Here is a 144,179-nt window from a genome sequence, read left to right as displayed (position 1 = left end):
TCCCACCAACAGTGTAGGAGGGTTCCCCTTTCTCCACATCCCCGCCAACATCTGTCGTTCCCTGACTTGTTAATTTTAGCCATTCTGACGGGTGTGAGGTGGTATCTCATTGAGGTTTTGATTTGGTTTTCCCTGATGTCGAGCGATGTTGAGCACTTTTTCATGTGCCTGTTGGCCATTTGGATGTCTTCTTTGGAAAAATGTCTGTTCATGTCTTCTGCCCATTTCTTGATTGGATTATTTGTTCTTTGGGTGTTGAGTTTGATAAGTTCTTTATAGATTTTGGATACTAGCCCTTTATCTGATATGTCATTTGCAAATATTTTCTCCCATTCTGTCGGTTGTCTTTTGGTTTTGTGGACTGTTTCTTTTGCTGTGCAAAAGCTTTTTATCTTGATGAAATCCCAATAGTTCATTTTTGCCCTGGCTTCCTGTGCCTTTGGTGATGTTTCTAGGAAGAAGTTGCTGCGGCTGAGGTCGAAGAGGTTGCTACCTGTGTTCTCCTTTAGGATTTGGATGGACTCCTGTCTCACGTTTAAGTCTTTCAACCATTTGGAGTCTATTTTTGTGTGTGGTGTAAGGAAATGGGCCAGTTTCATTCTTCTGCATGTGGCTGTCCAATTTTCCCAACACCATTTGTTGAAGAGACTGTCTTTTTGCCACTGGACATTCTTTCCTGCTTTGTCAAAGATAAGTTGACCATAGAGTTGAGGGTCCATTTCTGGGCTCTCGATTCTGTTCCATTGATCTATGTGTCTGTTTTTGTGCCAGTCCCATACTGTCTTGATGATGACAGCTTTGTAATAGAGCTGGAAGTCCAGAATTGGGATGCCGCCAGCTTTGCTTTTCTTTTTCAAGATTCCCCTGGCTATTCGGGGTCTCTTCTGGTTCCATACAAACTTTAGGATTATTTGTTCCATTTCTTTGAAAAAGGTGGATGGTATTTTGATGGGGATTGCATTGTATGTGTAGATTGCTCTAGGTAGCATTGACATCTTCACAATGTTGCTTCTCCCAATCCATGAGCATGGAACATTTTTCCATTTCTTTGTGTCTTCTTCAATTTCTTTCCTGAGTATTTTATAGTTTTCTGAGTACAGATCCTTTGCCTCTTTGGTTAAATTTATTCCTAGGTATCTTATGGTTTTGGGTGCAATTGTGAATGGGATCGACTCCTTGATTTGTCTCTCTTCTGTCTTGTTGTTGGTGTATAGGAATGCCACTGATTTCTGTGCGTTGATTTTATAGCCTGCTACTTTACTGAATTCCTGTATGAGTTCTAGCAGTTTTGGGGTGGAGTCTTTTGGGTTTTCCACATAAAGTATCATATCATCTGCAAAGAGTGAGAGTTTGACTTCCTCTTTGCCGATTTGGATGCCTTTGATTTCTTTTTGTTGTCTGATTGCTGTGGCTAGGACTTCTAATACTATGTTGAATAACAGTGGTGATAGTGGACATCCCTGCCGCATTCCTGACCTTAGGGGAAAAGCTCTCAGCTTTTCCCCATTGAGAATGATATTCGCTGTAGGTTTTTCGTAGATGGCTTTTATGATATTGAGGTATGCACCCTCTATCCCTATACTCTGAAGAGTTTTGATCAAGAAAGGATGCTGTACTTTGTCAAATGCTTTTTCTGCATCTATTGAGAGGATCATATGATCCTTGTTCTTTCTTTTGTTAATGTATTGTATCAAGTTGATTGATTTGCATATGTTGAACCAGCCTTGCAGCCCGGGGATAAATCCCACTTGGTCGTGGTGAATAATCCTCTTAATGTACTGTTGGATCCTATTGGCTAGTATTTTGGTGAGAATTTTTGCATCCATGTTCATCAAGGATATTGGTCTGTAATTCTCCTTTTTGATGGGATCTTTGTCTGGTTTGGGGATCAAGGTAATGGTGGCCTCATAAAATGAATTTGGAAGTTTTCCTTCCATTTCTATTTTTTGGAACAGTTTCAGGAGAATAGGTACTAATTCTTTAAATGTCTGATAGAATTCCCCTGGGAAGCCATCTGACCCTGGGCTTTTGTTTCTTGGGAGATTTTTGATGACTGCTTCAATTTTCTTAGTGGTTATAGGTCTGTTCAGGTTTTCTATTTCTTCCTGGTTCAGTTTTGGTAGTTGATACTTCTCTAGAAATGCACCCATTTCTTCCAGGTTATCTAATTTGCTGGCATAGAGTTGCTCGTAATATGTTCTTATAATTGTTTGTATTTCTTTGGTGTTGGTTGTGATCTCTCCTCTTTCATTCATGATTTTGTTGATTTGGGTCATTTCTCTTTTCTTTTTGATCAGTCTGGCCAGGGGTTTATCAATCTTGTGAATTCTTTCAAAGAACCAGCTCCTAGTTTCATTGATCTGTTCTACTGTTCTTTTGGTTTCTATTTCATTGATTTCTGCTCTGATCTTTATTATTTCTCTTCTCCTGCTGGGTTTAGGCTTTATTTGCTGTTCTTTCTCCAGCTCCTTTAGGTGTAGGGTTAGATTGTGTATTTGAGACCTTTCATGTTTCTTGAGAAAGGCTTGTATTGCTATATACTTTCCTCTCAGGACTGCCTTTGCTGTATCCCAAAGATTTTGGACAGTTGTGTTTTCATTTTCATTGGTTTCCATGAAATTTTTTAATTCTTCTTTAATTTCCTGGTTGACCCATTCATTCTTTAGTAGGATGCTCTTTAGCCTCCATGTATTTGAGTTCCTTCCGACTTTCCTCTTGTGATTGAGTTCTAGTTTCAAGGCATTGTGGTCCGAAAATATGCAGGGAATGATCCCAATCTTTTGGTACCGGTTGAGACCTGATTTGTGACCTAGAATGTGATCAATTCTGGAGAATGTTCCATGGGCACTAGGGAAGAATGTGTATTCCGTTGCTTTGGGATGGCATGTTCTGAATATGTCTGTGAAGTCCATTTGGTCCAGTGTGTCATTTAAAGTCTTTATTTCCTTGTTGATCTTTTGCTTCGATGATCTGTCCATTTCAGTCAGGGGGGTGTTAAAGTCCCCCACTATTATTGTATGTTGTCAATGTGTTTCTTTGCTTTTGTTATTAATTGCCTTATATAATTGGCTGCTCCCATGTTCGGGGCATAGATATTTACAATTGTTAGATCTTCTTGTTGGATAGACCCTTTAAGTAGGATATAGTGTCCTTCCTCATCTCTTATTACAGTCTTTGTTTTAAAATCTAGTTTGTCTGATATAAGGATTGCCACCCCAGCTTTCTTTTGGTGTCCATTAGCATGGTAAATGGTTTCCCACCCCCTCACTTTCAATCTGGGGGTGTCTTTGGGTCTAAAATGAGTCTCCTGCAAACAGCATATGGATGGGTCTTGTTTTTTAATCCAATCTGATAGCCTGTGTCTTTTGATTGGGGCATTGAGCCCATTTACATTCAGGGTAACTATTGAAAGGTATGAATTTAGTGCCATTGTATTGCCTGTAAGGTGACTGTTACTGTATGTTGTCTGTGTTCCTTTCTGATCTTTGCTGCTTTTAGGCTCTCTCTTTGCTTAGAGGAGCCCTTTCAATATTTCTTGGAGGGCTGGTTTCGTGTTGGCAAATTCTTTTAGTTTTTGTTTGTCCTGGAAGCTTTTTATCTCTCCTTCTATTTTCAATGACAGCCTAGCTGGATATAGTATTCTTGGCTGCATATTTTTCTCCTTTAGTGCTCTGAAGATATCTTGCCAGTCCTTTCTGGCCTGCCAGGTCTCTGTGGATAGGTGTGTTGCCAATCTAATATTTTTACCATTGTAGGTTACATATGTCTTCTCCCGAGCTGCTTTCAGGATTTTCTCTTTGTCTCTGAGACTTGTAAGTTTTACTATTAGATGTCGGGGTGTTGACCTATTTTTATTGATTTTGAGAGGGGTTCTCTGTGCCTCCTGGATTTTGATGCCTGTTTCATTCCTCACATTAGGGAAGTTCTCTGCTATTATTTGCTCCAATATACCTTCTGCCCCTCTCTCTTTCTTCTTCTTCTGGGATCCCAATTATTCTAATGTTGTTTCGTCTTATCGAATCACTTATCTCTCGAATTCTGCCCTCGTGATCCTGTAGTTGTTTCTCCCTCTTTTTCTCAGCTTCTTGACTTTCCATCATTTGGTCTTCTATATCACTGATTCTCTCTTCTGCCTCATTTATCCTAGCTGTTAGTGCCCCCATTTTTGATTGCACCTCATCAATAGCCTTTTTGATTTCGACTTGGTTAGATTTTAGTCCTTTTATTTCTCCAGAAAGGCTTTCTCTAATAACTTCCACGCTTTTTTCAAGCCCAGCTAGTATCTTTAAAGTCATGATTCTGAACTCTAGGTCCGACATTGTACTAATGTCCGTATTGAGTAGGTCCCTGGCTGACGGTACTACCTCTTGTTCTTTTTGCTGAGGTGATTTTTTTCGTCTTGTCATTTTGTCCAGAGGAGAATAGATGAATGAGAGAACAAAATGCTACAACGTCCCCAGCAAATATACTGTATACAAATCAGAAAAGACATGAAACCAGGGGAAAAGAAAGGGAAAGAAAGAAAAAAGAAAGAGAAAAAAAAAAGAAAAAAGATAAAAACAAAAACAGAACAATACAAAAAAAGCAGAATGTGATCAAATATGATCAGGCTAATGCATAGATCAGTGCCACACACTAGATTTTGGGCGTATTTTGGTCTGTTAGAAAAAAGTACCTCCTAAAATTTTAAAGGAAGAAAGACATATATGTACAAAATAAGGGTTGATACAATGAAGGGATAGAAGATGACTGTAAAGATGAAAATGAGAAAAGATTTTATAAAAGGACTTGATATGAAGTTGTTTGAAAAAAGAAAGAAGATTAAAAAAAAAAAGAAAAAGGGAGATAATGTGATCAGGCAGGAGACTAGAACAGAACCATACACTAGCGATTTAGGGTATATTTTTATCTGTTAGAAGAAACTGTATCTCAAAATTTTAAAGAGAGAACAACTTATATATATATATGCCAAAAATAAGGGTAACTACTATGAAGGGATAAAATATGACTCTAAAAATGAAAAATAAAAAAGTTTTTTTTTAAAAAAAGAGATTGATAAGATGTTGGTTGAAAAAGGGAAAAAGAAAAATAAAAAAAAAAAACAGTTAACAAAAATTAACTTTGATGAACTAATGAATCATGGCAAAAAAAAGCCATGAATTCTATGTGCAGTATTCCCCAAGCGCTGGAGTTCTCCCGTTCTCCTTGATCGGTAAACTTGGTCTTGGCTTGCTGGCTGTTCGTGCTGATCTTCTGGGGGAGGGGCCTGTTGCTGTGGTTTCCAAATGTCTTTGCCGGAGGCTGAATTGCCCCGCCCTTGTTGGTCCGGGCTAAGCAAGCTGCTCGGGTTTGATCTCAGGAGCTTTTGTTCCCTGCAAGCTCTCCGTACAGGCTTGGAGGACCAGGGCAAAAATGGTGGCCTCCCAATCTCCACCCGGAGGACCTGAGAACTCGGGGCCCCGCTCCTCAGTGCGCCCCCAGAGAAAAGCATTCACTCCCATCTCCCCGGTCTCCGGCCGCTCTCCGCGCTCACCCGGCCTGTGACCGAGCGTTGCTATCTCTGGCACCCGACCCCGTGTGGAGTCTCCAAACCCAGCAGATCCCTGCGGTGCGTTTCCGCGCCGCTCCTCCCCGGGAAGGAAGGGGAGTCTCCCCGGCTCTGCCGCTTGTTGGGTCCCTGCTGGTGGAGCAGTGGCCCGATTGGGCTGAGGATCACAGTTTATGGCCACCCCGAGCTGAGAGCCCACGCCTCAGCTCCGTCTCTGCAGCCGGCTTCCCTGCTCCGATACCTGGGAGCTCTGCCGCACTCAGGCACCCCCGGTCTTTCTGTGACCCCGAGGGTCCTGAGACCACACTGTCCCGGGAGGATTCCAACCCCGCTTAGCCACTGGAGCGACGTCCCTCAGCGGAGCCGACTTCCAACAGTTCCGATTTTGTGCTCCGCGGCTCTAGCACTTGCCAGAAGCGGCCGGCGGAGGCCCCTCCCCCGCCGTCTATCCTCCCGAATATCGCCTCGGATTCACTTCTCCGCACGTCCTACCTTCCAGTAAGTGGTCGCTTCTCTGTTCAGTTGTTGCTACTCTCTTCTTTGGTCTCCTGTTGAGTTCGTAGGTGTTCAGAATGGTTTGATCCTATTCAGCTGAATTGCTGAGACCAGACGAAATCTAGGTCTCCTACTCCTCCGCCATCTTGCTCCGCCCCCGACCTTGTTCTTCTTCTTAAGAGAAGAAAAACAAGATTCTTCAACTCTCCTAAGACCTGTAAAACAAGGAGGTGATCTCTCCTCTCAGACCAAACTTTTATTTTTTTCACTGAAAAGAGATGGAAATCGCAGGATATGCATGGTCAGAGACTGGCGCAAAGGGTTTTTATGGTCCCTTCATTCCCAAACAGATGCAGTGCTGGGAAAAATTCAGATATTGCCTATACTGCTCCTTCAGTTGTCTGGGTGGTGCTCCTCATTTAACTGAAGGTTGATGACAAAGGGAGCATCATGTTTTCCAGGTGAATGTCTTTACTCTGTTGGAACATCCTCCAAAGCAGGAAGTTGTTCATGAGTCTTTTGACTTGCTCTGGGGCATAAATTATGGGCCGGTGGTGATCATTATCATAACTCAGTTGGCTCGACCAAACCTCTCTTAACTCATTTGGTTCAACAAAGTATACTTGCTTTCTAGTCTCATTTTTCTGTAGAAAATGGAAAGCTAACTCATACAACTTATAAACCAAGAGCGTTTGTTTTCCCAGAAAATTTGCAGAAATTACCTATTCTCCTCACTTACTACAACATAGAACTTATCTTCTAGGAAAGATAGTCACAAAATATTTGGAGATCCTTGGTTAAAAATAATTGACAACTGGGTATATACCCAGAAGAATTGAACACAGAGTACACCTGTGTTCATAACATTTTTCACAATAGCCAAAAGGTGGAAGCAACCCGAGTGTCCACTGACAGAGGAATGGATAATCAAAATGTGATGTACACACACGATGGAATATTGCTCAGCCTTAAAAAGGAAGGAAGCTCTGACACAAGCTACAACATGGATGAACCTTGAAGACATTATGCTGAGTGAATTAATCCTTTTGCAAAAAGACAAGCACTGTATGATTCCACTCATATGAGGTACCTAGAGTAGTCAAATTTAGAGATGGAAAGTAGAAGAGTGGTTGTCAGGGGCTGGGGGAAGGAAGGAATGAGAAGTTATTATTTAATGGGTATAGAGTTTCAGTTTTGCTACATAAAAAGGGTTTTGGAGACTGGATGCACAATAATGTAAATGTTCTTAACAATATTGAACTGTACACCTAAAATGGTTAAGATAAATTTTATGTTATGTGTATTTTACCACAATTTTAAAAAACAATCAACAATAATTGCAATCCATTAATTTCATGTGTCCTTTAAGAAAATAAAATCTGAGGGAGGCGGAGCAAGATGGCGGAGGAGTAGGAGACCTGGATTTCATCCGGTCCCAGGAATTCAGCTGGATAGGGATCAAACCATTCTGAACACCTACGAACTCAACAGGAAACCGAAGAAGAGAGTAGCAACAACTCTCTGAACAGAGAAGCGACCACTTACTGGAAGGTAGGACGTGCGGAGAAGTGAATCCGAGGCGATATTCGGGAGGATAGACGGTGGGGGAGGGGGCCTCCGTCGGCCGCTTCTGGCAAGTGATAGAGCCGCGGAGCACAAAATCGGAACATTTAGAAGTCGGCTCCGCTGAGGGACGTCCCTCCAGTGGCTAAGCGGGGGGTAGGACCCTCAGGGTCACAGAAAAACCGGGGGTGCCTGAGTGCAGCAGAGCTCCCAGGTGTTGGAGTAGGGAAGCCGGCTGCAGAGACGGAGCTGAGGCGTGGGCTCTCAGCTCGGGGTGGCCATAAACTGTGATCCGCGGCCCAGTCGGGCCACGGCTCCTCCAGCAGGGACCCAACAAGCGGCAGAGCTGGGGAGACTCCCCTTCCTCCCCAGGGAGGAGTGGCGCAGGAGTGCACCGCAGGCATCTGCTGGGTTTGGAGACTCCACACGGGGTCGGGTGCCAGAGATAGCAACGCTCGGTCACAGGCCGGGTGAGCACGGAGTGCGGCCGGAGACCAGGGAGACGGGACTGACTGCTTTTCTCTGGGGGCGCACTGAGGAGCGGGGCCCCGAGTTCTCGCCTCGTCGGGGCAGAGATTGGGAGGCCACCATTTTCACTCTCATCCTCCAACGCTGTATGGAAAGCTTGCAGGGAACAAAAGCTCCCAAGAGCAAACCCGAGCTGATAACTTAGCCCGGACCCGGTAAGGGCGGGGCAATTCCGCCTCCGGCAAAGACATTTAGGAACCATAGCAACAGGCCCCTCCCCCAGAAGATCAGCATGAACAGACAGCAAGCCAAGACCAAGTTTACCGATCAAGGAGAACGGGAGAACTCCAGCGCTTGGGGAATACTGCACATAGAATTCATGGCTTTTTTACCATGATTCATTAGTCTTTCAAAGTTAATTTTTTTAACTGTTTTTTTTTGAATTTTTCTTTTTCCCTTTTCCAACCAACATCAATTCCTTTTTTTAAAGAACATTTTTATTTTTAATTTTTAGAGTCCTATTCTATCCCTTCATAGTAGTTCCCTTTATTTTTGGCATATATATATATATATATATATAAGTTGTTCTCTCTTTAAAATTTTGAGATACAGTTTCTTCTAACATATAAAAATATACCCTAAATCTCTAGTGAATGGCTTTTTTCCAGTCTCCTACCTGATCACATTCTCTCCCCTTTGTTTCCTTTCTTTCTTTCCTTTTTTTTAATCCTCTTCTTTATTTTTTCAAGCACCTTCTGATCAATTCCTTTTTTAAATTTTTTTTATAATTTTCGTTTTTACAGTCATATTCCATCCCTTCAACGTCTCAACCCTTATTTTGTACATATATAAGTCTTTCTTTAAAATTTTAGGAAGCACTTTCTTCTAACAGACCAAAATATGCCCAAAATCTAGTGTGTAGCACTGATCTATGCACCAGTCTGATCATATTTGATCATATTCTGTTTGTTTTTGTTTTGTTCTGTTTTTGTTTGTTTTTATCTTTTTCTTTTTCTCTCTCTCTTTTTTCTTTCTTTCCCTTTCTTTTCCCCTGGTTTCAGGTCTTTTCTGATTTGTTTAGAGTATATTTTCTGGAGACGTTGTTGACCTGTTAGCATTTTGTTCTCTCATTCATCTATTCTCCTCTGGACAAAATGACAAGACGAAAAAAATAACCTCAACAAAAAGAACAAGAGGTAGTACCGTTGGCCAGGGACCTACTAAATACGGACATTAGTGCGATGTCGGACCTAGAGTTCAGAAACATGATTTTAAAGATGCTAGCTGGGCTTGAAAAAAGCATGGAAGTTATTAGAGAAACCCTTTCTGGAGAAATAAAAGAAGTAAAATCTAACCAAGTCAAAATCAAAAAGGCTATTAATGAGGTGCAATCAAAAATGGGGGCACTAACTGCTAGGATAAATGAGGCAGAAGAGAGAATCAGCGATATAGAAGACCAAATGATGGAAAATAAAGAGGCTGAGAAAAAGAGAGAGAAACAACTACAGGATCACGAGGGCAGAATTCGAGGGATAAGCAATATGGTAAGACGAAACAACATTAGAATAATTGGGATCCCAGAAGAAGAAGAAAGAGAGAGAGGGGCAGAAGGTATATTGGAGCAAATTATAGCAGAGAACTTCCCTATGTGGGGAAGGAAACAGGCATTAAAATCCAGGAGGCACAGAGAACCGCTCTCAAAATCAATAAAAATAGGTCAACACCCTGACATCTAATAGTTAAACTTACGAGTCTCAGAGACAAAGAGAAAATCCTGAAAGCAGCTCGGGAGAAGAGATATGTAACCTACAATGGTAGAAACATTAGATTGGCAACAGACCTATCCACAGAGACCTGGCAGGCCAGAAAGGACTGGCAAGATATCTTCAGAGCACTAAACGAGAAAAATACGCAGTCAAGAATACTATATCCAGCTAGGCTGTCATTGAAAATAGAAGGAGAGATAAAAAGCCTCCAGGACAAACAAAAACTAAAGGTATTTGCCAACACGAAAGCAGCCGTCCAAGAAATATTGAAAGGGCTCCTCTAAGCAAAAAGAGAGTCTAAAAGCAGCATAGACCAGAAAGGAACACAGACAATATACAGTAACAGTCACCTTACAGGCAATACCATGGACTAAATTCATATCTTTCAATAGTTACCCTGAACGTAAATGGGCTAAATGCCCCAATCAAAAGACATAGGCTATCAGATTCGATTAAAAAACAAGACCCATCCATATGCTGTCTGCAAGAGACTCATTTTAGACCCAAAGACATCCCCACATCGAAAGTGAGGGGGTGCAAAACCATTTACCATGCTAATGGACACCAAAAGAAAGCTGGGGTGGCAATCCTTATATCAGACAAACTAGATTTTAAAACAAAGACTGTAATAAGAGATGAGGAAGGACACTATATCCTACTTAAAGGGTTTATTCAACAAGAAGATCTAACAATTGTAAATATCTATGCCCCGAACATGGGAACAGCCAATTATATAAGGCAATTAATAACAAAAGCAAAGAAACAACATTGACAACAATACAATAATAGTGGGGGACTTTAACACCCCCCTGGCTGAAATGGACAGATCATCTAAGCATAAGATCAACAAGGAAATAAAGACTTTAAATGACACCCTGGACCAAATGGACTTCACAGACATATTCTGAACCTTCCATCCCAAAGCAACGGAATACACATTCTTCTCTAGTGCCCATGGAACATTCTCCAGAATTGATCACATCCTAGGTCACAAATCAGGTCTCAACCGGTACCAAAAGTTTGGGATCATTCCCTGCATATTTTCAGACCACAATGATTTGAAACTAGAACTCAATCACAAGAGGAAAATCGGAAAGAACTCAAATACATGGAGGCTAAAGAGCATCCTACTAAAGAATCAATGGGTCAACCAGGAAATTAAAGAAGAATTAAAGAAATTCATGGAAACCAATGAAAATGAAAACACAACTGTTCAAAATCTTTGGGATACAGCAAAGGCAGTCCTGAGAGGAAAGTATATAGCAATACAAGCCTTTCTTAAGAAACAAGAAAGGTCTCAAATACACAACCTAACCCTACACCTAAAGGAGCTACAGAAAAAACAGCAAATAAAGCCTAAACCCAGCAGGAGAAGAGAAATAATAAAGATCAGAGCAGAAATCAATGAACTAGAAACCAAAAGAACAGTAGAACAGATCAATGAAACCAGGAGCTGGTTCTTTGAAAGAATTAACAAGACTGATAATCCCCTGGCCAGACTTATCAAAAAGAAAAGAGAAATGACCCAAATCAACAAAACCATGAATGAAAGAGGAGAGATCACAACCAACACCAAAGAAATACAATTATAAGAACATATTATGAGCAACTCTATGCCAGCAAATTAGATAATCTGGAAGAAATGGATGCATTCCTAGAGATGTATCAACTACCAAAATTGAACCAGGAAGAAATAGAAAACCTGAACAGACCTATAACCACTAAGGAAATGGAAGCAGTCATCAAAACTCTCCCAACAAAAAAAGCCCAGGGCCACATGGCTTCCCAGGGGAATTCTACCAAACATTTAAAGAAGAATTAATACCTATTCTTCTGAAACTGTTCCAAAAAATAGAAATGGAAGGAAAACTTCCAAACTCATTTTATGAGGCCAAGATTACCTTGATCCCAAAACCAGACAAAGACCCCATCAAAAAGAATTATAAACCGATATCCTTCATTAACATGGATGCAAAAATTCTCACCAAAATACTAGCCGACAGGATCCAACAGTATATTAAAAGGATTATTCACCATGACCAAGTGGGATTTATCCCTGGGCTGCAAGGTTGGTTCAACAAACGCAGATCAATCAAAGTGATACAATACATTAACAAAAGAAAGAACAAGAATCATATGATTCTCTCAATAGATGCAGAAAAAGCATTTGACAAAGTACTGCATCCTTTCTTGATCAAAACTCTTCAGAGTATAGGGATAGAGGGTACATACCTCAATATCATAAAAGTCATCTATGAAAAACCCACAGTGAATATCATTCTCAATGGGGAAAAGCTGAGAGCTTTCCCCTTAAGGTCAGGAATGCGGCAGGGATGTCCACTATCACCACTGCTATTCAACATAGTATTAGAAGTCCTAGCCACAGCAATCAGACAACAAAAAGAAATCAAAGGCATCCAAATTGGCAAAGAGGAAGTCAAACTCTCACTCTTTGCAGATGATATGATACTGTATGTGGAAAACCCAAAAGACTCCACCCCAAAACTACTAGAACTCATACAGGAATTCAGTAAAGTGGCAGGATTGAAAATCAATGCACAGAAATCAGTGCATTCCTATACATCAACAACAAGACAGAAGAGAGAGAAATTAAGGAGTCGATCCCATTTATAATTGCACCCCAAACCATAAGATACCTGGGAATAAATCTAACCAAAGAGGCAAAGGATCTGTACTCAGAAAACTATCAAATACTCAGGAAAGAAATTGAGGAAGACACAAAGAAATGGAAAAACGTTCCATGTTCATGGATTGGAAGAACAAATATTGTGAAGATGTTAATATTACCTAGAGCAATCTACACATTCAATGCAATCCCCATCAAAATACCATCCAGTTTTTTCAAGGAAATGGAACAAATAATCTTAAAATTTGTATGGAACCAGAAAAGACGCTGAATAGCCAGAGGAATGTTGAAAAAGAAAAGCAAAGCTGGCGGCATCCCAATTCCGGACTTCCGGCTCTATTACAAAGCTGTCATCATCAAGACAGTATGGGACTGGCACAAAAACAGACACATCGATCAATGGAACAGAATAGAGAGCCCAGAAATGGACCCTCAACTCTATGGTCAACTCATCTTTGACAAAGTAGGAAAGAATGTCCAATGGAAAAAAGACAATCTCTTCAACAAATGGTGTTGGGAAAATTGGACAGCCACATGCAGAAGAATGAAACTGGCCCATTTCCTTACACCACACACAAAAATAGACTCCAAATGGTTGAAAGACCTCAATGTGAGACAGGAGTCCATCAACATCCTAGAGGAGAACACAGGCAGCAACCTCTTTGACCTCAGCCACAGCAACTTCTTAGAAACATCGCCAAAGTCAAGGGAAGCAAGGGCAAAAATGAACTCTTGGTACTTCATCGAGATAAAAAGTTTTGCACAGCAAAATAAACAGTCAACAAAACCAAAAGACAACCGACTGGTTGGGAGAAGATATTTGCAAATGACATAGCAGATAAAGGGCTAGTATCCAAAATCTATAAAGAACTTCTTAAAGTCAACACCCAAAGAACAAATGATCCAATCAAGAAATGAGCAGAAGATATGAACAGACATTTTTCCAAAGAATACATCCAAATGGCCAACAGACACATGATAAATTGCCAACATCGCTCGGCATCAGGGAAATCCAAATCAAAACCTCAATGAGATACCACCTCACACCAGTCAGAACGGCTAAAATTAACAAGTCAGGAAACGACAGATGTTGGCGGGGATGTGGAGAAAGGGGAACCCTCCTACACTGTTGGTGGGAATGCAAGCTGGTGCAACCCCTCTGGAAAACAGTATGGAGGTTCCTCAAAAAGTTGAAAATAGAGCTACCGTACAATCCAGCAATTGCACTACTGTGTATTTACCACAAAGATACAAATGTAGGGATCCGAAGGGGTACATGCACCCCGATGTTTATAACAGCAATGTCCACAATATCCAAACTGTGGAAAGAGCCAAGATGTCCATCGACAGATGAATGGATAAAGAAGAAGTGGTATATAGCCACAATGGAATATTATGCAGCCATCAAAAGGAATGAGATCTTGCCATTTGCAATGACGTGGATGGAACTGGAGGGTGTTATGCTGAGTGAAATAAGTCAATCAGAGAAAGACATGTATCATATGACCTCACTGATATGAGGAGTTCTTAATCTCAGGAAACAAACTGCGGGGTTGCTGGAGTGGGGGTGGGGTGGAATGGATGGGGTGTCTGGGTGATAGACATTGGGGAGAGTATGTGCTATGGTGAGCGCTGTGAATTGTGCAAGACTGTTGAATCAGAGATCTGTACCTCTGAAACAATGCAATATATGTTAAGAAAAAAAAAAGAAGATAGCAGGGGGGGAAGAATGAAGGGGGGTAAATCAGAGGGGGAGATGGACCATGAGAGATGTTGGACTCTGAAAAAGAAACTGAGGGTTCTAGAGGGGAGGAGGGTGGCGGAATGGGTTAGCCTGGTGATGGGTATTAAAGAGGGCACATTCTGCATGGAGCACTGGGTGTTATGCACAAACAATGAATCATGGAACACTACATCAAAAACTAATGATGTATGGTGATTAACATAACAATAAAAAAATTTTAAAAAAGAAAAAACCTGCACATATTAGTGTCAGATGGTCTCAGACCCTTAAATATATTTTCCTGAGTTTTCCTCACACCCCTCTAATCTGTATTCCTTTTCCATTCGTATCAATTCATTTATCTAAAATCAATTTAGCATAGATTAAATTTGTTAGATTAAATAGTAAGGTATTTGGTCTTTTTACACAATATTTGTATTTTCTGGCTTTTTAATAAAATTATTGCTCAGCGGACACTCTGTATGTTTGCACAACAGTCATTTCCTTGGTTCTCTGATCACTGTGGGAGTGATGAGCCGAGAGAGCACCGTGGTTCAGAGTTTGAGCTTCCAGTTCAGAAAGCTGCTTACTGACTCAGATTTGGGGCCAGCTATTTAGACTCTCTGTGCTTCAAAGTCTTTTCCTGTAAAACAACAAGATATTTGTAAAACAACAAGATAATTGTACTTATCCCTAAGGTAATTTTGGATAATACACATGGTACATTGTGGCTTATTAATATTGTTGAACTTAAGAGTTACTGAACTCTTCTTGTTGTTGTTATAGCAGATGGGGCCCTGAGATCATTCCTCTCTGGTGTGTGACTTCCTGGATTTGTTCTTCTGCAGGCTCACCCTCCCTTCTCTGTGTCAGCAGAAAGAGTGGAGATCCACCATTGCCTAGCTTCTCCTCAACAAACTTGTCACTCCACAGGTAACCAACATGAAAGCCTCAACCCCACTCCAACAGAGTTCTCTGCTACTGCCTGACACATAATAAATGTCTGCTAAAGGAAGGATTGAAGAATGAGTGAATGAATGAACCAATCAATCGATCAACTTTCAGTCTTGCTAAATGCTGCCAATATCTTAATGAAGCAGGTGAGCATGACAGATGAATGGCAGATTATGTTAATGAATGCTTTGTTTGAACTTCCTGTGATTGACAGCAATACTCAAAGACATGAATTCCATCTGGTCTGGGTACCTATGAAGTCTCTGTACAATATAGAATTAGATTTATAAGGGTTGCCTGCAATTATAATTGGGCTGAAAATGTTGAGAAGTGTGGAATATGCAGTACATTTCTGGTCCATGAAATTCCACAGATACTTGGAATGAAGAGCATTATTCAAGATAATAATCACATTGTAATGAAGTATTACACTGGCTGGCTTGGACCTATGAATTTTCTATCAATGAATCCACTCACTTCAATTTAATTCAAATTGTTCGGCATGATTGAAGACACCGCTGAGGGAAGAATTAATGGTCCTAATCTAATCATCAAAGATCTAATAGCCTAGCTGGGAGGGTCCAAGACATACCTTTGATGTGGCACTGTCAAACACAGGACTGCCCAGTGCAGCACTGAGCCATGAGGGTGGAGTTGCCCATCAGACAATCAAGCAGGAGTGCCAAGGTGTCAGAGACAGAGAAAATCCAAGAGGTCAAATGCAAGAGACCAAACCCTTAAGGCAGTGCAGAATAAAACCAACAGGAATAAATAATTTAAAGCAGTCACTATAACCTTCCTCCAGGAGGTAAAAGTGAACACTTTTGAAATGAAAATAAACATAGGTGTTGTCAGCAGAGAAAGAGAAACTAGTCAAATGAGCCAAATGGAAATTTGAGAATGAAAAAATAGAGTGTCTGGAGCACCTGGGTGGCAGTCAATTGAGAGTCCCACTCTTGATTTTGGCTCCGGTCATGATCTCAAGGTCCTGGGGTAGAGCCCTGCATGGGGCTCTGCATTCAGCAAGGCTTCTACCTTCCCTCTCCCTCTGCCCCTCCCCCCACTCATGTACTCTCTCTCAAACAAATAAATAAATCTTGAAAAAAAAAAGAAAAAATAGAATGTCTGAAAGAAAATAATTTACTAGGTAGGCTCAATAACAATGGAGATGACAGAGAGAAGAATCAGTAAATTTGAAAATATATCAACAGAAATGATCCAGGGGCGCCTGGGTGGCTTAATTGGCTAAGCGTCTGACTCTTAGTTTTGGCTAAGGTCATGATTTCATGGGTCGTGGGATCAAGCCCCAAGTTGGGCTCCATGTTCAGTGGTGAGTCTGCTTGAAGATTCTCTCTCTCTGCCCCTCCCCCCACTCGTGTGTGCCATCTCTCTCTAAAATAAATAAATAAATCTTTAAAAAAAATAGAGATGATCCAATCTGAAGAATAGACAAAAAAAAAGATTAAAAAATAAACAGTTAAAAAATAAATAGTCACAGGAACCTATGGGATAATATCAATATCACTGGAGTCCCTAAAGAAGAGGAGAGAGATATTGTGACAGACAAAATATCTGAAGAAATAATGACTAAAAACTCCTCAACTTTGGTAAAGATATAAATTTATAAATTCAAGAAGTTCAGTTAGCCCCAAACAAAATAAACTCATAGAACACCATGCTTATACACATCAAAACCAAACTGCTGAAAAACAAAGATAAAGAAAAGTCTTGAAAGCAGTCATAACAAAATGATGCATTACATAAAGAGGAACAACAATTTAAACACGACAGTCACTAGAGAATACTAAGGATTCCTCATCAGAGATTATAAAGGCAGTAGAGTAAAATCTTGAAAGTGCCAAAAGAAATGTCAACTCAAAATTCTATAATCAATGAAAATACCCTCCAGGAATGAAAGTAACATAAAGTTATTCTTGATGAAGAAAAACAGAGAATTCATTGCCAATATTTCTGCTATAAGAGAAATTGCTAAAGGAATTAAGGCTGAAGGAAAATGTTCCCAGAGGAAAACTTGGAACTTTAGGAAGGAAAGAAAAACAATAGAAGTGATAAATGTCTGGTTAAATGGTTTTTTTTCTTTTTTAAGTTCTCTAAAATATGTATAAAGGTTGAAAGCAAAAAATCAGCATTGTCTGAGAAGGTGCAAAGGTGATACATATAACAACCATAAGATAAAGGGGGAAGATAAAGGGACCTATATGTTTACAAATCCTGTATTTTACCTGAAGCCACAAAATATGATCTCTAAGTAGATTGAAAACTTAGTCATGTATATTATAATCTGTATAGCAACCACTGGGAAAAAAAACACAAACAGATATAGCCAAAATGCTAGCAAATAAATTAAAATGGAATACCAAAAAATATTCAAAGGAAGACAGGAAGAGATGACAGAAGAACAAAAAAACACAGGAGACAAATAGAAAAATAACAAAATGGTAGGCTTCATTCAACCATATCAGTTATCACATTAATTGTAAATGATTTTAAAAACACCTTTAAAAAAAAGATTGTCAGATTGGATTTCAATAAAAAACAACTATATTCCAAAAAAACCCCAACTATATTCTACTTAAAGAAACCTACTTTAATTATGATGATATACATATATTAAAAGGATGAAAATAAGCCACACAAACCCCAATCAAAAGAAAGCTGCATTGTCTATACTAATATCAAATAACTTATATTTCAGATCAAGGAAAATCAGTTATCAGGGATAAAAAGGGACAATACATAATGATGGTCAATTCATCAAGGAGACATACAATCATCAATTTGTATGCAACTAACAACAAAGCATGAAGCAAAAATTGATAGGACTAAGTGAAGAAATAGACAAGTTCACAAATATACTTTGTTACGTCAACATTCCTTTCTTAGTAATCTACAGAACAAGTAGATAGAAAATCAGTGTCGTTTAAAGAACATCTACCAGACAACGAATATACACTTTTCTAAGACACATGGAACATTCACCAAGATAGACCATAAGTTAGGCCTTAAGACAAACTTATTTAAAACGAATTTAAAAGAATTGAGTTCATACAAAGTATGCTCTTGGACCATAATGGAATTAAACTCCACGGCATGTGTTCTTCATTGGTTCTCAGAGTGCCTGGGTTGAGTTTCAGTTGCCCACAGAAGTCATTGGCTTGATTAACTCACCCTTTATTGGCTGCTTTTGTTTTTCTGTCTCACTTCCCTAATCCCACACCAATGTTTCCTGGGATCATTTCCAAATAAACTCCTTTCTGGAGGTCTGCTTCTGGAGGCCCAAGCTAACACAGCAGCATATACAGTCAATTCTCAATATTTGTGGAAGTGAGATTTTCTAAAGTCACTGCGAACACTGAATTAGCGAATAGTGAACCACATTGCTCCAAGGGAAAATACAGTTGGTTCCTGTGAGCCTCTGGTCATGACGTTTTCATCAACTAATCAATAAATAACCTTGTTTTAGGCATGTTTCTGTTTAAAGACAACTTATTTAATATACATTGAAAATTTCTTTAAGATGTAACTCATGCCAACAGCACTATTACTCATGTCTAAATGAAGCTTATCTAGCACACATATTTTCCCCATAAGACACATCACAGCCTTCTTGCAGTTAGATATGCTAGACAGCACTTCAACACTACATTTGGAGGCCATTTTAAACAGCAAATCAACACCACCAACAACAACAATAAACACACACACATATATGGAAAACGTGGTACTAAATAGACCATGAAAAAGACACTTGTTTACAGTATGAGAGCTGGAACAAGAAGGCAGAGCACCACCTTGTTCACCCTCAGCTGGGAACACGCATGTAGGGAAATTCCAATATTTTGATGCTCTGCACATGTCTGTGAATAACTGTGAAAGACCCAGGAGTATTGATTTTGAGGTTACAAATAAATTTTAGCAAGTAAATGAATTCTCAAGTACAGAGTCTGAGAATAATGAGGATTGACTGTGTCTTCTTAAAGTCTCAGTTTGGTCGTTTATGGATAGAACTTTTAATTTACTTCTTCCTTATACAGGAAGGAGCGGCCAGATAAACCTGTGCTAGTCTACAAGGATGTCATCTGCTTCCCCAACCGGGGATGCCATTCTCTGACCTCCTTCTGAGCTCTGGGATCATTGTAAATTATCTAACGTTGTGCTGAATACATCACTGATGATTCTTTTTGTCATTCCCCTTGGCTCATTTTTTTATTATAGCCATTGTTCTTGTTCTTTTTTATGCATTTGGACAGGTTGTAAGTTAAACTTTGGTGCGAACAAGAAAAACTGGGAATTACTCTGGAAACAACAGCCATTTCCTACATGTGTAATATCTATCAGTTCCAATCATTCTCAGAGCACAATACCTGAGGGAGGTTTCTTTGCATGAGAAAAGGGGTTGAAAGGTAATCCTCCAGCACAAGACTGGTTTAATGTTTGTGCCACACACACACACACACATACATAAATGTGGATAAAATATATGTGGGTGAATGAACAAATCATTCAAGCATAGGAAACTTAGGCAGAGGTGATACAGAGAGTCAAATGTTTACTTCTTTTTTTTTAAAGATTTTATTTATTTATTTGAGAGAGAGAATGAGAGAGAGAGAGCACATGAGAGGGGAGGGGACAGAGGGAGAAGCAGACTCCCTGCTGAGCAGGGAGCCCGATGCGGGACTCGATCCTGGGACTCCAGGATCATGACCTGAGCTGAAGGCGGTCGCTTAACCAACTGAGCCCCTCAGATGTTTACTTCTGAAATGTGTTTCTTCTCTATATCATAATGATTGAAAAGACAAAGAACATGCAAAAACAGACGATTCCAGAATATTATTTTTAATATCATATATTTATCATATATTTTAATAACATAGTACTGTACAGGAAGATGATACAAAGCCTACATAGAAAAAAAAGAGGATTAATTTGGTAAAGAAAACATAATAGCAACAGAGGCTTAACTGATCGCAAGCAATGTCGTAGAACTTAAGCAAGAAATGGTTATGATACAGAGCACAAAACATGGACTAATGATTTTTAATGACTAATTGAAAATATATTTCTGCTCCCCCAGAAATTTATAGATTTAAATAATACCACAGTTTCCTTGTTCCCACATTTTCTAGTTTATTTTAATGCAGGAACCCAGCAATAGTCAAATTCCTTCTCCTTGAGCTACCACTCAGTGAAAAAGAAATAGTTCAAAGCACAAAAACATTGATGTTAATTTCTTCTGACAACTTCATAAAAACATAGAAATTTCCTCACAACCTATTATCAAAGGTGGAAAATCATGGCCTAGAGAGACACTTTCAATAGCTCATCCATCATTCAACACACATTTACAGACTATCTTGTATCAAGCAGCATGTCAGGAAACAGGACCTGGGGTTTACTGTACGTGGAATTCTTCTGTGTGTGTGCCCTTGGGGGAGTAATGAGACAAACTACTAACCAGACACACAGGTGCTCTGAGAAAGAGAAGTAGGGGATTATAGGAGCTCAGAAGGAGAGAATATACCCAATGGAGGGTCAGAGGCAACTTCCTGGATAAGTTGGTAATATGAAGATTCAGAGAAACAGAACATCCCAAATTCATCTGAAATGGAAGTTTCAAGTGTGGGGCTGGTGAGAGATAAACTACACTGGGAGGCAAGGGCCAAATCTTGAGGGCCTTTAGGACAGGCGAAGAAGTTTGAATTTTTTCAGAAGACCAAGGGGACCCACCATAGGAGATTCAATCATGAGGGGAGATTGGGGAGAATTATGAGTGTAGCGTCAGGTTTACAATTTAGGGAGACCAGTGAGGAAGCAGATTGACAATGGGCTGCAGATGCGGCGCTGAAGTCAGCAAAACTGGTAAGTGGCTGGGATGGTAACTTTAGTAACGATAATCCAAATAACAGTAATCCAAACACAACAAGGGCCTGAGTTAAGGCACTGATAGATGGGAAAGAGAAAGAAGTGAAGAAATATTGAGGAGTCAGAGTCACTAGGGCTTGGCAACTGGTAGAAGTTAGGTGTCAGTGGGACAGAGGGATTCCGGGATGTTGCCAGGTTCCTAGCATGCAGTTAATGGGACAATGGTACCAAAAATCATTCCTCGTGACTGAATGTGACAGCCTTCTTGTATGTCATAACGGTATCTGACGTCTTCAAAATCAGAAATAAAAATAATCGTTATGACTGACAGAAGACTCACAATGGTAGATTGTACTCTGTGATCTTAGAGAAGAAACACGTTTAAGATAAAAATGCCCCACCACTGAGCACAACACTGTGCAGCAAACATCCTGGCTCCTAAGATTCATTATAGCAGGACACAGGTGCTCCTCCTAGGCACCTGTGATCTCCAGGGGGAGTCGGGGGTTCTCTGTACACAGAACAGCATCAAATTCGCCTCAGGCAGACCCCTCCCCTGCAAGCAATGCTCTAAAATAGGATCTGATCGGATAGGACATTCCCCTTCCACGGCCTTTTTCATTAGCACTAGGAGAACCTGATCATATAACAGTGGAGATTAGAACTTTGGATGCAGTCTTGCCTGAGTTTCTGCATTTCTTACTCTTACCTAGAAGCATTACACTGTGATCATAGGGTGGGAATATATGATTGTACTAACTGGATAACCACATAAACCAGTTATATCTTCAATGTCTCTCCCCTGCTCTCAACACAAAATCCAGACAACTTAGTGTGTCTACAGTGATCTTCATGCTCAGATGGAACATCTAACCAATGGTTCCGTTAGCTGAGAACCTGTTCTCTTTACCCGCAGGGCATCGTAATCATGTTTGAACAGCATTGCCTCAACTTCTGGTAACAATTTAACAGACCAAAGGTGGATCCAAGATGAACTCTCTGTCAGGAATGTCCACCTTCTCAGTCATTTCCCCTCACTCACTCATTCACTGGCATTTAATGGTCTTTAGTAAATACAACTAGCAGAGATGTAAATGATTTGTCCAACAGGAACAAAAAAGTCACCCAGGAGTTTATGGTTTTATTGCTCTGTAAGACATTAACGAGTTCTGTATATAACCTTGCAATCTATTCCAGCATTCTTCTCTTGTACTAACTATATAAACCAGCTCTTCAAATTGTTTTTTTACCATCCTGTTGGTTCCCTAATTAACGAGTTAAGTAAACCTTTGACAAATGCTCCTTCTACATTGTTTAAATTATACTTTGGCAAAGGCAGCTAATTTCCCAATCTTGCTTTTCCGTGTGAAATATAGTTAGCATAGTACGAGAAGTGTTCACTTTTATTATGAAAGGTTTCACAATCCAAATATGCTCACCATTAAGGGACTTCTTAAAAATATTAATATTTCTTTGAGAGGTGTTTCATCTTCTGGAGTCCAGAGAATTTCCCAGTATTTCTGCAATTTCTGACTAGTGTATTTCCATTGCCTTTGAGGGTCACCTAACTCAGCCCGGGAGAGGATCCAGGTCTTTGAGAGACAGCTCAGCCTACCAGCCACCACCTTGTACTCCCTGAAGTTTTAGAATAATTCCAAATTGTTCTACTCTGGCTTTCTGTCTTGCCCCCCACCTGCACTATTACCCAGCTCTGCCTGATGCGGCACAAATACTAATGGGCCATCAACATGAAATAGTAAAATTACTGAGGACTTCAACTCTGAGCTCTGAGTTGAAATAGGATTCTGACTACTTCCAAGTCTCAGGTCTTTGGGCAAGCCACCTAATGAATCTTTCTTGACCTCTGTTTCCACAAGGGCAAAATAGGGTGACACCATTTTTCCTATGGGATTACAGAAGCAATTACAATTAGTCTGGCTCACTATATATAAGTAATTCAGTGTCAGTTTCAAAATCTGACTGGCCCCAGGCCTACTTGGATGTTGCACCCTGAGCCCTGTAAATCACACAAATTTAAACTGAGTAAATTTGAAGAGCTAATTGGCTTTATTAAATGACTCATGAATCAGGTATCAAGCCATCTAACATATAGAAAAGAGCTCTGCGGGGCTGCAGAAAAGGAAATGTTTTTAAAGGCAGAAAGGGAGCAGAAAAAAGGAAATTATTAGCAAAGAATGCATTGTTTTTGGCAAGGTCACCCTCCAAAGAGAACAGAAGGGATTTATCAGTACATTTCCTATTGACTGGTTAAAGGTTACATGGGGGGGTAGGGAGGTACGAAACCAAAATTTGGTTAGGTATTAAGTCTTAGTTTGCTGACACAGGGTCTTACTATAAGCGACTCTATTTTGCACTTGTGGTTTTCTTTTGAGCCCAGTTTAAAGCAGTGATTTTTATTGTTCTTCAACTGGGGGAGGTGACGGCCAAAGGCCATTCCAACTCTTAAGGATTCTTTCCCAAAGAAAATACTTTGTTAAATGCTTTGGCAGAACTCAAAAATATCCACAGAAAGTTACTGACATGAAAAGACAGGTTTAAAAATATTCAGCAGACCATTTCTGATCCCCAGGTGTTCTACCAGGTCTGTAAACCTCTCATCTTTGGCGGTAAATTGTTTCCCTCCTTAACGCACAGCCCATTTTAGGTGGCTGGGGCACTGGGGGCGGGGGGTGCGCAGAAAGCAACCGCCCCAGCGCTGGCAGAGTTCCAGTGTTCCCATAACACACCTTCGCTGCTCCGAACGCACCCCGAGTAGCTCAGAAGTTCTGCGCCTCCAAGCTCTGTTTTTCCCGTTCCCGCCCGGAGTGGAGGCGCGTCCAAACAGCCCACCTTAATCCCTGCGATGCTCCCCATTCCTCCTCCTTCTCCTCCCTCCTCCCTTCCCCTCCTCCCCCTCCTCCCCTTCCCCCTCCTCCCCCTCCTCCCCTTCCCCCTCCTCCCCCTCCTCCCCTTCCCCCTCCTCCCCCTCCTCCCCTTCCCCCTCCTCCCCCTCCTCCCCTTCCCCCTCCTCCCCCTCCTCCTCCTCTCCCTCCCCCTTCTCTCCCCCTTCCCCCGACCCCGGTCCTGGCGTCACCCTCCGCGCTGGTACCGCCCCCGTCCCGCCCCGTCCTCTATTCTGACCTATCGTGTCCCGCTCCGCTCCCCGCCCCACCGCCTCCGGGCCATCCAGCTTCTAAGTACCGCCCCCGAATTCCGACCCCGCCCCCACTTTCGGGTTAGCGATGGCGCTGGTTGGGGTAAGCGGTCGACTGGCCGGGTGCTATTGCCTGAGAGCGGTCAGGAGGTAAGTGCTGAGCCAGGGGTTCAAGGTCGCCCTTGGGACCCCGGCGTCCAGAGGCGGTCGCCGCCCGTGGGAGCTGCCCTTTCTCTTATCTTGTCCCGGTAGCAACAGGGCTTTGCTTTTATGGTTTTCCAGGGAGAGAGTGAAGGCAAGTGTCCTTAAACGCGCGCCCTCTTCTTCGGCTGGGCCCGAAATGGTCCGGATGGACGCGCGGGGGTGCCGCAGCTGCCACTCTTCTCCGCACGCGTTGGCGCTCAGCCCTCACCTCCGGCCACAAGCCGCCCTGCCCTCGGGTGCACGCCGCCACCCTGGCTGCCGCGAGGTTGCCGCCGTAGTTCGCTAAAATGCGGTAGAACATCTAAGCACGCTTGGCTTCTCTGCTGAATGCTGTAGAAACGCAAGCCATTATCATCAGGATGGGGTTAAACTGCTTCCTGGGGAACAGTTCTGTAATGTTAAGTGACGGCATACACAATCTATGTAAAAATTGAGGTGGTGGAGTTATGAATGATTTTCCCGATTTTATATATTAAACGGTAGTGTTCTGTAATTTTTTTTAAAACTCACTTTACTTTTGTGAGAACTTGCACATTGAGGCCTTCTAATAGACATTTTGTTTTCCTTTCGTTTTCTGTTTGGAACTTCACATGCATCACGTAGGATGCAGTTTTTCCCTTTTTGGAAAGACACGAATTCAGTTATTTAATATAAAAATTATTGAAGACTTTATTGAATTACTAGTATTTCAGAGTTTCAACCTAGGGTTCTTTATAGTCTCTGAAAGGCATATTATTGCAGAGGGAGTGATACATCAGGTGTGGGCGTTATTAAAACTATTATTTTAATCATCTTTGATCCCATTAACTTTAACTTTATATGCCAGGGTCATCATTGTGAACATCAGTTTTTTGCTTGTGGCCCCAGTACTGTGCACTGAAATTTTCTCTTCCTCTGCCTACTAAACACTGTACCTGGTTGTGCTTGCTGTTTCTGCTCTCCTCCTAGCTGGCTGGTTCAGCTTCCTGGGGTGAGTATTTAGTTATGTCTGTTCAGGGCAGCTTCACAGATGAGCAGCCACAGGGGTTAGATTTCGCCTGGGTAGGTCCCCCATCTACTAAGAAGTGGCTCTTTGTCTGGAATGCCAATGACAGCTCATCCATCTTTTTGAACATTTCTTGTATCCTAACCCATTCTCCCCTCCTTCTGATGTGGGAAACAAAGGCAGAAGAAACATTAAATTTCCTTACCACTTACAACCCACTGACAAGTCCTTGAAACAGGCAGAGTGACATTCCTCTAGGCACTCATCTGCCTGGATGTTAATACTTTGCTAAGGGCAGAAGGCAATCTTAGCCCGACCCCCAGGCTCCTGTTAGTCTACTTTAACATATAAAAATTCCTTTGGAAACGTCCTTTATCTCTACCCCCCGAGATACGTGTTGACAATCACCCCCCAAGCTTATAACTCACAGATAAACATCTGAAGGGTCTCATGACTAAGGTTTTATTAGACAGTAATAAATGACCTTTTCCTAACAATAAATGACCTTTTCCTAACAATAGCTAGCCCCTTCAAGGTCCTGGAAACCTTGCTTCCAAAATTCCTTAGAGACTTAGGCTATCCCTAACCCCCTCCCAACTTGAAAGTGTATAATCAGCCGTCCTCACGGCCCCTGGGTCGTGTCCCCACGCTTTAATAAAACCACCGTTATGCACCAAAGACGTCTCAAGAATTCTTTCTTGGCTGTAGGCCCTGAATCCCACCTTCTTTCCTACATCACTTCCACCTGTATGTTGGGACACTCATTTTGCTGAACAGAAAGAATTGACCTGATAATAGCTTCATACTTCGTTAACAATCAGTGAGGGCAGACAGGATTTCTGGCCCTTAGGACACAAAAGACCAAATTCTGTGCAGTTGGCCTCTTCAGGCTCAGTCTCCTGCTCTCGTCCATTTTGCAGTGCCTTTCATTTACTTTCTTGCCTGTGGCAAAATTTACATGGCCATTCAGGTTCCCGCCGCTTTTATCCGTATTTAATTTGAATTGCTACAAATGTTGTGCTGGATTGTAACTTTCTTTTCCTTTATTTTAAGATTACTACAGTTAGCCTCTGTATTTATTTTTTCCGGGGGGGGGGGTCATTTTGAAAACCACTGTTGGGAGGGAAGGGAAGTATTCAGCCCTTCAAGGTCCTTCTAGCTGGATTAAAAATCAAATTGACAGAGACAGATTAACGGGAGAAAATCAAATTTAGTTTCATACATATGGGGAATCCACATAGACATGAAATTCCAAAGATGGGCAGCAGGTGGCTTACATGACTTATATTTTGAAGCTTATAGTCTGAGCTAAGGAGAAGGGTTAGGAGTCTGAGGATACAAACTGGAGCAAGACCATTAGCAGGAAGGTGAGAGGAGATCTTGGGAAAACAAAGATTGTTCCATTACACAAATAAGTTTCTTAGATAAAGAGGAATCTCTGTTAATGGCACTCTTCCTGGTACAGGCTCTTCTTTCCAATGTAAACCTAAGCAGTTGGTGGGGAGTCAGAGAGCTTTTCCTGCATCTGCTGGGCTTTGCTTGCTTTTAACTCAAAATATTGCTCATGCCAACATGGCCCATCTTGGGGCTGTTTGCCCTTGGCCCCTACACCACTAACCATTTGCAGCCAGCTTGTAAAGGGGGAGGTATAGAGAACATATTTCAGGAGAAACAGAGCATTTTGGTATGTAAGGACTGGCAGTAATTAGAAATCAGTCTGCCATTTTGCAGTCCCCTGCAGGTCCCAGCACTGCAGCTGCACATAAGCAAAACAGCAATGGGAGCCTGTCAGAAGGATTTTGAGAGTGCAGTGAATCAGGTGAAGCTGTTGAAGAAGGATCCAGGAAATGAAGTGAAGCTCAAACTCTATGCACTCTATAAGCAGGTATGTGCCTGAGGTCTGACGTAATTTAGAGACATTTTGAGCAGAAGGCTTCTCAAATAGATCTGCCGTGTGTTTTACTGAAATGCAGCTTTCATATTTTTAGGGTTTGTATTACTGCCTTTCCTCTGAAGAGTGTCTACATGAGAGTTTTTCTACATTAGTCTTTGTAGTACCGTTAAGGCAAAACGCATCAGGATCACTCTGGAGTCAGAGAGACTTTGAAAGAGATAACCACCAAAGGCATCTGATTAGAAAAAATCAACTGAAAAATTTTTTTTGAGACCACTGGGGAAATTTGAATGTGGATTGAGTATTAGGTGATACCTAGGAGTTATTATTAATGGCACCATTGTTATATAAGAAAATGTTGATGTTCTTTAGGAATGCACACTAAATATGTAGGGGTGAAATAGCATGCCGTTTGAGAATCACCAAAATGAGCAGAAGGAAGGAAGGAAGGAAGGAAGGGAGGGAGGGAGGGAGGGAGGGAGGAAGGAAGGAAGGAAGGAAGGAAGGAAGGAAGGAAGGGAGGAAGGAAGGGAGGGAAAGAGAAAGAAAGCAAGAAAGAGAAAGAAAGCAAGAAAAAGAAAGAAAGAAAGAAGAAAGAAAGAAAAAGAAAGAAAAAAGAATGGACAAAGAAAGTATGGCCAATAAATGATAGTTATTGAGTTAGGTCGAGTATTGGGAATTCATTATAATATTCTACTTTTCTACATGTTTGAAAATTTGTATAACAAAAATTTAAAACTAAAATTTTTAAGTTGTGATGTCTAAAGACAACCTTGGGAAGTCAGCTGATTTTGGGCTCCTGTGTGTGATCTATTTTCCTCTTCCCGTGATTGGTACCAGCCTCCCTTAGTGTCCTATGGGTGTGTATAGTGAAGAATTTGACATTGCTCAAAAAGAGACCAGGACTTTGCCCTTGACTTCTGGGAGGTAATCCCTAAGCCCTGAAAAGATCATGCCTGCTAAGGAGTGTCTCTGTCGGCCTGAGAGTCTTAACAATGTGATTTCGAGTCAGGGCTCCTGGCTGCGTATTCAAGTCATGCCTACGTCATGGAGCCCCATATGAAAACTCTGAACACCAGGGCTTGAGTGACCTTCCCCGGTGGGCAGTACTCCCTGTGCATTATCACACATCTATTGTGGGAGAAGTATTGTTTCCTGACTCCAGGCTGGGTTGGGGAGGGGGGCTTGTGGATCATGTTGCCTCTCACTTCCCTCTGGCAGGGTGACCGGTGTCTCTTTGTCTTTGGAAAGTCTAAGCCTCCTCCACTGCTTTTGTTTCTCAAAGGCTCTTCTTTCCTCTTTTAGCAAATTACAGGATTTGAAGTTTTTACATGTGGCCATGTAAGTGGCATGGGATACTCATCTCAAAACACTCCACCTACTCTCAAACAAGTAAAATTTAGTTGTTTTTATGGTTTCTATTTACATGGCCTTCATTTAAGTTTCCAGAAGGCCAGTGGCTTTGACACCCTCCCATCCCTGCTACCCCAAGTAGGAATCTGTTCAGTTGGCAGAAATCCACCACTGAATTAAGTGGTATTTTTTGTACCTTCGAGTGGGCTTTCAGAATATACGGTAGGTTTCCAAATGTTTGTTGTCTGGTTACTTTTGAAGATAGTTTGCTTGAATATTTTGATTGTGTGTGAAAAATGGGATCATCAGTATAAAACTAATGAACTATTGAAGTTTTTAAAAAGTACTTTGCCAAAACCGTTGTCTTGCATTGTTTTCATAAGCAGGCATTTAGAACTTACTTTAGGAACTGATAGCTGATGGCACATTTTGTTTCTCCAGTCTTTTTTCTGTTGTGTATTTTCACCTGCAGCATCAAAGACAGTGCAAGGGAAAGGTTAAGATGAATTTATGTATCTTCTAAAAGTGTTTGGGAGGGGAAGGTGCATTCACGCTGGTTGTGCATTTTATGGATCTTAAATATTTGACACTCCAATTTGCATGGACATTTGACTGATAATTGCCTCTCTCCTTTTCATAGGCCACTGAAGGGCCTTGTAATACACCTAAACCAGGTCTATTCGACTTGATCAATAAGGCCAAATGGGATGCATGGAATGCTCTTGGCAATCTGCCCAAGGTAAATTTACTTGCTACTTTGCTTTTATTTTAGTTACTACTTTGCTTTTATTTTACTTGCTATATTCCTGAAGGAAGATGGGTGCCTCTCATTATTAAACCATTGCAGATGGAACCTGTGAGATCTGGTTGGATTCTGTTGAATCAGACCTCTCTTCTTTCTTCATTGCAAGGTGCCATGTCTTAGCATCGTAAGTTTTCAAAGTGCTTATTTGTTGACCATGGGCTACAGTTATTTGTCATCTTCTCTTCAGGAAACTGCTAGGCAGAACTATGTGGATTTGGTGTCTGGTTTGAGGTCTTCGTCTGACTCCTCTAGCCAAGTGAAGCCTGAAGCAGACAAGAAACGAGCTGGATATGACACGCTGGTGATCACCTCTGAAGACTGCATCACAAAGATCATGTTGAACCGGCCCGCCAAAAAGAATGCACTGACCACACAGGTAACATGACCTGCCCTGGGAGTTTGTCCTGCTTTTCTTTCCTCCCTCTGTCTGTTTCACTGAACAGCTAGAATGTTTCAGCATCATTGCTATTTTTGTGATCTCTTGTTTGATTTATGCAAGAGGATTAGTAATGGTGCCCACTTCTTCATACAACTGAGTTGGGCATTTGTTAGTTAGAATTTGTTGGCTTTGGGTAGGTTCTGTGTGTCCCAAAAGCACTGCAACTTTCCTAGTGATGGAAGCACAAATAAATTAAATTAATACAAATGAAACATACATTGATATAAGAGAATAGGTATAGAGGTTCTCCAAGGTTGATATAGACCATCCCCAGACTTTGCTCACGTCACTTAGACTTGAGAGTGAGTACTGTTCAAGTTGCATGGGCCTTTATTTATACAAGTAGAGGGAGAAAGGAAAGAAGACGTTCATCTTAAATATAGCATAACCCAGCTCTGCTTCAAATGAGCCACCTGTCGAGAGCTCCTTTGACCTTTGAGTCTTTTATTGAATTACAATGATAATAAAAATAACCACTTCTACCTCTTCCCCTTGAAAAAAATGTAGGGAATTAATTGGATGCTTGGTGCTAAACTGCCAAGTAAAATTTGAGGGGCTAAAACCCTTTCCATTGGGTTTATCATCTACATTGTAGCAGAAAGAGCGTGATCACTTAAAATGGTGTTAAATAAGAATTCCATGAAGTTGGATATGTGCCATTGACTTAGTAAAACATTTGATCCTCAAAATTTCATTGCCTTTGCCTCATTTCTGTGTAATCATGGTGATGATGATGATGATGGTGATGATAGTGGTGATGATGGTGGTGGTGATGGTGATGATGGTCATGATGATGGTGATGGTGATGATGGTAGTGGTGATGATGGTGATGATGGTGGTGGTGATGGTGGTGGTGGTGATGATGGTGATGGTGGTGGTGATGATGGTGATGATGGTAATGATGGTGATGATGGTGGTGGTGATGGTGGTGATGGTGGTGGTGATGATGATGGTGATGGTGGTGGTGATGATGGTGATGATGGTGATGATGATGGTGGTGGTGGTGGTGATGGTGATGTTGGTGGTGGTGATGATGATGATGGTGATGATGGTGATGGTGATGATGGTGGTGGTGGTGATGATGGTGATGGTGGTTATGATGGTGGTGATGGTGGTGGTGATGATGGTGGTGGTGGTGATGATGGTGTTGGTGGTGATGATGGTGGTGATGGTGGTGATGATGGTGATGATGATGGTGGTGATGGTGATGATGATGGTGGTGGTGGTGATGATGGTGATGGTGGTGATGATGATGATGGTGATGATGGTGATGATGGTGATGATAAGGAGGTGGATAGTTATAGCATCTGCTCTTTACAGAGTACCTAGTGTGTGTCAGCCCTTTCCTCACAGAGGTTTCTTTAAATCCCACAAGGAGCCTAGTTTTAATACTAACAATAAAATAATTAGGTTAAGTAGTAACTTGCTCAAATTCACATAACTAATAAGCTGGAAAACCTAAATCACCCTAATATATCCATCTCCTAATCCCAGCTCTGGCCAGTTACCCTGTCTTGCTGCATCATCATAACCATAATAATAATGGAGTTATTTCCTCGTTCCCTCCCTCAGTGAATACGATTTCACCCTTACTCACATATTATGTCAAGTCCATATTTTTTTTTCAGTGTCTGTGTATCCGTAAATATCAACCCTCTTCATCATTCTCTCCCACACTGATGTCTTATCTGAGGTAGAAACGGGCACCAGTGCGTTAAAAGCCATAACAGCGACACCTCCAAGATTTTCAGAGACGTTGCTGATTTAAAATATTGGACCTATTGTCTTTGGCTACCATTAGAGTGTCTTGAAATCCCAACCTTTAACACTTTTCAGAGTGCCTGGGACACACGTGCTCTTTTTTGAGGTCCCAGCTGACAAACTGCTTCATGGAAATCTTCCTCTGGCCGCCTCCCATCCTACCCATGCTAGACATCAGTGCTTCCTCCAAGCTGCCTGCCGTGTCATACTTTCCACCCACTTTAGAGCTCCCCCTCTAGTAATTGCAAAAGCTCAAGGACTAGGTCTTATTTGTTCACTTTTGGGGAAAGGTGGATATATCCCCCAGTGTCCACAAGCGCACATGGCATATGATACACACCAAATAACTGTAAAACGAATGAAAATCCTTTCGACTTGGGCTGCCTTTTTGGTTATGTAAATACAACCAACATTAACAGTTGGCGCTTTGCAGAGGACAGGCTTACAGACAGACTTTTAGTGAATCCCACGCAATGGTTGTGATTTTCAGAGTTCCTTTCTTTTTCTCGTTTCCCCCATTCACATAGATGTATCGGGAAATCATGCTTGCACTTGAAGCTGCAAGCAAGGATGACTCTACCATAACTGTTTTTACAGGTAAGACATTCTCTTGGATTTCTTAATAATTAAATTTCTATTTGGGGGGATTTCCTACCAGATAGGAAACTGAGTAAATAGCTCTGAGATATTTTCCAGTACTGAGATACTCTACTCTTTTTAAAGATGTTTTAATTTTTATTTTTTTCTAAGCTTTCTTTGAACAAACCCAGTGAAGTTAGGCCCTATAATTACTCTTATTTTATAGATGGGAACACTGAAAGGTTAAGTTTTGATAAATAGTGCTTTTACTATAGTTATTTTCTATATATTCTTCACTTTTGGTTTCTATTTCCACTTTGATCCAAGCTTTACATGATAATGATAATTCCCCTTTTTCTTTTTTTTAAGATTTTGTGTATTTATTTGACAGAGACACAGCGAGAGAGGGAACACAAGCAGGCGGAGTGGGAGAGGGAGAGAAGGCTTCCTGCTGAGCAGGGAGCCCAATGTGGGGCTTGATCCCAGGACCTTGGGATCATGACCTGAGCCGAAGGCAGACGCTTAACTGAGCCGCCCGGGTGCCCCAATAATGATGGTTCCTTTAATTTCTAAAAAGGTTTTTGTTGTTGTTTACTTGGTTGGTTTTTGGTTTTCCATTTCTGTTACTGATTCCTGGCTTCACTGAATTATAATCAGAGAGTATCAGTTTTACTAGATTTACTGTTTATTTATTTATTTATTTGGGGGGTGGGTAGAGGAGGGAAAGAGCGAATCTTAAGCAGGCTCCCAAACCAGCGTGGAGCTCGATGCAGGGCTTGATCTCAGGACCCTGAGATCATAACCTGAGCTGAAATCAAGAGTTGGACGCTTAACTGACTGAGCCACCCAGGCGCCCCACTAGATTTACTTTTTAAAAATCTATTAAGTTTTGTGGGGCGCCTGGGTGGCTCAGTCGTTAAGCGTCTGCCTTCGGCTCTGGTCATGATCCCAGGGTCCCGGGATCGAGCCCCGCATCGGGCTCCCTGCTCAGCAGGAAGCCTGCTTCTCCCTCTCCCATTCCCCCTGCTTGTGTTCCCTCTCTTGCTGTGTCTCTCTCTGTCAAATAAATAAATAAAAAATCTTTTAAAAAATCTATTAAGTTTTCTGTATATTGCTCCATATTGAACTCTCCACCTTGAAGATAAAGAACTGGAAAATGGCCAATTTTTTATAGCATCCAGAAACTATTCAAAAAATAAGTTCGTTCTTTTAAGGTATAGAGTTAAAAATATATCAGTTAGACTGCCTTTTTCTAATTTATGTTAAGATTCCCCATTTCTGTTTTTGTCTTCTAATTAATCTTAGACTGAAAAAAGTAACTTAAAGGCATTTATTGCTATTACATTTCTTTCAGTTTCTCCTTCATGTCAAAAAAACAAATTGCTTTAAAGCAAGTTTTTATCTTATTGACACTAAAAGACTTGTGAATAGTTATCCGTTATTATAAAATGGTCATCTTTTGTCTCACTTAATGCTTTTTTGCCTTGAAGTCAACCTTGTCAAATATTAATGCCATAACACCTGCCTCAGTACTCTTTGCACTTGCCTGGCAAACCTTTACCACCCTTTTAGCTTTCTGTCTTTCCGAATTACTTGTTACAGTCTGTGTCTCATAGAACACATTGTTAGATTTTCCCTCTTTGATCCGGTCTGAATTTTTTTTTTTTTTTTTTGTAAAGGCCCCTTCACCTGTTTAGATTTATGTATATGACAGATCTGTTACATTTTAGCTCTGGCATCTTATATGCTTACTACTTAGAATACTTCCTTTGTTTTTTACTTCATGGTCCGTTTTTTCCTTAGTGTGTGTTTTACTTCTCATGGTTTGAAAGATTTTTTCCCTGCTTTTAATAATTGCTTTTATAGCTTTGTGTGGTACCCATCAATAACTCTAGCTTGTATTTTTCCCCTTGGACAGGGTCTGTTGGTTGCCCTATGAGAGTCGAGGAAGGGAGCATGCATTTCCCGACACCCTACAGACCTCTTTTCCGAGTATATGGTCTGTTAAGTAGTGCTCCATTGTCTTCTAGCATAGAATGTTGCCCCAGAGAAGTTTGAGGCTACCATTAATTTTGTTTTTATAAGATCTTTTTTTCCCCCCTAGAAGACCAGGGGATACTTTCCCGTTCTTTATCACTTTTTCATAGAACATATGTATCCTGTTAAAACTGATTAGTAAGGCCTTGTTTTAAGTTTTCTTTGGTAATATCTCTGAATGTTTTTGTTTCAATTGGTCTGTTCTTTTTGAAAGAAATTCTAGTTATAGAAGAGAATGTCTGGACTGCTGGGACTATTATCTTTTATTTTCTCTGAATTCTTAACTCTTGTCTTCTGTCGTTTTGCTCACTAGTCTCAATCCTGTACTCTGGTTGCATTTTTAACAATGTCTGTCCTTTTTATGGCCTCTAATGACATTCTTTAGTGTTTGTGGTTTTCTCTCTCTACCTCTTTTCCTGAACGCTCCCAGGTACTTTTCTTTTCTTTCTCTCATCCGTCACTTCCATTTTGAGTCCACGGAAAAGCTCAGCTGTTAATTTTTTATATATACGTTGAGGACCAGCATAACAGTGTGTTTGGAAAAGAAGTTTTATTACTCATGAAATTATTGAAAATACTATTTATGATACCATTTGCTCCTGATAGTAAGAAAAAATTAAAGAATAAATTTATTATGTTAAAATACTGCCATAACAAATATAGCTCTTTGTTTCTCAGTTCCCTAGATATAACCGTCTAAAGCCCTACTACAAAACAAACATGTCTTCTGAATTTTTCCTTTAAAACTTGCCCTTGAGCCCATTCCAGTGTGGTCTCTACCTTTTGCTTAGATCCCCACCCTGACCTTTGTATCATTAAATCCAGGGACATTTCTTAGGCTTCATCTGACTCTTCCCGCATCTTAAACCTGTGTCTTCCCTGCCTTCCCTGCCTTCCCTTCCAGCCGGCCCCTCTGATCTGTGGTCTCTAATCTCCTTTGTAGATTCATCCTCTGCGTGGCCATCCAAAGGGAGGGTTCCTGAAGGCATAGTTGTGGGCACTGTTCTCTTTCCCTGGACCTGGCATCCGTGCCCACTCTCCAGCAAAAGTCCAGATGCTGGTGCTTCCTCCCTTGGTATCTTTGGTCAGGACACTCCCCGGGGCTCCTGACCCACGTACCCACCTGGCACTTCCTCATGGGTATCACCTCCCACATCTTTCTCTCTGGAGCTTTTTCAGTATTCCAGATGACAGTGGGTGGTTTCACATCTGCCCTGTTAATGTAGACCAGAATCCTAACATTCATGATTGACCTTGTCCCTCTCTCACCTCCCATGTCCCACCTCACTTCATCAGTAGCTCTGGAGTCAGCCATTTTTTTCTGTCTCCTTTGCACTAGTCCAAGCTGCCGTGGACTCTTGTCTGAAATGAAATAAACCCTTTCTCATCTTTCTGATTCCCTTTTGCCCTCCTCTCTCCCTTGCCTTATCCAGTCTCACTACATCCAATACAATCTTTTTCCAAATAAAAATCTTATTCCTCCTCCATTTAAAACTTCAGGGGCACCAAGACAATTCGGTGGAAGAAGAAAAATCTTGTGACAAATGATGCCAGAGCAACTAAATATTCATATGGGGGAAATGAACTTCAACCCCATCTTACACCCTATACAGAAATTAATTTAAAAGTTATGTAAGCATAAAACTCAGAAACATAAAGCTTCTAGAAGAAAACAATATCTTTGTGACCTGGAGGTGGGCAGAGATTTCTTGGACAGGACACAAAAAGCATTAACCATAAAAGAAACAATTTACAACTTGGACTTCATCAGAATTTAAAATATCTGCTTATCAAAGACAATAGTAAGAAAATGAATATACAGGTACTACAGGCTGGGGTAGGAGGAATATTTGTTATACATAAATCTGATTAAGGATTATTACTCAGAATATATAAAGAACTCCTTAGAAATTAACTTGGACACCTCATAAAAGAAGATAATACAGATTGCCAATAAGTACATGAAAAGGTGCTCAAAATTATTAGGCTTCAAAGAAATGCAGATTAAAATCACAATGAGATATTTCATCCAATGGAATGACTAAAATCTAAAAGACAGACAATACGAAATATTGGTGATGATGCAGAACAATTAGAATCTCTACACATTTCTGTTAGGAGATCGCTTCACAAAACTCTTTGGCAGCTTTTTATGGAATGAAACATATACCAGTTCAGTGGCACATCAAGCCACTCCTAAGCAATTACTTCGGATAAATTAAGCATGTATCCACAGAATGATTTGTACTCCCAATTCACAGGAGCCAAAACCAACTCGTGTCCACCAACAGGTGAATAAACAAATTGTTGACTAGTCATACAGTGGAATACTACTCAGCAATATAAAGGAATGAAGAACTGATACGAGAATATAGGTGAATCTTTAAGACACAGTTCAGCAAAGAGAATACAGACACAAGAGTACATACTATAGAATTCCGTTTATAAAATTTCTAAAATAGGCAAAAATATTCTGTGGTGATTGAAGTCAGAAAGTGGTTGTGTCAGGGCAGGGTGGGGTGGGATAGCTGGAAAGGAGCTTAAGGGAACTTTCTGGGATGGTAGAACGTTCCTATATCTTGTTTCAGATGGTGATCACGCAGGTACTTGCCATCATCAAAAATCATTGAACTGAGTGTTTAAAATTGGTGTTCTTGTATGTAAATTATGCTTTAACACAAAACACTTTCAGTGGCTCTTAGAATAAAAGTCAAAACTTCTTAATGGATCAGCAAAGCCCCGCATGGTCCATCCTGCCTGCCCTCATCCTACACCAGTTTCCCCTCTGGCTTTTTCTGCTCTGGCACAGTGGCCAGAGTTACCCCCTTTACAGGACCTTTGCACATGCTGTTCCCTCTGCGTGAATTCTTCTGCCCTTCTTCTTCTAGCTAACTTTGCCTGTCCTTCAGGTCTCAGTTCAGTTGTTCCTTCCTTAGAAACATCCCTCCCTAAACCTCCAAGTTAGAACAAATCCCCTGTTACACACTCTCATATCATCATCGAGTACTTCCCCTTTGTATCAGAGTTGCATTACCTACATTGGTTTGTATGTTTTTAAATCAATGTCCAGCTTACTCACCTGTCTGTAAATTAGGGCAAGAGCCATGGCTGGTTCACCAGTGTTTTCCAGTGCTTGCTATAGAGCCTGGCACATAGCAGATACTCAGTAATGGACAGAATGAACGAATGGTGAATCTGTTGATTTTATTTACAGGAAATGGTGATTATTTCTCTAGTGGGAATGATCTGACTAATTTCACTGATATTCCCCCTGGTGGAATAGAGGAGAAAGCTAAAAATAGTGCCATTTTACTGAGGTAAGAGTGACATTTGTCTGATCCCAGCAGACTCGTTCATATTCCTCGAAGTGGTATTTAGTACAGCAGAAGTAAGATAAATGGTTCTTTGTGTCAGTGTCATTAATGTGGCTTTGGACAAGCATATTTCTCCAGACCGCCTCTATCAATATGTGGGCCTTTATTCTATCACTTTAACTTCTGTTACCCATTCATCCTGCTGCTCTATATGAGATTCGATCAGAAAGCATAAAAGTCAACTACAGTTGAAAAAAAAAAAGTTCTCTCCTATTGAAGCAGAGAGATTTAGCCAATTCTCATTCGGCCAGAGGAATGCATGATTTCCATGATTGCTGGTAATGGGACATGTGAAGTAGTTTCAGCACAGAGGACATGAAGGCCTCTCTCCTCCTAACTCACGTATCGCTACCAGGTTGCTGATTCCCATGAAGCTGTAATATTGCGGCTCTTGTATATGCTCAGCCAGCCTTCCTAATCTCCAAGTCTGCAGCTGACATATAACCCTGACCCGGCTACCCAGAATACACGGTTGAACCAAGGTCTATGAGTTTCCATCACATGCCATCCAGATGGGTATCCAGGCTGGCCAGAGTTCATTTCAGACTCATGCTGTCTTCCTTATTGTACTTCAGTCATGCCACGTTGGGACATTTTTATTATTATTAATATTAATTATTATTATGTTCAACTAGCCAGCATGTTATTATCATCATTAGTTTTTGATGTAGCATTCAGTGATTCATTAGTTGCGTATAACACCCAGGGCACATCACCATACGTGCCCTCCTTAATACCCATCACCAGTTACCCCATCTCCCCACCCCCCTCCCTTCTGTGACCCTCAGTTTGTTTCCCAGAGTCCAGAGTCTCTCATGGTTCATCTCCCTCTCTGATTTCTCCCCCTTCAGTTTTCCGTTCCTTCCCCTGTGGTCCCCCGTGTTATTCCTTATGTTGCACATATGAGTGAAACTATTTGATAATTGTCTTTCTCTCCTTGATTTATTTCACTTAGCATGATCCCCTCCAGCTCATTTAACTATGCTTTTGTATTTCCATTTCTGTAGGGATTTTGTAGACTGTTTCATAGATTTTCCTAAGCCTCTGGTTGCAGTGGTCAATGGTCCAGCTGTAGGAATATCTGTCACCATTCTCGGGCTATTTGATCTTGTGTATGCATCCGACAGGGTAAGTCAGCCCCCAGAAACGTAGAAAGTCATGAAGTAAAAAATGAGGTCCTCTGAATTCTCTTTAATTGTTGGCTGGTAGTAAATGGATTGCACGATTTATGGTAGAATGGACTAAATTTCCCTTTTTCCCAAAGAATTACTCTTAATTTAATTCGACTTGTTTTATTTGTCCTTCATTATTAACTTTGGTTTTCCTAAATACCAGTATTGTTGTGAACATTGTCTCAACTATTATGGTTCTATATTCTAATCAAATTACGTAACAGTTACTCAAATTTTGATTTTCCAATTAATCTAAAATAGGAGATCTTGAAAGCTTGCTATCAGGGCGGGGGGGCAGGGGGAACAGCATTTTTGCATGTTCTGCAAGTGGATAATTTGATACTTTTTTCCAAGTAAACAAATTCTGGAGTTTAAAATTTTAGAATATTAGAATTTTTGAATAAGAAGGGACTTTGAAGCATTATCTACCCTAACTCCCTTTTTTGCAGATAAATAAAGTTCAGGTTACTTGCCAAAACAGTTTAGCCTTGTGTTTGCCGTTGCATTGCATTGATTTTTTAATTTCTGTCCTCACTACAGTATCAATATATATTTTAGTAGAATAAAATTTTGAAAAATCTGGAAAAGCATAAAGGGTTCAATTAAAAATCACTTCTTATCTTACCACTCACAGATAACCAGTCCCTGACTGCTGGAACCCTAGGCTGTCTCCAGTTCTGTCATTATGAACAAAGATGTGATGACCATTTGTTTTAGAACTTTTGTTGTAGAACTGATAACCACTTGTAAGGTTATCAGATTCTTAGAGTAATTTTTTCTTGTGCAGTGGTACAATTTCCTGCTCTGCAACCTTGTGGGAAACATTTGGTTTTTACCCCTGAAGAGATTCCTAGCTTTGTTTGGAGGTGTTTCCCGACTGATAGACATGACCATATTTTAAGATCCTTATCTCTTGAGTTCATTTTTTTTTTTTTTTTTACTGGATTCAGTTTGATTGGATTGGGCATGTTGTCAGACCTAAATGTTTTTAATAATTATCCCATGAAAATAGCAAATGGGATTCTAAGTGCTAGGCTGCCTAACCTTCATAGGTGGAAGCTTCTGCTCAAAGGCAGAAATCAATAGCCTGTGGTCACATCATGTGTGTTAGAGGACTGATTGATCAGCCAGTCTTGACCAGGGTCAGGAGTTCCTGACCTGAACTTAGGGATCTCATTCTTCAGTACTTAGAGGGCAAATATATCATCCTATTTGAATATTCTCCTGGTTCTCCCTCAGAATTCAAAACAGCTGTCACATCCATCATATTTTTAAGGTTTCTAAGATCTCCGTTCTATGATACAAATTGGAATTGAAATAGAAAGAAAACATACATAGATACTTCAAATGCTAAAACATTTGGCCCAGAGCAAAATATTTGACAAATAGTGACGACTACTAAGAGTTCACCCAACTGAATTAAACCAAGGTTCAATTTAAGATCAGAGAAAGACACAGAAGAAAGAGTCTGTGAAGAGGAATGCATTTTACAGGATTTATCATTATTGGCTTCATAAACAAATACCATATTAAATGTGGGTTTAACACTCATACAACCAAATTATTCTTTATTATGGGCAAGAGTTAACAATGCCCATTAGCTTCTTTGTCAGCAAATTATACATTTCCCCTATGAGGTACTCAAAGGGTAGAAGTCATAAAAATAATACTTGAATACTCACCACATCCTAGGCACTCTGTTGCTGCCCGTGATACATACTCACTTAATGCATGCAGCAGCCCTATGAGATAGGTATTTTTGTCTCCATTTTACAGAAGAGTTCACTGTGGCACAAAGAGGTTAAGAAGCTCCCAGAGTCACCAAGCAGTCGGATGCCAGAGCCTGACCCTTAATTACATTTACTGCTCTATTTCTGAAAATAAGTTAAATGCTGCTTACTGTCAGTTCTTCACATCCTGTCTGTGGCCCTTTAGCTACGGTTGGCGTTTTCTTTCGCTTTCCCACTTAATCCTCCTTAGGCTGTGACTTCTCAGTACATCTTCTTGAATAAGCTTGCTTTTGGGGGGAGGGGGTGATAGGTGACATTAGTAACTTTTTATTTTACTTTTCCCTTATATACTGCGTCTATTATATATTTATGTCTTCTAACAATATTCCTTAAGAAATAGCACCAAATCTGATTATGGGAAGTGAAGTCTAAATGTTCTGTATACATATTGTCAAGTATAAATTAATTTCCTTTCATAAGGACTTCTCATTCTCAAGAAATACACAAAAATATTTCTTAAATCAAAAAAAGGGGGGACACCTAAGTGGCATAATCGGTTGAGCTTCTGACTCTTGGTTTCAGCTTAGGTTATGATCCCAGGGTCGTGAGATCCATCCCTGCATCCGTGATCAGCAGGGAGTCTGCTTGAGATTCTCTCTTCCCCTGCCTCTGCCCCTCTCCCCTCCCTCCCTTTTTCTCTCTAATATAGGTGAATAAATCTTTAAAAAATAAAAAAAACAAGGGGTGCCTGGGTAGTTCAGTCAGTTAAGCATCCAGCCCTTGATCTCAGCTCAGGTCTTGATCTCAGGGTTATGAGTTCAAGCCCCTCACTGGGCTCCATGCTGGGCATGGAGTCTACTTAAAAACAAAAACAAAAACTGAAGATGGCTCTAGAGGTGTATCATGTACCACTCCCCGCAACCGTGTAGTGATAATAAGAACACAACCAATCTAACTTAAAAATAGTGGGCAAAGTATTATAATGGTTTCTTCACCAAAGAAGATATAAAAAGAGCTAGTAAGCACATGAAAAGATGCTCAACATCATTAGCCATTACAGTATATAAATTAAAACCACAAGACACTATTACGCACCTACCAGGATGGTTCGAGTTAAAACAACTGACAATAACAAGGTTTAGCGAGGGTTTGGAGCAACTGGGAGGGGAGTGTTATATGATACACCATGTTGGAAATTCTTTTGTTCTTAAGCCACAATTTACCACACAACCCAGTAATTCTACCACTACGTATTTACCCAAGAGAACTGAAAACACGTTCATGCAGAGACCTGTGTACAAATTTTCATTAACAGTCGTACTCATCATAGCCAAAATACTAGAAATATCACCAGTGGCTTCAGCTGGTGAGTGGATACAGGAACTGTGACATCCATACAATGGAATTCTACTCAGAAATGACAAGGAGCAAGCTACCAGTACAATAGCATGGTGACTCTCAAAAAGGCTTATGCTAAGGACCAAAGGCTACAGAATGTATGATTCCATTTATATTATATTCTAGAGAAGGCAAAACAAGGGACAGAAATCAGATCGGTGGTGGTTTGGTGGTGACAGGAGTGGACTGACTGCAGAGGGCACAAGGAGCCCTTTGGGGTGATGGAAATATTCTCTATCTTGACATGGTGATGGCTACATAACTGTGTACCTTCATTAAAACTCACCAAGCTGCCTATCTAAGAGCAAACTTGGTGTGTATATAATACCACAGCAATCCTAATTTTTAAAAAACTTAAGTATTGTGAGGGTATATACAAATAGTGACTTTTAAAAATCACATACAAAAAGTAATTGTCTTTTCTTTTTTTTCCAAATAGGCAACATTTCACACTCCTTTTAGTCACCTTGGCCAAACTCCAGAAGGATGTTCCTCTTACACTTTTCCGAAGATAATGGGCCCAGCCAAGGTAACTCTTGGAAACCTTAAGTTGTAATAAGTAACCTCTGGGGGCACCTCAGTCGGCATGACGAGACTGAACAGCGGGTAGCCGGGGTTAAGGGAAGCCTTAGCCAATTCTTGGAGGTCTGAACGTGGTGGGGTTGGAATGGAGCCTGTTTTCATTGACTGCTAGGTTTTTGTTGCAGATATATAGTTTATAAGGCTCATTATTCTGTTACATGCCCTGAATCATTATTATAGATTTTAACTTTGAAAAGTTGGGCAGAACCAACTCTAAGGCTTAGGGCATTTGACTATGAAATAATATTTTTCCAGAAGCACAACTGGAAATATAGAGGATATCCACTCAGTGAGCTCAGTTTTGTTAGAAGCTTCCTCCCTTTGTTAGTCCTTCCTCCCTTTCTTTTGGTCAGGTAGAACTAATTAGTAGTACCTGTGCTGGTAAAGAAAACTGTCAGAGCTGGACCACTGCGTAGAGTTTCCAGGGAAGGGAAGTTTGAAAGTTAGGGTGTCTAAAGTTTGGTTGGCATTCACGGTGACCTGGATTTTCCTTTTCTTTTTAGTTCTGTTTTCTTTTGCAATTGTTTATAGTGTATAAAACAGAAATTTCTAGCTGTGTGGGTTACGGGGTCAGCATCTGCTTCAGGTCCTTTCTGCGGATCTGTGGCTCCCTGCTCTTGCCTTCCCAGCACAGACACATAGAGAAGCAAAAATACTTGGCAAACCTTCCAGAGAGCCTGAGATGCTCTCAGCACAGTCTGCAAAACATTGCCCATTGAGGTCTTCACTTTCTCCCTTAACAAGAAATACTGGCAACCTCAAAAGACCGTAAGGGAACTTCCCTCTGTCTCCTGAAAGCAGTTAGTTCTGAGGTTAACTGACCTGTGTTTCATTAAGTTAAGGTCTTAATCTTGCTTTTCATTTCAGGCAGTAGAGATGCTCATTTTTGGGAAGAAGTTAACCGCCGGAGAAGCCTATGCTCAAGGACTTGTTACTGAAGTTTTTCCTGATAGCACCTTTCAGAAAGAAGTTTGGACCAGGCTGAAAGCATATTCAAAGCTCCCCCAGAATGTTAGTGTTGTCTTTTGTTTTTGGGGGTTTTTTTCCTAGTAGAAACCATGGAAATAATTTATTTGCCTTAAGAGATAATAAGCATTTAAAAAAACAAGAGATACCTTGGTTGGCTGTAAGCACATCTAAATTTGAGATTAAAAATAACCATAATAATGTTAGAAGTACTGTTTTTTTAAAAAACTTCTCAGATAGGCGTTTCATTGCTATGATACATATGAAGGCAGAGGGACAGTTCTTTCTGGGGATAACTTTGAGGAGGGGGATGGGCAGTATTTGCTGAGCACTTTTATTCTTGAATCCAGGTGAGAAGCCAGATAGGTTGACTTTTAGGAGATTCTTACTGTGTAGCACTTTGGTTTTTATATGTGATAACTCGTGACTGACTGCTCTTATATTCTTTCTGCTCAAAATGTGGTCGTGGAACCAGAAGCTTTAGTCTCTCTCTGGGGCTTTCTAGAAATGTGTGATCCCAGGCCCTCTCCCGTGTCTACCAAGATGAATCATATGCACATTCAAGTTTGAGAAGCACTGTCCTATGTTACACATACATCTGAAGACGTGACAGGATTCCGTGAACCGTGGAGAAACAAAAATCAGCACTACAGAATAGTCCCATTCCCTCTGGAATGCCCTTAACCTTATTGTTGGTTTTGTGTTTTCAGGCCATGCATATTTCGAAACAGATCATCAGAAATCACGAGAAGGAAAAGCTGCACGCTATTAATGCTGAAGAAAGCAGGATCCTCCAGGAAAGATGGCTGTCAGACGAATGCATGAATGCAGTCATGGACTTCTTTTCCCGAAAAGCCAAGCTGTGATGCTGTTACAGCAGAGTTATGCATTTCAAAGGAAGGGATGTGCTGTCATTTCTGATTTTCAGTACTCGGACTAAATAAACTGTGCCTTTTCTCAGTGCTAACATATCATTTATGGTTATCATATTTCACTAGAGCCCCAATGACAAACCAGTTACGTACCACAAGCTTTAAGAATTTACATAGGATTTGGGTCACAGGGAGTCTTACGTCTTTCCACATGAATCTCTTTTGCCAGGAGCAATGAAACATTGTGCCTGGGGTCATGCTTTGAAAAGCATTCACAGCATTGCAAGCTGAGGTCATGTTTTTGAACACCACGATAGCACTTTGCCGTCCACAGAGGGTGACGGACTTAATAGGCCCAAACACCGACAGCCTCTGGATCACTGACTGAAGGTCTTCGGTGGGTTGCATGTTCTTTTTCAACCACCTAGCAAGCAAGCAGATGGAGCAGTAGTAGTATTAAAAAAGAAACAAAAGAAAAGAAACAACAATCTTAATTCCACTAAACCCCATAAATTAATAAAAAATCCATGAAGGGAAAACTGGGTTATTTCACTGGAAATAAAAGCAGTGTTCCGGAATCAGTTATCTTAATTATTTACTACGTAGTCTTCACTCTTGTGTAATGTGGGATGTTATAAAAGGCATACCCACAAGCTACCTTAACCGTCCTTGGAACTTTCGGGTTTGATTAGTGCCATATCTAATGACAAGGACAAGGGCATAATTTCAGTGGCTACCAAACTGGCATGGAATAGTTTGCTGTTCTAAATACCCTCATTTCTCCATAGAAACATCAAACTACAGAAACTAAACATCTACAGCAAACAAGTCAATGTCCAACAAAGAAAAATCACATTGAAAGTTGTAGGAAATTGTGTGGCATTCTTAACCCTACCACGCTCCCCTCCCCACCCCAACCACCCCCCCGCCGCCCCACCACTTCCCTGCATGGTGGGGTGGGAAGAAATTCACCTAATTCCCAGCTCCCTCCCTTGGGATGGAAGGAGCAGAGTGGAACTTGTTTGTAAACTTCTGGCCTGTGTGCAGGCCACCTGAGGGACTGGTTGCTGTCTTGCCTGACTCACAGTTCAGGAGGGAGATGCTAGCATAGTTTGGATGTGAGACAAGAAACCCCAAGAGGCAGTGACACACAAACACTTGAAAGGTACAGGCTGACTACAGGCTCTCGGGTGCCAGGAAGGAGATCACAAAAAAGGAATCCAATAGAGCACTTAAGGCCCTGAGAAGAAGGTGGAGACTCTTCAGGAAACTAAGACATTTAAAAGCAGCTGAGGGAAAATTAAAAAGAAACATACAGGCCTAGACAGGAAGCATACCCAGAAAAGATCTGAGAAGTCTTGGGCTGATCCGAAGACTCACAGTGAGAGAGGGTCTTACCCATCAGTGTAAGAGAGGCTCGTTTTTGCAAAAGTGCTCAGTTTTCAACAAAGGGTCATAAGGACTGCAAAGAAACAGAAAAACATAGCAAGTCAGATTTACTAGACAAGGACTTTAAAACAAATGTCTAATACCTCAAAAGAGCTAAAGACAAAACATGGCCAAGAACTAAAGGATATCAGGAAAGCAGTATGTGAAGAAAATAAAGAGTATCGACAAAGAGGTGCACATTATTATTTTTTTAAACCAAACAAATCCTGGGGCTGAAAATTATAATAACTGAACGGAAAAATTCACTAGAGGGGTTCAACAGCAGACTCAAACAAGTAGAAAAAAAATCAGCAAACTTAAAGAGAAGTCATTTGAAATGATCAAGATCGAGGAGCAAAAAGAAGAAAGAATGAAGAAAGGTGAATGAGCCTAAAAGACGTACGGGACAGACTCCATCAAGCCAACCCCAGTGTACGTACAATGGGAGTCCTAGACAGAGAAGGAGGGGAGTGAGGTGAGAGAGGAGGAGAGAAAGGGACAGGGTGATTATATGAAAAAAAGAAGGGCTAAATTTGAGGGAAGATATGAATATACAAATCCAAGAAGTTCGATGAACTTTAAGTAGGATAAACACAAAGAGACCTACAGTGAGACACGTTATAATCAGACCTGTCAAAGACAAAGAGTGAATCTTGAAAGCAGCAAGAGAAAAGCCACTCATCACATAAAATGATCTCCGATAAGATTAGCAGATTTCTCACCAGAACGCTTGCAGTCCAGAAGGCAGTTAGAATGACATATTTAAAATGCTGAAAGGAAAAAAAACAGTTGTCAACTGATAACTCTACATGTGGCAAACTCTACATCTTCAAAGATGAGGAAGAAATTTAAGACATTCCTAGACGAAAACTGGGGATGTTCATTACCACTAGATCTGCCCCCACCAGAAATATTAAATGGTGTCCAAACTGAAATGAAAGGATGCTAGATAGTAACTCAAAGCCACATGAAAATATAAAGTTCTCCAGGAAAGGTAAATATATGCACAAATATAAAAATAGTGTTTTCATAATTTTGGTTTGCCTCTCTGCTTTTTATTTTCTATAGGATTTAGAAGGCAAATGCCTAAGATGTAATTGTATATCTATGTTAATGGGTATGCAATATATAAAAGTAATATGTGACATCAATAATGTAAGTGGAGGGACAGAGCAGCAACTGAAGTTAAGTTTGTAACAATTAAAGATATATTGTTATAGAGTGTTGTAACTACATATAAGATATAGTTAATAATCTATAGTATAGATTGTTATAACTTTAGGATGTTATTATGTAATCCCCATGGTAACCACACACACAAAAAAATACCCATAGAAGATACACAGAAAGAAATGAAAAGAGAATCAAAATGCGTCAGTACAAGAAATCAACTAAGGACAAAGGGAAGCAGTAATGGAGGAAACGAGGGATGAAAAAATAGGTAAAACATACAGAAAACAACATGGCAAAAGTAAGTGTTTCCTTATTAGTAATTACTTCAAATGTAAATGGATTAAACTCTCCAAAAACCATAGACTGATAGAATGGATAATAAAACCAGTCAGGATTCAATTATACACTGCCTACAAGAGTCTCACTTTAGATTTAGGGACATTCATGGGTTAGAAATGAAAGGATGAAAAAAAATATTCCTCGCAAATAGTAAGCAAAGGAGAACAGGGACGACTATACTAATTTCAAAGAAGAATAAAAAACTCTTAGATAAAGACATAATATAATGGTAAAAGGGTCAATACAGCAAGAAGATATAACAATCATAAACATTTACATGCCAAATATTAGACCTTTAATATGTAATAATAATACATAATTGTATATATATCCACACACACAATGTGTGGTATGACATAAGGGCAGACTTATAAACAATGGAATAGAATAGAGAACTCAGAATAAACCTTTGCATATGTGATCAAATGTTGTTGTTGTTTTTAATGATCAAATGATTTGACAAGGGTGCCAAGACCATTCAATAGGGAAGGGATGATCTTTTCAGTAAATGGTGGGGAATTTTTGTATGGATAAAACAAAATGTGTTATATACAGACAATGGAATGTTATTCAGCCTTTAGAAGGAAGGAATTCCTGACACAGGCTACAATATGGATGAACCTTGAAAACCTGCCCAGTGAAATGAGCCAGACACCAGAGGACAAATACTGTATGATTTCACTTATTTGAGGTGTCTAAATTAGGCAAATCCATAGAGACAGAAAGTAAAACAGTGTTTGCCAGGTGCTGGAGAGATGAGGGGAGAGGGAGTTAGTGTTCAATGGGGACAGAGTTTCAGTCTGGGAAGATGAAAACTTTCTGGAGATGGATGGTGATGATGGTATACACAGCAATGTGCATGTACTTAATGCCCCCAAATTTACACTTAAAAAAATGGGAAAAATAGGAAATTTTATGTTATGTACATTCTACCACGATAAAAATATTTTTAAAAATAATACAATTCACTATATTAATAGAAAAGATAAATATGATCAACTTGATGGATACATACAGAGAAAGCATTTGACAAAATTCAGTATCCATTATGATAAAAACTAAGCAAACCAGCCACAGTCATGAACTTCTTCAAACTCATAAAAGTAACCTGCAAAAACCAATAACCAACAAAATACTGAATTATTTTCCCCTGACAATAAGCACAAGTACAGGATGCCTGCTTTTACCAGTCCTAGCTTTTAAGGAAAGCAAATGAATGTTCATAGAAGAAAATGTGAATAAATAGATCATTTCTTATGTTCTAACAATTGAGCTATCTTTTCAGAAACCACACAAACTAAAATGTAAATTAAAATATATTAGTTCATGTCAAGACATTATGGCCTGAAATTGAGGTATACAAACTTTCCATGATTGTGAAATTGTTTTTTTCTTTTTTTTTTTTAATAGGCCTCCAGAGTATGGTCAAATAATTTTAACTCAAGTAATCAGGAATCATCACTTAAAATAACTTACACCCTTAATCTGGATGCAAATTTAGGGCCTTGTATTGTCCAAGAAGAAAATACCACCATTCTAATTCTTTTATAACATATCTTTGCCTTCTTCAAATATGGACTTTTAAGTCAAATTGTCAAGTTATGCCACTGAGGACACGGGGGGGGAAAAAGTAGACAAGGACATTACTTCCATAGAACAATGGTCCCAGTGGGAGCATCCCGTACAGGCAAATTCATGAGCTGGAAGTCTCTCCCTGTGTCTGCTACTTTCAAAGCAGAGAGAACTCTCTCTTTATAGCAAATTATATATTTCTCCTGTCAGCTTGGCAACATTTTTAGAATACCTACTAAGTACTGAGTAGAAATTCTTTATTAGGTATTGTACAGCAACATGCGGCAATACTAAAGAAACAATATGGAGACATCATCCGTCTGGCATAATTAGGGAAGGAAGCAGACCAACAAAGATAATTTGCCAAGGAACCAAAGCTTATAACTTGCTTTTTTTTTTTTTTTGGAGAGAGAGTGCGTGAGGGGGGAGAGGGGAGAGGGAGAGGATGCATGAATCCCAAGCAGGCTCCACAGCCAGCACGGAGCCAGACACGGGGCTCAATCCCAGGGCCCTGAGATCATGACCCCAGCCAAAGTCAAGAGTCAGACGCTTAACCAGCTGAGCCACCCAGGCACTCCCAAAGCTTACAACTTCAGGTGTCAGAATCCAGGCAATTCCGCATCCCCACTGTTACCACCTAGTCTGAGGCCCACCACCCCTCTCCTGAGTCCACCCTTGCCCCCCTACAGGCCAGGGAGGGTTCAGATCAGATTGCATCACCCCTCTCATTAAGACCCTGAAATGGCTCCCATTTCTGTCCAGGTAAAATCTGGCAGACTACAGATCAAGCCAAATTTCTACTGTTTATGCTGTTAGACCCTAGGCTGCTGGTCATGCTGGGGGTGAGCTGGTGTTTCCTGACTCATGCAGTGTAAAAGAGCTACAGTTCAGTGGTTGGCTCCCTCTCCAAGAATCCCGTTGCAGCCCTGCTAGATCTCTGCTCACCAGCTTGCAAGGCAATGGCTCCTGGGGGACCCACACACCTGCTCCTCTCTCCCCGAGTTTTCTCTCAGTGAGGGCTCCTCCAGACACTTGGGTGTGTGAAAATGGGGCTTATGTGCTTTAATACATAGCCATCCTTGTTTTCAGGCTTCCCATGTATCTCAAAGACCACATTAAATCATTTTTTAGCTGTCATAAAGAGAGTTTGTGGTCATCCTGGATATCTCTAAATATGTTGGCGGCAGACAAAAATCAGACACCTACCTGACAAGTATGGTTGACATCGGAGGTTCCTCCATGTTTTTATTCCACAAGAGGCATTTCTTCCACCCGTGATTTGCATTATTGATGGATTTTCTTTTCCACAGGGGCATGCTACTTGGCTTTGGGGTCATATTAATCTCTTTTGGAAACTCATGTCTTGCTAAGATCCTTTCTAAGCCAGAGAATTCAGAATTCTGACCTGGTAATAGAAGAAACATTAATGCAATTCGGCATGTGCCTTTTCATCTTTGCACAGCAAGAGTAACATGGCACTCACTTGAGAAAGAATATTTATGCCACTACATAATTGCTATTGAGCTCTGCCATCCCTTCTCTGCAAAAATATTACTGAGCAACACTGAGACACTAGCCTGGTCCTGGACATCTGATAGATGCACAGCAAATGAATGAGTGAATGAACCTACAAACCAATGTGCTGGCAGCACCATGAATACTGAAGTCTATTTAAGCAATCCGTGCCTGTTTCTCAAATTAATGGCAATTGAATGCACGATTATTTTTATCTTCGGAGATGTTAACCACACTCTGCATTTACATCACATGCACTGCTTCACGTTGGGTGTGTTTGGGGCCAAACACTCGTTTGGCCCCAAACCAAGTGGCTCATCTCAATGGGACAAAGAGCTTGGGTCAGAATGTAATTCAATACACTGCATCCTTCAACAAAACAGTCCTGCTACCAAAAGGAAGGAAGAGAGGGGCGGAGGGAGGGAAGGAAAGGGAGTCAGTAAAACTACATCGTGGATTTAGTGACATGACTGTCTTACACTGTGGTGTAAGCTTCTCTCTTTGCCAACTGGCAACAATTTGAGAATCAAAAGCCAGTGTGCAGGCTGCTCTGTGCGTGGCTCTGCAATCCACATGGGTGTATGAGAAACTAAGACACTGCCATCAACCTAATGCAGGAAGAGGAGCTGAGCCCCAGTGATTCAGGGTGACCCTGCATAGGAATTGGATCAGAACTCATCCAGCCTCCCTTGTTTCTCAGACTGAACCACTGATGGTCCCTCCCAGACGAGGTAATTGGCACAGACCCCAAAGAACCAAGAACTGGCCCAAGGGGCCATAGCTTGGCAATCTGATGAAATGATGTAATGATTAATAGATTGCTCCTTAGAGGCCTGAAAATCCTTCCAAGTGAGTCAAAAACAGGGCTGGAATCCGGGGCTTCTTCCCGGAGGTCTCAGGCCTGGCCCAAACAGCTTCCACATACTGCTCTTAGAGGCAGTTTATTAGCTCAGGATCCCGCAGTGGGGCATCCAGAAGCTCTCCCAGGCACTGGAATGATGGGAATAGCATATGGTTTGCTTTGGTTGTCAGAGGTCACAGCTAAAGTTAATATAATATTAAACCGAATTAATTACCCAATTCAGGTATTCGATGACATCCAGCTAAAATATATATATATATTTTTGCCTCAAATGAATTGTTTTTTATTGTCTTGTTGTATATACATACTTTGGAATTGTAAACTGCTTCAAATCCTTTATGTAAGTAAACAGGAATAAATTAGAGAGACTAGTATTTCATAAATATTACAAATTATCTTATCCTCCAGTATTTAGTACTGCACACCAAAATGAGATAAAAACTCAGAACTCACTTTCAATATTTAACTAGGTCTTATTGCTGGCCTTCTTTGAAATTATAAGCAAGTTTCCTGGTTTTGAAAGAAAGTACAAAAATTATAAGGATGCCTCAAGACATTATTGGAAGGAGAGGCACCTGGGTGGCTCAGTCAGAAGAGCACGTACGTGACTCTTGATCTCGGGGTCGTAAATTTGAGCCCCACGCTGGATGTAGAGATTACTTAAATAAATAAAACTTTTCAATTATGCAACCTCCCAAAGTATCTGGAGTGGGGGAGCAGGGAATTAGCCAAGAGAGGCATCTTCTTAAGCATTAAAAACAACATACAAAAGCTTTAAACTTCCTCCCATGTCCTACTTTTTGGTTTGGTGCCAGTCGTTGAAAGGACTGGTTTGGAGAACGTATTAAACATCATCAAACCAATCCTAACGTGATCTCAGGATAGCTCCTTACCCCGCTGTGCTGGGATGTAGGTGGGGTAGGAGGAAGAAGGTCACTCACAGAGGCTTGTGGTGTTTGGGGGACAGTTATGTGGGCACGGTAGGTCCAAGTGCATATAGTATAATGGATCCTCCTTCCTCATCTTATGTTGTTTGTATGATTTAAGTTCCTATTATTTAAAATCCAGAAAAAAAGACCCTGTGTTTCTAACTACAAATCTTCAGTTCTTTTTTTTTCTCTTTCTTTCTTCTTCTGATGGCTCTGGGTAACAAATATAGTTTAATACAAGTAAAGCTTCCCTGCAGGTGCAGATGGGGGTGGCACGAGAAGAAATAAAACCCATTTTTAAGGTAAGGTGAAATTTCAGCTAGATGGAAGGCTTTAGACATGTAGCAGTGAGCCATTGGCATCCATTATTGAATTCATAATCTGACAGATGAAAGTGTGAGAAATAGGGTAATCTCTTGCATATGTACCTTCAAGCCTTCACTGGAAATGGCATTCTGGAAATGAAGCAGCCTTTCAGTGAAGAATTCAGGGTCTCAGAGGCTAATGTCCCCTCAATGACTGGATTCTGCCTCAGACCCAGGACTCTGAGGAAACATTTCTTCCTCCGAATGCCATTCATGTCAGCTACGTCATGCACTTTCAACTGACTTCCAACCAGTGAAGAGACCCTGCAGCCCAACCCCTCTGAAACAGAGGGACCTCAGTGATCATGAGCAGAGGTTTTATCTGGCAGGAACACTACCAGTGGCTAGAGGGGTATCAATACCTATCAGTGTCTACATTGGGAGGCTAAGGGAACAAAATTGAAATCAACATATAACTAGACTATCACTAGAAAATCAAAACCCGCTTCTCCAACCTCACATAAACACTGAATGCATTTTCAATGGTAAAATTGCATTTTCATTACAAAAATACATGAAAAGATTTCCATTGGAATAAATAAAATCAGACAACTTAAAGTAGTATACATAGTTAAAGGGAACATCTTCATTCCTCTTTCTCTAGAGGTAGCCACCGGCCTGAATGTGATGTGTCTCCTTCCAGAACTCTTCCCTCTGCATGTACATACATGTCTATATGTAGAGGTATACAGTCTTCTTTTGGTATAAATGGAACCGGTGTTTCTTATTTTGCAGCATATTTTTTAATATTCTACAGGGCATTTTATAAATATTTTAACATCAGCTTCCTTTTTAATAGTATTCCACAATACGGATGTATCCGTTTATTTAATCGTTCTGCTATTGAATGACATGAGGCTGTTTACAATTTGTCATCATGATAAACAATGCTTCAGCGCACACACTCCTTCCTGCATCTGTGTGCACTGGTGCAAGAATTTCTCTAAGACACTAACTAGAAGGGGAATTGCTAAGTCAAAAAGCATGAGTATGTAATGGGATGTTAAAATGTGAGTTTTTCTGTTGTCTCAGTTTTGTCCTAAGGCCACACAGTCAGAAAAATCTGGTAGGTGGCTGTTACCCACCTATGCACAACATACCTATGTGTACAAGAAAAAGCTAAACATGGGACACCTGGGTGGCTCAGTAGGTTAAGTGTCTGCCTTCGGCTCTGGTCATGGTCCCAGGGTCCTGGGATCGAACCTCACATCAGGCTCCTTGCTCAGCGGGAGCCTGCTTTTCCCCCTGCTTGCCGCTCCCCCTGCTTGTGTGCGCGCACTCTCTCTGACAAATAAATAAAATCTTTTTAAAAAAACAAACAAACAAGAAAAAGCTAAACATTCTTTAAGGCATGTGGAGATTTCTTTAGATCGAGTTTTTGAAATGCTGTGCACTGTAGCATCTCTCCTCCCCCTGGCAACTGAAGGTACTTTAAGAGAACTACCTGGGATCCACAACTCTATGGTCAACTAATCTTCGACAAAGCAGGAAAGACTATCCAATGGAAAAAGACAGTCTCTTCAACAAATGGTGTTGGGAAAACTGGATGGCAACATGCAGAATGAAATTGGACCACTTTCTTACACCATACACAAAAATAAACTCAAAATGGATGAAAGATCTAAATGTAAGACAGGAACCCATTTTGATAATACTAGAGGTGAAAAACAGACAGCAACCTCTTTGACCTTGACCACAGCAACTTCTTGCTAGACACATCGCTGGAAGCAAGGGAAACAAAAGCAAAAATGAACTACTGGGATAAAAAGCTTTTGTACAGTGAAGGAAACAATCAGTAAAACTAAAAGGCAGCCTATCGAATGGGAAAAGATATTTGCAAATGACATGTCAGATAAAGCGCTAGTAAGCAGAATCTACAAAGAATTCATCAAAATCAACACCTAAAAAAACAAAAAGTCCAGTCAAGAAATGGGCAGAAGACATGAACAAATATGTCTCCAAAGAAGACATCCAAATGACCGACAGGCACATGAAAAAAAGCTCAACATCACTCGGCATCAGGGAAATCCAAATCAAAACTACAGTGAGATATCACCTCACATCAGTCAGAATGGGTAAAAATCAACAACACAAGAAACAACAGGTGTTGGCGAGAATGTGGAGAAAGGGGAACGCTCTTGCACAGTTTGTGGGGATGCAAACTGGTGCAGCCACTCTGGAGAACAGTATGGAGGTTCCTCAAAAAGTTACAAACAGAACTACTCTACAGCCCAGCAATTGCACTACTAGGTATTTACCCAAAGGATACAAAAGTGCTGATTTGTTTGTGTTTTTTTTTAAAGATTTTATTTATTTATTTGAGAGAGAGAGCACATGAGAGGAGGGAGGGTCAGAGGGAGAAGCAGACTCCCTGCTGAGCAGGGAGCCCGATGCGGGACTTGATCCCAGGACTCCAGGATCCTGACCTGAGCCGAAGGCAGTCGCTTAACCAACTGAGCCACCCAGGCGCCCACAAAAGTGCTGATTTGAAGGGGCACCTGCACCCCAATGTTTATAGCAGCACTATCAACAATGGATAAAGATGTGGCATATATTTACAATGGAAAAAGAATGAAATCTTACCATTAGCGATGACGTGGATGGAACTAGAGGGTATAATGCTAAGCGAAATAAGTCAGTCAGAGAAAGACAAATATATGGTTTCACTCTTATGTGGAATTTAAGAAACAAGACAGATGAACATAGGGGAAGGGAAGGAAAAATAAAATAAGATAAAAACAGAGAGGGAGGGGCACCTGGGTGGCTCAGTCAGTTGAGCACCCGACTCGTGATTTCAGTTCAGGTCACGATCTTGGGATCAAGCCTCGTGTCAGGCTCCCTGCTCAGCGTGGAGTCTGCTTGTCCCTGTCCCTCCCCCTCAGCCCCTCCACTTGCTTGCTTACTCTCAATCTCTCTCTATAAAATAAATAAAATCTTAAAAAATAAAAAAATCAGAGAGGGAGGCTCTCTAACTATAGGAGACTGTAGTTAAGAGAACAAACTGAGGGTTGCTGGGGGGGGGGATGGGCTAGATGGGGCTAGGCATTAAAGAAGGCACTTGTGTTGAGCCCTGGGTTTTATATGTAAGTGATGATTCACTAAATTCTACTCCTGAAACCAATACTACACTATATGTTAACTAATTTGAATTTAAATTAAAAAAAATAATAAGTAAATAAATAAGAGAACTACCTGAGGAACTGGGCTGTGTCCCCTAACACCTGATGTAGTCATTTCCTAGGACTGCCATAATAAAGTGCCACAGTCTGGGTGGATTAAAACAAAAAATGTATTATCTCCCAGTTCGGGAGGCTGGAAGTCCGAAACCAAGGTGTCATCAGGGCTGTGATCCCTCTGAAACCTCTAGGGGAAAGGTTTCTTCCTTACCTCTTCCTAGGTTTTAATATTTGCTGGCAATCCCTGGTGTTATCCTGACTTACAGATGCATCAGTCCAATCCTTGCGTTTGTTGTCATACGGCCATCTCCTCCCTCTGTGTCTCTGTCTTCTTACAAGGGGAGTCATATTGGTTTAGGAACCCACCCCACTCCAGTTGACCTCCTCTTAATTACATCTGCACCTCTCTCAAGACCCTATTTCCAAATAAGTTCACATCTTGGGATACTGGGGGGTTAAGACTTCAACGTATCATTTTGGGGGACATAGCTCAGCCCTAATACCTCAGAAAGTATAAGATAATTGGTTAGGACCACAGCTGCCTGTGGCCACAGAGACACAAGGTCAGTGTTGGGAGTCACTTGTATTTTCACCAGCTGGGTGAAGGTATGAAGGACAGGGGGTCAAGTTTTCTACATGTTATATGCGAAGCCCCTGGAAATGGATTAGTTTTGAGTCATCTTGAATAGGCTCTCAAGAGGGCTTCTGTCACCCAATGAGGCAGTCTCCACTGAAACACGTTGGGAGCACAGCCTACAGAAGCTGGGCCAGGGGTGGGGATGGAGGAGGGGAAATGTCAGCAGGAGGCTGAGTGAATGAGAGATCTCCAGCAAGGGAACCCACCAGACGCCCGGGAAAGAAGAGGCCAGCTTTGGAAAGCTGTCACCCCTAGAAGGCACGAATGACAGGTGACAATCTGATATTTCACATCAAGGAAGTCTTTTCAGTTCTTCCCACCCTCACCCTTGTCAACCCAACAGCAGCCAGTGAGCGGGGATGGAATGATAAAAAAAAAAAAAAAGCCCCACCACATCGCAGGTCAACTCCCAGTCTCTGAGTCTATGTCACGCCAGAGCGATGGGGAGCAGAGAGGTCTTTACTCTGGTTGAGGGTTTAGAATGTGGGCATTAGAGTGGACATTTTGTTATCTGAATGAATACGACCAGGAAAGCTCTGAGATCTGCTTGTAGTTTCACCCAAAGCTGATGAGCAAAGAACAACAGAATGGGCCAAAGGGGAAGTTGTGAGTAAAAAGAAAATTAGTTTCTACTTACTCTTTGCCCAGTTCAACTCATTTAAGAAGCCAGTAACAACATCAAGAACTAATGATGTAATATATGGTGATTAACATAACAATAAAAAATTAAAAAAAAAGAAGCCAGTAACATACATTTTAATTTTGACAAAGACTTTCAAATTATCTTCAAAAAAGCCTGAATCATGATTAACATAACAATAAAAAATTTAAAAAAAAAAGAAGCCAGTAACATACATTTTAATTTTGACAAAGACTTTCAAATTATCTTCAAAAAAGCCTGAATCAGTAAGCATGCTAATAATGATTGGGAGGGTATTAATTTCCCCACATGTTCATCATTATTGATCTTTCAAGATTTGACCAGTACGATGGCCTAAAAAATGCCACCTTGATTTATCTTCTGCTTCCTTGATTACCAGAGTGTTTGAACATCTCTCATGCTTATTGATAATTTGCATTTCATCTTGTAAATTGCCTATGACATATATCACTTGTAGTAGGTTCCTTATATTTTCCTTAACTATTTTTATGTAATTGTTAGTGTAATCTGGATGTTGGGGTCAATTCATAATACTGTGCATTCAGGGACCAGGGACTAACCAGAATACAAATGGACAAATTTGCCATCAAATCTTCCTACCCCTGACTTGTGTCTTAATCACTGTGGTAGCTCCTACTTTGTTTCTAAGTTCATGGGCACAAGTGGCTACCAGCTACCTTTGCCCTTCCCTGAAGCATAAACAATTCAGGAGGCAGGCTCCACCCAATTCTGCAAATCAGTTCAGTTATCAACTGCCCTGATGGAATTCCAGAATTGGAGGGCCACTCCAAACTCCAGAAAGGGAAAGTCATTTGTAATCTTCGGGGGGAATATCCGGCTTCTCTCTGGGGTGGTACAAATGGAGGAAGAAGCAGCGGGAAAGAGAGCAAAGGAATAAACATCAAAACCCCACCTTCAACTTGGAAGTTCTCTCACTCATCTCAAAATCACATCTACACCTGTAAATTTAGTGGTAATTTCCCACTTAGTCCGGTTTCCATCATTCCACAGGTAAGCTTTGCCGAAAGAGGAGTGACAGACCTATCTCCGTTCATAAAAGACCAGTGAAAGAAAAGGAATGTGAAGGAGTGATGGTGGAGTCCATCGCTGGGCACGCTATCCACGGGTCCATGGGTCTCAAGGACGGACCACACCCGCCATGTAGAGAGGCAGTTCTTGGGACACCTGGGTGGCTCAGTCAGTTGAGCATCTAACTCTTGATTTCAGCTCAGGTCATGATCTCAAGGTCATGAGATCAAGCCCCCTGTGGGGTTCTGTGTTCTGCGGGGAGTGTGCTTGGGATTCTCTCTCTCTCTCTCTCTCTCCCTCTGACCTTCCCCCAGCTCTCTCTCTCTCTCTAAAAAAAAAAAAAGAAAGCTAGTTCTTACTGGTGGCTAAAAGAAGAAGTTTGCGCCAAGATAAAGTGTGTGCTTGTTAAAAGAGCTCACACCACCCTCTACCCACGTACAATTTTGTTTGTCCTCTTCCCTCTTGTAGGAATAAAGTGTCTCCATCAGATGGTTTGGCAGCAGTCTGTGAAGGTTGGACAGAGTCTCAAAGGTGTGATGCAGAACCTCAGGCTGTGCGTAGTTTTTGGGTGTCTTCAGTTTGTCTAGGAGAGGAAGTTTCAGTGTGAAGTGGTTGTTCTTGGCCGTCCCCATGACCACCCGCCGGAGTTAGAAGCACAAATAAAGAATTGGAAGGGTGGAGCCCCTTGCCGTTGTTATTTCTCCATGCTTTTGTACACTCCTGAGGAGATGCCATGGAATCCCTTTTCTGGTCTCTGATCGCTTAGCGTTCTGAGAGTCACAATGGCCTGGACCTTCGCCTGGAACCCTGAGGGCTCATCTGATCTTCAAACCAGAAGAAATCAGCCAGTCAAAAACACCTTGCCAAGTCTTACAGGGATTTCAGGCAGAAACTCCGGTTTCCTGTCTGAACATGAGCAAGACCTGAGGAAAGCAGGTGCTTTCCTGAAGGGAAGAGGGGAAGCCAGGGTGCACACCTCCAGTGCTCTTTCTCCAGCTGGCGCTCCGCACGGGCCATGCACCCTGGGCACATGTAATTCAGACTCCACAGATCCTCGGGGCCCTGAGGGAGAGCGCTTACATCCACACAGTTCTTGAGCAGAACTGGGGAAAGAGCTCCATCGCCCAAAACTGTGGAAATGTCCAGATTAACACAGGTAAGAAGCCAACCTGCTGCGTGTTCTCTTATCCAAACTGACAAAGGAAACAAAATGTTCAATTCTAGCTTGAGCGGCAGAAGCCATTCTTCACTGTGGACCCTGAGCCGAAGTACTAAATCACCTTAAGCCACCACACTCAATGGCATAGCCCTGAGCCAGATAGAAGGTGCCAAGAGCTATTCCCAGATTTGGGGCAAACGTGCAAATCATAAGGGTTGTTCTAGCTACTCCTTAATCTCAGCATGCTCCACCCAAGGAGCCAGGTTCACTGTCATTGCCCTGTCCCGTGCACTGGCTGGGAATCATACCTCAAAGTGATCAGGGAGCGCCATGGAAGCCAGGCATGCCAGGGCAAGAGCTGGGAGTGTTTGCCAGCTTTTTACCGAACTTAAAAACCCTTGACCAAGACTATAAAAACTTCAGGATTATATCGTAGGGTACATTAGTGCCCAGAGCGGAAGATACCAACTTTCACTTCTTAACTTTCCAGTTCAGTTTCCATTTGCAAACTTTAAAAAGTAAGACTTTTAAACATACACAAAAAGGTATACTTTAAATAAACTTAAAATATGATATAGAATCAGAGCCACTCGAATAGAATGTGATTCTCATAATGTCGTAGGTGTTTTTGGAAAGAGAAGGGAGCTGGTGGAAGTGAGGGTGGTAGAATATTTTGATAGACCGAGACTTCTTTCTTCCAAGCAAACTTGAGTGTATTACTCTAAATATTTATATAAATCGAAAAGAACAAACCATATTTTAAGCCATTCAACAGGCCAAGGAAGTGATATATTAAAATTGATTCTTTATACTGCATGAAAAAATATATAGATATATCAATATATATAAATTGACACCTGTATGATATATATATAATGTTATTATAATACCACGGACTATATTCCCTATACCGTTCTCTTCATCCCCACCATATGTTCTTAATCATTGCTATAAATAGCAACTGATGGAATGTTTCTAGTTATCTGGTTTATTGACCTTGGCTGAAATCAGAAGTAGACCACAATTATGATATTTTATTTTTAAATAAACTTTATTTAATGGATGGATAAATGTCTTTTGCAATGGATAAGACTTCTCCAAGGAATCCACCTCCTTCATCTTCTCTGTCTCGTGCTGCAGGGGAAAGAACGCTGTTCAGGACCAGAGTTAGCACCCCCGCCGCTAACTAGCTGTGTGATCTTGATCTCAGCCAGCCAGGTCTCAGCCTACAGAACGAACGTGCTCTGACAAAACAGAGCCTTCTATTTTGTGCCGTGTTTGGGATTTGTCTTCTTCCTAATTCTGTTCTTCCATGATCAATACATTTCCATTTCCATAACCACAGCGGTAACGTATTATTATTTTCTCAAAGAAAAGATGAGAGAGAATCCTCCTAAGCCTGCACTCCGTTTCTGATTGTGACAGTGAGTTGCTAGGAAGGGCCAGCCGCGCCACTCAGGTAGTAGCTCTGTGTTATTAACTAAATTGATCCCACAGCACAGCACCTGCAGGACACTGGGTTGTTTTTCGAGTTAGGCTGATCTTTTATTCATGACTTTTAGGTAAATGGCAATTCCTTTTTTTGTTCCAAAGAGGGCTGTTGTGTCTCCTGAGCACCTTCCTCTTCCCCTCTGCCACAGTGGATGTGACAAGACCAGCTGGCTTCCAGAAGGCAAAGTATTCAGTAATGTTCAAAGGGAAAAGATCATCTCCAAGCTTCTTAAAGAAAGCGTTCTAAAGAGAGTGTTCCGTTCAAAGCAGATGAGGTGGGAGGCTTCCAGCCGCCAGAAGGAGGACCCAGGCTACACCTTTCCTGGCACCAGAAAGTAAGTCTTGATCCTGAAACTTAAAACTTCCAAGTACATTGGTGATGTAAGACTAAGAAAACACGACTGCAGAGCATAGGCATCTGAAGGACAGGAAGCCATAAAGCTATTCCCACTGCAGGCAGCAAGTCCTGAAGAAAAATCTAAATAGAGGTGGACATATACCATGGAGAATTTATCCAAAAGTACTGGCTACAACTTCTGCAGCCAATGTGTCTGTTTATCTTTTGGAAAGATATTCCTGGGCATCACTATCACATTCGTTCTAGGAATTAATAGATTTTATTTTATTTTTTTTTAAAGATTTTATTTATTTGTTTGACAGAGAGAGAGAGCAGGGAGAGTGTCAAGCAGAGGCAGAGGGAGAAGCAGACCCCCTGCTGAGCAGGGAGCCCGATGCGGGACTCGATCCCCGGACTCCAGGATCATGACCTGAGCCGAAGGCAGTCGCTTAACCAACTGAGCCACCCAGGCGCCCGGAATGAATAGATTTTAAACAAGATTTGTTACATTTTTGCAACAAAATGGTGGTCTCCCAAACAAGGGAGTAAAGGGGTCAAGGTTAGTTTTTAAAAGAGAAACACAACTTCTAAGTAAAAAAATATTTTTATACATATTTCCTAAAAAGAAACTGTACACACCCAAGCAAGTTAGGACATTTCAGGTAAATGCTCACAGAAATGGAGACCTAAGTCGGGGATTTAGGTAATTGGCCATGAGAGAAAGAGAAAGCTGAGGCTGCAAACAGGAGAAGCGTAGGACTAGTTACCTAACCACACACAAATTGAACTGAAATCACCCAGAATTGAACTGAAATATTTCCCACTGAATAGCATCTTATTTACTTGAGAACAAAAATGCATGCTATTAATTAGAAAATATGACCTTGACTTTCTGAAGATATTTACATAATTACACCGAACAAGATTCCATTGCAGTAAATAGCCAGCCGTGACGCTGACAATACAGCAGGGACAAATAAAGGGAAGTGGGGACAAACACGTGGGTAATATAAAAGATATGAAAGGTTTTGAAAGAGGTGGACTGAACTAGAAGGATTTCCCTGCAGGATAATTAGAAGCTAAGTAATGTCGTCACTGACATTTCTTTGCATCACCCTGGGCTAAAAAAAAAAGGAATGTCTATCAAAGTGCTTTCCAAAAGAGCTTTCTGTGGGCCCAAATTGTCACCTCTCTCAGAGTAGGAGAAACTGAGGTGAGCAGCAAGGCATGCTTACCTACCAAGGGATTGGCCCAAGGCTTTCCTTCTTTCCACCAATCCAGACCACCTCCATGGTAATGAATGTAAGAGCTTGTAAATGCCACAAGACAGAACATCTGTCTCACCTTACCTCACCAGATTAGCTAAGAGGTACAGGTTTAAAGTAAGGCAAGCCTGATGCTACCCCTAAAACCTGAATTCCCAGAGGGGTCTTGGGGTGGACTGAAAGGAAGGTGCGTTCTGTTGGGCTAAGGATTGACGTTAGGGCTGCCCCCGAGCTACTGTGGAGAACAGTCCACTGTCTAATGATTGCCTTCAGGCTGGATGACAGCCAACCCAGAGTCAAAGCTGTGGAGAGGGTATGATTCTCTTCGTTGTTGCCCTTAGATTGTCCACGACCACAACGTCTCACGCTTACTTTTCTTCCCTCTCAGCCTTGTCTCCTCACAGCCTAGACTGAATGCTCTCCTGCCGAACTCTCTACAGGGACTAGGCTGTCACTATCGTTTTAAACCTGTAATACTAACAACTTTATCAATTCAACAAGTGGGGGGGGGGCATGATTTTTATGCTGACGTCAAAGCATTCAAAGAGTCTCCAGAGAAAGTGAGGAGAGTCAAATTGATAAAGAAGGGTTTTAGGAATATGTTCTGTCAAGGAAAAAAAAAAGAGAGAGAGAGAATCTTAGAGGATGTATTTATGGATGACAAATCTCAGAGGGACTTTAAGGGATCAGGGATCAGTTCATGTTCTGAAACAAAAGGAAAACGCGGAAACCAACATGGTAACCATACCACAGCAAATGTTATTTTTTGGAGTAATTAAATTAACTCAAACATTTATTGAATGCCTACTATACACCAGGTACCAGGCCAGATAGAATAAGGTCAGGCCTTGCCTTTAAGGCATTGGAAAAGATGGTGAGTGGGATATTGTAAATGAGTAATTATAACGTAACAGTGAGAAAGGAATTGTAAGCAAATAAATCATAATAACCTGACAGGGATTTTGGAAGAGGAAGAGGTAGCAATGTGTTCTTCCCTGAGGGGTCAGGGAAGATGATTTGTGAGCTAGATTTCTATGGATATGACTTAACTGGGTGGATCAAAGTCGGGAGGAGGAAAAAAAGGAGGAGCTATTACAGGAAAAGAAAAATGATGTATGTCCTGGAGGAGACAGAGTGTTTAGAAAAATTGCAAAATATCTGAGGTGTTGAACATGTAGGCCCTGAAAATGATAAGCAGATACTTAAAGCCTGGCTCATTCTTTGGGATTAGGAAGGTATTAGAGCAGATCCGTGCTTTTTATCAGCAGAATGGAAAACAGTCTGAAGGAGGAGAGAACCCAGGGGGGAGACTGCCAAGGAGGCCTATACTAATCTTATATTCATTCTCCTATATTTGTCAGAGAGAGAGCACAAGCAGGGAGAGAAGCAGGCTCCCCACTGAGCAGGGAACCCGATGCGGGACTCGATCCCAGGACCCTGGGATCACGACCTGAGCCGAAGGCAGATGCTTGAGTGACTGAGCCACCCAGGCGTCCCATGCCTAGCACAGTTTTAGCCCGGTTATGGTTATTAAGGAGGGCACGTACTGCACGGAGCACTGGGTGTTATACGCAAACAATGAATCGTGGAACACTACATCAAAAACTAATCATGTACTGTATGGTGATTAACATAACATGCTAAAATAAAATTAAAAAGAAAAGAGTTAAAGTGACAGGGTGTATCAATGAACTAGACAGGCAAGGCCTCTCTGCCTCATTCTCTACTGGGAAGAGGCGATAGAAAAGCACACGTGATTAACAAGACTGTGAGGAGTACAGAGAAGAAAATAGGGTGTTATGAAATAGAGTAATGTGGGTGGAAAGGTGTCTTTGAAGTTGAGTCAGAGCCGGCCTTTCTGAGAGGAAAACGGACATGCCGAGGAAGGAGACAGACACCTCTGGGCAGGGGACAGAGGTGGGAGATCCAAGGGCAGACACACCCTTGGAGTTGGGTTGGACATCTGGTTTATACGTGCATTTTCCTGGGAAGATTCTCAGAAGAGAATCTGAGATGGCCTCTCTTTCCCCCAAATGTTAAGAACCAGTGCATTTAGATGCTTAATGAAACATTCTGGGGCTTGAATCTACAGTTGGATGTTCAACCCCACAGAATGCAATAGTATCATCAGCAAAGGATTGCAAAAATATCTTCCTCAAATGTCAATGCTTTATATAAAGAATATCTCTGACATTTTTAGTATTCGTTTACTTACTTATACACATATATCAGTCAGAAATATGTAAGTGTTCACTCACATATTTGTTATATATGCATGTACATAATGCATATATAATAATATATCCATATTATATACGTGTATATATATTCCTTCCTCTGTCACCCCACGCACTTATTTCAGGGAACTGAAGTAAGAGATAGGCATTTGCAGGGCAAAACTGGCCTATCATCTCCATGTATCCCAGGTAGGAAAAAAAAAATCATCTTTTGTTCTTCTTATTGTAACACCAATGACTGATCTGGAACGACCAGAGGTGGGCTTGCTCTCAGCTGGGATACCTTCCTTCTTCCATTTTAATTATTTAAATATTATATACTATAAGCCTAGATAGAACTGTACATATATCCATGCAATACATTACAGCTTGCTCGGTCTAGCGCACTACGCCTGAGCTCCTGGCTCTATTCGAACAGGGGCCAGGGACCCACTGGGCGCCACGCAGAGCTCTCGGCTTGGGGTCAGGGTCAGCGCCAGGGCGGGAGAAGGCCGGGGAAGGCCCGGCGGCCGTGACCTCAGCCCGCGCGGAGCCCCCGGGCGGCCCCCTCCACCCGCTATGGCCGAGTGAGGCGCGGAGGGGCGCAGGGGCCCGGGCTCCGGCTCAGCGCCCTCCCGCGGTGGCGTCGCCCGTCCCGCGGGCCTGGCGGCCTGGTGACCCCCGAATACCGGTGGCCCCGGTGGAACGCGGAGCCGTCGCGGGCGCGGGCGCTCGATGGTAGTTGCCCGGCGACCTGGCCGCGGGGGAGGCCTGCGGAGCCGCAGCCCCGGCCGAGGTTGGCCTCGCGGGGCCCCGCCTGGCTCCCCGGCGGCCCACAGGCAGTCCAGCGCCGAGGGGGCCGTGGTCCCGGCAGGCCGCCGCCCGCTGCCATCCCTGTCCTCCCGCCGCAGGAAGGCCGAGTCCGAGGGGGCGCCCGTCAAGCCGCTCGCCCCGCACGCGGACGGGCCGGGGCCTCGGGGCGGCAGCGCCCTCGTAGACGACGCTGAGGACGACGCGTGGGCCTGCGGCGCCGTGGGGTAAGAGGCCGGGGCCCGGGGAGCCCCCGCGAGCCCCACCTGCTGTCCCCCCGCTCTGCGCTCCGCCCCCCCCCCGACGGAGGGCGGGAGGGGGTGCTCGCCCGCGGGCTTTGGGCCTCCCACCTGCACCTGCACCACCTGCTCTCCTACCCCGTAGCTCCTTTCCCGACGGCCCCCTTGTCCTCGGGCCCCTCCTCCAGGCGCGGTGGCCTCGTCCAGGCGCCCAGTGCCCTACTCCGTGGCACACACGTGGGTGTCCCCACGCAGCGCCACCTCTTCAGCAAATTCCCTCCTCCTTCATTGTTCCATCCCAGGGCCCGGCACAGAGCAGGTGGATCAATACTTACTGATTCAAAACTTACCCGAACTGTATTTTCTATTTCTTCAGGCTACACCTTTCCCTCTAGGAGACAATAAATTGTAAACGATTCGCAAATATACTGATCACCGCGGTGGCTTTAATTTGTGATTCTTTCCGGATAGTCCTACCTTAACCCAATGATTGTTTTACCTGTTATCTGATAGTTTTCTGATCCTTCTACCTTAAACAGTAGTGGGCTTAGATACCATGATAGTTGGGCTTGGAAAATAGTGCTTGGCCCTGTGGGCCTTTTAGTGTCCCTGAAACACGCATGGGGTGACTGTTCTGCCTGCGAGGTTAATCCTGCTTTCAAACGTAGCACCTGCTTTGAATAATTAAAAGCAGAGTTCATGGCCCTGCTTTATAAGTTCCAGATAATTCATCATGTTTTTTTCTGATTTGTGTTTTATCTTTCTGTCTGATAATGTCTCTGTTCTCACCTAAGACTTTAATTTCCTAATCTTCTGTCAGTTAGATCTTACAATTTGCTTTCTCTGTGGGTTTTTGGGGGGGGGGTCTGGTCCCCCTTGTTTCTGGCTGATTCCATATTGTTAGCCCTCCTCTGCTCTCATAGTCCCGTTCTCCTGCACTCGAAGCATTGTTGGACCTCCTCTAGACAAGGAGCCAAAGGCTCAAGGTTTTAAAACAATCGGTGTTGTAACTTACCCATAAATGTGCCTGTCACAACCTGTGTAGGATTTTAAGGAAACAGAGGACCAAAATGGGGAGAAGAAATGGTGAGAACAGTGGTACCAACCCACGTGGGTCCAACATCTCCCATGAGGTAAGGCTAATGGCTTAACTTGAGCATCTGGGCACCTCCCTTGGTCAAGACCTCACTCCTGCTGAATCTGACTGCCCACATCCCTGCTGCTTTCTCTCTTTGTGAGCATTTTGTACCGAGTTTTCCTCTTGGCACATTTGGAATATCAAATGGGAAATTTCTTTCTTTTAACAAAGGAAAAATTAACCAGCTTCTCTCCAAATCTCAAACCGGTTCTTATTGCAGCTGGATTTCCTGAAAGATGCTACCTTGCTCCCTCAGGCTGTGCTCACCTTTTTTTTATTCTCTCACACATATTCTGTGAGAAACGTTGGTAAGGCAGGAGGCAATATCAGAAAGCATAATCAATTCCCAACCTGTAAGGAGTTTGCAATCTAGCGGACCTCGTGTGTAGTTGATAGCTTCCCTTACCAGTTGACAAATTTGGTTATATTAATCTTATATGATCTCAACTGCAGTTTTCATCAGCTTCCCTTTACGTGTCACTGTACGGGTATTTCTGTCACATGTTATTTTGTACATTAGTGGACCAGGATCAGAGAGCTGAAAGAAGCCTGATAATCTGTCAGGGAGGTTTTAAAAATACAAACAACTGAGACTTACCTTCATCCTACTGAGTCAGACCTTGCAGTAATTTTTTTCAAGCATTTTTATTTTTTAAAGATGTACTTATTTTATTTTAGAGAGAGCGCAAGCAGGGGGAGGGGAAGAGGGAGAGAGAAAATCTTAAGCAGATTCCACAACCAGCATGGAGCCCAACCCGGGGTTCGATCCCACGACCCTGAAGATCATGACCCAAGCTGAAATTAAGAGTCAGATGCTTAACCGACTGAGCCACCCAGGTGCCCCTCAGGTATCATTTTTAAAACGCTCCCCAGGTGATTCTCACGTAGAGACTAGACCTAATTACGTGTCATCTTGGGGAGCAGGGAATTAACCTCCAGAGAAAGGTAATCTGCAGCCTACCTTCCAATGTTCAACTACCCTACCCAGCAGGAGATAATTTTCTTGTGGGCCAATTAAATCCTCATACTGTATTTAAGCTTATTCTCCCTGTTTCTCCTTTAGTTTGGGGATGATACCTAACATTTTGTGTAATTTACAAAGGATTTTCTCTCTCTTTTTTTTTAAAGATTTATTTATTTATTTATTTGAGAGAGAGAGAATGAGAGATAGAGAGCACGAAAGGGAAGAGGGTCAGAGGGAGAAGCAGACTCCCTGCTGAGCAGGGAGCCCGATGCGGGACTCGATCCCCGGACTCCAGGATCATGACCTGAGCCGAAGGCAGTCGCTTAACCAACTGAGCCACCCAGGCGCCCAGGATTTTCTCTTTTGAGATAGAAAACAACTGAGTTCATGCTCTCAAAAAATTACTTTTTCTTTTTTCTTTAATAAACTCCTCACCTCTTTACTTTCCCTATTCCAGGATAAATTGTTATAATCCTCTCCTGCACACACCCCACATTTTTCCCCCACAGCATTCAGCACAATGTCTGGAACATAAATACTCAGTACATATTAGTGCCTTTCCCTCTTCATTTTTTGGCTTGCTTTTGAATATTTCCTGAGTGTGGTTCAGTGTCTGGAGTCTAGAATGAGTAGCGGGCTGGTCAGTGTTGAGTACAATGTGAAGATTAGATAATTTTCTTTGGTGGTTGGAAAGATTAAGAGTATCAGATCTGGTGTTCAGATACAGAAAATTTGGTGAATGTGCCATTGTGTACCAGGGACACACTGAACTGGATATTTTATTATATTTTTAAGATTGATTTTGAAAACCTGTGTGTCATTATTTTTAACAAAATGAGAACAAAACCATAAATTATTGTAAAGGCCTATCTCCTAATAGGTGTTATCAAGCTGATAATAAGTTTGATAAGAGAACACTGCATGCTTCTCAAAAATGCTGGTAGTGTCCTTATAGGAAGGAGAATGGGTCATGAAACTTTATGCCTTTCTCATACTTTAGCCACAGACATGAAAAATTATGTACTTGAGCTTTTAAAGTGTTCTTAATGTTAAGTTTATTCTAAAACAAATATTGTTTTAGAACTTGTCTCACTGGAATTTGGAATCAGAAGTACCTGCTCCTGAAAATAAAAATCTCCCACCTGGAAAGTACAGTGCAGCAGGTGGTAAGAAATCCTAGATGTGTGTATTTATATTTATAAATACTGCACATTTATGTTCATCTATATTTATAATATGAATAACCACTCATATTAAAGGGGGTTTGTTTTTAATACAACCAGTTTTATGTAACTATTAATTGTCATTTTGTCCATACACATTCTTTCAGGCAAAATTAACAAGGTAAGGATAAATGTTTGGTTTTAAATAATTCACAAAACATTATTTTAAAATTATACGTATGTTCATTAAAAAATTTCTTTCTTTAAAAATTTCCATCTCATTTCTGTAGAGTTCTTCAAACAAGTCAAAGCCTTTTCTGTTCTGCAGGGCTGCAAACTGGACATTAAGTTAATACTTTATTATATATTTTTTCAATATAAGAATACCAGAAATGGAAATTAACATTGTAGTGACTATAGTGTTTTGTAGTCATTTCCAAAAGAGAAGTAGTCTCAGCTCTTAAGATATATTGAGGCAGTTAAAATGGTTAATATTTTGTTTTGAAGTAGTGAGGAAATTCATCTTTCATCTTTTTTGGATCAAAATATAAGATATAACAAATTTGGTTATATTAATAGTTTAATATACTATATATTTTAATATATAGTTTTTTAAAATAATAGTTTAATATAATATATTAACAATTAATATTAACAGTTAAGTAACTGTTAGTAAAATAAAGATAATCTTAATGATATTCGAGGCTCATTAGTTAACACTGTTGGTATTTGTAACTAGTTCCTGCTGAAGTCAGTAAAAACAAATGATATCTGTATGTATAAAAGGGAGTATTTTATGACTTTACAATATATTTACAATATATTTGTTGGTTAGAACAAGAACTATACATTCTTAGAACAATAACAGGGAATAGAGATGTATTGTGTTTAAAAGTCTTCTGCTGCTTTATAGAACCATTTGGAAATTCCAATAGAGCAAATGATGCTAGAACTAAATTTGTCAGAGCATGCTCACAAAAGAACACAGGTGAGATGTTATTCATCATAATCAAAGTATTTATTTTTCAATGCATGCAGTTACTAAAATGTTGCCCATGGTTTTTCTGTTTCCAGAATAATAAACAAGGGATATTTCAGTTATGGAGTTATCCTCTTAACGAAGGAAGTACCATGGAGAACAGGTGAGAGAATATCTATTTTCGTAAACCCCTAAATTAGTGAGATACATTTAAATGCAAATGAGTTAACTACTCATCTGAAAGACAAGGAGAAAAACAACCAGAAGAAAAAGTATTGTGTGCCACTTGTGGGAAGTTATGGAAACTCACCCTAAAATAGGAAGTGGCTGGCGTACACCACAGAGATCATCAGTATAAGAAGAATTCAGTTTCCTGTGCCCTTACAATGAGAGTTTCCATGGATAGGGTTGGGGCTTCTTGTTGAAGGGAAAAGGAACTGTAATAGAAACAGTGATAGAAAAATAATAGTCCATGGGGCAGGAATGATTTCTGTCCCTTGTGTATATTAATTCATTTAACCATCACAGTAATCCTATAAGGCACTATTGTCAGCATCCCTATCTTTCAGATGAGGACATTGAGTCAGGGTGACAAGGTATGTTACTTGCCCAAAGTCATACAATGAATGAATGGCAGAACCAGATTCATGCTCTCAAGCACTACAGTATATTGCTTCTCAGACCTTACTTGGGTTTGAATTCTTATGTTTTGGTCCTTAAACTTACTGTGTTAGAACCAGCTGGAATGCTTCTCACAAACACAGATTACTACTGTGTGGCGATTCCATTTATTGAACACCAGGTCACTTTTACATACAGTGTGTTGTTTAATGGAGATCTTGAGTTCTGGATCAGAACTAGAATTAGTTCCTCAGTTTTGTCCCCACTTTTGACAGTAGGGTGGCTCATTGGTAGCAGTCTCCCAGTCAGAGGACTTTACCTCAGTGAGGCTCAGGATAAAACTCAACCTAATGCTGAAATTCGAGGCATGAGTCCAAGAAGTGCTGAAGGGACTATAGTGACTAATGTCCCAAGGGAACGTCAGTGTGAGGGGCATGGGAAAGGCTACTTTTACTAGAACGAACTCTGCTGGGAACAAGGATTTCAAGATAAGAGGTCAAATGAAATGAATTGAATTTCATCATACTAACATACAGCAAACATAAACTGAGTCAGTAGAGGGCAGTGGCTAGGATTGCCAACATGGGGTGCCACCACTCAGGCTTAAATCCCAGCTCCACCACTTACCGGATGTGGGACCTGAGCCACTCTGTGCCTCAGTTCCCTTGCCCATAAAAGGTAGAAAATAAAAGCGCTTATCCTATAGGGTTGTTGTGAGGACTAAACAGAATCATGTGTTTGATAAGTATTTGTTATTAATCCTGGGGAAGCCTAAGTATGTTGCAGTGTTAGAAGTCCAGGATCAGTGAAATATTCTATCACATTTAATTTTTCTCCTCAGTATGCCATCAAGAATAAAATGCCTTTCATTTAGTGTTTAACATTTTGCAAAGTACGTTCATGTAATTGTTTTGCTTCTCAGACAACCCCAAGGTCGGTACTGTCATTACCATTCTGCTCACTGGTGGCAAAGGGGTTCAAACCTAGGTCCTCACCCCCAGATTCCGTGCTCTTTTCACTAAACAACATGGATTGTGTCTCTTATCAATTGTAGATTTAAAGTGACTTCCCCATGGTTTTACAAAAGCAAGTGAGTTTAACTAATATTTAACTAAATCAATAAATTTTTACATTTTCTATAGAAATAGAAGTATTTTTCAAAGCCCTTCAAGAACACTGGCATTAAAGGAAGCAAGAAGATAATGAGACTATATATGTCAATTAATGCTTCAACTCTTCCAATGTCAGAATTTCTAATAAGCTTTTAAAAAAAACAAACTATAAACTCAGTATTCTATGGCATGGCTCTTTTGCAGTTTTCATTCTAGTATAGTACTAGAAGCATTACTCATAAAATAAAAGACCCTCAGATGAAAATTACTATGGGATAATTTTTTAAATTGTATAGTTTCTTTCTTTTTTTTTTTTTTACTATGGGATAAGATTTGGTAAACATTGTTTTGCTTTCTTTTATGTTAGCATAACTTTTTAAAACCACAATGGCCAAAGTAGAAGGCTTTATTGAGTAACCTAATTACATTCTTTGAGTTTCCTTTTATCTAATCATGTGTCCGTAAATGTTTCACTATAATTTCAGTTTGAGTTGGAGAGCTCCCTTCTCAGACATCATCACTGCATGTACAGTATGTTCATAGGCAAATAGATAGAATTAGCCATTTTTAACCTAGTGGCCATTCATAGACACAGCTAGACATTTGTGGGTAGAATGATCTAGTCACCTGTGCATGCACAAAGGGGTGTCCAGTTAATATTCTAATCTATACTCTAAAAAATACAGTTTTATATAATTGAGCATATTTGGAAATGAACATACCTCTGTTACAGATAGGTACACATAGGCCATTAGAAACTAAACATTATCCAGTCTTTGATAATTTTGCTTATTGATTATCATTTTAACAGCATTTTAATTCTAGTCAACAAACCATTCACTATTTAAATCATTTTGTTAAAGGGATTTCAAGAAGTCTGCGGTGGAAACTGGCTTTAATGTAGCCAATAATCCCGTGAGGCTCCTCACTCTGAACCCCTCCCTGACAAGTGCTTCAGTCACTAAGCAAGTTGGTTCTTACCCTGGCCTCCAGATACCATCGGGTCTCTGCTGGCCCTATGCTGATGGAGACTTTTTTAAGGACAGAAATGAGCCTTATATTAATTTATGTTCAGCCGTGGAAAACAGTAATGGTGAAAGCTTATCTGCCCCAAATTGGAATCTGAAATATGGAAACAGCAGTGTGGAAGAAAACTTAACAGACGAAAGTGATTTATCAGAAAATGAAAAAGCAAATGATAGTTTGCTCAGCTATTTTAAAAAGATGGACCTAAACTTAAAGCCAGAAACAATAGAAAATGTTGAGGAATCTGTCACAGAGGAACCAAATGAAGTATTTCCATATCCTGATTTTCTCCCTTCTCCTTTCAATACTCTGGACTTGCGCAAATTAGCCCTCTCAAAATCTGAGAATTGGAAAGCAACAGTGGAACCTCCCGAAAGCTCTCTTGAACATTTGATAACTCGTTTACTGGAAATGGAAAGGTTACAACACATGACTATACAAAAAGAGAGGCCCAGACTTCAAACTACCTTCTGCGCTCCAGCGGCTCCTGAGCGACCCTTTTCCTCCAAAGCTATCCCCAAAGTGAGACAACCAAAACTTTCGGACTCTTTGAGTCTTCAGACAACTTGTGTAGATAAAAGTCGCGAAAAAAGAAAAAGCAGTTCTGGATCTTGCAAGCTTGAACAAAATGCTTCCAAATGGAATTGGAGCAATGCCAGCAATACATACAAATGGACTTCTAGACCACCGTCTCTAAAAAGTTCATCTGCCACCAAACAATTGATGGCAACTTGTGATGACATTAGGAATCTCAGAAGCTCCATTTTGAATCCATGCCAAGAACTCTCAACCAAGCTCACTACTTCCCAAACAACTCAATCGTTGGTTAAAATGGTCTCCACAAGATGTCTGCCACCAAGGTCTCCAATACCAGTTTCATCTATACCTCTCTCTTTTCCTGAAAATCACAGAGAAGACATTAAGGCACCAAGGACCAAAAAGAAACCTTATCAAAAAAACATAGAATTGAACAAACCATTCTGTATTCAGAAGTTAAACTGTTTATCGCCTTCCTTTGTAGGTAAGGATAAGTGTTCACCCATTGACCAAAAATAACTTTTCTCTCCTGCATCTCCATGTGAGCAAATCTATTTCCAAGAAGCTTGGCTAAAATACGGTTCATCATGCCGAGATACAGGTATTACACACATGAATAACTTGATGTGATGTGGAGTGGAACTTGTGAAAAGCACTGCTGAAATGTCTATATATAAATCCAAGGGCTTCCATCCTGACATATTTGACAATCTTTTGCATGTCATGTTTCAAAGGAATGTTTCACTTTGTAAACTATTCAAAAGATTATTCTTTTGTTGTGTTTCCCAGAATTCTGTAAACGCTGTAATCGACTGATTGCTGGTGTATTTTGTGTTCCATTATAGTCTTAAGAGTACATTACCTCTATTAGCAAATTAATTTTTTTAGTTCTTCCCGCTCTGGTATGTTTTTTTCTTTCCTTTGCTAGCTCTAAAATCTCCTTTGTCTATCATCTTGACCTATCTTTTGAGTTGTTTTTTTTTTTTTGCCATTAAAAGCTAAGATACTTGTGATTTTGTTGAATTAATATGCAAGATCCTCTAGATCCTCCAGTGAATCTTAAAAAGTTTTCCTTTCCCAGGTCCTTTGTCATATACATGAAAGCGAAATCAGTTTTTTGGGGCCGAATGGTAGTTGTAGGCATGAAACAACCCTCTTCCACTCAGACCTAACAGTTTTAGAATGTCAAAGGGAAAATGAGAAAAGGTTGCAGTCCACAGAGCAGCCAAAAATCTGTTAATGGAACTTTTCCCCAAAGTTCTTTGTTAAGTCTTAACCCCGGTTAGTTGAAAAGCAAACAGCTAAAGCTTCTTATCTCATTAATAGAAAGTGTGTGTGTGTAGGGGGGACTATGTGACTGACACACCTTACTGCACCTAATCAGGGAAACAAAAAAGTTGAGTCCAGGGTTCTGTCCCAAGCCCAAGGACACGGCACCTGAGAGTGGGGCTTGGGGACCTGCATTGTAAACAAACATCCCAGGTGATTTTAATGCGGGTGGTTCTTGGATCACACTTTGAAAACCACTGTAAAGGAAAAAGTTGGTGTAAAATGCATAGCTCAGAGTCTGGATGTTTGGGCGGGCGGGGGGGAGGGTGGGAATAGTGTGCTTTGGTTTCAGTGGATGGTTGAATTCAAGAGTTTTTCTTAAACATTAAAAAAATAACACGATGAAAACTTCAAGCGTTGCCCAAAGGAAACAGAAGTAAAAGGCGCCCTACTCCCCAGCCCCCTGCCAAGGCGTGGTCAATATCCTGTATCGTCTTCCCTGCCCCACCCACCCCCTCCACACCAAGCCAGATGAAATATTCGAGATAGGGATGGGGGAGATGAATTAAAAGACAATTCAAATACATATTGAAGAGAGCAACTGTGGCTTCAGTTTCCTCTATTTTTAGTAAAAGAATAAGGCTCAAAGAATTAGAAGCAGAGGTCAAAGAGTAGGCTGTTTTTAGATTAATTTCAAAGAATTTTCTGGAACTGTATCAACATGGCAAGAGAAAAATAAACTTAACTGTTCTTATTGTAGAACAGAACTTTACCTAAATCCCGTGGTTGGTGTCATTATCCAAAGAGGTAGAACATCTCTCTCACAGAACAGAATGTAAAAACGGACTCATGCTTTCACTCCATCCCAGCTTGCAATGGTCTTTCTTGTTTCCCGTCAACCCCCTTTCCTCTCATTGTTACAACGCTAACTTGAGTCCCGAGCCTTAGTTGGCAGACTTCTTACCCATTCTCATTTCTACCTTCTTTACTTGCTTGGATTTCATCCCCTCACCTTTAGGTTCGTAATGATGTAATTTTTATCTGTAAAAGCGCCAGGAAAGGGACCTGCCTGTTCTGTTCACCACTCTTAGCCTGAACAACCATCGCCTGGTCCGTAGATACCTTCCAAGTATTGGATTAAGGAAAGAACTTGGCCCAGCCTTGACGCCGGTTATGTGACACAGCAGTTACAAGCACCGCTCCACAGCCAGGTGCTGCCACTTAACAGATCTGCACCTCAGGCAGGTTCCTTAACCTCGGCTCGGACCTCTTCTCTCATATAATCACGGGAGGATTGGATCACGTGCCTGACAAATTAAAAAACAGATCGGGGGAAAAACCGGAATGACACAGGAGGGCACACCGGATGGAATGAGCTGCCTTGGCACTGAATTAACTGTCACTGGAGGAACAACTCCCGATTATTCACATCCTGCTTCTTGCAAGGCATGTGCCCGGCGTCAGGAACATGCTGTGGAGTGTGAAGACGCAAGCCCTGGTTTCCAGGAAGACCAGGAGTGGGAGTGGACATGGGAGACAGGAAACAGGAGGTAGGGAGGAGTATTATAGAGGTGGAGCGAATAGGTCACTGTGTCAGCAGTTCCAAAAAATACATTCCTGCACTGAAGGATTGCTTTGGGGGGCGGGAGATGGATTCTGGGCTTTGGTATCTTAAGAGATAGGTAGGGCAAATTTCTCACTGGAAACATAACCAGGCTACTTTATTTAGGATGCCTTTAGACCTAAAAAAGGAGTTAAGTTACTGAAACACCTATCAGTTTTCAATTAGTCCCAAACTGCTTCAAATATAACTATGTAAAAAATGCATTAGCAGCAACGCTGACTTCAATTATGAAGCAAAGGTACTTATTTTAACGTTATGATCATTAGTAAAAATAGTTGAAATTTTTTAAATGGAGTCCCTAAAATGAGGCTAGAAGAGGCATATACACAGGAAGTAGATGTAGCCATCTTCGGTTTATCTTGTGAATTGATGGGAGTAAAACAGGAAATACTTGGCTAAGAGAAAAACTTACTGTTGGGGGTGGGAGCACCGTAGTTACCAACAAACTTGAAAGACTTGGCTATTTTTCAAACCTGTTGGAAACCAACTTCTACCACTATTTTTGAAGAAACACTTGGCAGCTTCTAACAGACACATATAAACTGAAATATTTCTGTTCAGGAAATTTGAGTTGAATTTGGCTTTCTGGCTTGCTTATACATTCCCCATGTTTTGGCTGTCCAGTTGGACACCTTTTCTTAGCTTTTTGGATCTTACCCAAGGCAGATTCTGACTTTCTCGTCAATGAAGGCACATGTAGAAAAGTTCTCTTCAAAGTTTGCCATAACCGCCTCCCAAACCCAATGCACCTTCCCTAATAAAAAACAGGATCTCATGACCCTTGTCAGTTGCTTTAGACAGAGGAGTATGTAGTTTTTAATCCTTTGCCAGCCCAAGTAGAAAACTACAACTGGGGCCTTTGCAAGGCGGCTGTCCAGGGCCACTGCCTTTATGGCCCATCTCTTACAAAAACCAGGACTCGACAACTAGGTAGAGAAGGTGGCACCTGCTAGGTCAGGTGTACTCCACACAGCCAGACATTTGACCCTGCCTCCTCCAGTCCTGCTTTGCATTGAAGATTCACTCAGTCTCCCCATTCCTCTTAGGTATTTTACAGTTTTTTGCTTGTTCTAAGCTGAGAACGTTTCCTTAAAAGAAAATGAGGAGCAGACAGACTAAGGATACAGTCCAATTATTTGTCAGGCTTCCCCATCTACAATGAACCAATTGATTTAAATCATTACAGAAAAGGGTGTGATCTCATTACTTATGATGTTTTCTCATTATTAGGATAACCAAATCAGAAATATATGTAACAAGAACACGAATACCAAACCCCTTTGGCCTGTGTTCTGCACTTAGTTGCTAGGAAAGATTTTGATGTTTGTAAGAAAGATCACACTAAATTGGCCGTTTCCATGCAGCAGGTTCTGCCAAGTGGTTTGGTCAACTTCTCTCCACACCTTCCTCCTTCACTGAGGTTCACAATGCACACAGTGTCTTCTGAGAAGTTTTAACATAAGTATCTAATTGTAATCTGGCAGTTGCCAATCATATTTGGGCACAGAATACCCTTCAAAGCACATCTATGAACACCAGTGAAATAGCATCTAAGAAACCTTAGGTAGGAAATGGTGTTTTAACTTAAAACTAAACGTAAAATAGCAAATTCCAGCAAAGGAAAAATCAGGAAACAATATGGTAACAAGAGGCACATTTTATTAAGTTTTCCCAATAATTGGAAACATTGCTGCTAAAATGCAGGTTACAATTCAAATGATACCATGAGTAACTGGGATACATATTGAGTATTTTCAGAGACCAGCTTCCATATCTTGATCACTAAATGGAAAGATTCTTCAGAATAGTCCCTTACCCTACATACAGAAGGAGAAAAAAAAAATTAAGGATGCCATGATGATATCTATCAAATAACTGGAAAACATTCTAAAAGTCAATTTAGTGTACACTACTGACATGTAAAAAAACACAAATGAATTTGTAGTGAACATTTCCATAAGGAAGATATTCCATCTAGGAGGATGATAAAACTCATGTTGAATATATGCTTGAACTAGGATACTACAAGGAAATAAACACTTTTTATGAAGCCCAATTTCTAATGATGTCATTATAACTAATGAAAGGAAATTACTTGAGTTATCTCCAACATTTAAAAGGGCATTCTTTAACTACTTGGCCTAAATTTGAAGATTTGTGATTCCTCTGTTTCACTCCAGAGATTTATTTCTACCTAGCAGGCTAGCGTTACAAAATGATAAAGAACAGGTAAAGCATAGTAGAAGGAATGCAAATATGAAACAGTTCTGAGAACACTACACATTTCTCTGCCTCTACCACATACCATAAAACATACATCTTTCTGTACTGTAGAAATGTCCTGAGTATTTGTTTTGGAGAAAAAAGGTGGTTATTATAATGGGAAAAAAATTACAGTATCTTAAAAACAAACTTATTTTGAAAGTAGTAGAGTGGAATGAGTTATACACTGGAGAATCAACAGGATGCAACTAACAAGGACTAAGGGGTGAATGTGAATACTGGGAAGGTCTTTAAAATTAAGATGTTCCCTTCCTTCAAAACCTCAATACTCCAACCTGATACTCGAAACTCGATACTCTAAACCATGACTTTGAAAATAAGGTTCACATAGAGAACAGGGTCCACAGTGTATCTGCTTTCTGGATCTCACCTACCCACTGACTACAGAAAGAACTATGATCTTTTTGAGGGTTAGACCCTAAGACTTAGGAACCCTGACATCTGACAATCACGGGATATTTTTGCTGTGAAGTATAATAAAACAAATGCTTCATCAGAGATTAACTTATCTGAAAACTATACAGCTTCTCTGAAATATGAATGCAGGCTAAAATAATTCACTAAATTATGACCATCATCTAATAGAGGTCTTACAAAGTTCCAAATCTCTGCCTCAGCAAAATTATTAATTCTAATAAAATCATGTACATGTACATAAAGAATGTTTATGGGTTTTTAGAATAGACAAATCTAGGAATGCTAAATTTGGGAACAAAGATCTACTTCTCTCACTTAAGAAGAAAAACGGACAGTGGTTCTAAATATTTTGTCTATCTTAAGACCATGACTGGAGCACTCGCAAAAACAGTTACTAAAAGGGAAAGTCGGGGACTAGAGTATTAAAGGAGTTGAGTAACAGTGTTCTTAAAGTTCTGCTTTCTATTCTTTTGCATCTGCCAAGGAGATAAGATACCTAAAGACTACTTTCTGATATATGTGATTTTGGTGGCTTCTATTTTTCTAATAACCCCTAGGAACCAATTTTGATGGCCATGTATTATGTAGAATCTCTCTTTCATAAAGAGTCACTAAATTTGACTACCGTTTTTATTGGGGGGGGAGGGGAAGGAGGCAGGAAGCATGATAAAACAAGCACTTTACAGATGAACACAACAGCACTACTATTCTAAGTGCCAAACATTAACGAAACCCAAATCATAATGCTGAAAACTAAAAAATTAGACAAAAATTAAATGGAGAACTCCTTTTTTTTTTTCTTTCTTTTTTTTTTTTAAATCTTTTATAGGACAGAAACCTTAGCTCATGTCTTCTGGCTGTCATCATCTTCCACTGAACTGCACCTAAAACACAAAGAACAAGTAACAAGCAACTTTGTTTTTTAAAGAATAGGTAATAGTTTTGAAGGCATAAGATGAACTGTTTCTAGTGGAAGTTAACTTATTAAATAATTATATAAAATGAAGTCATGAAAATCACCAGAAGCATCAAAATGTTAACTATTTCGAGTGAAAATAACTACCAAAGACTTGAATATGCAGCATATTATCACCAAAATAAAGTAAGTCATGGTGGGAAAATCACTACCCATTTTGGTAAGGTAGACAAGCTGCACCTGTGATGCCTTATTTAAAAGGCTTCACTACCTGAAGATGGAAACCACCTTTTATTTATTTTTAGTAAGTCTAAACCATGAAGAGACGGGGTGTAGATTCAAAGTTGGCTTATTATATCATCTATCACCTTCCTGGCTGTAGTTCATGTCTTTAAATGGAGCAAAACCCACCAGAAGAATGCTGCTATTCTGATTTTCCATTCTTGAATGCACCAAAATGTGCATGCTTGTTGTAATTAGGTGCCTGGGTGAATAAAAAAATCCCATTTACAATTTAAAAATATTATTTAAACCCCCAAAATCTGGTTATTTTCCACAATGCTCAGGAAGACAAGCATTAATGTTACCACCCAAACAGAAAAGATGTACATACATTTCTGAAAATGCTCTCCTACCATGTTAAAAATACAAATTCCTTTGTGTTGCAAAACCAAGCTGATTTACAGGATTTTGTTTTAAATCGTTGCTAAATGTTTAACTACACATGCTGTCAGAAATAACCTTGTTAAGAAGGTGAAGCTGGTGTCTCAGCAAATCAGACCCCTTGGAGAAGGCGGTGAGTGGCCTGTGCCCCGTTTTCCTTTTCTCTTTCCGCACCATCAAAAGGAAAAGTGAGAAAATAGCAGAAACATTAGTTAAATCCTGAATTATACCCTGTAACCTACAGGAATTATCTCACTACACTGAAAGCTGACAATATCTGTAGGATTTTTTTTTTTTTGATGAAATAGTTAGGATCCTGATTATTAATAAAATGATCAACTTGTGGCTAAGCTTACATCTTTAACAAATAAATCTTTTAAAGACTTAAAGGAAGAAATGAAAGATTGCTTTTTAACTATGTATGGTTTACCTGACTTACCAGCACTGAAGACAAAAACTTTTAAAAATGGCTACAAATGCCTTGTTCACAAAAGACTTTATTATCTAGTGATGCATACTGAGAACATACAGAAATCTGCATGGTCCACTTCACATGCAGGAGAACAATCTTCACTTTACAATAAGTGAGTGTCAACTGTTTTATGCAATAGACAACACTTTAAAGTCACATTCTTAAAGAAAAGCTTCATTTACAAAAGAAATAAAAGGTAAAGAAGCAATTACCGCTTTTAAAAAGCAGCTGCTTTGTTCAAGAGTGGAAGGTTTATGCCTGTATTGAAAGACAACATGATCACAAATAATGAAAACAATGAACAAATGAAAAACACTTTTACCATAAAGCAGTACACTTTCAAAATGACATACAAATAGTTAAAAATTTCATTATGTTGTCTAACTTTTAAATATGAGGACTTTCAGAATTAGGCCTCAACATGTGTAATTAGTAAAGGAAAACTATGCCTTGTTTCTACGTCACTACGAACTGTATTTAACAAAATGTATATAAAGTCTATAGCAAGTTGATTTAAAAAAATTAAAGTTAATAAGAAACAGTACACTGAAGGCGCTCTATCCATCAAGCGCATACTCTTCCAATTTTAAATGTGATGAACAGAACAGAAACTGTAACTATGCCACAGTTGCAATGCCAAAAAATAAAACAAGATCAGTTATCACACATGCAGGGAATTCCGCCACAAAGCTAATATCCCTCATTTGTCAACTGTTCCAATAAAATAACATCTTAAAACACCAGTGATGTTGATGGTTTAGCTTACCTTCAGTGTACTGAATGTTGTACACAACCTGCTTTAAAAGAGGAGACCATCCCTGCAGGCAGGCTCAAGAAGGAACAGACCCCTTTCGGCACTGACTACACCAAGGGCATGCTGCTGTGGCCTGCACACACACACCTAGGAAAACGTGAATATAAACAGCATTTATGCTGGCCATTTTATCCGAAGACCAATATGAAGCCAAGTTTGCTAAAAATAAATCAACCACCCAGTATTACTACTCATTTTATAACAGATGCTTTTGTCTTTTATGTGAACTGCAACCATATACATTAGCACTGTAATTCTGTGCAGTCTTGGCAATTAAAACAGTTCTACAGTGAAATTTCACATAAGACACAAAACAGATTAACTAACATTTCTAAAAGAAATATCACCCTTGGTGTTAATTCAAATATATCATGCTTCCTCAAATTTGCTGGAGAAATATTTATAAGTTTATATACATTAATAAACTGCTGTGAAATTTCTTCAGTCTTTGTATTTAATTACTCAAACCCTTGGAGCTTCTTTCATCTCGTTTAAATTTTTTCCTGGATGAAGGCATGCTGTAGGGCCTGGTTGATGCTAATTCGTTTAGCGGGGTCCAACATTAGGATCTGGTCCAACAAGTCCTTTAGCTGGTGTACTTTTTTACGTTGGTCTTCAGGAAGTCGCTGGCACCCAATCAAGTCAGCCAACAGGTCCTTGGTTGGATTAATGGTGCTCATGACAGTAACTTTCTCCTAAAAATAATTTTTAAAAATGTGTATGTCTACATGAGTTACTAAGCATATGTACCTTAATTTAAATCAGACTGCTTGGTGTATCAGAACTTCTAATATATATACATATGTGTGTGTATATATATATATATATATTTGATATATATATATATATATGTATTATCTACTCATTTAAAACTTCTATGTGACTTCCTCTATTCCCTACATCTTTTTAAGAAGTAACCGAAAAACCTGAATGAAAAAAATCAACCCCAAGTTAGCTATGATAGTTTTTAAAAAACATACTCCTCGTTTGTAAAAAGATCAAACTGCTAACAGAAAGAAGTCTACGAAAATCCCCACACCGTTAAGTAATTAATAATTAACAGTAAGCACTTCCTGTCTGAACTGTCCTCTCCCTACCCCGAAGTGGTGCCAGACAGACATGGAAGTGTTTGTTGTTAAGGGCTCTGACAAAGTTAGGAACAGACAATATAATGGGGCAAAAACAGAGAAGTCCTTACTTCAACCTGGAGGATTTGGAAAGGCTCATAGAGAATGTGTATTTCCCCTGAGGCTTGAAGTTGGATAAATTATTTTTAGGGGATGAGGAAGGAGAGGAGGCAAGTAAGGTCAGGATGGTCTGTGAACAAAGGCAGAGAGGTATGACACAGCATGCCCTTCAGCTGACTGCCAAGTGTGGAATGGGGGGGTTTACAGAGTACCATGAGGGGGTATGCAAACTGCTCAAAACAGCAGAGGCAGAGTTCATCAGAGAGGAACCCAATGAAGGGATTTTAAGCATGGAGAATAACATGATCAGATTTGTTTTCAAAAAGATCACTCTGGTAAGTAGTCCAGAAGCTGGATGGGAGGCCAGAGAAAGAAAATGATCCAAAGAACAGAGGAAGAGGGCCTAATTATGACCTACGATAAAAATAGACTCATTATACTAGACAAACATTTTTAAATCCTTCCTCTTTCTCATAACCTCATTGTGTTTTATTCAGGAAATGGCCACCAGCAAAAAGGAATTATTTTTAGTGTTTTAAATATTCACAGCTCCTACTACCACCCAGTATTCAGCTCGTTCACAATAAGACAATCATTTACTGTAGCACAGTTAAGAGACACTTACCCTCTCTGTTACTTTATCAACTTCTATATACATGAAGTTGAGGTTCTGATCAAAATGTTGGTCTTTGAATACACCTTTCCGAATCATCTGGCAATAAAGCAAAATAAAACTTGGATTTTGAACTATTATGAAACAGTCTGGCCTACCAACAATTTGATACATAACAAGTCAAAAATAGGACTTATTTAGTCTCATTTAAGGATTCACTTAGATTCCTTGCTCTGGAGAGTCTAACATCTTTGAAAAAGCTAATATAAATGCTCTGTGCCTGAAACTACTTAATAACTTGAAATTATATTTTCCCAGGCAGTGACTTAAACCAATTATAATATCACGTTGTGCTTTCACTATTCAAAACTGAGACTCAAACAAAGACAAAATCATTTGTTCCTAGGAAAATTATTACACAGTTGGGGCCTTTTTTCTTGGCAGCTTAGGAAACCCGATGACGTTTTACAAATTATGTTCCAATAGCCCTGAAATGATACAGGTTAGACCTCATTAAAACAAATACCAACATAACTAATTTCTGTGTAACTTATTCTAAACAAGTCCAACATGAATTTGGACAGTACCTAAAAAACATAATGGCTTCTGACCTATATGGGGAAAAATCTGTATAATCTCTCAGAAATTCACCAAATAAGCTGAAATCATCAAAGTTTTAAGATATGGCCCTCAGACAGGTTTATAAATGCCTGAAGTTTCTGCTTCATTTCTGAAACTAATTATTGTGGCTGAAGCATTAAGGGTGAGTTTTATGTTAGAAAGATGTCAATTTTAAGTGAGTTTTTCTTGGTACCATCCTTTCCCAAATAACTTCCAATCTTTAATAAACTGATTGCCATCAAGTTCCTTTTCCAATATTCACCCGTCATTCTCTGACAACTGAGCCCTTCTTCACATCTGAACTAACCTGACCTGCATCTTTTTTCATTCCACCTCTCAAGCATGTTTGGTGCTGTTACCAATAACGGTGTGCTCCCAAGGCTGCTTCTCTGCCCATCATTAAAGGATAATAAATGGAACAAGGGAAGAACAAAGATATGAAACAGTCATATATACATGTATGGTGCTTAACAAATTTATGCTCATCAATCTCTCTTCCTCAATTCCAACTCTACTCTAAACTATAGCCCCCTACCCTCCTGCTTAATTTAAGAGAGTAAAGAAAAGCAAAGAGAGACATTAGAGGGGAACAGGAAAATGGAGTTCTCTTACTCACTTTTGATACCTCTTGGCTGATTAGACCCACTATTTTTTAAACAACAGAAATTAAAAAAAAAAAAAAGCTAAGGAATTACAGTAGCCATACACCTGCCTTTCTGAAATGGTTTTACAGGCACTAGTGATGAGTAAAGTGTCAGCAATCCACTGGTCTACAGTAAACTATTGCTAAAACCTTGGGGAAAAAAAAAAATAACAGCTCGCATTAATGTCCTACCTTATTCGGCATCTTTCCTTTGAGATCCATGGCGAGCTTCAACATATGGTTATTGGTTTTGCCAGGAAATAAAATTTTTCCAGTGTAGAGTTCATATAAGGTACAACCTACAGACCACATATCTATACCATAATCATAGCTTTTGCCTATAACTGAAAACAAAATGGAAGTTTAATACATGATGAAAGAAACAATCAACTATTTATTTTCATTAATAGGGGATTAATTTAGCTTGGCCTACATAACTGCAATCTTAATACCTCGCTCTGGCATTAGCCTCATGTTTTTTCCCCACTAATTCTTAACAGACTCTTAAACTTAAAAAACCTTAAAAAATGAGGGAATACGGAAGGAACAGGGGGAGGGGCAGAAGGAAATGTGTATTTCTTTTCTCATTTCACCTTTGGTGGAGGTGCTAACCAGCCTCAACCAAGGCAACAGGAAGAGCAAAAACAAAGGTCCCATACAATCCATAAATTTGATAATCAGACCTTGAGTAATCAAGAGCAGTCTTCTAAAGCCGAGGATTTTCCACAATTGTTTTGCTACTCTTGTCAGACATGATCAAGACTCCTGTCACAACTACCACCATTCCACCTGAGGAGGATGAACTTGCTACGGTTCCCTTCCTCATCAATGACCTCGTGCAGCTGCTGAAGTGCGATGGAAAACAGTACTTAGACATTAAATATGCTGTTTCCACTGCATATGATGGCCCAGGTCAAAGAACATTTGAAGAAACTTACTGATTTCAGGAGCACGATAAAATCTACTGACAAGATAAGGTGTTATGTCATTATCCGCAACATGTGAAGCCGACCCAAAATCGCAGAGCTTTAAAATAGTTTTTGATTCATTAACCTGCAAAACATTTTATCATGGAAGTTTAATTCATGCCAGAAATAATTAAGACAAGTAATCAGATAAAAATAATTGGCTTTGAGAAGTTACTTCCAATACTGAAAACAAAGTTACCCGTTTATAATTCCTCTTCTAATTATAACTCAATTCCCTAATTATAAAAAATTAAGAGCTATCAAATATTTGATTATAATTAGTAAAGTAACTTTTTTCAGTGAGGAAATATGGGGTAATACCAAGTACATTTAATTTTAACCAATGCTACTTTGAAAAGGGAGGGGTAGTAAGAGAAAAATCTCATTGAAGTAAAGCATCTTCTAAAAATCCCCAGAATACCTGAATAAAGTCAAGTTACTATTTAAAGGAACATGAAGACAATTTATTAATAAGGGACAGACTTAGATCAACTTTCAATTGATTGAAGGTAACTTTCAGTTGCCAGAAAATTACGATAGCAATGAAAGCAGAGAATGATTCAGATTAAATCTGGACAAAAACAGAATAAAAACATTCTTCATCCGAAGCCGCTAGACCATCCCAAATTTAGCAATCACTTCAAGTCTAAAAAATATTAAATCCCTTAAATATAAAGAAGGTATTAGTCAAGAAAATGTTAAATATATTTGCCACAACTGATAAATATGAACTCTATATTAGTTATTTGTTTCTTTTTTTCCTTTGTAAATACTTCAACATACACAGTAACAGTGACATCTGCTGAGAAAGGCTGGAGTTGCTCCCATGGCTGCTGCCACTCATGAGTCAGAAGCATGTTCAGGATTAACAAGTGAAGGTAATTCATATTCCAGAGTCCCTTCCCCCCTTCAAAAGAGACACACACAAATTCCGAGTTGGGACTTGAACTTGGCCTACAGTTCCCACCCCAAAGAAACTTAACACTTTAAATAAATAAGTCCTGGCCACTTTCTACTGGGATATCATAAAGCTTGGTCAGAGTTACGGATTGGCCCATTACAGACGATATCCACAGAATTAAGCTATTAATAGAAATGATTATTTTTCACTGCCATATTCATAACCATTCTCTTCACCTGGGGAATCAAGAAAATCAGTATCTTCAAATGCACAAGTACTTCTGAAACTTTTTAAAGTCTAAACTGCATTCAGCTACTTAAGGATGCAGTTTAAAACCCAGAGAAATCCCAGGACAATTTTAAAATTAAAACCTGTCAGTAGGACTCTTGGGCTGGCTAGAATGCCTTCAACAACCCGCAGGGTATCCACACTCATACGCACTCCTCCTAGACAACATTTATCCTCCCTGAGGAACATGGTACTCCTACCACTGATGGTTGAAATCCTGGGCTGAAAGCTTTGGATTTTCATTCACAAACAGCTCCCTCTAGTTTCTGATGTCTACTTCCTCCTTTCTCAGGAAGGAGACAACATTCAATGTCTGAAGTCCATGTGTAAACTTATACTAGAGTAGCAGTAACTCAAGGAAAATAAAGTTTTAAAAACAAGAGCTCCTAAGATACTGGCAAATGTCTTACTCTTTAACTTCTACAGTGGTTACACAGATGTTCACTGCATAGTTACCTTTAAATTTTATGTATTTTACACATTCTGATACAGATGGTATACTTCACAATTTAAAACAGAGAAACAAAACTGAGGTAAAAATTAACTATGAAGTTGAAAAGTCTACAATTCAATCCTAACATGAAGTCTACAATTCATTTATTTCGCTGTAATTACTTAGCTCCTCTAACCCCAGGTTATATTAGATGTATAACACACTGTAAAGTCAAACAAAACCTATTAAGATGGAATGCATTATTAACATGGTAGTCTGGAAGGATGTATTTTAAGATATTAAAAAAGAAGAAAAATCTGAACTAAGAGCTAAGCTATTGATGAGGAGTCCTTAACAAACTTTAATGGGATCATAATCTTCTGAAAGTGTAGAATACGGGGTACCTGGGTGGCCCAAGTCAGTAAGCATCTGCCTTTGGCTCAGGTCATGATCCTAGGGTCCTGGGATTGAGCCCCGCCTTGGGCTCCCTGCTCAGCGGGGAGCCTGCTTCTCCCTCTCCCGCTGTCCCTCCCCCACTGCTTGTGCTGTCTTAAATAAATATCTTAAAAAAAAAAAGTGTGGAATGTTATTAGCAGACAAGGTAGGAATTCCCCAAGTTGTGAACACACCCCGAACTCTGAATACCTCAGAAAAGGGGTGAAGAAATGGGGCCAGGGAAGGAAGAGGTATGTGTGCATTCATCGCTCCCCTATGATAATGTATTACTTCTAAATTTAAAAAACATAAACCCTGTGAAAGCTGCGTATTACCAACCCAGAAGTCTTTAGTTAAGGGGTGAAGAATGTAAAAGGAACGCCTTTCAACGTAACATCTAATCACAACCGAGCTCTGCTGTCTTTGGGCCCCTCCTGGGCACCTATAAAACACTACTCCATACATCTATTTAAGAGATAATTCTTTAAATGTCTCTAAGCCTGTCAGACCACAAATTAGAGAACAAAGAGCTGTGAACACCATTTCAAAACAGCAACATGTGCATTTTTGTGTTTAGATACCAGAGGAAGCCCATCATTACTACATTAAGGCACTTTTGGGATTTGTGTGTACTCTAAATCCATCAATATAAAGGGAAAAATTGAGACAATAGCCTATTTCCTCTTTCTTTATACTTTAGTATAAAATTTCATGGACCAATTTCCAAAAAAGTAAACACTGGTTAAGTCCTTTGTCATAAGTAATTAATATGCTGAGTTATTCTTTTAAGACATCATTTCTAAAATAATACAGTGGTTATCACATTACTGGTTAAGAACCTATATGGATATACAAGGTAACCTGATTGTTTGACTTACCAGGATATTGTCTGGCTTGATATCTGCATGTAGGATATTGCATCTTTTAAGGAGTTTTAATGCCAAGAACAACTGCTGACTGTAGGATCTTACAGCTTTAATATGAAGACCAACATCCTTACCATATTTTTTTAACACCTCTCGTAAATTCATACTTTTAGGAGAGAAAAAAAAAACCCACAAAATTAGGGCTTAAAATGCAAAATGGAAATAAAAAAGGCAAAACCATGTTCAAGCATAAAGTAAAATCAAATCCAAAACATTAACTAAAATGAAAGTATCTGTTCATGAGCCCTCCCAGATGTTTAATAAATTATTCTACACTAAAATGAGAGCACATGAACCTGTGTATAAATGAGACAGTTTTCCAATAAAAATTTTCAAAATAAATGGAAGGGAAGACATACAATGGTAAAATTCCTATTGATTTTAGAATGGGTTTACATTTGAAAGGCCAAAACTGAAGCCATACTTTTGAAGATCAAAATTGTATTTCTACTTCACTACTCCCATTTCTTTTTATTACATTGTGATCCTTCCTTGGAAGTATTTAACTTTCAGAGAATCTCTGTTGAGCTGAAGGCTACATAAGGTTAGTGTCTGACACATAGTATGTGGTCAATTATGGTCTTTACATTAATGACTGTCATGAACCTAGTTCCTAACCAAAAGTAAAAAAACAAAACCAGAGCTAACTGGAAAAAATAAACATACAGCAATCTGTCATGGTGTTTATCTAAATTTTTAGTAATGTACAGGTTTGACAGTGTACCTTAGAGGCTCAAATACGAGACAGAGATGCTGTTTGTGATAAAAGTGTCTGAAGAGTCGCAAACAATGAAATTTGTCATCAGGATCAGCATCATTAAGTTTTTTCAGGAATTCTAGTTCTTTTAAGCCAGTTTTTTGCCTGAAAAGAAAATTAGTTCAAAACTGAATACAGAATTTAAGAAAAATAAATATTTACTAGTTCCAGTCTGATTTACCATAGGTGATAAGTAGTTTGGATTTTTAAGTACTAATAGTAAATCTGTTGAGGAATAACAAGTCTGTATGTTACTCACACAATACTTTATACTTAGTCAAATATGGTTTCCATGGAGCTTATTTCCACAATAATTAACAGAAAAAAACACTGGAGGAACAAACCCACCTTGCCTGAAGAGAATTCAATCTTCCACATTTTCTTTTTTCTCTGAGGGGTGGGGGGGTGTGGGTGGAGGGAGAGGGAGAATCCTAAGCAGGTTCCACGCCCAGCTCAGAGCCAGATGTGGGGCTCAATCTCACAACCCTGAGATCATGACCTGAGCTGAAATCAAGAGTTGGGACGCTCAAGTGACTGAGCTATGCAGGTGCCCCCAATCTTGCATATTTTTATTTAAAAAAATGTCTTGATGTAAATGCTATTTTAACAAAAATGGAACCACACTATATAAGAGACTAAGAATGGATGTCTTACCAAATATTAACATTTGGTTTTCCTCTAAAATTCTAGTTATAATTTGTCAATAGGCCATATTTTTAAAATGGCTTTAAAATACTTTCTAAGCCTAGGGCAGCTGAAGATGTTAATATACATCTGTAAGTTATTCCCAGTGTTTTAAAGCTGATGGCAAGTTGACTTTAACATCAGCTCAGTGTGTGGTACAGACTGTGCTTATCAAAGCCTATGGGTATGGCAATTACCTCTATTATATAAAAGAAAAAAAGGCAGCAGATTCACTACCAGACTTCTGTTATTTTATAACTTCAATACTTTTACAGATTGTGTTACTTTTTAAAAATGTTCATTTGTGAATACCTGTGTTTTTAAGTTTCATTACATAGGTCTTCTGAACTTACATGAGCTCATTGTTTCTGATGATTTTTACAGCCACTTCTTGGTTGGCTCTTGCATTATCTCTGGCTCGTACAACATTACTGAAGACACCCTGGCCAGTGTAGCCATACACATTGTAACGCTTATCTAGGACTTCACCTATGTTCACACCTGAAAAAGTAAATTAAGAAACGGGAATTTTGACCATAGTAAATACTTACTTAACAAAACTATGAGATATACGTAATAAAGCAAACAGAAACACAGCACAGTCACTTAAAAAAAAAATGTGTCAAATCTCTGTGTGCCTGGTTTCCTAGACACCATGGAGAATCAAAGACGAGCCTCCATCGGTCACTCTTTCATAATGTGGTTCAAGCTGCATGCCCACTTCCTATCAACTGCTAAGGATTTTAACATTGAGTAGGAAGAAATGTGCTCACTGAAATGTTTCCAACTGTAGTCCTGCATGACAAATACTGCATGACTGGCATCCCAAGTTCCTGTATGTCGTTTTTCTTGGTTTCAGATCAAGACGAGCAAGTGACGTTCCCCCTTCCTCCTGGAGGATTATCTCATGGCTGAAAACAACTTTGAATAGATTTAAGTTGCACATCAAGTCTTCACCTCACTTCTATTCATGAAGCTCCTGAGCTGCTTACTAGAATACAACATGGGTTCACGCAGCTATTAGATGTGCCACACATTTTAAGTGATGACACTGTGACGTGACTTTCAGAGTTCTCCAACATGTGACTTCATCAAGCAACATACTTCTACAAAATGTTGTAACGAACCCTAAAATTAATCAGAACTGTGAACTTACGATAATAGCCTTCTGCATCTGTCCAGTTATCCCTGAGGTTGGGATTCTCTTTGAAATCTTTTCCAATGCCAGCAGCCCGAAGACGAGCACTCTGAAATGGAGGAGGCAAGAAGAGAGCCATTTATCTAACGGCTACTACTCATCAGGCAGATACTTAAAGCACTTCCTTTAAAACCAAAATGGGGAAAACCAGCTATAATTTAATAAAAACATTTTAGCCAAATTAAGTCAACTCCTACCGTCACCTACGTAAATGCAATACAGCTGGAAACATGACTGATTACCAAAGTCTCACATCACAATAATGCTCAGGAAAAAAATTAAGTTATCTTCAAAAACTCTTAGGAATATGACTAGGGGATTATAAATGAAAAAAAGAACTCAAAACCAGATCTGGTTTTTTATAGTTATTAATAGACAGAGAACAAAAATTATAGATGGGCACTCAGTTAACAGTGTTCAACTCTCTCTCCTACCAATTTTCACATTTCTTTTACTGCTTTGTCCACGAAACACCCCTTGATTTCTCTTCCCATATATGCTGCACTAACAGTTGGTGTGAGAAATTAAGAGTATGTGGAACTTCTGAAGACTATGACACATCACTTTCCATGATACCCGGAAGACCCTTCACTATCGTCCAAATAAATGATGGGTGGGGATACTTTCACCGGCTTAATCATTTCATCCTCTCTTAACCTAGCTTTGTTTTGGTGTTCCCATTGCAAAATATAGATACGTTACTTAAGCCAATGACCAATGTCTTCAGGGTCCTGGACACTGACTGTTTAATCTTACTCTATTTTTAATTTCTCTATTTTATGTTTAGCCCTCCACTTTCCCTTGCCAAAGCCTCCTTATTTCTCATGTTCTCTTGAATATATAATGAAAATGATCTCATACTTTTAAATATGTTAAGACTTTTTCAAGAAAAGTCATTAATAGCTAAAAAAACAAAATTTCTTAACCCATTCCTTGTAATAACATTCCCAACTCTTCAGTGAATGTATTAGGATCCAAATCCTAAGTTCTCATTCACCCACAATATAGAAGCCCAAAGTGGACTCTGTTTTAATACAGGCCTGGAAATTACTGACATCATCTTGTCTCAGCTAACTATGTACCCCCGCCCCCCTGCCCTGGTTTGTAAATCCAAAAAAAAGTTGTTTCAAAAAAATAACTACAGGTTTAAGTCATTTGGTATTTAACTTTTCGGAAGCTCTCAAACTGTTCTGCCACTTTTTAAAATCTTAACCTACTTTTAGACTTAGAGAAATGTTGCAGCACTAGTACAAAGAGTCTCCAGATACCCTTCATTCAGACTGTCCAAGTATTAACATTTATTAATTTGCTTTATCCTTTTCTCTCTCTGTATACAACACACATACTTATTATATATATATAGTTTTTTAATAAAGATTTTATTTGACACACACGGGGGGGAGGGGGAGAGCAAGCAGAAGCAGGGGGCAGCAGCAGGCAGGGAGAAGCAGGCTCCCCACTGAGCAATGAGCCCCATGTGGGGCTCGATCCCAGGACCCTAGGATCACGACCTGAGCCAAAGGCAGCCGGTTAACCGACTGAGCCACCCAGGCATCCCTATATATATTTTGTTTAATAGTTATGTTTTATGACTTAAAATTACTTACATCAAAGTAGGCAGCAAACATATCATCAGATTCGGTAAACATATCAGGTGCCAAGAGCTTTTTCTGAGATGAACCTTAATGGAAATTAACAGTAATATTTGAAAAATGAAGGGATACATATTAAAACACAAATAAGTCATCAATGTAATATCACTAGCAATTCAAACTGAATTGCACATCAGTTTTTCACTAATACCCAACTTAAAGTCACTTTGTAACACTTAAGATCTAGAAAGCTATCCATTTTTTACTAAAAGGATGCATTTTAGAAAGTTGAAAGACTTAATGTCAGTATTTTCTCCACTGTTAGTTAAATTAATATGCTAATAGCTAAATAATGATTATGTATTAAAATCAAAGTTCCTCTTTAAAAAATTCCATTTCCAAATTGCAACTTAAAATCTCAAAAGGTTAATACCCCACTATAGATCTAGATCTCTATGTATCTCTCCCCTAAAAAGTCCAATAATCCCCTAGAAAAACTGGGCAAAATAAAAGGAGTTCCTTAAAAAAAGAAAGAAAAAAAGAATGCAAGGGCTTGAAGCATATGAACACACACCCAATCTCACTTATAGTAAGGGAAATGCAAATTAAAATTATAAAGAAATACCCTTTCTCTTTTGAGATAGGCTAATAAACCTGAAAGTATGACAACATCCCAGTAATAAGGCCCTGATAAGCAAGTACTCAAACATTACTTGCAGGAGGCAAAACTGTGCAAGCCTTACAGAGTGAAATATGGAAACATAGCACATTATACTCTTTTGACCCAGCAACCCCACTTCTAGGAAATTATTTCAAAGATACAGTTTTAGCATTAAAAAATGACTTAATGCGCAATGACATTATAATTAATGCTCCAATGAATAATCAACAACTGGATACAACCCAAACATCCACCATTAGAAGACATAGTGAATAAGCCTTGGCACATTGATTATGCTGGAATAGCACAGAGCTGTAAAAAGGAATGAAGATCTTTTCATACTGATGAGTGTGTATATTTTTGTGTGTGCTTATGTAGGCAAAAATACAAATACACATGTGAAAGACATTTTAATAATCAAACCGAAAATTCCTGAAAATCAAAAGCAATTAAAATAAACCCAAATCTATCAAATGGGTGGTATAACCATACCAAAGTATTTCAAATGACTTTACACCTTGGAATGTATCCCAAGGATAAAAAGAATCATTAAATTTTCAATTTGCATTCGCTACATTAAATATTGGTGATCATACTGATAACTATGCAAATAAAAGCTTCAAAATAACATAAATAATCATGTTATCAGGAATCAGGTTTTTCACTATAAAAGAAACAAGTCGAAAATCAAAGATGTTAATAAAAACCCTGTAATCTCAAGTTTGAATTGGCAATTTTTCAGTATGAACCTCCCCTTTCCAAAAATGCAGAAATGCACGTCCTAGCTTGGTCCATTAAAAAACCCATGAATAATGGGCACTCCTAAGTGCTTTGTGAAGTCTAAATGGCATTTCCTATTAAATGGAACCAGGGTTCCTTGGAGCAATAGCTGCTTCGGTTCTGGGACAAGATATGTACAAGGTGAGCCTGTGATATCTTACAATGTGGTAGAACAGGAGTTTGTAAACTACAGAGTGGGGCAAATTTGGTCCCCTGCTTGTTTTTATGTGGCCCATTTTTACATTTTTAAAGGTTTTAGGGAAAAACATAAGAATATTTTGTGACATGTGAGAATTATATGAAATTTAAGTTTTAGTGTCCACATAGTTTTTTTCCAAACATAGCTGCTTTGGCATTACAACAGCAGAGTTCAGTGGTTGGAACAGAGAAAAAAACGCATAAATTACAAAAGCCTAAAATATTAACTATCTGACCTTAAACAAACAGTTGCCAGCCCGTCCTAGAAAGAAACATAATATATTAATACCAATAAATCCTGTAGGGTTTGGATCAAAAAGACATTGGAAACCAACTTAAAAATGCTCCCTTCCTCCCCCCCACCTCAGTTGGAGAGAATTTTAGTACATAATGATACCAAATAATAAAAACCTGACAAAAACAACCCAAACCTCACTGGTCATCTCTGGAGGTTGTTAATGTACCAAATCTATTCTACCCTAAGTATCAGTCAATAAAAGAAAATAACCAAGCATTTAACCTGACACTCCTGTACAAACTATATTTCTTGGTTAACGAAAGAATGGAAACCTCTTCTCTGACGGAATTACAGCTAATAATTCAAAAGGAATTATGGAAATTTGAGAATCACAGCTTTGGAGTGTGCCCACCTGCCCCCACCCCTCATGAAATAGTGGATCTAAGGAATGATGACCAATGGCTGCTGAAACTGCCAGGTGAACAGCTGAAGGGCAACTTCATGTTGGACAGATGTGATCATCTTATCTAAACACACAATCTCAAGATCAATAAAAACAGGACAAGCACACACCACATGCCACTTGATGCGATGCAAGTACACACCACCACTTAGGCAGTATTCTTGCCAAAAAAAAATTAACATAAATCTACTCAGGTCTCTAACACTTATACTAGTTTATAAGAAACATGGAGGATAGAAGAAATAAAGATAAATGAAACAAGAGTGTGGCAATATCACAACGGAAAGAAAAGTTTATAGGACACATGGCCTCAGCATCCTCACAAATAAATGGAAAGGGGGGAGGGAAGGATGAGAGTGAGTACTAAAGACTTGGAGATTAAGAGATGTGCATCTTATTTGGATTTTGATTCAAACCAACCAACTGTAATTAGAAAGATTTAAAAATGATCAATTCTTTAGGTATAATGTTTTTTATTTTTAAAAGATTTTGTTTACTTAGGAAGTGTGAGAAGGGGGAGAGGGGGAAGAAGAGAGAGAAGCTTCAAGCAGACTCCCTGCTCAGCATGGAGCCCAAAATGGGACTCAATCCCAGGACCAAGATCATGACCTGAGCCGAAATCATGAGTTGAACAGTTAACTGATTGAGCCACCCAGGTACCCAAGTAATGTTTTTTTTTTAAAAGTCCTTACCTAGAAGAGATACACAATTTCATTTATGAAATGAAATCATGGCTGGGATTTGCTTTAAACTACTCTAGCAAGCAAAATAGAAGGTAATGACAACATTTTATTTTTAAGTAAGCTCTATGCCCAACACTGGGCTTGAACTCACAAATCCGAGATCAAGAGTCACATGCTCTACTCACTGAACCAGCCAGGTGCCCCAAACAGAAGGTAATGAATACATGAGATTCAGTATAATACTGTTTAGGTTACGTGAACTAATCAAAACATTTATAAAGGACATTCACTGGGACACATTTAATATTGTATGACCCTAAGATTCAGGAGGGGCAACATTTCTAATCCCTTTCACTTTTACCCATCTCAAAACAATCTTTTTCATTATTTACAGAGCTAAAAATTCAGAGAAAAGCATGTCAAAACAAAAATCTAACTTACCATTATTCTGTTCAACAGTCATTAGATTATGCTTGGCTTTTACTGAAGCCTCAAATGTATCAACGTTTTCCCGTTCATACTCTTTCACATCAGCAGCTACCCTTTCCAGAATGTCATCCGGAGAAGGTGACCGTGTACAGGTACTGCTCTGAGGGCTGCTTGGTTCAGATGGCACAGACATATTGCTATCTTCAGCAAGATATTTGTATTTCTGTAACAATAATACAACATACTATTTTCATAAAATCTGATGCATATCTGCTAAGAGCTATCGCACTGAAAAGACTGTCAATGTTAAAAACTTTAAAAAGGTATTGATGTCTTGATTGAATCAGATCCACAATCCCTTACATATATTTCCAAAATCCACAAAACTCTGAAAAAGTTTTTCTATGTTTGGTGCACATTCATTAGGTGACAAAACCTCACCTGAACAGATGTGATACTATTTGTAGTCTTTTTTTTATATCCCCCAGTGTGAACACAGTATGTCTCATTGCAGAAATGCTAATGTGTTTGATAGTGGGGTGCTGTTCTAGACCCCACTGATGGGGCTAAATAATATACACAGATGCACCATATTACCTTTCTAAAATTCAAATAGTTCTGAGTTCTGAAGCACATCTGGCCCCAGGGGCTGGAGATAAGGGATTGTGGACCTGGGCAAGAACAAAAAAAGATTCAACCAAGTCTCTAGGGATATCAGTTTAATAACAACAATTTCATCAGTGTCCCAGAAAAGCAAGTTTCTCTGGAATTCCAGTTTTGCCCTACATCCTCTGGTGATTCAAGTTCTTTCCTTTGCTCTGACCTCCAGTGCTAGATTTATGATTTGCTATGTATGTGTAGGTAGGCTGGCAGGCACAACTATTCTTTCCTTTTGCCTGATATCTTCCTTATAGTATCTAAACATTTTTCACTTCTTCCAGAATGTGTTCTTTACTCCATCACTCACCTTCCCATGATCAAGAGAAAGCATTACACTTTACAGGCACTGCCACCCACAAAGGATCTAGTAGCCATGGCTCTATCTCAGGATGCCCAAGGCATAACGGACAATCTTCCAAGGAAGGTAATCTTAAATGACTACACAAAGACTTATATACAACACCCTCTCCCCACCCCATTTTCTTAATCACCTACCTCTAAACTACTTTTAAAATTATTTTTGAGATGTCCCATTTAAGCAATCACAGTTACACAAGAAAATCTATTTTTTTAGACATTAAAATGGTTTTCCCCCCCGATATAGAAACAGGTATAATTACATAACTTTTTGCTAAATGAAATTCCAAAAACCAAAAACAAACAAAAACAAAAAACACTTCAAATTTTGCCTTATAGTTTATATCCAAATCCTATATATAACAAAAAAGGGCAACCATTTCAACATAAGAAATTATCTTTTCAAATCTCATAAAGATAATTTCACATATACATTTCCTTAAGACTTAATTGCTACCACCATCGATTCTTTATTAAAGTAAAAACCCTTTTACTAAGAGAGTAATTATTTAAAAAGGATTGCTCAAAACTTTACTAATATCACATACCTGAACAATCGCCTGCCTCTGTATTCTTCTCTGTTCTATTAGGGCTTCTTCATCTTCTTCCTCTACATCAAAATCTTCAAGGCTTTAAAAAAAAAAAATTGCACATATATACACACAATTTCAAACATCCTTAGACAGTCACAAACCATAACTATTACACAGTTTAAAAATAAAAGCTAGAAAACACAGGTTATCCGGAAGTTCCAGCAAAGTCTTAAGCCACCTTATTCTCTTTATCCTGTTTCTAAACTCTCTCAGTTGCCTGGTTTGGAATCCTGGCAAGTAATTTAACCCTCTGTATATCATTTTTCTCCTGACTTGTTTCATGGCACCAAATTAGGAACAAAAGATCCTTAAGTTCAAAAAAGTAACCCCTGGCTCTACCATGACCTTGCTATTACTAAAGTCATTTCACCTAGCCAGCCTCAGTTTTAACCCCTAACAGAGTAAGAGTGAGACATGTAAGAAAACTAGTACCTTCTCTGGGTCACAGAAAGCTATAGATCCTTGGCAAGCTATGGATCTTTTCCCTATCAAAGATGCGTATGTAAATATTCGCCTACAATCTGACGAGGAATGTGGCTCTATCCCCAGACACTGCCCAACTGGTCCCAATTTCCTCCCAAAGAACTCTGAATCTTTACAATCCCTCCCCGCACAGCCTCTTTTATGATCTGCTGAATGTTCACTGCACACCAGTAAGCAAACTGCATTCTCAAGATATCAGGATCCATGTTTAACACCCTTCCCTTAACTTGCATATCACCTAGCTCTGATTGGGCTTTCTTGACCTTAGCACTACTGATATTTTGACAATTCTTTGTTATGGAAGAGGGCATTGTCCTGTGCATTAGCAGATATTGAACAGTATCTCTGGTCTCTAGCCACAAGATGACAACCAAAAATACCTTTGGATATTGACAAAATGTCCTCAGAAAGGCAAATTACCCCCAGCTGAGGACCACTGCTCTAAATTATTTTTTGAGATGTTCTATCTAGACAACTAAATTCACATTAAAAAAATTTTATCCACTAGACAGTGAAATGTTTCTGTATTTTCCACACTGTAACAGGCATACTTAACACCAGATAGCTTCAACCGCAAAGTATGTATCATTTCACACGAACTGAAAAGTTTAAAAATCACTATAGCCCCCACCCCCAACCACTGTAAAACTGGTAATCAAGATTGGTAGGGCTGTTATCTCTAACAAAATGAAAAAGGGAAGGCTCATGATATTCACTCCAGTCAAAACTGGCAAAACTGGAACCTCTAAAATCAGAAAACCATGACCTCTGCCACATAATTTTAACCTATAAAATATACAGAAAAAATTAACTTGTAAATTCAGGATCTAATTAATAGATTCACTTACAATATCCAGGTGGAAATTAAAAGATTTCCAGGTCAAACAGTACTTGTCTAAATTGGAAAAAGGCAATTATGAGAAATTCCATCCTTACTTATCATCAGATGAAGATTCTTGTTCAACTTTCATTCCTTCAGAAAGACTTCCTTTAAATTTATCTTCCTTTATTTTGCTTCTGCTCCTACGTCTACGACCACCCCGTGATCGAGACCGCCTTCTCAAGCGTGACCGGCTCCTCCGACCTCTGTCCCTATTGGGGGGGGGGGCATCATACATACACACATTTTAAAGGTCAATTAAAGGTAGAGAAGCTGTGGGTGTGTTGGGGGCAGTAGTATAAAGAACTCTTTGTACTTTTCAAAAGCTCTATTTTGCTGTGAACCTAAAACTGTTCTAAAAATGGAATCTTTTAAAAAGGGGTTAATTAAAAATTTAAAGTAAAATAACAGATCAGAAAGATTGGGTTAATCAGCTTAATTGAAGATAACTAAAATACAGCTATTGTTCTTACTGGACTGCAAAGGGGCACAAAAGAACTCTGGGGGCAATAGAAATGTTCTTGATTTTGGTGATTATGTGTTTGTCAAAACTCCTATAACTTTACACCAAAAAAGGTGAATCTATTTTATGTGAATATGTTTCAATAAAACCGAGTTTAAAAAGAGATCACTGCTAATAAGGTATAAAAAGACAAATGTGACAAAAATTCCAAGTCTAATTAACATGCCCCTCAGACATTTTTATAAGTGCAAAAAGGTCTTGCCTCATGTGTAACAGAAACTGATATTATAGTTCAAGCATTAAAGGTGAAGTTTATGTTGGAAAGATGCTATGGAACTCCAAACAAAAGGTTGCTAAGTCTACAGAGAATTGGCAAACTCCCAGTTACTATCACATCTGACTACCATGCTTATGTCACATTTCTCAAGAAACCTTACTAAAATAACATGAAAGGAACAACTGAAAAGAAAACCCTCAGGCAAAGAGAATGAGAAGAATTATGACAACAAAATCTTGATGTGCAAATTGGATAGAATAGTAATAAATCAAATTTAAATATTAGTCCAACAGGAACAGACAAGGTAAATAAGAAACAAGTAAATGCATGCTACAAAACCCAAGAAAGCCTCACAAACTGGAGACACCATATTCTGTTAGATGTGGTGTAAGGTAAAAGCTAAAAAGAACTGGTTGAAAGCCTTAGCAACAGCTTGCCTCTGAATAGTTCCCTTCCTGACTCAGTAGAAAATGCCAAAAATCCCCCTTCACATTCTGGCATAATACTTAAAATTTATTTTATAGAGAGGTGTTGGTTGTTATAAAAACTGACCCAAGGTAGCAGGGAGGCACAGTACTGTACTGAACATTAAAGGAATAAGGGGAAGTCTACATTATGAAGAACCACAACTCTCCTTGCAAACATGACAATATTCTCCAGCAGATGAGAGGATTCTGGAAAACTGCTAGCCCAAAAGAAGAGGGCTACAGTCATGGATATGCTAAAGAGATTGATACACTGAAGTGATACCCACTAAGCCACAAATTCTACATTCTCAGAATGGAAGAAAGCTTCCATTCAGCTTTCACAGTGGCTTAAGTTTTAAATGAGAATAGGCAACAAGAAGGATCCAGCTGTTTATGAGTAAAGTCCTCAAATGAAAAAAGGTAAGGAACAACAACAGGAATCTGGGAAGAAAAGTTTAAAATGAAAAAGTATAGGTAAGAAAAAACTCCATAAAATAAACTCATTATCATCTTTGACCTAAGAGATGCTATTTCTATAAAACATGAGTAAAATGTCACAATAAAAATTAAACAGCCAACAAGTCTTAGAAATAAAAATAAATATACATGAGCACAGGGGGAAAAAAATCAATAGAAAGGTAAGAAGGGTGAATGGGAAAATCTCCTAGATTGAAAGTAGAACAAAAGGACAAACATCAAAGATGACTGTGTGTGTGGGGAAATCAGTGGAACAATACAGAAGGTCCAGTGGGGCGGGGGGGGGGGGGGGGGGGGGGGGACAATGGGCAAGAAGGCAAACCAAAACAAAAACAAAAGAGAGAAAATTTCCCAGAATAGGCAGTCATAATATTTCTGCTTTAAAGGGCCTATTTAGTGCCCAGCAAAATCAATGGAAAGAGACATGCACCAAGGCACATTATAGTGGAATTCCAGAATGCAGGACATTTATTATAAAAACAGAGGGAGAGAGACAAAGCAAGTCCTCTTAGAAATGCCCAGGCATCAGAACAGGACTTCTCAATAGCAATACTGGAAACCAGAAATCTGTGGAATAACAATTTCAAAATTCTTAAGAAAAAAATTATTTCAACTTGCAATTCTACTCCTTGACAAATCAAATCAGCAATGGGAATTTAAAAAAAGTGGCAGGGGGGTGCCCTGGGTGGCTCAGTCGTTAAGCGTCTGCCTTCGGCTCAGGTCATGATCCCAGGGTCCTGGGATCAAGCCCCGCATCGGGCTCCCCGCTCCGCGGGAAGCCTGCTTCTCCCTCTCCCACTCCCCCTGCTTGTGTTCCCTCTCTCACTGTGTGTCTCACTGTTGGATAAATAAAATCTAAAAGAAAAGAAAAGAAGAAGAAAAGAAAAGAAAGAAAAGAGAAGACAAGACAAGACAAGAAAAAAGAAAAGAAAAAGAAAGAAAATAAAAAAGGGGGGAATTTTAAGAAACAAAAGTCCCCCAAAATGTCCTTTTCATAGGAAGTTGTTGGAGATGCATTAACAAAGCAAGGAAGTAAAACCTGAAAATGCTGGATACAGGAAAGGGAAACACAAAATAAGACAGAAACAAGGGAATATCCAGAGGACAGAAAAGGGAAAACAAATTCTACAATAACTGTACAAGCAGGCCTATTAGTCAGTTTGGAGACAGAAGGCTAGAAACATTAGGAGGAAGGTCTTTCCTTGCCCCCTTCCCCTGACTACTTGCTCAGCAATGAGCAACAGGCACAAGAGCATAATGACTATAAAAACATAGAGAAATGTGATACAATTAGGTAGAAAAGAAAGTGTGATGGGTGGAATTAAAAAAAGTAATTGCTGGGGTGCATGTGTGGCTCAGTTTGTTAAGTGTCCAACTCTTGATTTCAGCTCAGGTATTGATCTCAGGGTTTTGAGTTTAAACCCCATACTGGGCTCCACTATGAGCACGGAGTCTACTTAAGAAAGGAAAAGAAAAGAAATTGTCCAAAGTAAGAAATCAATAAATAACATGGCAATAACTTCAAAAATTTAAACATACACAACCTCAGACAAAGCACTTCTACTTCAAGAAATCTAGTATACAAAAATACTCAGAGATAATGTAAAGATGTATCCACTGGTTGGAATATAAGCCATTGGCATGCTGTCTTTTTAAACTACATTCATGTATTAGTTCAATTAAAAATGTTAAAAAATTGGCAAATGAAAGTCCACTTATGTTTGAGTTAAAATGTTTAACACACAGGGCTGCGTGAGTGGCTCAGTCGGTTAAGTGGTAGACTTAGTTTCAGCTTAGGTCATGATTTCAGGGCTGTGAGATGAAGCCTGAGGCTGGCTCTGTGCTCAGCAGGGAGTCTGCTTGAGATTCTTTCCCTCTGCCCTTGCCCCCACTTGCATGCTGTAAAATAGATACACCTTTAAAAAAATATTTAGTGCATATACTTTAAAATGATTCCTGCTTTACAAACCAACATTTTGATTAACCAATTCACTACATGTGCTTTACATAAAATGGTTTCTACTACTGTGAGTTAAAGAGTTTTTGCCAAGAGAGTCTTTAACAACTACTGAGGCTATCATCTTGAGGTCATGTTCTAAGGGGACCAAATAAAAGTTAATAGAAAAATAGAGACCTGCAATTACATAATGACTGGAAACTGGGCTATTTATTACCTTATAATCTATCCTGCTTAAAACAAAACAAAACAAACCAGTAAACATAGCTCATGTAGTATTTCTTTCTTAAGAAGTAGGAAAAAAAAAGTGTTCCCCTTTCAAAAGACTGAGTTTTTAATGAACCACTAACTTAAATTTGAAAAAAAGATAAAGAAAAATCAGTGTGTGTGAAATATCACATTGGTAAAAAGGAAACTACATGGGATCGCAGCTTCAATTTTTCACAGAGAAAAATGGTCTTTAAGAAAACCCACCTAATGAGCTAATATGAAGCTTCAGAAGCATACAGAGTTTAATGAATGAAAAAGGTCAACATATGTAACATATCTCTACCTCCTCCGAGGAGACCTGCTTCTTCTCCTGGGTGACCTACTACGTCTGAGTGGGGAACGAGACCGTCTTCTAATTGGAGATCTACTTGCTCTTCTTCGGGTTGGAGACCACCTATTGATCGGGCTGGCATCTTTTGATCTTTCACGTCTACTGAGGATATCATCTCGAGGTCGTGTTCTTAAGGGGACCAAATACAGGTTAATAGAAAAATACATTAATGAATTTGTTTTGCACATAAAAGACATCTTTAGAAAGGGCACACTAACCTGAAGACAGAACACACAGATTAACATGTTTTGCAACAAAACTTGAATTCAGAAAATCACAATTACATTTTGGGGTTATGGTACGCACACAGTAAAAGGTCTATTCCCTCTGGTCTCACAATTTGAAAAACTATAAAGGTTATTAATGTTGTTAAACCACTGATTCTAATTCCAGATAAACAACTCAAATAAAACTTGTCTAAGTAACAGTATTCCATTTCCTCCAGTTTGAAGACTGTTTTCTTCCTAAATTTTGACATTTTGTAATGTAGTCTTATTCTTAATGTATTACATACAACAGCATCTTACAATCACTGTTAACCTTAGAACAAAGAAAATCTAAGTAAGGGTTTAGAGAAAGGGACAGTCCATCTAGTCAAGGAAATACATATTGGTATAACTTTCCTGTTAAGACATTCAACAATACTTCATAAAATGTAAATGTACATTACCTTAGACTTTGCAATTTCACTTCTATGAATCTATGCTACAAAAAACTTCACACATAAACAATGGACATCTTTGCATAGAATCCTGGAAAACTGGAACCAACCAAAATTTTCATGTTTCAGTAAGGGAATGATTAGAGGTGACCCTTGAACATGGGTTTGAACGGCACAGGTTCACTCACATGCAGACTGTTTTTACAGTACAGTACTGTAAATGTATTTAGTCTTCCTTAGGATTTTCTTACCTCTAACTTACTTCAACAATACAGTATATATGATACTAGAGCATACAAAATACGTGGTAAGTTATTGGTAAGGATTCCAGTTAGCAGTAAGCTATTAGTAATTGAGTTTTGGAGGAGTCCAAAGTTATATGCCCATTTCTGACTGTGTGAGCAACTGGTGCCCATAACCCCTGTGTTGTTCAAAGCTCAACTTTGTATATATATATATACTGTGAAATATGGTGCTGCTATATAAAGAGCTAAAAAAAAAGATCTTTGCTGTCACAGAAATGTTTCATGAAAAAAGCAAATCACATTTTAATATGTAAGACTCCATTTCCGTATGAAAGAATATTCATATAATTGTATGTGCATAAAAAAAGAACTAGGACATATTCTTATGACTGGTAGTGAAGGATGAAAAGGTAAAAACTACAGGCTTTTGCCTTATCTGAATTTCTCTTTAATTAGTATCTTTTCTGTAATTAAAAAAAATTATTTCAAATATTCAACTCTAGTCCTTAATAAACCGCTCTGAATTTCCTTTTCAAAGGGAAGACAAACTGAAAGAAACAAAGATCACTTAGAAACACTTTAGAGAACATAATCAGCAACAATAACTGTCTCAATTTAGAAAGCTAAAGGAAGAAGGGGCCATTTAATTACAATGCTACTTAGAAGAATTAAGAGTATCTAAGATACAGCACTTTGTGAAAACAGCATTCTTGAAATTTTTCAGAAAAAACGATTTAAACTTTAAGGTCAACTTTATTTATACTCAGACACAATACGTGGCTAGGAATTCGTATCTTTACATAGTATAAGCCAACCTTCTTTTAAGCTAAACCTGGCTGATAATTTCACATGTCCAATTATTCAACATAAGGATACTAAAAAAAAATCAAGTTTCTAAAGTAGTTTAGACTAGTCTAAACAATCCCCACCCACTCTGCTAAAATCCTTCATGTGCCTTAATTACCTATTAGTTCTATGATGCTAGGTAAATGGAATAATCTCTCAATTTTCTCATTTATAAAATGAATATGAGAGTCACTCTACTTTATGAGGAGAGATAATGAGGAGAATTTGAGGAAAAAACCGATGGGCTAAAAGCATTATACAAATATGAATCATTTTCATTATTATTGGTAAAAAAATAAAATCATTTCTTACACTATTCTTCTTCCTAAACTTAAGACATAACTATTTTTTTAAACAATGCGATTACAGGTATATGAATTAGTAACAAAAAAAATGTCCACTTTCAATTTAATTTTGTTTTGGGGGCAAAAAAAAATTTGGTAGTTCCAATTTACATTGTTGGAATTCAAAATCATGCCAGTTCAAAAGAATGGATACATCACAATCCTTAAATTGACACCTCCTTTTTTAAAGTTAAAAATTTCAGCCTATACTGTTCAATGAAAAATCCTTGCTCTAGAAATTCCCCTCACTTCCCATAAATGGGAATATACAAATGGGTATACCTATATAGATTTTTTTATCAGCCAAATTACTTGGATTTAAAACAGTGATTCTGCAAATTTGATACTAAATTAAGAACCTGGGGGGAAAAAACTGATTCTGTCAACCAAGTTCAGTATTTGTAAATCTTTTAGTCAAGATACTCACTGAAAAAAGTACAAATATTAATTTAGTTAGTGGACAGGATCTATTTAAAACTGTAAGACTGATTACACTACCTCATTTTTTATTGTGTACAAGCTCTAGTTTCTCCTTTTTAAAATCCGGTGCATTGGTAAAAAGCATTAACATTTTGAAAACAAGTTACCTTGGAGAAGAAAGTCGTCTCCTTTCTGGTTCTCTTCGTTTTCTTTCCAAGGATCGGCTCTTGGCTCTTCTACCAGGAGACAGAGTTCGGGAAGGTGATTTGCTTTGTTTAGACCTTCTGTCATTTACAAGTGGAGATCTACTTCTCCTTGATTTATCCCGCTGTTTTGGAGACAAACTTCTTCTTTTAGGACTTCGACCAGGTCTTCTACTGGGTGACCGATTTTCTTTCCCAGAAGAAGCATCTTTAGAGGGAGATTTAATTGGCTTCTTTTCTTTATCCGCGTCAGACCGTTTTGATTTTCTCTCTTTGGACCGTGATCTTCTGTCTTTGGATTTACCTCTTAAGTCAACTGGGGATCTGGATTTTTTGCCTCGATCACGACTTCTACTTTCATTTATAATTGGGGATTTTTTTCTATCTTTTGACCTACTTTTATCTTCAATTTTAACCTTGTCATCAGTAGGAGATCTGGCCTTCCCAATTTTCTCTTGAGATCGCCTTCTAAGGGTAGGAGATTTTGATTTCCTTGCTTGATCTTGAGACTTACTTCTCTTGGATGGACTTTTGGACTTTTTCCTCTCCTTTGACTTGCTCCTAGTTGTCTTCTCTTTAACTATTTCAACACCTCCCTTACTTTTCTTTTTATCACTCCTATGTCTAGTCCGTTCTTTGGATCTGCTTTTACTTCGCTTTTTCGTACTATTTTTATTGTCCATTAGTTCAAGTTTCCCCTTTGTACTTGATGATCTGGTACTAGACCTATTTCCATTTCTTGCTTTCTCATGAATCTCCCCCTCTTCTTCAGAGCCAGACTCATAGCCTTGCAATATGAGCCCCATCCCAGATTGGACCTTTCCTTCCATTAACTCATTATCAAGTTCAGCTTTAATCAAGGCTCTCTGTTTTTCCAAGTCTTCCAGCAAAGCTAAATCATCAAGTTTAGTTCTTTTTGCTGGAGACATACCTTCTTTGTCAGAAGCATCAATAACCTCTTTTCTTTTGTGTTTCTTATGTTTATGCTTATGTTTATGTTTTTTATCCTTGTCTTCTTCTGAGGAATGTTTATGTTTCTTATGTTTACTTCTGTGTTTATGCTTCTTTTTTTTGTGACGACTGTGCTTATTTTGAGACTGGTCTTCTGATACTTCTCCATTTTCTTCATTTACACTCTTTTCGGAATTATCAGCATCTTCCATCCTATAAATTTATCAAACACATTTTAAAATTTCATCATTTATCAAGCATTTAGTCATTAACAAAATAATGATAAAATACATCTCAATGTAGCACATGAAGTTAGTCACTGAAATATTTTCAGAACAGCTTCAGACGTTTAATTGCAAAGATATATGGCAAAAACTAACTTAGTGATTTAACTTCAATTTGTTTCTAATGGTTGAACTCAAATACAAAGAATACATACATAATGAGGGAAGTTAAAATAATCACACTTAATAAAAAGAAAATCCAAAACCAGTACAGTAAAATGTTAATATTGATTTAAAGTCACTAACTTTTTAAATCATAATTTCCCACACAGACTTAACACCAAAGGCATGCCCCACCCCCTATTTTCTTTTTCCAGAAAACATACTGCCATATATTGGGAGACTAATCTCTTTCTCCACTTTATATTGAGAAGTATACTTTTGCTTTTTAAAATCTTTACAACCAATATTCAGCTTTATCCAAAACAAACACTCTCTAAATGTGCACTGATGGCTGATGTTTTAACCCCCCAAAGGTTAAAATTTCAAAATGAGCTGACAAGGAGTTAGGACGCTCAGTCTGTAGTGGCCACAGAGCAACCATGTGGTATTAGACTGAATCACATCAAAGGGTCTCCTGTAGGTCAACAATAGTCCAGTATCAGCAAAAGCCTACCAATATTTGTTCAACGGGCTATTTAATCTCTTTAAATTTCAAATGAAAGATTAGTTTCCCAAAATACGCTCATATTGATTGGTGCCATGCAAAAAAAATAATATTAATAAAATTAATTACATCAAAGGGGTAGCTTTTGTGCTTAAATGTTTAGACTATGCTGAAAGAGTTTATGATTCTAAATTATTTTGCTAAATCCTTGCTGTTCATTAATCCCAGGTTAAACGCAGATTACAACAGTATTATTTAACCTTCTCCTTTAAAATCATTCCATACTAAAACATTGCATCCCAGAATATGAGACTAACACTAGACTTTAAATCATTAATCATTCAGACACACTATTATTGGAGGAAGATATGGATTATTTTGTCCAAGTCCTTCAAGTTATATACTCCTGTACTTTTACTAAATTTATTATTTGTGCCAAAATTAAGAACTAAGGAATTCTTTTTTTTTTTTTAAGAGAAGGAAGGGGAGAAATGGGAGGGGAGAGAGAGAATCTTAAGCAGGTTCTACACCCAGCGCGAAGCCAGATGCGGGGCTCAATCTCACGACTCTGAGATCATGACCTGAGCCAAAATCAGGAGTCAGATCCTTAACTGACTGAGCCACCCAGGCGCCTCAGAATTCAATTTCTTTTAACATTTTTTTAAAATCACTACACTTAATGCAGACATTAAGAAAGGCAGCAGGAAAACAAGATGTATAAGAACTGTACCTGCCACCTCAAGGAAATTATAGTTCAGGGGAAAAGAAAGTCACATGAAACACTGGAAGAATGCAATGATAAAGACACAAATAAGGGCATTATGGGAACACTGAAGGATCAACTAAAATCATTCTGAAAATGGTCAAGGAGATCACAGAAAAACCCCAGCTACTTGTTAAGCAGAGACTTTGAAAGGAGAGAAGGAATGTTTATTGAGAAGGTACATAGATTATAAAATAAAGGTTGAGTAAAAATGTCCTAGAGAATGAGTAAGAAATTAACGAGAAGGGAAAAGAGTACTTTAGATGGGGGAAAAAAAAGTGACAAAAGGTACAGTTATAAATAGCAAACTATAAGCAGATCAGTGTTGCCAGGGCATCAAACTTGTGAAGAAACTAGTCTAATGGTTAAGATCTCAACTGGACCAATTCCAGGAGATGAAAAGATATTGCAGGAGATTATGGGAGTGAGTGGTTGAGATAGAGTTAGAGGCTCACTGGGGTCAGAGGCCCAGGAACTGCAAGATTAGGTTGCTGGAGAGTGGTCTGTAAAGACACTGTCATTATGGCAGAAGTCAGAGGAGAATTTGGTCCTCCAGTCAGGTCTCAGTCTTCAGCAAAGTTGGAAGGGCTGAGGAGGGAGGTGACATACTAGAGATATTTTTGAAAAGTTCTTAGTTGATAACAATGAGGTGGTGTGGAGAACATGAACATACAACTACCACATGGCAAAAAATTAAAATTTTTGCCAGACTGCCAATCTCCACTTTGGTACTGTGGACTGTGAGAAAGAAGAAAGTACTGAAGACAGCTGCAGAGAAAGCTGTATCTTCTGGTTGAGAGGTTTTAGTTTGGACTGACTTCTCTCTAATGGGGAACAAAGACGACAGAATAAATAAGCAAACAAAAAAAATATATAACAAAGATGACAGAATAAAAATATATATTTGCATCTTCCAGTGGACTTTAATCAAAATTCTGTCATCAAAAGAGTTCTTGTAGCATACAATGTTAAGATGGGCATGTCAACTTGGTCCTACAAATGGAATTTCCACAGATTTGCACTTCAAACACGTATGAAAAATAAAATATATAATATTTAGCTTTATAAATTTCCCCACTTCATCACTTTGTCCTTAAAATAAATTACTACCTCTGTCCAATAAATTAAGCAACCTGGAGTCACAAAGCAAGTATCAGCCAAATGACTTCCATTTCCTGAAAAAGTTCTGGGGGAAATACTTGAGACAGTCAAATGCTTACAGGAATCAACATGAATTAAAACTAACACATTCCTCACAGTGGGGCGAGACATCAAAAATAGAAGGCTGCTAATGGCTGTTCTTCTCTGTTGGGAAAAAATAAATTCCCCCTGACCATACCGAATGGTTGTAGAAGCTGCAACTGAACTTTTGGCACCGGTGGAGAAAAGAGGCTTTGCAAAGAGGCTTTCCAGGGTTCTCTGGATCATCAAATTTTCTCAAAGACTTAGAAAAAGAAAGTGTAGTATCTTTACGTGAAAAAAAAACGAAAACAAAAACAAACAACATGGTTCTATTATGGTGGGGAGAGAGGGGAAACCACAGGTTTAAGTAGAAAACACAAAGACATTTCTTTTTCTTCCTTTTTTTTTAAGGTTTTTATTTGACAGAGAGTGTGCGCGCACCCACAGGGAGAGGCAGCAGGAGGGAGAGAGAGAGAATCCTTAAGCAGACTCCCCGCTGAGCATGGGGACTTACATGGGGCTCGTTCCAGGACCCTGAGATCACCACCCGAGCTAAAACCAAGAGTCGGACGCTTAAAAGACTGAACCACCCAGGCGCTCCGGTACAAAGACTTTTCAACTTTGTTCCTTATATAGGCTATATCCTCATATAAGTAACCACTTCCCTTACCCTGAAATCTCCCATCACACAACCTAGAAAGTGGTAGTATAGTTTTGTTTTGTTTTTTTCCCAAAACTCAACTTATAGGGGAAAACGTGTGAGAAAAACTCAATTAGGCTAATTCAAGATATGGAGACAAGTATGGAGAACCTTTTTAAAGGCTGACAATGATTTTCAGGCATATAAAATCTCAGTGCCCAAAGTACAAAATTCTAGTCAATAAGCTAAAACTCAAACTATCTGAAGATCCTCTAATGTGTCTTTAGGAACCAGTCTCCATAGCCAGACTATCTGGTTTCAAATCCTGATTCCAATACTAGTTGTGTGGCCTCAAGTCTACAGGCACCTCATCTACAAACTGCAGAAAATAGTACCTACCTCAAAGCAAGCTGTGAGGATCACATGGTTGTTAATAGATGTTATTAAGGCTCGTAATAGTGCCTAGCACAAACCAAGTGCCTCAAAAGTAAGAGATTATTCTTCCTCAGAAACTGGATAAATATTTCTCACCATGACACTGTGGAGCTGTCAGGGCTGATACTAAGAATGTTATTTTCAGTAATATGGTCAAAGAGCATGGATTGAGTCAAACTACCTTGTTCAAATGGTGTTTCCAACATGACACACCTAGTCTAACCTTAGGCAAGTCGCTCCTCCATGCCTCAGTTTTCTCAATGGTACAAACTGGGGAAATAACAGTACTGATAAATCACAGACTTGTTGTAGCAGTAAGTTCATATATAAAAGGCTACCACACAAAGTATTGAAGAAATACCGTCTAAGTCTCCAGGACAGAGGAGACTAAGTTTCAAGGAAGTTTAAGGGTCCTGCCTTCGGTCAAACACACATCAAGCTAGTGAGAAGGCTAGTATTACATTCCAAGTCAGTCAAGAACTCTTCCATTTGACTGAAGATACTTTTAAAATGTCAGATCATATCACTACTCTGTGTGAAACTTGATTATTGCTTCCTAGCACATTCAGAATAAAAACCAAAATTGTTTACAAGGCCCCATACTATCTGCCCAACCTCCCCAACACATTGATCTTACTACTTTCCTCCCACCCTCACTATGCTTTAGCCACACCGCTCCCCTTAAACAATAGGTAAACCCTACTTCAGGGCCTTGGTACTTGTACTTGCTGTTTCTCCACCTGGAATGCTTTTCCCAGACATATACATTGCTGGTTCCTTTGCCTAGCCTCAGGTCTTTGCTTAAATTACTTTCTCAGTCAAGTTTTCCTCACCAAGTCATTTTAATCACAATCCTCACCCTACCACACACATATCCCCTTTCTCTGCTTATTTTTTTCTCTAAAGTAACTGCCACCACCTAATTCTTGTTTGTCTCTCCGTATTGTAACACATGCCCTATGAGAGCAGAATTTTAATTTATTTAGTTCACTGCTCTATCCCTAAGGCCTAGTAAACTTTCTAACCTATAGTAAGCAGGTACTCAATAAGTAATCTGTTGTGTCAATAAATGATTTATATAGAAGAACAAATAAAAACTGTATTCATTAGACTACAGCTGTGCTTACTGGCTATACTATACTCATCTCTTGACAGGAACCATTTTGTTTTTGCTCAGTTGTATCTCCAGTGCCTCACACAGTGCATACACCTATCTGGTGAATGCAGTGCCCCAAAATGATTTAAATTTAATTACCTCCCTCCCCAAGAAAAATCTACTCTTTGAACCCTTTTCTAGTGCTTTCTACAATTTACAAGTCTTCAAGGAGTTGCAAATCAAAATTCTTAAGAGTTTACCCACAGAGGAAGTAATTTCCTTCAAAAGAAAATCTAGCTCCTAAAGCTTCTGAGAATTAGAAGCTACATCATTATGTCCCGTGTCACTTGAGTTATTTCCATGAGTATCCCTAGTTTCTAATGTAACTTAATGAATGTTATCTAAAGAAATGACTACACTACTGATAAAGATGCTATAAGCACTTAGGGCCTATTAGTTTATTCTCCTACACTGGGGTTAGTAGACCTTCACCCTCCTCAAGTTGCTCTCTCAATGCAAATTCCATAGAAAATACCAACTGAGGTCTGACTAGGTACATCAGGAAATCGTGAACTCAATGAATCGATGGCATGTTACACATAACAAGCTTGTGCGAAAACAGCTAATTTAGGTTCATCATCAACAACTTTCTTCTAAAACTTTACGGAAAGGTACCCTGATAAGAAACTTCATAGTCTTCTTGCATAGTTCATGTTTATAATAAATACAGGTAATTAAGTTCCATATATGTAAATTTACATTTTAACACTTACGTTCTGCAATTGAACACTTTACAATTTACACATTTAGCAGGTCAATGTTTAAACCAACATTTAAAATGGTCTACAAGACTGTCATAAAACAGTACTTACTGAGAATTGAGTAATATCCTTCAAATCACATTATTTGGAAACGAAGCTGATTTGAAGTGCAGACTATATGGAAGTGTTAGGAGTGTTTTTATCATTTATTTTGTTAAATGCAACGTATACGTTTCATCCTTCAAACAAAGGTCTCTGGGCATCTAGCACAACGAAACAACTTTAAAATGAAGACTGATTATGAACCACTAGTGTTATTTTAACTTCGTCTTTTAAATTTTTAAAAAGAATACTCTTAATGACATTTTATTTGGGAGGCATTCAATTTATGCTCTGGAAACAGAATACTGAGCATTCTCTTCTTTACAAAGAAAGTAATTAAGCCTGTTTCTCTGACAACTTCAACTACTTTAATACAGAATTAATGTAGATGTAAAAGTAAGAATGGATTCAAAAGACTAACTAGTCTTAAAATGAACTCCTCCATCCCTCCTTTTCCAAATCAGGTATGGAAAATTAAGCTTCAAAGAATTAGAACTGTCACATCAAAAAAAAAAAATGGACCTTTCTGGGACACTGGAAGTCAATAAAAAGGATTTCAAACCTTAAAGGCTATTTTTAAAAGGAGCCACAATGTATAGTGGGCGACTACACAGTACAATAGTCAGGAGCAGGGCTCTAGAATTAGACTACCTGGGTTTAAACCCTGGGTTTGTCACTTAGTGTGACCTTGGGTAAGTTAACTTAATTTCTCTGTGCTTCAGTTTAACCATCCATTTGTAAAATATAGAAAATAAGTTATCTACCCCCATAGGGTCGTTATAAGGATAAAATATTTGTTCAGTGCTTTGAACAGTATCTGGTACTTGATAAGTGCAAATAAGTAAATGCAGATAAAAATTTAAATGCTTAAAACCATCAAAGAGGCTGAACTAAAGAGAGCTAAAGGACAAACCTAAAAGCCACTAAAAAGCCTTCAGGGAACTTAACTTTTTATTTTGTCCCAAATGTTCCACTTCAAATAGAGCTCATACAATTGTAAACTACTCAGTGTCCTCTAAAGAACTGTTCAGACACTATATTCCAGCATTCACTATGAGGAGCACACAGTACTTGCTTTCATACAAAATTTATTTTCTTTGTTAAACATTTTAAGTGGGACACTTACAGACCAAATACTCCATTTATACCAAGAGTCCTGTGAGGAAGCGAGGTAGAATTAAAGACTATTTATTTCAGGGGCATTCTTATTGCAGAGGCATAAATAAATGCTAATTATTGTCTAGTATTGAATATGCATATAAAATATGATCCAAGCACTCCTCAAAATTAATCTGAACGGTCCCTGAAATCAAATAAATGGACATGATACTACAGAACTTTGAAGAGATTGCTAGAAAAAACAGCTGCATAACATTTGTATTGTACTGGCATAAATACTGGAACGTGCCACACTGTGAACTCAATGAGAAACAAAAGGAGGTGAAGTCTAGTTAAAACTTTAGAATCCATCTGCTCTCTTCTAAGTCAATTTGTGAAGATAACAGAGCAATCTTCAAAAGCCCTCAATTTCAACTTAGTTTAATTTTGAGTAAAGCAAAAGACTGAGGAGTCTAGAACTGAATGCATAGCAATGAAGTGTAGGGGCGCCTGGTAGTAAAAATTTCTCCTCTCAGTCCCTAGTTGCTGGGAGACTGTATCCCTTTCCTAAAACGGATTTTTAAAAAAAAATCAGATAATGCTGATGCACAAAAAGATCGCTCTATGAATGCTGTTTTAAAATTCACTCTCTATTTTGGGTTCTTGTTTGAGTTTTCCCAACATGAACAGGAGAACAAAATACTGCTTTTAAGCAACGGTTAGACTTTGCAGCACATACAAGTTAATGTTTTCACTTGGCCGCATCGATTCTTACGTTAGCTTAATTATAGACATAAACTGCTTGGGTTTGGAAGCAGCTACTACGTCTTCCCCTTGTACTCCCAAAGAAGCCCTACAAACTCAGGCCAAAAATGTCAGGCCTCAAAACCAAGAACTTGATCTTACTTTGCCTCAAGTTTGCAAGTTGGCAAATAAGCTGCCAACAGGCAGAGGGGAAAAAAAAATAGATCGAATGATGCTGGAGTAAGAGCACAGGGATGGGGAAATGAAATACCCCGTTAGCGACAAACTATTATATAGCTCTGGGATGGTCAAAGAGGGTACCCTAGCATCCCTTCTCCTCCCTGCTTTCAGGTCCTAAAACTGACACCAACAGCAGGACGACGGCAGAAAGTCTTATTGCTTGCCCCTCTCCCGCCACTGCTCCTCGGGTGCCCAAAACCGATGCCTCTGAGTGCTGCAGCCAGGGAGCTCGGCTCGGTCCCAGAGGGAGAAATACTAAGGCGCGACCGCACAGTCGCGGCAGTCGCCTCGCGCTCGGGACCTGTAGAGGCCGCTCGCGCGTACGCCTCCCAGGGCAACGACGCGCGGCAGGCCGCGGCCGCCTTCGACCCAACAGCCGCGGCCTCCGCGGGAGTGAAACTCGAAGGCCGCCCGTCCGCCAGGCCCCCACGCCTCCCGCCCAACAACGTATCGCGCGGGGAAAGACAAAGTTTGGCTCTCGCCCTTAGGCCTGAACTTTCCCGCCCGCCCGTGCAGGTCTCCCCGGTTTCCCACTTGGCGGTCTTCAGGGCGCCGGCCTTCCGCACCGCTCACAGAGACTACTTACTCTGGCTGTTCCCGCAGCGACAGAGTCTCCGCGGCGGCCATCTTGAACTTCCTGACTCCTCGGCGGCGGTAGCGGCGGCTTCCCGGACGGTAGAGGCTAGTGGAAGTGGAGGAAAAGGGAGCAGAACCCTCGCGCATGTGCTAACCGCGTAGGGAACCGTGGAGCTCTGAGTCCGCTCTAAGAATCCGGATATAGAAGTGCATCCGGGGACATGGCGCACGAGCGCCATGACGCAACTTCCGGGGCGGGGGTTGGGCGTGAGGAGGTATAGACGGCACCTGCTAAGGGTTTAGGGGGTGAGTGATTTAGGCTTACCTGCTAGTGAATGTTGGCACCGAACATTTGGTTCTGAAAACTTGCTAAAGAAGTCCCAGAGGGAGTCAGATACCGGTATTTTGTGTGCGGTTCCGAGAACTAGTTTCACTGAGGGGCCCACAAGTTAATTCTCAAACTAGGACAAGATGATGATTTTGCTGCCGGGCTGAGTGGGAGGCATAGTAAATGCCTTATTACTGGATAGATAACCCAATCTGAAGTGGCATTAAGGGAAAGTTTGTAGAAAGACATTTTGAGAATATTGGGAGGTTAGGACTGTATCTAGAACGTAAATGTCTTTTAATACGGAATTATTATTAATACATTTATTTGAAACTTTTGCATTTCCTTTAAGCTTTTGCTTAATTTAGGGGTAACGAATCGGGAGTCGTTAGGTTTGCTGGTTCAGTAATATTTTTGGTCCAAATCACTTTATGTGATTTTGTTTTTCTATAATGAATTCTACATAATCGATTAAATGAAATATTTTATGAGAAAATATTTACTGGTTCTTGGAGAGCTTTTAACACCACGTAGGTCGTTCTCTTTCGAAAATATCTTTCTTTATACTCTGGAATCTGAAAGGGTGACGATCGCTTTCCTTCTTGTAATGAACTGCGTTTGGTTTCACCATAGAAATTTGACCTCAGAATATCTGGGCTTGTTATATATCTTGGTTTTCAGAGGGGAAGATATACATTTATTCTTACAAAATGAGTCCCTCGTCGGCTTAACCTAAACGTGTTTAAAATGTTAAACGTTTGGGGCGCCTGGGTGGCTCAGTTGGTTAAGCGACTGCCTTCGGCTCAGGTCCTGATCTTGGAGTCCCGCATGGAGTCCCGCATGGAGTCCCGCATCGGGCTCCCTGCTGAGCAGGGAGTCGGCTTCTCCCTCTGACCCTGCCCCCTCTCATATGCTCTCTCTTTCAAATAACTAAATCTTTAAAAAAAATGTTAAACGTTTTACCTTCGTGGACTCTATTAATATGGAACACTAACACTGATTTTTGTGGATTCCCTCTCCTCCCCCGACTCCACTGTAGCATTTCTTTATATGGTCCTTAATTGCATTGCTTTCTTTGTGAAGGATTTTTCTCTCCTTAACAATGAGATTCAGGTATAATAACTTGGAAGACTTTTTTCATAGGAAAAAGTTTTCAGAAGTATGTTAAAGATGGTTTATATCTTCAACCATATATCTATTATTTATTAATAGTGTGTAGGTTGGGATTTCAGAGTTCTAATTGTTTTCTGCCTCTAGATTCTCATCTCTATGTATCTTTTCAAAGTATGAATTCATGAATTCATTATTATATTTATGGTTTATTATATTCTCTGCCCCAGCCCCCATGAAGGCAAGGCCATGTGTCATTGTATCCAGATTGGCTCAAATGTTATTAAAATAACAAAAAAATATTTAAAATAAAATTTAAAATTAAAATAGATGAATAGTGTATGTATGTACAAACCTACTTCAGATTTATTCTTGGAAATAAGTGCAAACCTGCAAGAGATCTCATCTTGGATATAAAGTAGAATATACGTTAGGGCAAAAGAAGCCTAGCACACTGGCACCAGGAGGTAAAGTAACTTATGATGACTTAGTTCCCAAGTGCCAAGCCAGGATATGAAATGAAATCTAACTCCCATCTGTGCTCTTTCCTTACCCTGCTGCTTCCCACAGAAATGTCATTTGTTTAGCATCTACTTATTGAGCACCCACCTACACAGCTCTTTGATATTCAAATGTGTTTTGAGTTAAAGGTAATGGAAAGAGGAATGAATGGGCATCCAGATATACCTTATTTTCCCTGGGTCTCTGCCTTAATGCTGAAAGCTCATAGGCAAATCTCAATTTCCTCAACCACAGTATTATCTCCTTTGTCACCTCTGCTGTTTTGAGTCTAAAAAATTCTTAATTGAAGTGTAATTGACATGTAATGTTTTATTAGTTTCAAATGTATACATAGTGATTTGACAGTGATGACCATGCTGTATGAGTGTGGTCAAGGGAGGATAGGTGGGGAGAATAGAGGCTGAGTTGTTCAGGTTTGAAGCCACATTATGACTGGCTCAAATTTAGACTTGGACAAACCCTTCAGATTTTTTAAAAATTAAAAAGCACAGTAAAAACAAAAAACATTTCAGAAAATGATGCTGGCCAATTTCCTTTAAGATTTTCTCACCTATTCGCTTTCCCTTGCACGGTTACTACCACTTCGGAGCGCCCTAGGAGGGATTTGTTAAGGATTCACCCAAAACTGTTGTAGTTTTGGAAGAATGGGGTTTAGGGAAGGCAGAGTTAAAATTAAACATCATTTACTACTTTAAATAAGTCAGCAAACTCAAGTTCAGGTTTTCACTCTTCTGCTTTTCCTCCCAGAGTTCGGAAACCGCTGCACCGAAAAGGTGCAGACACAGCCAGACCCGCCCCGCGCAGGAGGGACAACATAGCGGCTGAACCCGCTGACCGGAAGTCCCTGAAGAGGCGGGGCCTCGGCAAGCACGCGCTTCCCGACCGTGGGCACTCCGTCCGCGCGCCCAGTGAAGCGCGCGCGTGCGTGCATACGTGCGTGCATGCGTGCGTCTGGCGAAAGGGGTGGGCGTGCCTGAGGGAGGCAGCGGCCCGTCGTTCCCTGCAGTACCCTCCCTGTAGGTTGAGAGCTGGTTTTCTCCGGTCGGTACATTTCCGTCGCGCCTGGCGGAGCCGCCCAGCCTCTGCGTTTCCTTCTTCGGGCGGTGAGCCCGCGCTCTTTTGCCCCTGTCAGTCTCGCCGCTCTTGCCACCTTTAGAGCCGAGGCGGTTTTCCGGAGCCGCGGGGCCGGCCCGACTAGTAGTAAGTAGATTCAAGATCCGCGGCCTGCGGCCCGGGGGACCTGGCACGCTTTGCTGACCGCCGTGAAAAGCCGAATGCAAAAAAAGCGGACGTTGACTCTCTTTTGCAGACAGGGAGCGTAAAACCCGCAACGCTTGGAGCCTCACTACCAAACAATACCAAAAAAGTGTTCTGGCCCGGAGACAAGGTTTTGAGAACAAGAATGCATTTTTGACTTTTTTTTTTTTTTTACCATCTTTGCTTCCTTTTAAAAATTATTACTTTAGTGCAGTACACACTCCAGGGGTAGTTTGAAAGTGCTTTTGAATTATGTTCCTCCTATGGAAAGAGATTATTAGCGTTCGGACCACCTAAGCTACATAGTTACCAATCCCGATAAGCTCTTACTTGGCTCATCTTAACGTGGGCTACAAACAAAATAAAGAGTATCATAAAATCCTTTGAAAAAAAACCCCTGGTCCATGGAGAGTTCTCAGATGTCAGTTAAAAGAATGTAGATCGCTTTTTGCATAATACTTAAGGTTTTATCTAGTTTAGATCTAGATTTCGAATCCGTAGCTGGAAGACACTGAGGCTGAATTTTCTTTTATTACTAATAAAACTTTGACTTTTGTTCCATGAAATTTAGTTTTTTGTTGTTTTTAAAAGCAGTTCTGAAGCATTCACGAAAATCTGGAAAATACAAAAAGCAAAAGAAAACAAACAAAACCACCTAGAGTTCTATTGTCCAAACTGAACCAACATTAATGTATTGGCTTGAATTATTTCCATATGAAATACTAAGTTTTCTTGTACTCATGAGTAAATGCGATAGTTGGCTTTTTCATGTAACACACTCATCTATTTAAACATAATTCTAGTTTCAGTAAACATTTTTATATCCAGGTGATGTCTCTTTTTTCCTTTGTTGGTGGATGTGTATGTCATTTCAGTTTTGCACTATTGTATATGACTATGATGAAGCGATATTTAGAATAGTATTTAGAACGTGACTATTCAAGGGGCGTTGACTTGGGCTTCACCACTCTGCCACTTCAAGCAACTTATTTAACCTTTCTGAGCCTCATTTTACACATCAGTAACATGAGGATAATAGTTCTCATCACAAGGATTATTATGGGAATTAATTGAAATAATGAAAATGCCTGGATCATATATTAGTAAATACCAACTATTTCTACATGTAAAGTTTTTTTCGATTTTTGTATTTTTAAATTTCTTTTGTTCTGATTTTTTTGATAACATGCATGGTTTATTCCCAGATTTTGTATATGGTTAAATACTATCACCACACTGGGTATAAGGGGTTTTATACGTAGGCTTTTTATATATTTTACTATATAAATTATTCGTAAAAACATAAGTTAGAAATACTTTTTTTGCAATAAAAGTTATAGTTAGCTATAATTTATAAATAATTATTCATGTTTTATGGTAGGGCCTATTCTTTCTCACCTTTTATACATATATACATACATTGTTATTTTTAAGAATTGCTTCATAAAGTGTTCAGTGTGAATTTTTAAGAATTGCATTATAAAGTGTTCAGTGTGAAGAGAGTACGGTGATTAAGGAGTAGGAAAAAAGCTGGAAAGGGAGGTAGTAGAATTTAGATTTCATTTCGAATTTATAGAATAAGTTCAGGGTTGAGGAATAACCTGATTTAATTTGTTTTGGAGGGTTCATTTGGCTGATGTATGGAGATAGCACGGCACCAGAAAAGGAAAGATGGAATCCAGTTAGGAGTGTAATTCAGTAATCTTCGTGAGTGATGGTGGTGGTTTCAACCAGGGTGGAAATGGAAAAAGTGGCTGGATTCTGAATATATTTTGAAAGGACAAGCTATAGAATTCAATGATTCATTGGATGTGGGGTGCAAGAGACAGCAACTTATAGGTTTGTGGCTTGAGCAATTGGATGGATGCAGTTGCTGCTTACAGAGATAGAGACTGAAGGAGGAACAGATTTTAAGTGGGGGGAAAGAAGAGTTCTGTTTTAGTCAGATCATACTTTGGAGTCTGTTAGATGTCTAATTGGAAGTGAGGTCTTAAAAACTTCAATTATTGTTGAGTTACTTGTTTCTCCTTTCACTTCTCTCATTGCATTCATGTTTACAAACCTTTTCCATTTGGATTGATACCTTTATCATTACCAAATGTCCCTCTAGTAACTTTTTTATAAAAAACTTTACTTTGTCTCTTATTATACAGCAATTCCAGCTGTCCAGTGGTTCCTGCTTGCATGATAGATCATTGTAGTATCTCCTATAGACAGCACATAGTTGGATCTTACTTTTTAGTCTAGTCTAATGACCTCTGCCTTTTGATTAGAATGCTTAATTCATTTAAATCCAATGTTATTGGTAAAGATGAATTTATGTCTGCCATGTTACTTTGTTTCCTATATGTCTAATGTGTTTTTTGTTCCTCTATCCCTCTCTTACTGCTTCATTTTGCATCAGGTGACTATTTCCTAATGGAGCCGTTACTTTTTTAATGATTTTTGTTCCCATTTTCTCCTCCTTTTTTTTAAATTGAAGCATAATTAACATACAGTGTTATATTTGTTTCAGACATACTATATAATGATTCAGCAATTCTCTACATTACTCAATGTTCATCATGATAGGTGTACTCTTAACCTCCTTGATCTATTTCACCCATCCATCCACATCCCTTCTGGCAACCACCAGTTTTTCTCTGTATTTAAGGGTCTATTTCTTTGTCTCTTTTTTTTTCTTTATTTGTTTTGTTTCTTATATTTCGTATATGAATGAAATCATATGGTATTTGTCTTTGTCTGTCTGACTTATTTCACTTAACATTATACCCTCTAGGTCCATTCATGTTGTTGAAGTGGCAAGATCTCATCCTTTTATATGGCTGAATAATATTCCATTGTATATGTGTACCACATAGTCTTTATCTATTCATCTATGGATGGACACTTGTGTTGCTTCCGTATCTTGGCTACTGTAAATAATGATAGGGGTGCATGTATCTTTTTTTTTAAAGATGTATTTATTTTAGAGAGAGAGAGAGAAAGAGAAAGCATACATGTGTGGGAGGGGCAGAGGGAGAGAATCTTCAAGCAGACTCCCTGCTGAGTGTAGAGCCTGGTGCTAGGCTTGATCTCAGCACCCATGAGATCATGACCTGAGCAGAAACCAAGAGTTGGATGCTTAACTGACTGAGCCACCCAGGCGTCCCTGCATGTATCTTTTTTAAATTAGTGTTTTAATTTTCTTTGGATAAATACTCAGTAGCGGAATTACTGGATCATTCTATTTGTAATTTTTAATCTTAAGAGGAACCTCCGTAATGTTTTCTACAGTGGCTGCAACAATATACATTCTCACCAGCAGTGTGCAAAGGTTTCTTTTTCTCTACATCCTTGCCAACATTTATTATTTCTTGTCTATTTGATTCAAGCCATTCTAACAGGTGTAAGGTGATATCTCATTGTGGTTTTGATTTGCATTTTCCTAGTGATTAGTAATTTTGAGTATCTTTTCGTCTGTCTATTGGCCATTTGTGTGTCTTTTTTTGGAAAAATATCCATTTAGGTGCTCTGCCCGTTTTTAATCAGATTATTTGTTCATTTGTTTTGGTGTTGAGTTGTTAGAGTTCTTTATATATTTTGGATATTAACTCCTTATCAGACATATCATTTGCAAATATCTTTTCCCATTCACTAGGTTGCCTTGTGATTTTGTTGATGGTTTCCTTTGCTGTGCAAAAGCTGTTTCTTTTGGTATAGTCTCAGTAGTTTAATTTTGCTTTTATTTCTGTTGCCTAAAGAGACATATTTAGCAAAATTTTGTGAGGGCTGATGTCAAAGAAATTACTGCCTGTGTTTTCTTCTAGGAGTTTTATGGCTTCACGTCCCACATTTAGATCTTTAATCCATTTTGAGTTTATTTTTGTGTATGGTGTAAGATAGTGGTCCAGTTTCATTCTTTTCCCAGAACCATTTGTTAAAAAGACTGTCTTTTCTCTGCTGTATATTCTTGTCCCCTTTGTCATAGATTAATTTACCATATAAGCATGGGTTTATTCCTGGGCTCTCTAATATGTTTTACTGATCTATTTGTCTATTTTTGTGATAGTACCATACTGTTTTGATTACACAGCTTTGTAGTATAACTTGAAATCTGGAATTATGTTACCTCCAGCTTTGTTCTTTCTCAAGGTTGCTCTGGTTATTCAGGAACATTTGTGTTTCCACACAAGTTTTAGTATTATTCTAGTTCTGTGAAAAATGCTGTTGGTATTTTGGTAGGGATTGCATTGAATCTATAGATTGCTTTGGGTGTTATGGACATTTTAACAATATTGGTTCTTATAATCCATCAGCATAGAATACCTTTCTTTTTATTTGTGTCATCTTTAATTTCTTTCATCAATGTTTTTTAGTTTTCAGAGTACAAGTCTTTCACCTTCTTGGTTAAGTTTATTCATAGTTTTTTTTTTTCTCACTTTTTTAAAGCATTATTTTAGTGGTTGCTTTAGGGCTTACCATAAACATCTTAATTTACTAGACTTAGCTTTAGATTTATGCTAACTTAATTGCAACGAGATTAAAAACCTCACTCTAATATAGTTTTATTCCATTTCTGTGCTTTTTTGTGGTATAATTGTTATATATATTGTATATATAGATGTTACAAACCCAACAATACATTGTTATAGTGATTACTTTATATCTTTTAAAGAAGCTGAAAGAAAGAAAGCAAGTACATACATATTTATAGCTTTTGTTATATTGACCTTGACTTTTTCTTTTTTAAGATTTTACTTTTAAGTAACCTCTACACCCAACATGGTGCTCAAACTTACAACCCCAAGATCAAGAGTCACATGCTCTACCAACTGAGGGAGCCAGGCACCCCTGACCTTGACCTTCTTATTTATGATTTCTGGTTCTCTTCATTTCTTGTCTTTGTGAGTTCATGTTACTGTTTAGAGTAATTTCTTTAGCCCAGTACAGCTTTGCTCCTACCCACCTCCTTTAGCAAATATGTTATATTTCCATGTGTTAGAGGCTCAACAATACATTGTGATTTAATTATTCATTAAATTCATTTCATTCATTCATTAAATTTCATTTCACTAAAATTTTTAAAATTTAATAAATCTGCCTTGAATTTAAAGCACTTTGTATTTAAAAAAAATTTAGTTGTAGCCATTTGTGATAGACATCTGTATGTACTGTATGCTATGCTCTTCAATAGGCTATGTTCTTCTTTGGCTATGTTCTTAAGTAGGTAAATGGATAAACTGTGGTACATCCGTACAATGGAATGTGATAGTATTGGAATACTATTCAGTGATAGAAAGAAATGAACTATCAGGCCATGAAAAGACATGGAGGAATCTATGTGCACGTTGCTAAGTGAAAGAAATCTTAGTATATGAAAGAATTCATAGCACTGTATGATACTATAATGATGGATACATGTCATTATACGTTTGTCCATACCTATAGAATGTACAACACTGAGAGTGAAGCCTAATGTAAACTGGGGACCTTAGTTAATAATAATTCATCAATTTTGGTTCATTAATTATAAAGATTGTACCACACCAATGCAAGATGTTAATTATAGGGGAAACTGAGTGCGGGAGGGAGCGAGAGTACAGTAGTCCTCCCCACCCCTTCATTCATGGTTTCACTTTCTACAGTTTCAGTTACCTATGGTCAACCACGGTTTAGAAACAGATGATCCTCCTTCTGATGTATCTTCAGAAGGTCAGTAGCAGCCTAGCAGTACCTCACAGTGCCAGCATCATTCACCTCACTTCATCTCATCACATGGATATTTTATCATCAAACATCATCACAAGAAGAAGGGTGAGTACAGTACAATAAGATATTTTGAGAAAGAGACCACATTCACATAGCTTTTATTACAATATATTGTATTGTTAATTTCTTACTGTGTCTAATTTATGAATTAAGTTTTATCATGGGGTGTATGTATGTATAGGAAAAAACAGTATATACAGGGTTCAGTACTATCTGAGGGTACAGGCATCCACTCTTGGTCTTGGAACGCATTCTTGGCAGGTAAGGAGAAACTACTGTATATATTGATACTGTACTTTCTGTTCAGTTTCTCTGTAACCCTAAAATACTCTAAAAAATAAATCTATAAAAAAAAACCTCTCAGCTAGCAAATTTGTGAGATAGACCTGTATATGTTCTAAGTGTATCATTGTGTTGGTGGAAGAAGAGATAACTAGATGTCATTTCAGCAACATTATTCCCTCCACATTCATAATAGATTATTTTTAAGAGATTTTTATTTATTTATCTATTTATTTATTTATTTTTTATCTATGAAAGAGTGAGAGAGAACACACGAGCAGGGGAGGGGCAGAGGGAGAAGGAGAGAACCTCAAGCAGACTCTGCATGGAGTGCGGAGTACAGCAGGGGGCTCAATCTCATGACTCTGAGATCGTGACCTGAGCTGAAATCTAGAGTTGGACACTTAACCGACTGAGCCACCCAGGCACCTCACACGATAGATTATTTTTAAAATTTTATGCCTTGTAGTAAAGATTTAACATTAGCCCTTTGGTATGTTAATTATATCTCAACAAAACTGTGAGAACAAAAGAATTTAACACCAGTCATTTAAAATGCCTTCTCATACATTCATTTCTGTTTTTTTTTTCTATTTGTAGGTCTGTGTTGTTAATGAATTCAAATTTAAATTCAAGTAAATTTCATGTGATCCTGACAATTATCAGAGGAAAGCATAATGCCCAATCCTTTTTCTTCCCTAGGGAAGAACTTTGAAGCTCAAGTTGCAACTGGTTGAAATACTTTCATTAGATATAAGGTGCAAGATTTGCTAGTTTACCAGCAGCACAAAGAAAAACCTCAAGATAAAAGTTAAAAAAAAAACCTCAAGAACCACATTTTAATTTTCTTCTAAAGGAGAGGTGGCATTATAGTTTTGAACTAGAAATAAATTTTGACTCAGATGAAACATGAACAATTTTAGTGTAGGTTAGTCAGAAAACAAAGAAAATTTGAGAAAGATGCCTTTTCTCTTATCAATGTAGAGTACGCCCAAACCTCAATTCTGTGTGCTGATTCTAACCCCAGGTGGTCAAAACAACAGTCCTCATGTACCCCACACACGTGAAGCAAGCACACTATTTGAAGAAGCTGGACAATTCCTGCTAAAGGGCTTTTCTTTCTGTGGCTAATATCCTCTGAGCTAAAATCAGGTTGGAAAGATGAAAGACCTAGTCTGAGTGCTTTACAACTGTTGGTTTATAAAGAGTTTATAGTATATAATCTCAAAACCTTGGTACAATTAAGTGTCCAAAGTAGTTTCCAAACAGAGAATTGATAAAAGGCAGAAAAGAAGGAAGAAATGACAAGAATTCACCTGTTAAAATGTTATGATGAAAGAAGCCTTCTATATAGCCTGATATCTGAGACCAAAGTCGTACTTACACTGTGAATGTCAAAAGAGACTTTTTGGATTTGTCCGTTTCGATTGTAATTGACAAATGACTGAATAGAACTCAAAGGGAGGACACATAAGTGCTTGATATGGAAAAGGTTTTCTTGACACAAAATGATTTGGGGGGCTGCATAGGAATCAGTCACCAAGAAAAGGAATCAATCATCATAGTATTCTTTAGTGTCTAGAATGTTTAGCTTTCTGTGAAGCTGAACATGTAAGTAATCACAGGAGACTTCTCATAATGATAACTTATTTAAATCTGCACAGTAATTTCACTGGTAAGTTTAGAGCGTTTCTCTTGGTTGTTATTGCTGTTCTTATTCATTCATCTTCAGTGATATTCGGCAAATTGTATTTTAGACACGAACAGTAATGGCACCTGCATGTCTTAGTGCAACCGTATGATTAGCCTCTTGTTGTTTGCATAATTTCAGGCAGTTTGATACAATTAGGTATCATCAAAGTGTGTGGGAGTAAGAAATGATTTCCTAGTGTATGTATTACATTGTCTCCTTTTAATTTATGTTTGAATATATGTCCCTAATTTTGTAGAGTTAAAGACATATCTCAATAGAGTTACAGTCTGTTTACTGTGAATTAAAACTGGTGAAGAATACAAGAATTGCTTGTACAGTTTGGTGCCACTTCCTTGATTTGCACTAAGGTGCCAGCAGTTTACCACCTTTGATTTTGTGCCATCAGTACAATGTCAGCACAGCCAAAAGCAGACAGCATCTTGATATTACAGGTATGCCCTGATTTTTGAAAGTTTGCATTATGCCACCTTGCATTTATGAAAGACTATGTTATATTCTTTCCTCACTAACTGAAAGAAAGCCATAGAGGATTTCCACTTTTACGTAAAGCAAAACTAGTGTTCAGCATCTGTTTTGCAGTGAGCAGCTGTACTCCCCAAGTAGGGAGGGCGGCACTGCCAAGCGCTTTCCCCAGGAACTATACTCTCCATCTCAGTGCGGAGCCGCTATAGCTTTGAACTGTGTCTGTGAGCATTTGTGCCTTGTCTCTATTTTGTGCATCCATTAGCAAGATGTGTTGCAAGGTATCAGAAAAGCCTAAGAGGGTTTTACTGGGTCTGGGAATGCTTAAAACCTTTGTTGTATAAATTAATGGTAATCATTTCTTCGCTTTACTCCATTTTGCCTAAGGGAAGGTTTCATAGGAACGCTCTGCTTTCAGATAATGAGGGATACCTGTATTATGAAAGTAGTTTTGACATTGTCGACCCCACAGAAAAGTTTTGGGAACCCCTAATGATTCATGGACCATACTTAGAGAACTACAATGATACTTAGAAAAGTTAATCAAATAGACAAAAGAGGGAGGGATGACTTTTGCCATTACCGTTAAGCCGAACACCTGTGCACCGGTTACCAATGCCAGAAGACTCCAACTATATGGAGGATAGCAAAGCTCATCATTGTGCCAGCCCCCAGGAATAGAAGTCCAAACACTTGTGCCTACAGCATCTTCATGTCAGAGTCACCAAGGAAAACAGAACACAGTCAAGCACTAGATGAAACAATGCTTTTACTCAAGTATAGAAGAGGCAGAACAAGATCAGCTCTAACAGTGGGCTTTGGTCCCCCCTGGCCAGCAGGTCCTCTGGCAGCCAGTGCAGGTCAAATGGCCTGCACCAACCCCACGTGTGCTGTGGGAGAAGGGCACCGGCACCTCCCCTGTGGAGACTGAAATACTGAACGCTAGGGGCATGTCTGAGGGCCTTTGAGGCGCCCACTTCAGCAGAACAAAGGAGCACACAATGAGCCTGAAACAGGGATACATCTTCCTACGCAAGGTGATAAGATCAACACAGGCTGTGTGGACTCCTTACCTTGGTAAGGAAGTGTCCCCGCCCAAGGCCTGTTTTATGTGGCTGAGTGGGGTAGAAGGACTGTGGGCATGAGACTGCCTTCCCAACGGTCATGTCTTCCCTGCTGCTTGTCTTGAGCTAGTCTACGCTCTGTGCTTTACTTTCTTTTCTGTTAAATCATTTTGTTTTAATGTATTCTGTAATGTTCTTGTTGAAATTATTATAAAATGTAATCATATAGGTGTTTGCTTTTAAACTTTTTAAATTGGTAGGGAACTAGGCATAATTTAAAATTTATAACCTAATAGCCATGAATCCAAAGTAGTGAGGAAATGCTAGATTGCTATGTACTATGAATGTCCTCGAGACCAAAGAAAGCATACAATCAAAGCTTTCGGAACACATGCCATTTTTATACACTGGGGAAGCATGTTGTCAGTTTCTGTCACTGCTTCCTCAGTTATTGTCCATCTGTTTATAGTCTTCTGCCATTTCAACAAATTTGGAATAGATACTGCCTCCTTTTGGTGCTTATTAAACTGATGACTGACATCCTGTTGTAGATTATTAGTAGAAAATCTGATTCTTATTAGTAGAGAATCTGATCGATTATCGGTGAAGAGATCTGCTACAGAGTTGAATTAGTCCTACAAGGGAACTATTTCTGTACTTTCCCTGTATCTTGAAAGAGATCCTGGCTACCTGACTCTGCTTTTTCAATTGAGAGCTCCTTCCTCTTTTGGTAGCAACTTTGGTGTTCTCTGTGGAAGGAAGTCCACTGTTTCTTTTGGTTGGTTGATTGGCACTGCCCCGTTTTAAGTCCTAGGTAGTATTTTGGGGGGAAATTGGAATTGCTTTGTATTAAATGTCCTAATGTGTACAGAGATTAACCCAAAGATTGGGATGACACCAAAATAAAAAGCTTTTGCACAGTAAAGGAAACTATCAACAAAACGAGAATGCATCCTACTGAATAAGAGAAGATACTTGCAAATGATATATTCAATAAGGGGTTAATATTCAAAATATATAAATAACTGCTATAACTCAACATCAAATAATCCCATTAAAAGTAGTAAGAGAACATGGATAGACATTTTTCCAAAGAAGACATACAGATGGCCAAGAGACACATGAAAACATGCTCAACATCACTAATCATCAAGGAAATGCAAATCAAAACCACTATGAGATATCACCTCGCATCAGTCAAAACAGGTATTATAAAAAAGACAAGAAATAAGTTTTGGCAAGGATGTGGAAACAAAGGAACCCTTGTGCACTGCTTATGGGAGTGTAAATTGGTGCAACCACTGTGGAAAACAATATGAAGATTCCTTAAAAATTAAAAATAGAAATATCATATGATCTAATAATTCCACTACTGGGTATTTACCCAAAGGAAAAAAAAAACACTAATTCAAAAAGATATATGCACCCTTATGTTCAATGCAGGATTATTTACAATAGATAAGATATGGAAGCAACCCAAGTGTCCATTAATAGATGAATGGCTGAAGATGGTATGGTATCTATATACACAATGGAATATTACTCAACCATAAAAAGTGAGATATGCCATTGTGACAAGATGGGTAGACCTAGAAGTTATTATGCAAGTGAAATAAGTCAGACAGAGAGAAACATATACCATATGATTTCCCTTATACGTAGAATCTAAAAAACAAATGAACAATCAAATGGAAATAGACTCATAAATGCAGAGAACAAACTAGTGGTTGCCAGAGGGGAGGGGACTGGAGGCAAGGGCTAAATAGGTAAATGGGATTAAGAGGTACAAACTTTCAGTTATAAATAAGTCACAGAGATGAAAAGTACAGCATTGGGAATATAGCTAATATTATTGTAATAACGTTGTATGGTGACAGATGGTAACTATACTTACTGTGGTGAGCATTGTGTTAATGTATACAATTGTTGAATCACTATGTTGTGCATCTGAAATGAACATTGTATGTCAACTACACTTCAATACTACAAACTTTTTTAAAAGTATATAGTGTATAAGAATGGCTTGTAAACTCTAAAATGATACATACCGGAAGGTGCCAGTGAGATCACTTCTAAGTTTTAGGTACACGTAAGGTCATTCATTTTTCCAGGAACAAAATTTATAAATGTCAGTTTTACTTTTACTATTCTGAGTGGTTCCTCTTAATTACATAATACATTGAAAAGTACATTGTAATCTATAAGGGCATATACAAATACTAGTTACTGAAAGTTACCAAAGTAAAAGAGAAAGAGATGAGAGCAGGGATAAAACACTTGGATGAAGAGGAGGCTACCTTAAACAGAAATATGAGGTCAGTATGAATATTAAAGGATGATTTTTATATTTGAGGCTGGATTTCCATCTTTCAGTGTTACACCCTTTTATAAATTATAACTTTATTCTTGTGCTTTTTTCATCTATAAAGGACTTAGTTTGATATATCGATCTTATTATCGTCAGCATATATTGATCTGTAAGTATATAGATGCAGGTTTAAATGGTATCTGTAGTCACTAAAATTCATAGAATTAAAATAACATTTCAGATTAGTCTTCACAAACATTTTGAAGATTATAGATAATCTGTATACGCCTGTGATTTTTTTAGACAGATAAAATTTTGCCTGAGATTCTCAAGCATTTCAGGGCTCATGCCTACAATTTCTAATCACATTTGCACACTGAATGTAAGGAAACAAAATAACAGCAACATATGTAAGTGGCTTGCTATTAGGAGATAAGCTAGGAAATATGGAACACTATAAAGTGAAAAATTGGTTATCTATATTTCTCCCACCAAGACATTGTCCTACTAACATTTTGGTACATTTCCTTCCAGTTCCATTTTTTTGGCATTTTCCTTAATTTTTTTTCTTTTTTTTTAAGATCTAATGTGACACTTTTGTAGGTTATTTTTCATCATTTAAAATTTAGGCAGAACCTGGGGAGCCTGGGTGGCTCAGTCAGTTAAGCATCTGACACTTGATTTTGGCTCAGGTCATGATCTCAGGGTCATGAGATCAAGCCCCACATCCAACTGTGGGCTCAGCGGGGAATATGCTTGAGATTCTCTCTCCTTATCCCTCTGACCCTCCCCCCACTCACACGTGGGCACATGCTCTCTCTTTATAAATCTTTAAAAATAAATAAAGACTTATTTATTTTAGAGAGAGAGCATGAGAGGGGAGGAGCAGAGAGAGAGAATTTTCAAGCAGACTCTCCACTGAGCGTGGAGCTAGATGCAGGACTAGATCTCATGACCCATGCGATCATGACCTGAGCTGAAACCAAGAGTTGGACGTCCAACCAACTGTCTTGGACGTCCAACCAACTGAGCCACCCAGGAGCCCCTAAAATAAATCTTAAAAACAAAATAAAACAAACAAAAACTTAGGTAGAACCAATGAAGGAGGGCAAAACTTGATGGATGAAATTAAAAAAATTTTTTTTAATTAAAATATTCTTTATTACTGTTTTAAAAATGGAACTTGAATTTGGAAAAAAAAAGGAAATGTACCAAAATGTTAGTAGGACAATGTCTTGGTGGGAGAAATATAGATAACCTATTTTTCACTTTATAGTATAGAGCCCCTCCCCAATTATATATTCTCTTGCCTTTTAATCAGTATATTTTATGAATAATTTGAGACCTGTGAAAATGATGAGACCCAGGGCCTGTTGTTTTTCACTTTATTGATACTAACATATTTTAGAAGGTTTTGAAATTCTTATTATAATAGTTACTTTGTAGATACTCATATATACATTTGACACCATAATATGTGTCTCTCAGAATCTTTTAGTTGACTTCTTGGCTTTCTCATAACATTCTTCAATCCTTTTTATATAATTAATTTTTGTTTGGATTAGTTCTTCTCTCTTTGGAAAACCTTGCATAGAAGGAAGATAGACCCCTCCCCCAGAATTTGGTTCTGATGTTGAGATTGAGGACACCAAAAATACGCCAAGCAGGTATGAAAAAGTTTATGGACACAATGAGGCTTTGTGGGAAGTTTGTTACTTTTAGCTCTGTGATTTAAGACATAATATTTGATAAGAAAAGGGGCTGATAATAGATAGCTTTTAGGTAAATATCTAACAGAGACTTTTAAAATTATAACTTCTCTAGCTGGCTCCTAACCTGGTTTGAAAGTGGCTTGAGAGAGCAGGGAAAGAAGACAGGTTTGGGGCTCTCCTGGTGGTTAAGGGCTAGAGTTCCCATGCCAGGGTCCAGGCTGGTGTGGTCTGAATTTACACCAAAGTAGGGGACATTTGGACTTGACCATCTTGCTCAGATGTGGGACAAAGAGGATCGGGGAATGTCGGGCTTGAAAGCTATTAATAGTCAAACATCAAAATTGGCATCAGACTCTATATGCTGAATTGATCTTCCTAATCACTTTTTGTAAATAATTTTGAAAAATCTTTTTCAAGCATTGTCCAGAATAATAATGATGTAATAATGATGATAACAAACATACATACTATGTACTAGACACTGTAATGAGGGCTTTAAACATATTAGTTCATTTAACCTTCTTAATGAATCTATGTAGTAGGCAATATTATCTTCATTCTACAGATTAAAAATCTGCAGAGCAGAGAGGTTAGGTAATTTTTCCAAGTTCACATAGCCAGTAAGTTGGCAGAGACAGAATTTAAGAACAAGTTATTTAAGACATACTGTCTTTAATTCTCTTTTCTTTCTGCTCCTTTGCAGTGGCTGCTGATATTCCATGGTAATTAAAAGGGTTTTGAGAATATTGAGGTGTTTTGAATCACTTCCAGTTTTTCTGTATGAATTAGAGCAACTTCTGGGTCCTAGGAAATGCTCTTCCAAGGGAACCTGTATTCTACTATGTAATTGAAAAACTTAGCAGTGTACCATTCCTATTGAATGGTCTAGGACAGCTATAATTTTGTCACTTTTCCACAGTGTGTTAGGATTTTATACATATCTCTCTAAATTTTAAAAATATATTTAGGGGTGTTTGGGTGACACAGTCAGTTAGCATCTGACTCTTGATTTTTGCTCAGGTCATGATCTCAGGGTTGTGAGATCGAGCACCATGTCTGGCTCCACACTCAGTGCAGAGTGTGCTTAGGACTCTCTCTCCCTCTCCCTCTGCCCCTCCTCCCTTCTCTCCCTAATAAATAAATCAATCTTTAAAAAAGAAACATGGAAGAGTCAACACAACTACCCACTTCTTTAATTAATTTGCACTATCCTTGAGTTGGTAATTTATGGAAGAAAAAACTGGTATGATCGTTTATCTTCTTAGTTATGTGATTTTCTTAACTGATCCTTTCTGTTCTTTGAAATGTTTAGCTAACTGCTGTCTAAGTATCACTCTTGGGAAGTTTGTTACTTTTAGCTCTGTGATTTAAGACATAATATTTGATAAGAAAAGGGGCTGATAATAGATAGCTTTTAGGTAAATATCTAACAGAGACTTTTAAAATTATAACTTCTCTAAACTTATTATAAAAATGAATCTAATATGAAGTGCTTTGAGAACTTAGAAAGCATTACTGAAAACAGGTGACTGCTTTTGGGGGAGTATTTTATTTTAGCTTTTTGGGCTGCCTTGAAACAGCTTTTGTTTCAGTGCTCTTCTAAAGTCATATTAACTATATGTGACTAATTCCATTTTTTTGATCTGTTACAACACATACAGTTTCTTACACAAGAAATGTATTTTCAGTGAAGGAAACTGCTTTTTTCTTTGATGTTTTGTTTTGGGCATAGTGTAATTTTAGCTTGTCCAGGTAATTTTTTTGTTACAGTGCGAGATAAGATTCTTTTTATTTTTTTCTGTCATGACTATCCAGTTGTTCCAACACTATTAAATTACCTTGGTCCTTGTGCTGAGAAATCAAATGGATATATATGTATGGGTATGTTTTTGGACTATCCATTCTGTTCCAGTGATCAATGTGTCTGTTCTTACACCAAAACTTCACAGTCTTAATTACTGTAGCTTTATGGCAAGTTTTTTTTAAAGATGTATTTTTATTTTAGAGATGGAGTGGGGGAGGGGCAGAGGGTGTGGAGGATAGATCACGGCCCTGAGATCATGACCTGACCTGAAACCAGGAGTCGGATGCTTAACCAACTATGCCACTCAGGCGCCTCACTTTATAGCAAGTTTTGAAATCAGGTAGTATAAGTCCTTCAACTTTGTATTTTTTCCAAATTGCTTGGCTATTCTGGGTCCTTTCCATTTCCATTTCCATATGAATTTTAGAATTTGTCGATTTTTAGTTTTCTGAGTAACTATTTCTCCTTTATTTTTTTAACAGTTTTTAAAATTGTGGTAATATATACATACCATGATATCTATCATCTTAACCATTTGTAAATGTACAACTCAGTGGCATTAATTGCATCCATAGTGCTGTGTACTCATCACTACCAATTATACACAAATGCTTTTCATCATCTCCAACCTTTTGTTGTCAACATAAACTGTATTCCCATGAAACAATAACTCCTCCTTTTCTCTTTCCCCATGCCTTAGTGTAACCTTTATTCTGCTGTTTGTCTCTATGATTTGCTTATTCTAGCTATCTCAAATAAGTAGAATCATACAATATTTGTCCTTCTGGGTCTTGTTTATTTTAGTTAGCATAGTATCTTTGAGGTCTGTCCATGTTTTCATTCACCTTTATGGACAAAGAGTATTCCTTTGTGTGTATATACGCCATAGTTTCTTTATCCATTTATTCATTGATGGATGCTTGGGCTGCTTCCATAATTTGACTATTGTAAATAATGCTGCAATAAACATAGGGGCACATATATCCTTTCAAATTAGTGTTTTTTGTATTCTTTGAATAATTACCCAGTACTGAAATTACTGGATCATGTGGTAGTTCTATTTTTAATTTTTTAAAGAGCCTCCATAATATCTTCCACAGTGGCTGCACCAATTTTCATTCCCACCAAAAGTGCAAGAGGGGTCCTTTTTCTCCACATCCTCGCCAACACTTGTTTCTTGTGTTTTTGATTTTAGTTATTCTGACAGGTGTGAGGTGATATCTCATTGTGGTCTTCATTTGCATTTCCCTGATGATGAGTGATGTTGAGCATCTTTTCATGTGTCAGTCATCTGGATATCTTCTTTGGAGAAATATCTGTTTATGTCTTCTGCCCATTTTTAAACTGGATTTTTTTTTTCTCTTTTGGTCTTAAGCTGTTTAAGTTCTTTGTATATTTTGGACACTAACTCTTTCTCAGGTATGTCATTTGCAAATATTTTCTCCCATTCAGAAGGTTGTCTTTTTGTTTCGTTGATGGTTCCCTTTGCTGTGCAGGAGCTTTTTATTTTGATGTAGTTCCAATGGTTTATTTTTGCTTTTGTTTCCCTTGCCTTGGGAGACTTATCTAGAAAGATGTTATGGCCAGTGTCGGAGAAATTACTGCATGTGTTCTCCTCTAGGATTTTTATGACTTCAGGTCTCACATTTAGGTCTTTAATCCATTTTGAGTTTATGTTTGTGTATGGTGTAAGAAAGTGGTCCAGTTTCATTCTTTTGAATGTAGTTATCCAGTTTTCCCAACACCATTTGTTGAAGAGACTGTCTTTTTCCCACTATAAATTCTTTCCTTCTTTGTCAAAGATGAATTGACCATATAACTGTGGGTTTGTTTCTAGGCTTTTTATTCTGTTCCATTGAACTATGTGTCTATTTTTGTTCCAGTACAATACTGTTTTGATTGCTACCATTTTTTTAAATATTTTATTTATTTATTTGACAGAAACACAGCAGGAGAGGGAACACAAGCAGGGGGAGTGGGAGAGGGAGAAGCAGGCTTCCCACTGAGCGAAGAGCCCAATGCAGGGCTCAATCCCAAGACCTGGGAACATGACCCGAGCTGAAGGCAGACGCTTAACGACTGAGCCACCCAGGCATCCCTGATTGCTACAGTTTTGTAATATGACTTGAAACCTGGAACGGTGATGCCTCCAGCTTTGTTTTTCTTTTTCAAGATTGCTTTGGCTATGAGGGATCTTCTGTAGTTCCATACAAATTTTAGATTATTTGTTCTTGTTCTGTGAAAAATGCTGTTAGTATTTTGATAAAGACTGCATTAAATGAATAGATTGCTTTGGGTAGTATGGACCTGTGAACAATGTTTGTTGTTCCAATCCATGAGTATGGCATATCTTTCCATTTGTCTGTGCTGTCTTCAGTTTCTTTCATCTGTGTTTTATAGCCTTCAGAACACAGGTCTTTCACCTCCTTGGTTAAGTTTATTCCTAGGTATTTGACTATTTTTGGTGCAGTTGTAAATGGAATTGTTTTCTTAATTTCTCTTTCTTCTGCTTTGTAGTGTATAGAAATGCAACAGCTTTCTGCACATTGATTTTGTATCATGCGACCTTACTGAATTCATTTATCAGTTCTAGTAGTTTTTTGGTGGAATCTTTCTGGTTTTCTATATATGGAATCATCTCATCTGCAAATAGTGAGTTTTACGTCTTCTTTACCAATTTGGATGCCTTTTGTTCCTTTTTCCTTTCTGATTACTATGGTTAGGACTTCCTGTACTATGTTGAATAAAAGGTGAGAGTGGACATCCTTGTCTCATTCCTGACCTTAGGGGAAAAGCTCTTAGTTTTTCACCATTGATTATGATGTTTAGCTGTCCAATTGAGAATTTCAATCTCATTGTGATCCCTAAACTCATTGACCCTTCCATGTTCTCTTTTCTTTTTGCTCTTCTCTCTGCCTAGTTTAGATTCCATGTTACATTATTTCACTTATTCTTTCTTGATTATGAGCTTAACTCCCTTGTCTATCTGCTTTTCATAGCTTCTCCCTCCTAAAATCCTCACCCTGAGTAAACTCTGCTACCTACCTTCCCTGTTTGGACATAGGAGGATAAGCCTTCTCACTTTTGTTTATTTGTTTGTTTTTTAATGTTTTTATTAAATTTATTTATTTAGGTAATCTCTACACCCAACATGGGGCTTGAACTCAGGATCAAGAGTCACATGCTCTTCCAAATGAGTCAGCCAGGCACCCCAAGCCTTCTCATTTTTGAAGGATAATTTCACTTGACATGGAATTCTGGGTTGGTGTTTTTATTTTTGTTTCTCCCAACATTTAAAGTATGTCACTCCACTCTTCTTCATTCTTGCATGTTTTTTGGTGAAAAATCCGATATAACTAATATCCTTGTTTTGCTATAGGTAAGGTATTCTTTTTCTCTGGCTTCTTCTGCAGTTTGAATATGACATGCATAGATATATATTTTTTTAGTATTTATCCTGCTTCTAATTCTCTGCATTTCCTGTCATTAATTTTGGAAAATTCTCAGCCATTATTACTTAAAATATTTCTTCTGTTCTTTTTTTTCTCTTCTTAGCAGTTCTAATACACGTATATTATATGTATATATTATACCTTCTGTAATTGTCTCATAGTTTTTGGACATTCTGTTTCATTTTTTTAATCATTTTTTCTCTTTGCATTTTAGTTGTAAGTTTCTATTGATATCTTTTCAAGCTCCTGGTTCTTTCCTTGGCCTTGTCCATTCTATTGACAAGCCCATTCATTCTTCTTTTCTTTTTTTTAAGATTTTATTTTTTATTATTTATGAGAGAGAGATAGCAAGGGAGAGTATGAGCAGGGCCAGGAGAAGGAGAAGCAGGCTCCCCTTTGAGCAGGGAGCCCAATGCGGAGCTCGATCCCAGGACCCTGGGACCATGACCTAAGTGGAAGGCAGACACTTAACCAACTGAGCCACCCAGGCGCCCCTTTTCTTCATTTCTTTCACAGTGTTTTTGATTTCTAGAATTTTAAAAAATTCTTTCTTAGCATTTCCATCTACCTACTTACATTATCTATCCTTGCATGTTATCTACTTTTTCCATTATGGCTCTTAGCATATTAATTATAGTTATTTAAAATTTCTGATCTAATTATCCCCAAATCCCTGGCATATCTGACTCAAGTTCTGATGCTTGCTTTATCTCTTCAGACTGTGCTTTTTTGCCTTTTAGCATGACTTGAAATTTTTTGTTGAAATTCATAAGTTTTTGAAATGAGATAGATAAGCCTTTATAATGAGGCTTTATGTTTATTTGGCAGAGAGTTAGGCTGTGTTTGCTGTAGCAGTGGTGTCAGAGGTTAAAATTTCCTTTAGTATTTTTGTTTTTGTGTTCCCTATTGTCTTTGGGTATCCTTAGAGATTCCCTAAATAAGTCCTGAGAGTTGCAGTTATTTTAGCTGTAATATCCTGTGATTGTACAGGAGCTCAATTGATATGGTGGTAAAGTATGGGGGGAGGGTAGAGGGAAAGCATTCTATAGTCCTATGATTAGGTCTCAGTCTTTTAGTGATCCTGATTTGGGTATTTCTCTTCCCCCACACTGAAGACTATAGGAGGATGGAGTTATTTCCCTCCCCTTAGGAGTCTGAGGTAAACCTCCCCCCCTCCCCACCAAGTCAATTATGCTCTGATAAAATAGTTTCCCTTGAGGGCAGAACTTGTTAAGAACAAAATGCTCTGGGCACATTTTTTATATGGTTCCTTTTCTAGTACCACTAATATAAACGCAGGGGAATTTTTCTCTGACCTTCACAGTGCTAGGACTCCTGGAGGAGGTAAACCTCTTTTAAATGTGGAACTCCCCCCAAAACAATTGGACCTTTTAGGTATTTTAACATTCAAGTTTCCCCACACTAAGCCTCCAGCAATTCATCAGTTACAGTTTAAAGTAACTGTAACTTCTTGTAACTTGTAATGTTGACTCTAGCTGCCAGCTTCTGCTAGGGCTTTGTTCCCAGTAAGCTGTGATTCTTTGTATCTGTTTGTTTCTTCAGTTTTCCGGGCCAGCAGTTTACCCTGTGATCTCAATTCTCAGATGTATCAAAGAAGAGTTCTTGATTTTCAGTTTAGTGTTTTTCTTGTGAGGATGGGAGTGAACTTCAAAGCACTTTATATGTCTGACTAGAAACTACAGAAGTGTACTTGTTGATTTTTCAAAATATCTTGCTGTGATTTTGATTGGAATTGTGCTGAATCTATAGCTCAAATTGGAAAGAATTGACCTGTTAACAATATTGAGTCTTTTGGTCCATGAACATTGTATAGATTTCCATTTATTTAGATCTTTTAAAATTTCTCTGACCAGTATTTTCTAGTTTACAGTATACAAGTCTTACATATACTTTGTTAATTTTATCCTTACATTTTTCACATTTATTGGTGCCATGGTATTTGTTAAATATCAATTTTTATTTGTTTACTGTTGTATATAGAATATAAATGATTTTTGTATATAGACTGTTTTGCAACTTTCTAAAATCATTATTTCTAGTAGTTTTACTTTAGATATATTAGGATTTTGTATATATAAACATCTTGTTTTCCAAATAAAAACTTTTACTTCTTCCTTTCCAAGTCATATGGTTTTTAAATTAACAGATGTTATTGCTTAGAACAGTTTTAAATTTATAGAAAAATAGACAGTACAGAGTTCCCATATTCTTCCCCCACCTGCACAACTTCTGCTATTAACATTTTGCAGTAATGTGTTACGCCTGTTACAATCAATGAATCAATATTGGTACATTATTATTAACTGAAATACATAGTTTACATTAGGGTTCACAATTTGCATCATATAGTTCTAAGGGTTTTGACAAATGTTTAATGTCATGTATCTACTATACAGACTAGTTTCACTTTCCTAGAAATCTCCTCTGCTCCTCCTATTCATCCTTTCTTTCCTTCCACTGAACCCCTGGCAGCCATTGATCTTTTTATTGTCTGCATAGTTTTGTATTTTCTAGAATATCATATACTTAGAATCATACAGTCTTTGCAGATTTGCTGCTTTTATTTAGCAATACATATTTAAGTTTTTTACATGTCTTTTTGTATGTGTGTGGGGGGCTTAATATAGTTCATTATTTTTATTGCTAAATAATATTTCTTTGGGTATACCACAGTTTATCCTTTCACCTATTGAGTGAGTTCTGAATAAAGCTGCTCTGAGATATCCATGTGCAGATTTTTGTATGATCTATAACTTTTCAACTGGGTGAATATGTAGGAAAACAATCACTGGATCATGCAGTATCTTAATCTACTCAGCTGCCATAGCAAGATACTACAGACTGGGTGACTTAAACAACAGAAGTGTATCTTCTCAGAGTTCAGGGAGGCCAGAAGTCCAAGATCAAAGTGTGGGAAAATTTAGTTTTTGGTGAGGCCTCTCCTCCTGGTTTGGCTTTGTTGATGTGTCCTCACTTATTCCAGAGAGAGATCTCTGGTGTCTCTTCCTCTTTTTATAAAGACAGTCCTACCAGATTAGAGCCCAACACTTCTGACCTCAATTAACCTTAATTACCCCCCCTCCCCACCAAGGCCCTATCTCCAAATGCTGTCAAACTGGGGGATAAGGCTTCAACATATGAATTTTTGGAGGACACAGTTCAGTCTATAACATACAGTAAGATTTTGTTGGGGTGGGGGGTAGGAGGTGGGGAAAATGGGCAGAGGTGGTCAAGAGTGCAAACTTCCAGTTACAAGATGAATAAGTTTTGGGATGTAATGTACAGCATGGTGACTATAGTTAACAACACTGTATTGTACATTTGAAAGTTGCTAATAGAGTAGATTTTTTTGTTGTTGTATTTTTTTTTTTTTTAATTTCTCACTACACAAAAAATTTTGTAACTATATGAGGTAATGGTTGCATTAACTAACCTTATTGTGGTGATCATTTTGCAATATATATCAAATCATTATGTTGTACACCTTTAACTTACACAATGTTATATTTACTTATATCTCACTAAACCTGGAGGGGAAAAAAAGACAATGTTTAGCTTTGTAAGAAACTCCCAAACTGTCTTTCAAAGTGGCTGTTCTATTTTGCATTTCTACCAGCAATGAATGAGAGTACCTGTTGCTCCACATCATCACCAGATTTAGTTATTACTAGTTTTTGGATTTTAGCCATCTTAACAGATGTGTAGTGGTATCTCATTGTTGTTTCAATTTGCAATTACCTAATGACATATGATAGTAAGCATCTTTCCATGTGATTATTTGCCACCTGTGTGCCTTCTTTGGTAAGGTGTCTGTTCAGATCTTTTGATCAATCTTCGATATGATTTTTTTTCTTTACCTAGGTGATGTGGTGGATAACATTAACTGATTTTTAAATGTTGAATCAGCTTTGCATTCCTGGTATAAATTCTACTTGGTCATGGTTTATAATTCTTTTTACACATTGTTGGGTTAGATTTGCTAATATTTTGTTTTAGAATTTTACATCTATGTTCATGAGTCATATTAGTCTCTAATTTCCCCTTCTTGTAAATTGTATAACTAGTTTTGGTATAAGGGTAATAATGTATAATAGAATGAGGTAGGACCTATTCCCTCTGAAACATGTTTAGAGTCTGTCAAAGCAAGGGTACCAGTTTACAAGGTGAACAAAAGATTTTGTTACTTGAAACTTTAAAAAGATCATTGAAATAACAGGTGAGACTATCTTTTCAACATTCTATATTCTTGGAGCCCTTCTCAGAGATGAGTTGATTGTTAAGCATGTTTTATTTCTGGGATGTAGATGCCTTTCTGGATACCTTTTATTTATTTTTCTTGCCTAATTGCTTTGGCTAGGACTTCCTAGCCAAATGTTGAATCAAATGGTGAAAGTGGGCATCCCTGTTTTGTTCCTGATCTTAGAGGAAACACTTTCAGCTTTCACCATCAATAGGTGAATGGATAAAGAAAATGTGTGTGTGTGTGTGTGTGTGTGTGTGTGTGTGTGTGTGTGTGTGTGTGTGTAGTAGAATATTATTCATCCATAAAAGAAGGAAGTCTTGTCATTTGTGACAACATGGATGAACCTGGAGGATATTATGCCTAAGTGAAATAAGCTAGACACAGAAGGACAAGTTTGAGCTCACTTATATGTGAAATCTAAAACAGTCACATTCATAGAACCAAAGTAGAGTGGTGGTTGCCGGGGACTGAGGACTGAGGAAGGGTGGTCAAAGGATACAAACTTCCAGTTAAAAGATGAATAAGTTCTGCAGCTCTAATGTATAGCATTGTGATTATTATTAATAGTACTGTATTTGCTAAGACAGTAGATCTTAATTTTTCTTACACCAACACCACCACCACAAAAAAGAAAAAAAAAGCTGACTAAGATGATGGATGTGTTTGTTAACTTGATTGTGGTAACCATCTCACAGTGTATGCGTATATTAACTCATCACATTGTATGTCTTTTAAAAAGTCCAGTTGTATAACTGAAATATATAACATTTTTATTTGCCAACCATACCTCAATAAAGCTGGGAAAAAAATACAAGGAAATCTCAGATATTTGTTTGAATTCCTTACATTCATTCTATGCATTAATATTGTTTTATTTTGATATGGTGAGGGAAGCACCATCAGTCTTTAGGATTTTAGGGCTGCTAGTGTTCTTAATCCATATTATATCAGATTTTATTCTTTCTCTTTATAGTCACACTAAATCAGGCATTCATGCTCACAAAACCATTCTTTTGGTCTTCTTTCCTGTTTTTAGTCTCTTCCTGAACCTACAATAGTGGATCTCAAACATTTTGTTCTTTGGAACCCTTTATATCCCTAAAAATTAATGGAAAACTTTTATTTATGCAGGTTATACCTATTGATATTTGCTGTAATAGATATTAAAATAGAGAAATTTAAAAATACTGATTAATTAATTTAAAATGTCAATTTTAAGCCCATTATATGTTAATATAACTTGCAATTTTTAATGAAAAGTACTTTGTTTCCCACTATGCACTTCCGCATTCTGAAAATACATGGTTCACCATCTAGAATGTATTTAGGAAATGTTTTCTGAATAAATGCCTACCAATTTTTAAAAATTAGAAATATATAGTTTACATGATTTTTGCTAACAATATATATACAGTTACAAATTTCACTTCTAGTAGAACTTGCTTTGGGAAACAGGTTGTTTATCTCTAAGTGATATTTCAATTAGTAAGTCACCTAATACAAAACTTCTTTGATGAAAATGAGCCCTCAGCCTTTGGCATCAGAAGGATTGGAGAGTCCAGGGTTCTTTGGCACAGTATTGGCTGTGATTTTGGATAAAGAGGTGGTGGCTTAGTTTCATGTTTAAGTGTCATAAGTAGGCTAGACTTGGGCCCCAGGAAATGCCAGACATACTCATCAGGAGGGAAAGTGAATTGCCAAGTGTGACCTCAGAGAAGGAAGTAGGAGGAGTGCAGTATGAAGGTTTAGTGGAGTCCTTGTTGATTAGAAGAAAGATGAAGACTCCAATAATAGATTCACAATTCTAGATATACATATTACTTTTATCTAATGCAGGTCTATCTTGAGTATTATATTTTCCAAACCATGAATAACAATGATCTTCTATACTTATTGGAAAATATTATATATTTTAATTTTATTTACTTCATACATTTATGGAGTGCCTACTCTGTTTTAAGCACTGTTTAGGCATTGGGAAAATTATGGTGAACTCAAGATATATGAGATCCTTGCTCTCATGTAGCTTATATTCTAGGTGGTAGGAAACATGCAATAGGAGGTGCTGTGAAAAGATGAAGCAGGAGAAAGCCATTTTAGAGGATGGTTCTCTGAAGCTTCTCTAAGGAAGTGACATTTGAACTGAGTTTTGAATAATACAAATGGGGAGTCATTAGGGAGAAGGATATTCCAAACATCAGCAAGTATAAAAACCCTGAGAAGGGGATACATTTGATGTGTTCCCAGAAGACAGGAAGAAGGGGGGAGCCATTAGAGAGAAGGATCTTCCAAACATGAGCAAGTGTAAAAACCCTGAAAAAGGGATATATTTGATGAGGAAGAAGGCTTGTGTTCCCACTGAAAACAGTTTATTTCATTTTATGAGATCATAATGCTAGCAGACAAACCACTAAAACATTCCAGTTTTGTGCATTCAATTCTTTTATAAGATCTCTGTAAGAAATGGTCAGATGGACTAACCTGC

The 144,179-nt window shown here is 38.9% G+C and overlaps 3 protein-coding genes across 11 annotated transcripts; 2 read left to right on the top strand and 1 right to left on the bottom strand.

The window, feature by feature from the left end:
* Positions 1-24,283: 24,283 nt before the first annotated feature.
* ECI2 (enoyl-CoA delta isomerase 2) lies at positions 24,284-44,447 on the top strand. The gene is made up of 10 exons (XM_028122847.1): positions 24,284-24,351; positions 27,122-27,275; positions 29,278-29,376; positions 29,630-29,818; positions 32,170-32,239; positions 37,473-37,575; positions 38,640-38,760; positions 42,372-42,461; positions 43,382-43,525; positions 44,191-44,447. Exons 1-10 carry the CDS (start codon positions 24,290-24,292, stop codon positions 44,344-44,346), a joined length of 1,188 nt encoding a protein of 395 aa, XP_027978648.1. The 5' UTR covers positions 24,284-24,289; the 3' UTR covers positions 44,347-44,447.
* A 14,729-nt stretch (positions 44,448-59,176) lies between these two features.
* Positions 59,177-73,614, top strand: FAM217A (family with sequence similarity 217 member A). Of its 2 annotated transcripts, XM_088024383.1 has the most exons (9): positions 59,177-59,194; positions 60,791-61,023; positions 65,418-65,543; positions 66,601-66,688; positions 68,739-68,823; positions 68,988-69,001; positions 69,734-69,808; positions 69,895-69,962; positions 72,396-73,614. In XM_088024383.1, exons 1-9 carry the CDS (start codon positions 59,177-59,179, stop codon positions 73,612-73,614), a joined length of 1,926 nt encoding a protein of 641 aa, XP_087880509.1. The 2 variants fall into 2 exon arrangements, with proteins under 2 accessions (XP_087880509.1, XP_027978662.1); XM_028122861.2 differs by lacking the exons at positions 59,177-59,194; positions 60,791-61,023; positions 65,418-65,543 and adding an exon at positions 66,132-66,198 and having other exon boundaries at positions 66,597-66,688.
* Positions 73,615-77,627: 4,013 nt separating this feature from the next.
* Positions 77,628-115,857, bottom strand: PRP4K (pre-mRNA processing factor kinase PRP4K). Of its 8 annotated transcripts, none has more exons than XM_028122869.1 (19): positions 115,675-115,857; positions 106,150-107,349; positions 103,419-103,595; positions 99,281-99,436; positions 97,817-97,898; positions 96,264-96,474; positions 92,815-92,888; positions 91,166-91,256; positions 90,363-90,510; positions 89,293-89,430; positions 88,521-88,674; positions 85,556-85,670; positions 84,810-84,961; positions 83,366-83,452; positions 81,506-82,248; positions 80,952-80,997; positions 80,346-80,431; positions 80,016-80,088; positions 77,628-79,572 (listed from the first exon to the last, which is right to left on the bottom strand). In XM_028122869.1, exons 1-15 carry the CDS (start codon positions 115,809-115,811, stop codon positions 82,045-82,047), a joined length of 3,126 nt encoding a protein of 1,041 aa, XP_027978670.1. In that variant the 5' UTR covers positions 115,812-115,857; the 3' UTR covers positions 77,628-79,572; positions 80,016-80,088; positions 80,346-80,431; positions 80,952-80,997; positions 81,506-82,044. The 8 variants fall into 8 exon arrangements, with proteins under 8 accessions (XP_027978670.1, XP_027978673.1, XP_087880234.1 ...); XM_028122872.1 differs by lacking the exon at positions 80,016-80,088 and having other exon boundaries at positions 77,628-77,805; positions 79,527-79,572; XM_088024108.1 differs by having other exon boundaries at positions 77,628-77,805; positions 79,527-79,572; positions 80,016-80,997.
* Positions 115,858-144,179: the final 28,322 nt, after the last annotated feature.

The sequence above is a fragment of the Eumetopias jubatus genome, unplaced genomic scaffold (assembly GCF_037043125.1).
Source record: "Eumetopias jubatus isolate StellerSeaLion01/CBP00866 unplaced genomic scaffold, mEumJub1_p1.0 scaffold_6, whole genome shotgun sequence".
NCBI lineage: Eukaryota > Metazoa > Chordata > Mammalia > Carnivora > Otariidae > Eumetopias > Eumetopias jubatus.
Note: the sequence above shows the minus strand (reverse complement) of the source record. Positions and strands in the feature narration are given on the sequence as shown.

Excerpts from the sequence above, each read along its gene's own strand:
- PRP4K (XM_088024105.1), bottom strand. The coding sequence starts at position 115,811 with ATGCGCGAGGGTTCTGCTCCCTTTTCCTCCACTTCCACTAGCCTCTAC. Across the intron at positions 103,596-106,149 it reads AGACGACTTTCTTCTCCAAG|AACACGACCTCGAGATGATA; the intron begins GTAACTTGTTTT and ends GGTCCCCTTAAG. Across the intron at positions 92,889-96,263 it reads GACTGTTGAACAGAATAATG|GTTCATCTCAGAAAAAGCTC; the intron begins GTAAGTTAGATT and ends ATTTCCATTAAG.
- ECI2 (XM_028122847.1), top strand. The coding sequence starts at position 24,290 with ATGGCGCTGGTTGGGGTAAGCGGTCGACTGGCCGGGTGCTATTGCCTG. Across the intron at positions 32,240-37,472 it reads TACCATAACTGTTTTTACAG|GAAATGGTGATTATTTCTCT; the intron begins GTAAGACATTCT and ends TTTTATTTACAG. Across the intron at positions 42,462-43,381 it reads AGATAATGGGCCCAGCCAAG|GCAGTAGAGATGCTCATTTT; the intron begins GTAACTCTTGGA and ends TTTTCATTTCAG.
- FAM217A (XM_088024383.1), top strand. Across the intron at positions 61,024-65,417 it reads ACCTTTCCTGGCACCAGAAA|GAAGGCCGAGTCCGAGGGGG; the intron begins GTAAGTCTTGAT and ends CTCCCGCCGCAG. Across the intron at positions 69,809-69,894 it reads ATGCTCACAAAAGAACACAG|AATAATAAACAAGGGATATT; the intron begins GTGAGATGTTAT and ends TTCTGTTTCCAG.